Below are 144179 nucleotides of genomic sequence, written 5' to 3'. Positions count from 1 at the left end.
CTTACTTACTGTACTAGGGACACTCACTCACTCTCTGTTCATAGGCCAGCTCCTGCGCGTGTTTGCGCGTGCGTGCACTCACTGTCTGTAGTGTACACACACTCTATTTCCTTGTGATTACTACTGATTATTGTAACTGCTAGTTGTACTTCCTGACTGTTACTACTTACTTACTGTACTAGGGAGTCGGGACACTCACTCAGTCACCTCACCCACCAACCCACTCCATTAAAGTACCCCACTTTTCACCCGCCCTTTTCAAAAACTTTTGTGTTTACGCCCAAAACATCGAAGATGTCTGGAAGTGGCAGCCAGCGCGGTTTGGGCAAGGGGAAGGGCAGCAAGGGAATCAGGAGGAGAGGGAGCAGCATTGTGGCAAGCCGCGGGCGCGGCCGCGCCACCATGCACAGTTCCGCAGCAGCAGCAGCAGCAGCGTCAGTGGCTAACATTCCTCCCATAGCCACTGGCCGGGGACGCCTTGGGCGCCGCCCAGCAGGAGCATCTGCAACTCACGCTGCAGAGACACAGCAGCAGCAGCAGCGTGTAGCACCTGCTCCGATTTTCCTCCAGCCGGGTCGGAAACGTCCCATTGAGGAAAAGGATGCAGACACTGTGGTGCAACTGATGACGGAGGATGAGCAGCCCGCCATCAGCTCTGCATCCGAGGCCTCCACCCTCACCACCACCACCCCTGTTCGCAGCAGCCGCCCAGCAGGGCCTGGGGAGGAGGCCAGTTCACCGTCAGTCGCCGACCTGTCACTCAGCACTCTTTTGACCCTAGGCATGATGCGTCAATTGTCTGCTGTTGTTGGCGATTTGGAGGAGGAGATGCTGATGGGCACTTTGGGGGATGAGGGATTGGACAGCAAGACTGTGGCGACAGTCAAGCAGCCCTTCCATGCATCAGGAGAGGAGTTTGGGGGGTCATCATCCCAGCAGGACATGTTTCAGGAGGGGGAGGCTGATGATGACACGGTGACAGACAGAGACTGGGTGCCACCACCTCCAGGGGATGTCGTCCTCAGCAGCTCTGAGGAGGAGGAGGAGGATGCGCTTGTGGGCTTTGCAAGGAGGCGCATCATTGCAAGCATTGGCAGCAGTAGGCAGGTCCCACAGCCTGCTGGTGTCTCAGGCTCAGCAGCAGCAGCAGCAGCAGCATCTGCCAGTACCACCACCAGCCGCACCCAAGCCCCCCCCCCCCCCCCCCCAACCACCACAGGGAGACAGGCAGCAGCGGTTCCATGCCGTAGGGGGTCGTTTTTGTCACCAATCTGGCGTTTTTTCACCATGCCCACAGTGTACAGCAAGTACGCCACTTGCAACCACTGTCAGCGGAAGTTGAGCAGAGGTGCAGACCCCTTAAAGTTCAGCACCAGCTCGCTCATCAACCACCTTGCTGCGAAACATTTCCACCAGCATGAGGAGTTCCAGAGGCTGAAGGCATCTGGTGCTGGCAGTGGCACCACACCCATCACTGCACAGCCTTCAGCAGCAGCAGCAACAGCAGCCACCCGCCCTCCTGCTCCTCCAGCAGCACCAGCAGGAGTGCGGAAACGCACTGCTCCTCCCCCCTCTCCAACTCCTGCCGCCGACACTGAGGCCTGTTCTGGCAGCCAGTCCTCAGTGGCCTCCTCTGCTGTGTCTGCTGATTCCCGTGCCAGCAAAAGGCCACGCCAGAGCCTTTTGAGCGAGTCCTTCCAGGGGGTGGTTAGGGCTCTGCCTCCCAGCAGCCGTCGCGTGCGGCAGCTGAACGGCTTGCTGGCACGGGCCATGTGCTCCCAACTCCTGCCGTACACGCTTGTGCAGGAGGGGAGTGACATGCGTGCGCTGCTTGCTTGTGCAGCCCCAGACTGGCAGCTCCCCAGCAGACACTTCTTCGCCCGCAAGGCCATTCCTGCACTGCACCGCTTTGTGATGGCCAATGTGGAGCGAGGGCTGGAGCACGCGGTTGGTGAAAGGGTCCACGTCACCATGGACTCCTGGAGCAGCCGCTTCGGGACAGGCCGCTACCTGTCTTTCACTGTCCACTGGGTCAGCTTGGTGGAAGGGGGTGAGGATGGGAGAGCAGCAGCGGGCACAGCAGCAGCAACACAGTGGGTGGTGCCCCCCCCCCCGCAGGGTCAGGGGAACTGCAGCAGGTTCCTCCGATCCTCTGCCATCCTCCGGCACACCTGGCCAAACCCCCCGCCTCAGCAGCAGCGTGAAGGCCCGCCACTGCCAAGCGCTGCTGCACTTGGTCAGCCTTGGGAAGACCAAGCTGACGGCAACCCATGTGTTGGCCAAACTCCAGGAGCAGGAGAGGATTTGGCTGACCCCCAGAGGCCTCAGAGTCGGAGAGGTGGTGGCCGACAATGGGGCCAATCTGGTTGCCGCAATAGACAGGGGAAACCTGACCCACATCCCCTGTCTTGCCCACGTGCTGAACCTGGTGGTGCAAAAGTTCTTGCGCACCTACCAGGGGATGGGTGAACTGCTGGAAACGGCAAGGAACGTTGTGCGTCACTTCCGGCGCTCGGCTGCAGCCTGTGCGAGCCTGGAAGACGTGCAAAAGGAGCTGGAGCTGCCACGCCATCGGCTGATCCTTGACGTTCCGACTCGCTGGAACTCCACCCTGGCGATGTTGGAGCGTCTGGTTGAACAGAAGCACGCTGTCAACCAGTACCTTGCCCTGGCCACTGTTTCCGCCGCTCGGAGAAGGGACAAGACCAGCAACATCCCGTCCATCGTCCCCGATGATGACTGGAGGCACATGCAGCAGGTGTGCTTAGTGCTGGCTCCCTTTCTGCAGGCCACTAACATGGTGAGCAGGGACCATGCTATGGTCTGCGAGTGGGTGCCCCTGGTTTGTCTGCTGAACAGGGCCCTCGATGCTTTGCTGGAACAGGGAGTGGCAGCCTTGGACCAGCAGGAGCGGCAAGCAGCTGCACAGTCCACCTCTGAGGGGGAGGAGGAGGAGGACTTGGTGGAGGTCCCTGACCTTGCTGCTGATGAGGGGGATCAGCACAGCGCAGCTGAGTTGGTGCGGGGGTGGAGAGAGGATGAGGCGGCAGAGGAGGAGGATGAGGAGGACAGCACTGCCGTCGATGTGCCAGCACACGTGGCCCGCCTCTTCCCAATGGCAGCGCACATGCTGGCGTGCCTGCGCAAGGACCCCAGGGTGATCCAGATGAAGCAGAGGGAGGACATCTGGATCAGCATGATGTTGGACCCACGCCTCAAGGGGAAGTTGAGCCAGTTCCTGCCGCCTGCAGGAGGAGACCCAGCGCAACAAATAAGGAGCTTGCAGCAGGCCCTTGTTGAGCGCTTGGAGGAAGCCTTCCCCCAGCCTTCCACCCCCACTGTCCAGCAGCCAGCACAGAGGCAGCAGCAGGTGCCTGCATCCAGCAGCAAGCGCCCCACAGACCTGCTGTCTCTCAGCCACGAGCTCTACAGGACTGTAGAGGCTCCGGCAGCAGTGACTAGAGAGGAGGTGCATGATGCAGCAGCATCCTCCTCCGGTCACAGCCAGCGCCTGACCCGCATGGTGGCTGACTACATGGGGTCCTACAGCGGGCTTGACAGCGATGCCCCTGTTGATCCCATGGAGTATTGGGTCAAGCGCCTGGAGATCTGGAGCGAGCTGGCGCAGTACGCCCTGGAAGTGCTGTCCTGCCCCCCTTCCAGCGTGCTGTCCGAGCGCTGCTTCAGTGCAGCTGGTGGCGTGGTCACCGAGAAACGCTCACGTCTGTCTCACAAGTCTGTGGACAGACTGACGTTTCTCAAGATGAACCAGGCGTGGGTGGAAGGCGAGTTCCTGGCCCCTGTTGTCGGCGAGAGGGGGACATGAACTGGCTAAGAACCATCGTTAATGTGCCTTACCACCCTTTACCACCTCCTGGCTCCTGCTCACTAAGCCAGCCTGGTTCAGTTTGACTATTACGTCACCTGCAGCCACACATTTTACACCTACAGTGGGCTGCTGTGTACTGCCCTTCTGCTGTCTGTCTGTGTTTCCCACTGCCAGGGTACACAATTACATTCTGCTGCCACTCTGCCACCAGCTATTACGTCAAACAATAGCTATATATCTGTGTAATTTCTTTTACAAACAAAACCAAAAAACCATTAAAAAAAAAAAAGGTTTAATTTTTCTGAGGTGCCCGGGTTGAAAACTGTGTTGTCCCAGTTGTGTATTGGACACGATGTGGGCTGCATGACCGCTGTCTGGGACCTCCTGTTGTGTTTATTTACAGCCCTGGTATCACCGCTAGGTACCAGGGCTATTATGTCACGCTGCCTGCCTGCTGCCACACTCACACTACTCCTACATTCCTCCTGCTGCTGCTGTCTGTCTGTGTTTCCCACTGCCAGGGTACACAGAATTCCCTTCTGCTGCCACTCTGCCACCAGCTATTACGTCAAACAATAGCTGCTCACATTACTCCTCCATTCCTCCTGCTGCTGCTGCTGTCGGTCTGTGTTTCCCACTGCCAGGGTACACAGAATTACATTCTGCTGCCACTCTGCCACCAGCTATTACGTCAAACAATAGCTATATATCTGTGTAATTGGTTGTACAAACAAAACCAAAAAACCATTAAAAAAAAAAAAAAAAAGGTTTAATTTTTTTGAGGTGCCCGGGTTGAAAACTGTGTTGTCCCAGTTGTGTATTGGACACGATGTGGGCTGCATGACCGCTGTCTGGGACCTCCTGTTGTGTTTATTTACAGCCCTGGTATCACCGCTAGGTACCAGGGCTATTATGTCACGCTGCCTGCCTGCTGCCACACTCACACTACTCCTCCATTCCTCCTGCTGCTGCTGTCTGTCTGTGTTTCCCACTGCCAGGGTACACAGAATTACCTTCTGCTGCCACACTGCCACCAGCTATTACGTCAAACAATAGCTGCTCACATTACTCCTCCATTCCTCCTGCTGCTGCTGCTGTCGGTCTGTGTTTCCCACTGCCAGGGTACACAGAATTACATTCTGCTGCCACTCTGCCACCAGCTATTACGTCAAACAATAGCTATATATCTGTGTAATTGGTTGTACAAACAAAACCAAAAAACCATTAAAAAAAAAAAAAAGGTTTAATTTTTCTGAGGTGCCCGGGTTGAAAACTGTGTTGTCCCAGTTGTGTATTGGACACGATGTGGGCTGCACGACCGCTGTCTGGGACCTCCTGTTGTGTTTATTTACAGCCCTGGTATCACCGCTAGGTACCAGGGCTATTATGTCACGCTGCCTGCCTCATTGACTGCCTGCTGCCACACACTCATCCTCCTCCTCCTGCTGCTGAATTTACCTCCTGCTGTCTGTGTGTTTCCACTGCCAGGGAGTACATACAATGGCGCTTCCAACATGCGTGCGCCACCAGCTATTTGTTACGCTCAAAAATAGCTGCATTTCTGTAAAAAAAAAAAATTGAAAAGAGAAATAAGTGAAGAAGAAGACGATATAGAAGAAGATGAAGAAGATGAAGAAGAAGAAGATGAAGAAGAAGAAGATGAAGAAGAAGAAGAAGAAGGAGAAGAAGAAGAAGATGAAGAAGAAGAAAATGAAGAAGAAGATGAAGAAGAAGAAGATGAAGAAGAAGAAGAAGAAGAAGAAGAAGAAGAAGATTAAGAAGAAGATTAAGAAGAAGATGAAGAAGATGAAGAAGAAGAAGATGAAGAAGAAGAAGATGAAGAAGATGCAGAAGAAGATGAAGAAGAAGAAGAAGAAGAAGATGAAGAAGATGAAGATGAAGAAGATGAAGAAGATGAAGAAGATGAAGAAGAAGATGAAGAAGATGAAGAAGAAGAAGATGAAGAAGATGCAGAAGAAGATGAAGAAGAAGAAGAAGAAGAAGAAGATGAAGAAGATGAAGAAGATGAAGAAGATGAAGAAGAAGAAGATGAAGAAGAAGAAGATGATGATGAAGAAGATGAAGAAGATGAAGAAGAAGATATAGAAGAAGAAGATATAGAAGAAGAAGATATAGAAGAAGAAGAAGATAGAAGATAAAGAAGAAGAAGAAGTATATACAGTACTGAACAAAATTCTGGACACAACTTCTCTTTTCACCTTTTTTTTTTTAAAGGAACATCCCCACATAATCACTTGCTGTTGTTACTTGGAAAAAAAGATGTTTCTTGCATCATTCACCCTCAAAACAAGTGTTGGAAGCTATTTAAGGCCAATTCGAATAGTCAGCTCGAATAATGAGCTCGAATACCGACTCGAATAGTGAGCTCGAAGTCCGAGGTCGAATCGAATAGTAAAAATTATTCGACTTGAATATTCGACTGACCTCGAATAATTTACTATTCGAATTCGACCAAACTCGAATTTTAAAAAGGGGTATTTGAGCACCACTGCATACCTGTTCTGTTCAGTGAACCTACCACTGTATACCTGTTCTGTTCAGTGAACCCTCCACTGTATACCTGTTCAGTTAACCCGCCACTGCATACCTGTTGTGTTCAGTGAACCCACCACTGCATACCTGTTCTGTTCAGTGAACCCGCCACTGCATACCTGTTGTGTTCAGTGAACCCGCCACTGCATACCTGTTGTGTTCAGTGAACCCGCCACTGCATACCTGTTCTGTTCAGTGAACCCGCCACTGTATACCTGTTCTGTTCAGTGAACCCGCCACTGCATACCTGTACTGTTCAGTGAACCTGCCACTGTATACCTGTTCTGTTCAGTGAACCCGCCACTGTATTTAGCAGTAGTAGCTAGGTGTATTTGTGAGAGAGTGACAGTAGATTGTTAGTTTGAGTGATAGATTGTAGTGTAGTGTACTAGTAGTTGCTGTGTGGAGAGGGTTAGACAGAGCCAGCCAGGCCGCAGGCTTAGTGTTTCACAGAGTGAGAGAGTTAGGTGATTGATTAGTTGAGTGTAGTGCAGGGGCGTTTCTAGGGTCCCTGGAGATCAGTGGCACCTGTGGGCACCAGGAGGGGAGGTGGCAAAAAATGGGCGTGGCCATGCGGTGAGTGGGCGTGGCCATGGGTGGGGCCAAATGTACATGAACTTAGCAGCGGTGTAAGCTACGGATAACGGGCCTGCCCATCGAAATATTGGACGGAGCCCCCTGTCCTTTATTTCGATCATTTACAATCAGTATAGGCATAGATCAAAGATGTATACGCACATACAATTTTGATTGGTCAATCACTGACCCCCAATTTCCCACCCCCGTGCAGTAAGTGGGCCAACAGACAATGAATTTTATGAACAGAGCTAAAATTGGCTAATCAAAATTGTATGTGTGTACCAGGCTTTACAGCTAATACTGTACATACTGAAAGTAGCAGGGATCAGCATACAATACAGCTGGTTTACAATCAATAAAGGCACAGAGTAACACCTTACACTGTACACACTGGAGGTAAATCAGCACACAGTGCAAGCACTAGAGAACAGCGTATACTGTACATACTGTAGGCAGCAGAATTCAGCACACTGCAGCTAGCGTGCCAAAAATATGACGATCACGTTGTGTGGCGTGCTTATCGCGCCGCACCAAAAAATGGGTGGGCCATGGACCAGAATATAGGTGTGGTAACGGGTGGAGACAAATTTACATGAACCTAGCAATGGTGGGACATCAGATTAGGACAGTGGTGGCGAACCTTTTGGAGGCCGAGTGCCCAAACTGCAACCCAAAAGTCACTTACCGGTATCTATCGCAAAGTGGCAACAGCAATTTAAACTAAATACTGTACAAACGTTTTAACTCATACATGAACATTATGGAAAATCCAAGTTGAAAATAAAACTGTGAAGATAAACAATTTCATCCATCCTACTCCTGAAAAATGTATTCAATTTTTTAGAACCTCCCAGTTTTATTTTCTGTTTTAAAACACTAAAAAAGTAGGTTTAATGCTATTGTCTCATATGATAAGGATTCAGCTTTTCCCATAGTCTCGCAGTTAGCAATCATGTGACCCCCAACAAGACATATTCAGCAATCATGAGGCCCCCAACAAGACAAATTCAGCAATCATGAGGCCTCCAACAAATCATGAGGCCTCCAACAAGACAAATTCAGCAATCATGAGGCCCCCAACAAGACAAATTCAGCAATCATGAGGCCCCCAACAAGACAAATTCAGCAATCATGAGGCCCCCAACAAATCATAAGGCTCCCAACAAGACACATTCAGCAGTCATGAGGCACATAAATAGACAGCATTTCACATAAATAGGCAGCATGCCCCCTTAATATGGTAGCCCCCCCAAGTTAGGTAGTGAGTGACAGGGACCCCCAGGTTAGCTAGTGAGTGACAGGCGCCTCCAGTTAGGTAGTGAGTGACAGGGACCCCGATAGTGAGTGACAGGGAGCACCTTTAGGTAGTGAGTGAGTGCCAGGGAGCCCCTTTAGGCAGTGAGTGAGTGCCAGGAAGCCCCTTTAGGCAGTGAGTGAGTGCCAGGAAGCCCCTTTAGGCAGTGAGTGAGTGCCAGGAAGCCCCTTTAGGCAGTGAGTGAGTGCCAGGAAGCCCCTTTAGGCAGTGAGTGAGTGCCAGGGAGCCCCTTTAGGCAGTGAGTGAGTGACAGGAAGCCCCTTTAGGCAGTGAGTGAGTGACAGGAAGCCCCTTTAGGCAGTGAGTGAGTGACAGGGAGCCCCTTTAGGCAGTGAGTGAGTGACAGGGAGCCCCTTTAGGCAGTGAGTGAGTGACAGGGAGCCCCTTTAGGCAGTGAGTGAGTGACAGGGAGCCCCTTTAGGCAGTGAGTGAGTGACAGGGAGCCCCTTTAGGCAGTGAGTGAGTGACAGGGAGCCCCTTTAGGGAGTGAGTGAGTGACAGGGAGGCCCTTTAGGGAGTGAGTGAGTGACAGGGAGACCCTTTAGGGAGTGAGTGAGTGCCAGGGAGCCCGTTTAGTGAGTGAGTGCGTGCCAGGGAGCCCCTTTAGTGAGTGAGTGCGTGCCAGGGAGCCCCTTTAGTGAGTGAGTGCGTGCCAGGGAGCCCCTTTAGTGAGTGCGTGCCAGGGAGCCCCTTTAGTGAGTGCGTGCCAGGGAGCCCCTTTAGGGAGTGGGTGCGTGCCAGGGAGCCCCTTTAGGGAGTGAGTGAGTGCCAGGGGAGCCCCTTTAGGGAGTGAGTGAGTGCCAGGGGAGCCCCTTTAGGGAGTGAGTGAGTGCCAGGGGAGCCCCTTTAGGGAGTGAGTGAGTGCCAGGGGAGCCCCTTTAGGGAGTGAGTGAGTGCCAGGGAGCCCCTTTAGGGAGTGAGTGAGTGACAGGGAGCCCCTTTAGGGAGTGAGTGAGTGAGTGAGTGACAGGGAGCCCCTTTAGGGAGTGGGTGCGTGCCAGGGAGCCCCTTTAGGGAGTGGGTGCGTGCCAGGGAGCCCCTTTAGGGAGTGGGTGCGTGCCAGGGAGCCCCTTTAGGGAGTGGGTGCGTGCCAGGGGAGCCCCTTTAGGGAGTGAGTGAGTGCCAGGGGAGCCCCTTTAGGGAGTGAGTGAGTGCCAGGGGAGCCCCTTTAGGGAGTGAGTGAGTGCCAGGGGAGCCCCTTTAGGGAGTGAGTGAGTGCCAGGGGAGCCCCTTTAGGGAGTGAGTGAGTGCCAGGGGAGCCCCTTTAGGGAGTGAGTGAGTGACAGGGAGCCCCTTTAGGGAGTGAGTGAGTGACAGGGAGCCCCTTTAGGGAGTGAGTGAGTGACAGGGAGCCCCTTTAGGGAGTGAGTGAGTGCCAGGGAGCCCCTTTAGGGAGTGAGTGAGTGCCAGGGAGCCCCTTTAGGGAGTGAGTGCGTGCCAGGGAGCCCCTTTAGGGAGTGAGTGAGTGACAGGGAGCCCCTTTAGGGAGTGAGTGAGTGACAGGGAGCCCCTTTAGGGAGTGAGTGAGTGACAGGGAGCCCCTTTAGGGAGTGAGTGAGTGACAGGGAACCCCTTTAGGGAGTGAGTGCGTGCCAGGGAGCCCCTTTAGGGAGTGAGTGAGTGACAGGGAGCCCCTTTAGGGAGTGAGTGAGTGACAGGGAGCCCCTTTAGGGAGTGAGTGAGTGACAGGGAGCCCCTTTAGGGAGTGAGTGAGTGACAGCCGCCGCTCCCCCCCCTACCTCTCAGCAGACCTCAGGATCAGCGGCGACCCGACCAGATGTACGAGCGGGCGCTGGACGCACCCGCTCGATATGCGGAAGTGATGTCACTTCCGCATATCAGTGCGGGCGCTGGGTCCTAGCGCCCGCACGATTGGTCGCCGGCTCGCCGCCTGATCCTGAGGTCTGAGACGCGGCGGCGGCGGCCGGAGGGAGCCGCTGACAGAGGGGGCAGCGGCGGCCGGGAGATCCGTGGCACCCCAGGAAAGATTGGGGGCACGTGCCCCCCTAAAACAGGGCTAGCGACGCCCCTGGTGTAGTGCAAAGCTTTTTTGTTTTCTAAGTTCATTTTTTTTGTTTTCTTTATTTTGTTTTTGATTTATTTTCTTTATTTCACCCCCTTATTTTCTTATCTGTTTTTTTTAGTTCAAGTTCGGTGGATTTATTTTACTTTGGTTCTGTCGCTCATACCCCTTCCCCAATAAACTTTTTTTTTGCCCCAAAACAATGGAGCGAGAGCAGCAGCAATATCTTGCCACTCCTAAAAGAAAATGGAGTGATGGTGGTGTTGGTGGATCACGTCAAGTACGTGATCAGGTTGAGGGTGGCAGCAGCAGCAGGAAACATTCCCCCCTGGTCAGAGATGTCTCCCCTCTGTTCGGATGCAGGAAAATTTTGACAGAGCAGCAGGCGAACAGAGTTGTTGATTATTTCGATCAGGAACCCTCTACCCAGTCTGAGGAACTTGAAGCTAGTGGCAGCAGCACCAGTAGTGGCCGCCAGGTTCCTCATGACCAGAACCTGACCGCAGCTGCTTATCTTGACAAGGTTTCTTCCTCCCAGTACTCTCCTCCAGAATTAAAGCACACCTACGTCGATGAGAGAGATGTGTAGAAGGATTGGGAGGAGGCAATGGAGGAGACCAAGGGACCAAGCTCCCAAGAAGTGGTGGGTTCTGTGGTGACAGAAATGGCCCCTGTGTTTTCTTCATCCAGTAATCTATCACAACTGGGAGCTTGTGTCACCACCAATCAACATCACCAGTCAACTACAGAGGTGTTTCGTGGCCAAGTGGAGGGTCCAGAAGAGTCACTTATGGTTAACAGAGATTTGGTTGAACTGGATGATGTTTTGGATGATGAGGTGGCTCGCCATCTGGTCGCCATCTGGTGGGTTAGGCACTAGCAGGCGTGAGCAGCATGGAGAAACAGAGCAGACAGTTGGCCAGCAGCCTGCAAGTGCTATCCCGTCTGTCAGTACCCATCAGTCCAATGCTGAGCATCGACGTGCTAAAACAGGTCGCACCACTGCTCCATGTGCATGCACGTCCCCCATCATGGAATTATTTTACTGTTCCGGAAGAGGATAAATCCCGGGCAGTCTGTTCTGTGTGCCGTAAATCGGTGAGCAGAGGCAAATCGGGCAGCGGGTTTGGCACTTTAGGGCTGATAACCCATCTGCGCGTCCACCACAGACAGGAGTTCGAATATGTAAAGAATTACAATAAGATTGGTGGAGGAAAAGCAGCAGCAACAGGCCCCTCCTCTTCTTTTTCTAGTCGTCCTGTCCCTATCCAACCTGCTCACTCCCATTCTAGTTCAAATCCCTCTGCATGCCAGGCTGGAAGAGGGCTCCAGACCTGAGCAAGCACCTCATCATCACCCTTGTTGGTTTCCTCTGAGTCACCAGTTTTCCAGCATCAGGCCTCTGTGCCAGAAATGTTGCAGAGGAAGCGGATGCTCCCTGCAACTGATCCGTTTGTTGTCAAAAACGATGCGCTCCTGGCAAGGCTGTTGGGCCAACAGCTGCTGCCCTACCAGTTTGTGGACTGTGCCCCCTTCCGCAGACTGATGAACCGTGTTGCTCCACAATGGCGGATGCCCAGCTGCCATTATTTTGCCAGGAAAGCTATCCCTGCCCTTCACCAGCACATTGTGGAGTGTGGATCACGCTGTCGGTGGCAAAGTGCACTTCACTATGGATGGCTGGAGCAGCAGGCATGGGCAGGGAAAGTATCTTACTTTTGCTGCCCATTGGGTCACCCTCCATGGTGCTGAGGAGGGTGCAAGATCTAGGGCATCTCAGCTGGTGGTGCCGCCACGTGGGTTGAAGGGGAGGCCTGTTCTACTTCCCTCTGCTACCTGTTCTGTCCAAGGCCAGTCCACTGTTGCTGAGCCTCCCAGCAAGTGGTCCTGCTCCTACACTGGTCTGCAGCACCATTGATGCCAAGCAGTGCTGAAACTTGAATCCATGGACGAGAACAGGAAAACCGGATCTGTAATCCTTGCAGCCTTACAGGATCAGATTCGGCAGTGGCTGTCCCCCCGAAAACTGGAGACAGGTGTAGTGGTGTCTGATAATGGTGCCAACATGCTGGCCGCTATTTCTGAAGGTGGCTACACTCACTTAACTTGCTTGGCCCACATCTTCAACCTTGTAGTCCAGAAGTTCTTACGCACTTTTGATGGGTTGAAGGACGCTGTGGCCTCAGCACGAAAAGTGTCAGCCCACATCCGTTGCTCCGCAACCGCCACCGCGTCCTTGAAACTGCTGCAGCGCCGCCATAGCCTGCCGCAGCACAGGCTTATTTCAGATTGTCCGACATGGTGGAACTCCACTCTCCACATGCTGGAGAGGTTGTGGGAGCAGCGAATGGCGGTCAGGCTATACCTGTCTCAGACATCTTCCTCCAGAACAGGTCCATTGGACTACATTACTGGGGACCAGTGGCAGCTGATTGGACAGGTCTGTAAAGTGTTGGAGCCGTTTGAGCAGGCAACAAAATTGGTTAGTGGAGCACTGCAGCATATCAGAGGTGCTCCCTCTTGTTTTCATGCTGGACAAGGCTCTTGACAAAGTGCTCGGACAGGGGGAGGAAGCCCTACTGAACAGTGGTCAGTCAAGTGGGGAGTGAGTGAGCATGCTCAGGTCCTGGATGAGGAGGCAGAGCTTGTGGAAGCGGAAGAGCCCATTGTCCGGGGGTGGGAAGAAAATTCTGATGTGGAGCTGGAGCATGACGACAGTTCTGACAGCCAGGAAGAGGTGATTAATGGCAGACATCTCTTCCCTATGGCTGCGCATATGCTCCAGTGCCTCCGTAAGGACCCCCGGATTAAAACTCTAAAATCAAGGCTTGACATGTGGGTGGCCACCATCTTAGATCCCCGGTGCAAGAGGGAAATGAGGCAGTTTATACCCCCCTCCCAAGCAGACGCCAGGATGAGCCAAATCCGGGATGCCCTTCTTCGTTGGGTAGAAGATGTGTTTGTTTCCCGGGCCCAAGCTACCAAGCCTCGTCATACTCAGGAAAGGTCTGGTGGTCTCACTCCCAGCAGTAGCACCAATAACCAATCTGTGAACCTGCTGAGTATGTTGAAGGAATTTTACCAGCCAATGCCAGATTCTTCCAATACTCCTTGTAGCAGCAGCACCACCAGCGGGCAAAGTAGTCACCGCCAGTGGCTGGCCCGTGTGGTGAATGATTACTTGGGGTCGGCCAGTGCTCCAGACAATATGGAGAGTAATGATGACCCCATAGAGTACTGGACAAAACAACTGGATACCTGTAACCTGGCCTGAACTCGCTCAGTATGCACTAGAGGTTCTTGCATGCCCCGCCACCAGTGTTCTTTCTGAGCGAGTATTTAGTGCTGCAGGTGGGGTGGTCACCGACCAACGGACCCGTCTGTCCACAGATAATGTGGACATACTAACGTTCATAAAAATGAACGGGTCATGGATCAGTGTCAATTGCAAGGCCCCTCTCACTGATTCATGATGAAGATTAGACAGACTAAATTAAAATTTAGCTGTTTTTCAAGGCTCAAATGGTCTCCCTCTCAAACTCTGCTGCCTATCACTATCAACACATATTTTTGCATTTTAAGATCATAAAAATGCAGCTTTTGCAGCTGTCCGGCGTTATAGTCTATCCTAACCCTATTGTAAGGATCCCTCCTGTAGTGTATTCTGACCGCTGCAGTGGAGCTGCAAACAAACAGTTCTGGTTTGTCTGCTTGCATTCGGTTGTGCATTTGTAATGAGTCACATTGTCATTTGCAAGTGCTCTGCAGTTCTGGGCAGCTCAGGATGCTGGCATCATTCCACCAATTGCTTACTCCAGATAGCCCTGGATTTCCTGCAGGCATGTTGTTACATAATACTGCATATATTTCCTATGAGAGTCCTTTGCATTCACAACCAGCTAGCAGATGGTAATCAAGCCAGCTCAGGATTGAATGATTACCATTCAGCTGTGTGGAGATTTGCATGCTTGCATCCATTGGTTGATGCCGGCATAAAAGTTTGTCTCCCCTTTTAGACCTTGCCCCTCATAGCGATCACTATGCTGGTCTGCTTGGCACTGTGCTACTATGTATAGTTCTGTTATTGTAGTTCAATGTGACCTTATTACTTATGCTTTAGCTAGTTCTTGATAAATATATATGCAGACTTGCTAATATATATTTATCGGTACTTATCCGTTAGCCGGGCGCATCCTCTAGGTGGCGACAAAACTCCACCAGAGTTACATCTTTCCCTACTATCCATGTCGGCATGGAGGGGGAATAGTAATTAGCGCCACCTGCCGGATGCGCCCGGCTAACGGTTAAGTACCTATTTATCTATTAGTTGAGTCGTTTGTTATTTTCTTTATTCGAGTTACGGAGATTTCTCAGTTACTGTGTTAGCTAGTCTGTTTAGCACGTTTCGGTAGGTTGCGTTTATCGTGATCACCCGTGCTTAGCTAGCATAGTTGTGTTGCTATTAGTTACGTTCTTTCCTGTAGTCTTGCCTGCTTGCTCTGCTTCTGTGGACGTGACTGTGAGCTGCGGTTGCTACTAGTTACGGTCCAATCTATAGTCCTGTCTTGTACTTGTCTGAATACTTGCAATCGCTAAGGCAGCGCAATATCGGACTGCACTGCCATTCAGAGGCGTAGCTAGGATTTTCAGCGCCCGGAGACAAAGACTATTAATGCGCCCCCCCAAAGTCAAGGTTGCGGCGCGCGCAGCGCGCCGCGCCAAAAAGGGGCGTGGTCACATAATAATTGTGGGCGTGGTTATGGGTGGAGCCAAATGTATATGGAGGTTAGCAGGCTCACGCTCACCCACCCTCCCTCAGTATGTACCTTCCAGCATGTTCCAAGACAAATTCAGCAATCATGAGCCCCCCCCATCAAGACAAATTCAGCAATCATGAGGCCCCCAACATAACCAACTCAGCAATCATGAGGCCCCCAACAAGACAAATTTAGCAATCATGAGGCCCCCAACAAGACAAATTCAGCGATCTTGAGGCCCCCAACAAATCATGAGGCCCCCAACAAGACAAATTCAGTAACCATGAGGCCCCCAAAAAGACAAATTCAGCAGTCATGAGTCACATAAATAGACAGCATTTCACATAAATAGGTAGAATGCCCCCTTAATATGGTAGACGCCTCTCACCTGGCAGCAGTTCTCCAAAATACACTCAATCTGACGTGGTTCCCCAAAAGGCCCCCAACAAGACAAATTCAGTAACCATGAGGCCCCCAAAAAGACAAATTCAGCAGTCATGAGTCACATAAATAGACAGCATTTCACATAAATAGGTAGAATGCCCCCTTAATATGGTAGACGCCTCTCACCTGGCAGCAGTTCTCCAAAATACACTCAATCTGACGTGGTTCCCCAAAAATAGGTAGCCCCAGGTCTATAGTTGTCCCCAGAATAGGTGGCCAGCAGTATAGATGTCCCCAGAATAGGTGGCCAGCGGTATAGATGTCCCCAGAACAGGTAGCCAGGGGTAGAGATGTCCACAGAACAGTTAGCCAGGGGTATATGTGCCCAGTATATGTAGGCAGGGGTATGTGTGCCCAGTATATGTAGCCAGAGGTATATGTGCCCAGTATATGTAGCCAGTGGTATATATGCCCAGTATATGTAGCCAGGAGAATAATATGTGCCCAGTATATATAGTCAGGCGTATATGTGCCCAGTATATGTAGCCAGGGGTATATATGCCCAGTATATGTAGCCAGGGGTATATATGCCCAGTATATGTAGCCAGGGGGTATATATGCCCAGTCCACGTAGCCAGGGGGTATATATGCCCAGTATATGTAGCCAGGGGTATATATGCCCAATATATGTAGGCAGGGGGTATATATGCCCAGTATATATAGGCAGGGGTATATATGCCCAGTATATGTAGCCAGGGGTATATATGCCAAGTATATGTAGCCAGGGGGTATATATGCCCAGTATATGTAGCCAGGGGTATATATGCCCAGTATATGTAGCCAGGGGTATATATGCCCAGTATATGTAGCCAGGGGGTATATATGCCCAGTCCACGTACCCAGGGGGTATATATGCCCAGTATATGTAGCCAGGAGTATATATGCCCAGTATATGTAGCCAGGGGTATATATGCCCAGTATAAGTAGCCAGGGGGTATATATGCCCAGTATATGTAGCCAGGGGGTATATATGCCCAGTCCACGTAGCCAGGGGGTATATATGCCCAGTATATGTAGCCAGGGGTATATATGCCCAGTATATGTAGCCAGGGGTATATATGCCCAGTATAAGTAGCCAGGGGGTATATATGCCCAGTCCACGTAGCCAGGGGGTATATATGCCCAGTATATGTAGCCAGGGGTATATATGCCCAATATATGTAGGCAGGGGGTATATATGCCCAGTATATATAGGCAGGGGGTATATATGCCCAGTATATGTAGCCAGGGGTATATATGCCAAGTATATGTAGCCAGGGGTATATATGCCCAGTATATGTAGGCAGGGGTATATGTGCCCAGAGTAGGTAGCCAGGGGTATATGTGCCCAGAGTAGGTAGCCAGGGGTATATGTGCCCAGAGTAGGTAGCCAGAGGTATATGTGCCCAGAGTAGGTAGCCAGGGGTATATGTGCCCAGAGTAGGTAGCCAGGGGTATATGTGCCCAGAGTAGGTAGCCAGGGGTATAGGTGCCCAGAGTAGGTAGCCAGGGGTATAGGTGCCCAGGGTAGGTAGCCAGGGGTATATGCCCAGTATATGTAATTAGGGGTATATGTGCCCAATATATGTAGGCAGGGGTATATGTGCCCAGAGTAGGTAGCCAGGGTTATATGTGGCCAGAGTAGGTAGCCAGGGGTATATGCCCAGTATATGTAGTTAGGGGTATATGTGCCCAATATATGTAGGCAGGGGTATATGTGCCCAGAGTAGGTTGCCAGGGGTATATGTGCCCAGAGTAGGTAGCCAGTAGCCAGGGGTATATGTGCCCAGAGTAGGTAGCCAGAGGTATAGGTGCCCAGAGTAGGTAGCCAGTAGCCAGGGGTATATGTGCCCAGAGTAGGTAGCCAGAGGTATAGGTGCCCAGAGTAGGTAGCCAGTAGCCAGGGGTATATGTGCCCAGAGTAGGTAGCCAGAGGTATAGGTGCCCAGAGTAGGTAGCCAGTAGCCAGGGGTATATGTGCCCAGAGTAGGTAGCCAGAGGTATAGGTGCCCAGAGTAGGTAGCCAGTAGCCAGGGGTATATGTGCCCAGAGTAGGTAGCCAGGGGTATATGTGCCCAGAGTAGGTAGCCAGTAGCCAGGGGTATATGTGCCCAGAGTAGGTAGCCAGAGGTATAGGTGCCCAGAGTAGGTAGCCAGGTGTCCCCCTCCCCAGCAGGAGGGGAGCAGCGCAGAGAAGAGGAAGAGCTGCTCTCTCTCCCTCGCTGTCCCCTCCAATGTCTGTCCGGTGGCTGGCAGCGGCGGGCGGAACTTACCTCCGTCTCGTCGCAGCGCCGGATGGATCTGCCGCTACTCTGGTCTGGTCCAGACCAGAGCAGCGGCTGCGCACCCGAACTTCCGGCCGGTGTTCCGACGCGGCGCTGGAGCGTGACGGAGGTGAGTTCCGCCCGCCGCTGCCAGCCACCGGACAGACATTGGAGGGGACAGCGAGGGAGAGAGAGAGCACCTAAGGTGAGGGAAGGAGGGGGGAGATGGCCCCCCTTCCCCACCGTCCGCACAGCTCTCTCTCTTCTCTGCGCTGCTCCCCTCAGCCCCAAAAAAAAACCCCCGAAGCTCAGCTGGGCGCCCTTGGGGACCCGGCGCCCCGGGGCACTTGTCCTACCCCGACCCCCCCTAGCTCCGCGCCTGCTGCCATTGCGTCTTATTTGTAGCGATATCAGAAGCCCAGAGCTGCAGTAGCTCTGGGCAGCCTGTGTAGCCTCTTCCATTATTCAGCTACCAGCCTTGTTGCTCTGGGTGGTCAAAGTATAACCCCCAAGCATTACTCTTGTGCAGGGCCGGCCTTAGGTTTCCCAGCGCCCTGAGCGAAACCTGATTTTTGTGCCTTCATCCTCTTCACGCGTGCACACATCACACAGGCCCATATTCAATTCACCTTTTCTCCTGAGTTACCTCCTAGGACAGTGGTTCCCAACCTTTTTGAAGTCGTTACAAATCACGCCAAATGCTCAGCTCTCTGTGACACATCACATATGGAACAGCACCAACAATTTGCACCACACATCATAGCCGCAGTGCGCCCCCCCCAAAGAAAAACACCCTCAGACTCAGTATAGGTAGGTAGCCAGGTATCGGTGCCCCCAGTATAGGATATCATGTGTAGGTACCCTTAATATACTGTAGGTAGCCCAAGCATAGGAAGTCAGGTGTAGGTCTCCCCCCATAGGTAGCCAGGCATATGTGCCTCCAGTATAGGTAGCCATGTGTTGGTGCCCTCAGTATATGTAGCCAGGAGTAGGTGCCCTCCCTCAGTATACCCTCTTTCCCTGAAAATAAGACCTACCCTGAAAATAAGCCCTAGCTGGAATTTTGAGCATGCTTGAAATATAAGCCCTACCCCGAAAATAAGCCCTAGCGGAAGTTAAAGAGTAGGAAGAGGCAGCCAGTAAGTAGGGACACAGTGGTGCAGTGCCAATCGGGCACTAATCCGGGCATCCCAGCACACAGCAAGGTTATCAGCTGTATGCAGGGAAGACAGGGCAGGTGCCTGATCAGTACAGTAGCATACCTTCAAATCCATGAACATCACAATACAAAGGAACAGGAAATGTTCTGCTGAGAGACTCTTCCTAATAGAAATATAAGACATCCCCTGAAAATAAGCCCTAGCACATCTTTTAGAGCAAAAATTAATATAAGACACTGTCTTATTTTCGGGGAAAGACGGTAGGTAGCCAGCTATAGGTGACCCCAGTATAGGAAGTCTGGTGTAGGTGCCCTCAGTATAGGTAGCCAGCTATAGGTGTCCCCATAAAAGCTGGCACCCTGAGCGACTGCACCGGTCGCTCAGGTCAAAGGCCGGCTATGCTCTTGTGATTTGTAAACAGACAGTATAGCTTATGCACACAAGCATTACACCTATGGTTTTGGCCAACCAGTGCAGTTTCTAGGCTAAAATGCACCCAGGGCGAGGGTGTAAAAATTGCGCCCCCCCCCCCCTAGGTTAGATAGGTAGGTGCCTCTCAGTATAGGTTAGATTAGGTAGGTGCCCCCTAGTATAGGCTAGATTAGACAGGTGCCCCCCAGAATAGGTTAGATTAGGTAGCTGCCCCCCAGTATAGGTTAGATAAGGTAGCTGCCCCCCCAGTATAGGTTAGGTAGGTGCCCCCCAGTATAGGTTAGGTAGGTGCCCCCCAGTATAGGTTAGATAGGTAGCTGCCCTCCAGTATAGGTTAGATTAGGTAGCTGCCCCCCAGTGTAGGTTAGATAGGTAGCTGCCCCCCCAGTGTTGGTTATATTAGGTAGCTGCCCCCCAGTGTAGGTTAGATAGGTAGCTGCCCCCCAGTGTAGGTTAGATAGGTAGCTGCCCCCCAGCGTAGGTTAGATTAGGTAGGTGCCCCCCAGTGTAGGTTAGATAGGTAGCTGCCCCCCAGCGTAGGTTAGATTAGGTAGCTGCCCCCCAGTATAGGTTAGATTAGGTAGCTGCCCCCAGTATAGGTTAGATAGGTAGCTGCCCCCCAGCGTAGGTTAGATTAGGTAGCTGCCCCCAGTATAGGTTAGATAGGTAGCTGCCCCCCAGTGTAGGTTAGATTAGGTAGGTGCCCCCAGAATAGGTTAGATAGGTAGATGCCCCCAATAATGAAGGGGGGAGCCGCAGGGAGGGCAGCCCGACCTCTCCCTCCCTCTCCTCTCCCGGGCGCCCTCCGTGCTCCCCCCTCAGATGCGCCCCCCCCCCCTAGGTTAGATAGGTAGGTGCCTCTCAGTATAGGTTAGATTAGGTAGGTGCCCCCTAGTATAGGCTAGATTAGACAGGTGCCCCCCAGAATAGGTTAGATTAGGTAGCTGCCCCCCAGTATAGGTTAGATAAGGTAGCTGCCCCCCCAGTATAGGTTAGGTAGGTGCCCCCCAGTATAGGTTAGGTAGGTGCCCCCCAGTATAGGTTAGATAGGTAGCTGCCCTCCAGTATAGGTTAGATTAGGTAGCTGCCCCCCAGTGTAGGTTAGATAGGTAGCTGCCCCCCCAGTAGCTGCCCCCCAGCGTAGGTTAGATTAGGTAGGTGCCCCCCAGTGTAGGTTAGATAGGTAGCTGCCCCCCAGCGTAGGTTAGATTAGGTAGCTGCCCCCCAGTATAGGTTAGATTAGGTAGCTGCCCCCAGTATAGGTTAGATAGGTAGCTGCCCCCCAGCGTAGGTTAGATTAGGTAGCTGCCCCCAGTATAGGTTAGATAGGTAGCTGCCCCCCAGTGTAGGTTAGATTAGGTAGGTGCCCCCAGAATAGGTTAGATAGGTAGATGCCCCCAATAATGAAGGGGGGAGCCGCAGGGAGGGCAGCCCGACCTCTCCCTCCCTCTCCTCTCCCGGGCGCCCTCCGTGCTCCCCCCTCAGATGCAGAGTTCGTGAGCAGCAGGGAAGCGCTGTTTACAACTCACCGGCTGCCTGGCTCCAAGCGCTGCTCTCTCGCCGCTGGTCTCCTCTCTCTGTATACATACTGATACACGCTGCTTCCGGCTACAGGAAGCAGCGTGTATCAGTACGTACAGAGAGAGAGAGGAGACCAGCGGCGAGAGAGCAGCGCTTGGAGCCAGGCAGCCGGTGAGTTGTAAACAGCGCTTCCCTGCTGCTCACGAACTCTGCATCTGAGGGGGGAGCACGGAGGGCGCCCGGGAGAGGAGAGGGAGGGAGAGGTCGGGCTGCCCTCCCCGCGGCTCCGGCTCCCCCCTCCATTATAGCGCCCCCCTCCCAACAGCGCCCCGGGCGGCGGCACGCTCCGCACGGGGCAAGAAACGGGGCTGTGGCCAACGACTACTCCTGCTGCTCCAATAAAAATTGTAATGACTGCCGTAGAACCACCACTAGGTCCCATGGCCTACGACAACTCCTGCTGCTCCAATAAAAAATGTAATGACTGCATGAAACCACCTCTAGGTCCCATGGCCTACAACTTCTCCTGCTGCTTCAAAAAATTGTAATGACTGCGGTGGAACCACTTCTAGGTTCCATGGCCTACGCCAACTACTGCTGCTCCCCAAAAAAATTGTAATGACTGCGGTGGAACCACTTCTAGGTCCCATGGCCTACAACTTCTCCTGCTGTTCCAAAAAACAATTATAATGACTGCTGTGAAACCACATCTAGGTCCCATCGCTTATGACTACTCCTGCTGCTCCAAACAAAAATTGTTATGACTGTCATGGAACCACCTCTAGGTCCCATGGCCTACGACAACTCCTGCTGCTCCAAAAAAAAATTGTAATTAGGATTGTGATTCAGCCACCACTAAAGCCAAAGTTATCAGCAGGACTGCCAGGGAACTGGTATGTGTTTAAAAGGAAACATCCATTAGGTTCCCTTTAACATTGCGGAAATTGTACTGCCGGAATGCGGAATACCGCGGGAAACCACCTGAATGTAGCGGTAGCGGAATTTCGTTATTGCGGTAGGCGGAATTACCGCGATATCGGAAATCGCCTCTTCCGATCATCCCTAATGCTGGGTACACATAATGCAGTTTCCCGTCTGACTGTCCGATCTGCTCCAATTTGACAACAGGATTGATCAGAAGCAGAGTGGATACGGATAATAATGAGGACAGCCGACATTGCTAATGAAGGGGAAAGTGAAGCATTCACACAGTAGGGCACAGGGCTGTGCTCATACCTGGCTCTGTTAAGTTCTCCAGAGCTGCTCCATGGTCTGAACACACATTGCTGCTCCATGCTCTGTACGCACACTGCTGCTCCATGCTCTGTACACACACTGCTACTCCATCCAAAGTCAACTGCAGTGGGGAAAGAAAGGGGGCGGTGCTGTGAGCTGCAAGATACCTGCAGATATTCTGGTGTTTCAACTTGTGCCTGTCTCCAGACACTGCACCAGTCTTGGTCTGAGGGGGGATTCTGGGCAGCTGTAATCCCCCCCCCCCCCCCTTGCATTTGCCTATGAGGTGCATGATGGAGATCCCATGGAGGTGACCTTCTGTGGACTTCTTCATGTGGCTGTCCCGAGAGGGGGGGGGGGGGGGGAAGACAGTTACTCAGGGAGGAGTCCTTACTGATAATGAGAAGTGAAGCGATGGTATCACAATGACTTGGTGTGTTTCCTGGAGACTCTGTACGCATCTTGAGGACTCCAAGATGGTGCCAATCATTCACCTAATGAGAATGTATAACTTTCCCCTCAGCTCAGGTTTCTCCATGCGGTCCTCCTAGGGACTGGAAGATGTGCTTTCCTTCTTTTTCTCTGATATTCTTTGTCTCATTTCTGACAGGTTTTAGACATATTGTGGCAAACTAATCAACTGTGACCTTAAAGAGAACCCGAGGTGGGTTCTAAGAACGCTAATTGCACACAGAGGCTGGGTCTGCATATATCCTGCCCAGCCTCTGTTTCTATACTGACCCCCCCCCCCCCAGGCCCCCATGCGCTCTGCTTACCCCCCAGAGCGCCGAAACGCGTCATGACGTCATACGCACACTGATCCTCAGCCACGCCTACACCCACAGCAAGACGGCGCTCCTAATCCATCGGAGATCGCGCTGCTGGCCACAGCGCGCTGTTGCTGATTTGCCTGCAGGGTCAAGCGGTTGGTTGTACCGCTGAGAAGCGTTGTTTTTATTGACATCTTGTGAGTATAATCTTTTTATGCGATTAAAGCCTACTTTGGGTAATGCACTATTGTGTGCTCCATTTCTTCTTTTTAGATCTGTTCTTTACGGCCCATCATAGACCGTCTGTAGGGGTGACAGCCAATCATAGACCATCACTCAGTAGGGGTGACGACCCATCATAGACCGTCAGTAAGGGTTACAGCCCATCATAGACAGTTTGTAGGGGTGACAGCCCATCATAGACCATCAGTAGGGGTGACGACCCATCATAGACCGTCAGTAGGGGTGACGGCACACCAAAGACCGTCAGTAGGGGTGGCATGGCCAGACCCTCTGAGGAATTCCCAAACCTCAAAAACTGGTTCCTTGTTAACACCTCTCAGGCTTAGCATAAAGCTCATTAGTTCAGAGCCATCCAAGCTCTTCCATCACATGGAGTCTACGGTCACTAACAGTCCGAGAGAGGACCAAGACAGCGTCCAAATAAACTACAGGGCAGCGGTACCTATGAGGGGGGGGGGGGGGGGGCTAGAGCAAACGACATGTTTCCCCGCTAATGCTGTTCTCTCCAGGGCCCCGTGAAGAGTATTAGTGCATCTTACGGCATGTGCGTACCTCCCTGCACCCCCAGGCCATGAGGTACGGGAAATGACAGCAGCACACAGCTGGAGAGGTGAGTGTGAGAGCTCTTTATTGTGCTATGACTCTGCATGGGACCCGTTTTTTGTGCATTGGACGTTTTTGTTAAGAGCTTTTGCAGAACGATTGCGTTTTTTCACTCAGTCAGGAAATGAACTCTGATCCGGAAAAGAATAAATACAATGCATTTATTGAAAATGCTCACGCAATCGCTGCAAAAAGCGAATTTGTGAGCATTTTGCCTTTTCCTATATGTTCCATTGAGGCGGAATCGCCTCAAAAATGGCCCGTGTACCGCTTTGCTGAGCGGATCGGAAACGAACCGCTCAGATGTGAACTCTCTCATAGAGAATCATTGCACAAGCGCTTTCAGGGCGATTTTGAAAATCGCCAGCACCTAAAAAAAGTCAAAACCGCCCCTAGTGTAAACAAGCCCTAAGGGAGGCTGGGACTGAGGCTTAGTATTGGAGCTGTTGGGAGGAAACAGCACTTCAAGCAATAGGCTGACTGGAATCTAACTTCGCTAGTGGGCCAACCATGGGAAAACCACTGGCCAGCTGAAAAGGGAATGCTTCACTCTTAGAAAGTGAAATGTGGCATCATTGAGGGAACTGTATGTCTGTGAAGCAGCTAATATAGCATGAACTTCAGTAACCATATGGAAAGTTTTACCTCTGATTCAGGTAGGGCAGGCCTGTGTCCAGCTCCTCCACAATACATGCATGGATCCAGATGCAATGAGCAGCTACAGGCCTGTCTCCAACCCCTCCTTCTTAGATAAAGTTATTGAAAAGGTTGTCTATCTGCAACTAGAAGCCAGGCTCTCAGCAAACAACATCCTGGACCCTCTACAATCTGGCTTTAAGAAAAATCACAGCTGTGAAACAGCCCTCATCCAAGTCTGCAACGATCTGCTCATGGCAAGGGACAGAGGGGAATGCTCCATCCTAATCCTGTTGGATCTCTCAGCAGCTTTTGATACAGATGACCATGAAATCTTGCTCAACAGATTGCAGGAATACTGTGGCATCAGTGGCTCAGTCCTTCAGTGGTTTAGATCATTCCTGACTGACAGAACACAGAGAGTATCCCTAGGACCTGGCATGTCCAACTCTGCTCCTATAAAATTTGGAGTGCCACAAGGCTCCATCCTATCCCCTTGGCTATTTGGTATCTACATGCTACTACTCTGTACAATTACCCAACAACATGGCCTGACGTACAACTGCTATGCCGATGACATGTAGCTATACCTTCACACACTTAAATGGGCAAGAAAGGCCAATCAAACTCCATCACACACTTAAATGGGCAAGAAAGGCCAATCAGAAACTCCATCATCCATCCATCACACCTGAGGAAGCAGTTTACGGCAAATCGCGATAGCGGCAGGTAAGGGCATCCATGGACTCACCTTGAGGGTCTTATCTCAACTTTGTTTCTACCTATTCACTCCTATGTATTCCCTTTGTGAAGCATTCTTATACTTTACTGCACTGTGCGGCTCTTGTTCACTCCTTATCTATTGCACATGATTTATTGTTCTGCACTGTAATTGTCTATTCACATGGTCTTTGTGGTGGTCTTTGCCCCACTCTTACTATTTATGACTTTTTGTATTTTTGTACTGTATTTTATTTAGGTTTACAGCTCTATTTGAACAGATATCCTGGTTCGCACTGTGCACTTTATATTATTGACACCTTGCTCCCTCTTAGTGAACCCTGTGTATATAATATTGTTATTGGATGATACTTAGTTATTTTTGTCCTACCTCTATGATATGTGATTTTAAATGTTTTATGGTAGTTTCAAATAAAGATGTGACATATTTTTGGCCTTAAACAGTTTGGTGCGGTTTTTTGAGGGGGTCTTTTTCCCAATTGTTGCATGCAGCTATACCTGTCCTTCAAAACTGGTGGAACAGACACTACTCACACAAAAAATTCTTGCTTAGCTGAGTTACAAGAGTGGATGTCCAAAGCCAGCACTTGCCATCAAAACAGCTCTATCCTAAATCAACACCAATCAGGATTGGGAATTCAGACATAAATAGCTCCAACCTTGTGCGCAGCCTTGGTGTGCTAATCAATGGGGAATTCAGAAACCAACTCTCGGCTGTAGTGAAATCTTCCTACTTTCATCTGAGGAACATTGCAAAAATTAAACATCTCATTCCCCCAGAGGATCTCCCAAGCCTTCATCACATCACGGCTGGACTACTGCAATGATCTTTATGCTGGCCTTCCAAACAAGGACCTGCACAGCCTGCAATTAGTGCAGAACGATGCTGCAACAAACCAACCTCACCACTGTCACTTTCCACTGATTCTTCCCTCACTGCACTGGCTACCTGTAAAATTGAGAATACTCTTGAGGCTGGATTCACACGGTAAATTGGCATTAGTGAAAACAGGCCCTCAGGAACACTGCGTTAGTACACGGTATTCCCTGTCTGGTAATCGGCCAAGCAGGAAGTGACCAGCTCTTGCGGTCACTGCTTTGGGTATGCAGAAGTGCATGGAAGCATATTGTAAAAATACACTTCCATGCATGTGCACCGTGATGCCAACTTTTCAAAAAACCCTGCGTCGCTATAGACTAACATAACTTCTGGGCTGACGAAAATAAGTGAATGAAAATCATTTGGAAAAACGATCGAAAAATCGATCACAAAGTTGATCCAGCAGGTAAATCTGCCAGAAAATTGTATAGTGTGTACCTAGCAATACAGAAGCATCGTAAATTCAGAATTCTCAAGTTTTGCTACAAGCAGAGTGCATGCAATATTTGTGCCACTACGGGGCTGAGAACAGGACCCTGGAGCACAGCGGAGCTGCGGCGGGGGGATACATAAACTTCTAAGGGCTGAAAGAAGCCCCATATAAGTGATGATGATGTTATCCATTCAGTCGTATCCGACTCTTGGTGATTCTATGGGTTAGCTCTCTCCATGCTGTCCGATCTTGTAAAGCTGTATAATACATTCTTCACCTCACAATTCCTTTAAGGCCTCTTTCCCAGTGGGACGTTGCGTTTGATGCGACGTTAAAGTCGCACAACATGCCCCTAATGCAACGCATGTTGGTTTTGAAGTTGGACGTTATTTTAAACTGCGTTATGTGTCTCTTGGTGCGCCGTTTTCGTTGCATACTGATGGAACGAAAACGGTGCATGCGCCACATTTTTTTAAAAAGCAAAAACATTACTGAGCATGTGCAAACAGTCCAACGCAGCTAATAACGCGTATAATGCACAGCATGCAGCCCTTTCTAAATATTGCTACATGTTACACACAACGCAACGTGAGCACTGTGAATGTCGCACATACTTAGTATTGCTGTGCGTTAGTCTGCGTTATTACTTTTTATAACGTGAAACTTTAACGTCGCACTGTGAAAGCAACCTTAAGTCATTGGGAACCTGGTTAAAAATAATCCAGATACTTACCTAAGGAGAGGGAGGGTTCTGGGTCCTATAGAGTCTTCCCGGTCTCCTCCCAGTCCCCGTTCCAGCGCTGGCTCCCCGTAGCAGTATTCCACCAGTTGCTGTCTCTCTGCCACGAAGGAGGCTTCGGAAGTCTTCGGGGGCCGAGTGCTCCATACTGCGTATGCGATGATGCTGGCCCTCTCTCGTGCACTCACATGGCGCAGTATGGAGTCCCCTGTCTTCAGGAGGGCTCGGCTCCCAAAGTACCCCGCGGCGATGGAAATCAGAGGAGCCAGCGCTGCACTGAGGGCACTGGGAAAGGAGCGGGGAGGCTCTATACGACCCAGAGCCTTCCCTCTCCATAGGTAAGTACTTGTTTTTTTAAATTGCATCCCAATTACTTTAAAACAGATGGACCTATGTTGGCCTACACCTCTCAGCAGGAAACGCTGCTTAGTGGTCACTTTCACTGCCGTAAAATCTGCATCCCACTCAGCATCTCTAGTGGTCTCTGCACAGCTGGGGCGTGGCCTGGGCTATATATATAGTGGGACGACTGGGGCGTGGCCAGGCTGGGGCAGTCACGTGACAGGTGATGCTATTATTAGTGACGGAGGCTCTCTGGGCTCCGGGAAAATGGTTTCCGTGGAAGCGCTCCTGACAGTTGGCCCCGCCCCGTCTCCTCAGCGCTGTCAGCGTTAGGCCTGCCCCTGGGTGACGTCACACGGCTTCTCGGGCCAGACCTTTGGTTTGCCAGCATGGAAGGGGGCGTGGCTCTGGGGTCATGTGACGGAGGGAAGATGGCGGCGCGGTGAGAGCAGCTGATGATGGTGGGAAAGCAGGAGGCCGGGGAGACTAAGACTATGTTCCTGTGCCGGGGCCTGGAGCGCATCCTTGGGGAGCGGGAGCTGCGGAAAGCCCAGCATGCACCGCTCAGGAGGGCCTGTGAGGTGGCCAGAGGTGAGGAGCCCGTCCATCTGTTTGCTGTATACACCTTGCCCCTACCTCTGTATATTATATACATCCCACCCCTACAGCTGTATACCATATACACCCCACCCCCTCCTCTGTATATCATATACACCCACTCACTCCTCTGTATATCATATACACCCCACCCCCTCTTTATATATATATATATATATATATATATATATATATATATATATATATATATATATATATATATATATATATATATATACATATATATATATATATACATACTGTATACAGCCTGGGGGAGCAGGAGCTGCGGAAAGCCCAGCATGCACCGCTCAGGAAGGCCAGTGAGGTGGCCAGAAGTGTGGAGCCCCTCCATCTTTATGCTGTATACACCTTGCCCCCACCTCTATATTATATACATCGCACCCTTACATATACACCCCATCACTACCTCTGTATATCATATACACCCACCTCTGCCTCTGTACATAATATAAACCCCACTCCTGCCTCTGTATAACATATACACCCCACTCCCTCCTCTGTATTTCATATACACACCACTCCTGCCTCTGTATATCATAAACACCGCACCCCCTACTCTGTATTTCATATACACACCACTCCTGCCGCTATATATCCTAAACACCCCACCCCCTCCTCTGTATTTCATATACACACACCACTTGTGCCTCTGTATATCATAAACACCCCACCCCCTCCTCTGTATTTCATATACACCCCACCCTTGCCTCTGTATAATATATACCCTCTCTATATATACTGTATATAGTCTGGTGGAGTGGGGGCTGTAGTGAGCCCAGCTTGTACCACTCAGGAGGGCCGTGAGATGGCCTAGCCCCTCCATCCGTATACTATACAGTGTTCTCCCCAGGCTGTTTTAGGGCACACACGGCTGTCATCAGCTCCCCTCCTCTTCCACCTCCTTATGCTGTAAGCAGAGTTGTGCTGGCCCTGCATTTTCCCCTCGCACCCCACCCGGCTACTTTTTCATGCCACCCGGTTGGAAAAAACTTCTGGGGAGAACACTACTATATACCTGACCTCCACCTCTGTATAATATGTATATATGTATATGTGTTATGCAGCCTGAGGAAGGCGTGGGAGGTGAGTAGAGGTTGAGACCCTGTCCCCTATTACACCACTCTTCCCCTATACATACTGTGTATATAATCCCCCATTACCCGCTTCACAACTAAGAGGTTTATCCCCTTATGGACCAGAGCAATTTTCACCTGACAGTGCTACTCCTATTCATCCAACAATAACTTTAACACTACTTATCACACCGAAATGATCTATACAAAAAAGGAGAGAAAAAGTCCCTGTGTCTTATATTCCAAACACAGGGCAGGGAGCCACCAACTTACGATCGCCTGCTGAAATTAACCGATGCGACGTCGGGGACTCCCTGCCTTGTCTCCCGCGTCTCTCCTCCTCTCCCCTGTGTATAAATAATTTGCAGCAGTGTGTCTCACCTCACCAGCTGTGATCAGCAGACGTCTCATCTCCTGCGTGGCTCCCCCTAGTGACGGCTTCTGCTGATCGCTGGTGAAGTGAGTTGGTGCTGCCGCTTATTATTTATACACGGGAGCAGGGGAGGTCAGGAGGGGACACAGGGGAGCAGAGGAAAGATGGGGGGCGGGGAGAAGCAGAGGAGAGATGCGGGAGGTCAGGAGGGGACACAGGGGAGCAGAGGAAGGATGGGGGGAGCAGAGGAGAGATGCGGGGGGTCAGGAGGGGAGACGGGAACAGAGGAGAGATGCGGGGGGTCAGGAGGGGACACGAGAGCGGAGGAGAGATGCGGGGGATCAGGAGGGGACACGGGAGCAGAGGAGAGATGCGGGGGGTCAGGAGGGGACACGGGAGCAGAGGAGAGATGCGGGGGATCAGGAGGGGACACAGGGGAGCGGAGGAGAGATGCGAGGGGTCAGGAGGGGACACGGGAGAAGAGGAGAGATGGGGGGTCAGGAGGGGACACAGGGCAGCGGAGGAGAAATGCAGAGATGCGGGGGGGGGGGTCATGATGGGACACGGGAGCAGGGGGGGGGGGGCAGGAGGGGACACGGGAGCGGAGGAGAGTGCGGGGGGGCCAGGATGGGACACGGAAGCAGAGGGGACATGCAGTGGGAGGTCAGGAGGGGACATGCGGGGGGCCAGGAGGAGACACAGGTAGACAGGAGGGGATGCACAGGGGGACATAAGGAGGCAGAGGATGACACGGATACAGAAGAGGACAGTTATTGGGGAGAGAACATCTATAAGACGTTCCTGGAACATGGATGCACCAGGTTTAGTATATGTTTTTTCCCTGGATTTTGGAGTGTCATATATTCCAAATAATATGGTAATAAACAGTGCATTGTTTCTCAGTTTTCAGACATTATAGTTTTAAAATAAAACGTGTGACCATAGATACAATTCACACATTTTATTTCTCCCGGTTATCGCAACCATTTAAATTATGCGGTGACAATATTTCAGTGTTCTCTCCAGGCTCTTTTAGCCAGGTGCTCCACCCGGCTAATTTTGGTAAGCACACGACTTTCATCGGCTCATCTCCTCATCCTACGCTGAATTGCAGAATTGCACCGACACTGCATTCCCCATCAAGCCCCTCCTGCCTACTTTTCATGCCACCCGGCTGGAAAAAAATTCTGTGGTGAACACTATTTTATTTGGAAATAAAAGTGTAATTTTTTTGCTTTTTCACTGTACCCTGTCAATAATTACAGCCATTGTTTGTAAAAATAAAATATACCCTAATGGCATGCATATATAAAAAGCTAAGTCCCTAACGTAAGTTAAGTTTTTGTTTTTTTTTTAAATTCTGTCACTTTGGCTTTTTTTCCCTTTTTCTTTATATATGTAGTTTTGTTTTTTTTCGCATACTAGTAGTGCAGTGCACTATTATATTTGTCCACTAGATGGAGCCTTCCTGCCTGGAAAGCTGAATTACAAACAAAAGCGAAAGTTGGGGGTGGGGGTTGGGGTGGTTTGCAGTTTTTCAATTACTACTAATCCTTGCTGCTCCTTACAGATAAGATTATTCATTAATCAGGCACTTCGATTGGCTTTGGGAACATATGTTCCCATTCACCAATCTGTCCTCTAAAAGCCGCTGGCAGGTACGAGCGCATGTGTGCCACTTGTACAAAACAGAAGACGAGTATCTACCCCATTGGGGGCAGTATGTGAAGTCCCTAAGGGGAGTAGATATACTGCAGCAATCGCGGCAAGTAGTTAATTCTCTATATCCATATTAAAGAAAGATAACAAGGTGCTATTAAGGCAAATTAGCATATAAAAACCCTGAAAGGGAATGTCCAAGCAGCCCCTAAAAATATGACATCTACTTACGCGTGGCTTCCTCCAGCCCCTAGCAGCCTCTACGTCCCTCGCCGCAGCTCTGTTCTCAGCCGCTGGTCCCCGGTGCAGAGGCCTCTCCAGGTCATCCTCTACCGCGCTTGCGACGCTATCAATCACTCGCACGTGGTGGGGAGTGTACTGTGCAGACGCAGTAGAGGATGACCTGGCGAGGCCGGCCTCTGCCCCGTCAGGGACTGGGAGCCAGCGGCGGACAGCAGAGCTGCAGCGAGGGACAGAGCGGCTGCTAGGGGCTGGAGGAAGCCCCGCGTAAGTAGATGTCGTTTTTTGGGGGCTGGTGGGATATTCCCTTTAATGACAAGAAAGCATTTTATGGAAAGCGTTGGATATTCTGTATAGTAAATAAACATAAAGGAGAGAAGCAGGACAGTCATGGATGAAGTACGTAACTGGGTTCTCCAGCTCACAATCCAGCTCTATTGACAAGATCATCTGTGAAACCACAATGCCCAAGCAGAGTCCTATGGGAAAAGAAACTCATTCAGCTGGCATCCATCTATTGGGACCGGTTCTTGGTTTGGCTGTGCCAGGATGTGGAGTATATGTGATGGCTGGTCTTCACCAGAGAGTCCCGCAAGGGGTAGTGGGTCGCCTGCTGCAAGTGATATAGTGGCAGAGGCGGGTGTAACTTTGCCTTGTGGTCAGGAGTAATAATACTCAGACACTAGTGATATTGTGCCAAAGGCTAGTGTAACTTTGCCTTGTGGTCAGGAGTAATAATGCTCAGACACTAGTGATATTGTGGCAGAGGCTGGTGTCTCTAGTTGTGGTCAGGAATAATAATGCTGACACTAAATATTGTGGCAGAGGCTGGTGTCTCTAGTTGTGGTCAGGAGTAATAAGGCTCAGACACTAGTGATATTGTGGCAGAGGCTGGTGTGACTTTGCCTTGTGGTCAGGAGTAATAATGCTCAGACACAAAATATTGTGCCAGAGGGTAGTGTGACTTTGCCTTGTGGTCAGGAGTAATAATGCTCAGACACTAGTGATATTGTGCCAAAGACTGGTGTGACTTTGCCTTATGGCCAGGAGTAATAATGCTCAGACACTAGTTATATTGTGGCAGAGGCTGGTGTCTCTAGTTGTGGTCAGGAGTAATAATGCTCAGACACTAGTGATATTGTGGCAGAGGCTGGTGTCTCTAGTTGTGGTCAGGAGTAATAATGCTCAGGCACTAGTGATATTGTGGCAGAGGCGGGTGTGACTTTGCCTTATGGCCAGGAGTAATAATGCTCAGACACAAGTTATATTGTGGCAGAGGCTGGTGTCTCTAGTTGTGGTCAGGAGTAATAATGCTCAGACACTAGTGATATTGTGCCAAAGGCTAGTGTGACTTTGCTTTGTGGTCAGGAGTAATAATGCTCAGGCACTAGTGATATTGTGGCAGAGGCTGGTGTGACTTTGCCTTATGGTCAGGAGTAATAATGCTCAGACACTAGTGATATTGTGGCAGAGGCTGGTGTCTCTAGTTGTGGTCAGGAGTAATAATGCTCAGGCACTAGTGATATTGTGGCAGAGGCTGGTGTGACTTTGCCTTGTGGTCAGGAGTAATAATGCTCAGACACTAGTGATATATTGCAGAGGCTGGTGTCTCTAGTTGTGGTCAGGAGTAATAATGCTCACACTAGCGATATTGTTGCAGAGGCTTTAGTAACTCCGCCTTGTGGTCAGAAGTAATAATGATCAGATACTAATATTATGGCAGAGGCTTGGTTGACTCCGCCTTGTGGTCCAAAGTAATAATGCTCAGACACTAGTGATATATGGCAGAGGCTGGTGTGACTTTGCCTTATGGTCAGGAGTAATAATGCTCAGACACCAGTGATATTGTGGCAGAGGCTAGTGTGACTTTGCCTTGTGGTCAGGAGTAATAATGCTCAGACACCAGTGATATTATTGCAGAGGCTGGTGTCTCTAGTGGTGGTCAGGAGTAATAATGCTCGGACACTAGTGATATTGTGGCAGAGGCTGGTGTGACTTTGCCTTGTGGTCAGGAGTAATAAGGCTCAGACACAAGTGATATTGTGGCAGAGGCTGGTGTCTCTAGTTGTGGTCAGGAGTAATAATGCTCAGATACAAGTGATATTGTGGCAGAGGCTGGTGTGACTTTGCCTTGTGGTCAGGAGTAATAATGCTCAGACACAAGTGATATTGTGGCAGAGGCTGGTGTCTCTAGTTGTGGTCAGGAGTAATAATGCTCAGATACAAGTGATATTGTGGCAGAGGCTGGTGTGACTTTGCCTTGTGGTCAGGAGTAATAATGCTCAGACACAAGTGATATTGTGGCAGAGGCTGGTGTCTCTAGTTGTGGTCAGGAGTAATAATGCTCAGACACTAGTGATATTGCTGCAGAGGCTGGTGTCTCTCTCTAGTTGTGGTCAGGAATAATAATGCTCATACACCAGTGATATTGCTGCAGAGGCTTTAGTAACTCCGCCTTGTGGTCAGAAGTAATAATGCTCAGATACGAATATTATGGCAGAGGCTTGGTTGACTTCGCCTTGTGGTTCAAAGTAATAATGCTCAGACACTAGTGATACTGTTGCAGAAGCTGGCGTCACTCTGCCTTGTGATCGGGAGTAATCTTGCTCAGACATGCTCAGCAGTAATAATGCTCAGACTGCTATGGGTGTGGTCTTTGTTGTGGGCGGGAGTTACAGCCCTCATTATGTCTGTATTTAGGAGTTTGTGCAGTTCTCAGACTTGTCTTCTTTCTCTTGTAGATGAAATCAAGGCGGAGCTGGAGAGAGAGAAGTAAGTATCATGGCAATAATAATGTGGTTACTATAGTTACTTCACAAGAATTCACAACTACCTAAAGGATACATGAGAAAGCTAAAAAAAACAGCTTCTTCCAGCCCCTCAGTCTCTGTGTCCCTCGGCACAGCTTCCCCTGTAGTCAGCTGTTCACTCTGTAATGGTCCATTACCCGGCCTGGTCAGCTTCTTCTGTGCATGTGAACTGCGCATGCCCAGAACGCCCCGGGGGCGACGGGACCGCAAATGGTGCATGCTTGCAACTGGTCATACGCATTGGCCACCGATCTGGCCAGGTTGGCTTCTTCCGTGCATGTGCGCACGTGCCGCTCACTGTCGCCCTCCCGTGGCCAGGAGCATTCTGCGCATGTCCGCATGTCGTGATCACCTGACTACTGGCCGACAACACAGCTGTGCCGAGGGACACAGAAACTACGATCTCTCCTCTCCATGATTTACATTGTGAAATGTATCCCATGTGGTGTCATCTCCTATTTCCTCCATTTTTTTCAGATTCGGCTCCGAGCTCCCATCCAAACCCAAATTCATTGAGGCTGACAAGTATTTCCTCCCATTTGAGCTGTCCTGTCAGACCAAGTCCCCTCGCATCGTCAGCACTGCCCTGGACTGCCTGCAGGTAATGGCTGCTGCTACGTGAGGGGGGGGGGGAATCTAACTGTGTATGGAGATAGCCTGGGATTGTGCGCCAGACCTACTGGCCATTCCACAGTGTGCCGGCCTCATGCTGGTATGGATGTAAGCTCTGGCTTGGTAAAGTGATGCCACCAGTCTGTCTCAGAGGCGGGGGATAAAGATGGCGGACAGGATGTGTACAGCTGCGACAGCGCTGATAACTTCCTGTTTGTCTTGTAGAAGCTCATTGCATACGGCCACATTACCGGCAATGCACCAGATAAAGGAATCGCAGGGAAGCGACTTATTGATCGCATCGTGGACACAATCTGCAACTGCTTCCAGGGACCGCAGACGGACGAAGGGGTCCAGCTCCAGATCATAAAGGTACCTGAACAGTGTCCTATCAAATAATTAAGGTGTAAAATAATTAAGGAATAAATTAGGTGAACCATCTGTGGAGAATACTAATCTCAATGACTTGCCAGTCCTCCTATGGACGGTCAGATAGGCTCTCACCTGTCATACCAACACTTTGTGTATAACAGAGATCCCCAGTGACGTAACTAGAGTCTTGGACCAGAATCTTTTTATATGAAAATGAATTATTTTATCTACATACAAAAATTACATATAACAGGGTTATGTCAAATCTATTCATCTAACATAAAATGGTCTTCTGAAGTACATACATTTTACATTCCATACTTTACCAACCTCATTACTGGCGGCTCCAACCCACGACCCTGAGATAGTCTCATGATCTGCTGAGCGAGCCAGAGCTGTGCTAAGCCATATGATATAGGAGGCCTCTCTATATGTGCTTCCCACGAGACATACCTGCTTCCATGCTTTACCTCTGATCAGAGCCAGCACTGAGTACACAAGCTAAGATAGTAAGGGGGTGTCTGATAGGACGAGGTCAGTGTGGCACTCGAAAGAAAAAAAGACACAAACAGGATCACTAATAGTGTAGTATTTTCACAAAAGGGACAATAATGGCATTAAAAGGGAAATAGAATGCATTAAAAGGGAAATAAAAAATCGAGATGCTAGCATATTACCCCTGTTTTAAAGAGACTCTGAAGTCTCAAAAAACCCCATCTTTTTATATATGTTTAATATCTTAGCCCTTACTAAACCGCCTCATTCCCGCAGCTGTAAACTATCTAAATCCCCCCCACCCCCCCAACTCTCTGGGGGGCAATCAGGGCAGCGCTTCCGTGAGAGGCAGAGCTATGAGCCGCAGCTCTGCCTCTCAGCGTGTCTGTCAGCCAGGATCGCCGCCTCTCCCTCGCCCCTCTGTCTTCCTTCACTGAGAGGGGCGGGGGAGAGGCGGAGATCCGCCGCTGACAGATGCGTGTGAGGCAGGGCTGCAGCTCATAGCTCTGCCTCACACGGAGGCGCACAGTGCAGCAAAATCCACAACCAAGAAAGTTGTGGATTTTGCAGGGGAGAGGGAGGGCGAGTTAGGGAGGATTTAGATAGTTTACAGCGACGGTTTAGTTAGGGCTAAGATATTAAACCTATTTGTTAAATAAAAAGACGTTTGTTTTTTTGAGACTTCAGAGTCTCTTTAACTCTCTAAGGCCACATCTGGAATATGGAATTCAGTTCTGGGCACCACATTACAGGAAAGATATTGCAGTTTTAGAGCAGGTGCAGAGATGAGCAACAAAATTGATACGTGGGATGGAAGGTCTCACTTACCAAGAAAGGTTAGATAAACTGGGTTTATTTAGTCTAGAGAAAAGACGCCTTAGAGGGGATCTAATTAACATGTATAAATACATCAGAGGGCAATATAATAGCTTGGCGGATGAGCTTTTTGACCCTAGGCCTTCTCAAAGGACTAGAGGACATGATCTGCGCATGGAGGGAAAAACGTTTTAGCCATTTTTTTTTAGGAAAGGGTTCTTTACAGTAAGAGTGATTAAGTTGTGGAATGCATTGCCACAGGAAGTCGTTATGGCAAACTCTATACCTGCATTTAAAAGGGGCTTAGATGCTTTCCTTGCGTTGAAAGACATCCATAGCTACAATTACTAGTTAAAGAGACACTTTAGCCAGGAAAAAAAAAAAGTTTTACTCACCTGGGGTTTCTACCAGCCCCCTGCAGCAGTCCTGTGCCCTCGCAGCCGCTCACTAATCCTCTGGTCCCCCGCTGCCAGCTAGTTTCGTTTTTGCCGACAGGCCCGTCAGGACTGACCACACATAGCTTTTTCCGCATCCCCGACTGCAATTAGCGCTATTGTGGGCCGCAATGCGTACAAAAATACGCGTTGCCGCATTACGTATTTTTGGACGCGTTGCGGCCGCAATAGCGCTAATTGTGTTGCTCACGTCTTCTCTCTTGTTTCAGGCTTTGTTGACCGTAGTCACTTCTCCATACGTGGAGATCCACGAGGCCACCATCCTGCAGACTGTCCGCACTTGTTACAACATCTACCTGGCCAGCAAGAATCTGGTGAACCAGACCACAGCCAGAGCCACCCTCACCCAGATGCTGAATGTCATCTTCACCCGCATGGAGGTTCAGGCGGTAAGAGAAAGGGGGTTGCCGGGTGGAAAGCAGGGTGCTTTGTATTGTCCGGAAAGAGGAGGCTGCCCTATATTTTGCTGGGTGGAGGGTCGGGTGCTGCGTATTGCAGGGTGGAGAAAAAAGGTGCCATGTGTTACTGATGGGAGAGGAGGGTGCGGCTTGTTGCCGGGGCGGAGATGAAATTGTTGCGTGTTGGCGGAGAGGAGGGTGCCGCGTCTTGCCGGGGCGGAGAGGAGGGTGCCGCGTCTTGCCGGGGCGGAGAGGAGGGTGCCGCGTCTTGCCGGGGCGGAGAGGAGGGTGCCGGGGCGGAGAGGAGGGTGCCGCGTCTTGCCGGGCTGGAGAGGAGGGTGCCGGGGCGGAGAGGAGGGTGCCTCGTCTTGCCGGGGCAGAGCGGGTGCCGCATCTTGCCGGGCAAAGAATTGGGTGTGGCGTGTTGCTGGGGTGGAGAGGAGGGTACCGCCTGTTGCCAGGGCAGAGTGGAGGGTGCTGTGTATTGCCGGGGCGGAGAGGAGGGTGCCGGGCCGAGAAGTGGGTGTGGTGTGTTGCTTGGGTGGAGAGGAGGGTGTCGCGTGCTGAGAGGAGGCTGCCACGTTTTGCCGGGCCGGAGAGGAGGATGCTGCGTGTTGCCGAGCAAAGAAGTGGGTGTGGTGTGTTGCTGGGGTGGTGAGGAGGGTGTCATCTCTTCCCGGGTTGGAGAGGAGATTGTTGCGTGTTGTCAGGGCGGAGAGGAGGGTGTTGCCGGGCAGAGAGGAATGTGCCATGTGTTGCCGGGTAAAGAGGTGGGTGTGACGTGTTGCTGGGGTGGAGAGGTGGGTGTGGCGTGTTGCTGGGGTGTAGAGGAGGGTGCTGTCTGTTGCTGAGGCGGAGAGGAGATTGTCGCGTGTTGCTGGGGCTGAGAGGAGGGTGCCATGTGTTGCCGGGTAAAAAAGTGGGTGTGGCGTGTTGCTGGGGTGGAGAGGAGGTTGCTGTCTGTTGCCGGGGCAGAGAGGAGGGTGCCGCGTTTTGCCGGGGCAGAGAGGAGGGTGCCGCGTTTTGCCGGGGCAGAGAGGAGGGTGCCGCGTGTTGCCGGGGCAGAGAGGAGGGTGCCGCGTGTTGCCGGGGCAGAGAGGAGGGTGCCGCGTGTTGCCGGGGCAGAGAGGAGGGTGCCGCGTGTTGCCGGGGCAGAGAGGAGGGTGCCGCGTGTTGCCGGGGCAGAGAGGAGGGTGCCGCGTGTTGCCGGGGCAGGGAGGAGGGTGCCGCGTGTTGCCGGGGCAGGGAGGAGGGTGCCGCGTGTTGCCGGGGCAGGGAGGAGGGTGCCGCGTGTTGCCGGGGCAGGGAGGAGGGTGCCGCGTGTTGCCGGGGCAGGGAGGAGGGTGCCGCGTGTTGCCGGGGCAGGGAGGAGGGTGCCGCGTGTTGCCTTGGCGGCGAGGAGGGTTCCGCGTGTTGCCGGGGCAGAGAGGAGGGTGCCGCGTGTTGCCTTGGCGGCGAGGAGGGTTCCACGTATGGTCATAGCGTCGGTACTGCCATGGTGAAATGCTGGGTAAAGGTGTGGATGCGTCATGGTGCTGCTGGAATTGATGAAAGGAGTTTTTATTTAAAGGGGCACTATGGTGAAAATTTTAAAAATTTAAAATATGTGCAAACATATACAAATAAGTATGTTTTTTTTTTTTGTTTTTTTTTTTTCCCCAGAGTAAAATGACCCATAAATTACTTTTCTCCTATGTTGCTGTCACTTACAGTAGGTTGTAGAAGTCTGACAGAAGCGACAGGTTTTGGACCAGTCCATCTCTTCATGGGGGGGATTCTCAGGGATTTATTTATTTTCAAAAGCACATAGTGAATGGCAGTTGCTCTGTCCAACTGGCAAAAAAACTGAGTAGCGAGCAGGGAAGCTCGCCAGCATCATTGTTTAAATCCTTTTTATGGTATATCTTTATAAAGAATAAAAGCCTTGCTGAGAATCCCCTATGAAGAGATGGACTAGTCCAAAACCTGTCACTTCTGTCAGATTTCTACTACCTACTGTAAGTGACAGCAACATAGGAGAAAAGTATTTTATGACTCATTTTTACTAAGGAAGAAATGTACTTCTTATTTGTCTGTTTGCACATGTTCAATTTTTCGCCATAGTGCCCCTTTAGCCACTTGAGGACGCCCCCAGCCGATGGGCGGCGGCAAAGTCCGGGCCCAAACGACCGCAATACGCCCATCGGCGGGGGCGGCTGCGGGAGTGGCTATGCGGCGATCGCGTCATTCGTGACGCGATCAGCTGCCGGGGACTCGCTCCGCCCACCGCTCGTAGTAACCCGCCGGCCGTTCGGAAGCGCCGGCCGGTTACTAGCTCCCAGATCGCCGCTGCACGTATGTATAATAGGCTTTGTAATGTATACAAAGCCTATTATACTGGCTGCCTCCTGCCCTGGTGGTCCCAGTGTCCGAGGGACCACCAGGGCAGGCTGCAGCCACCCTAGTCTGCACCCAAGCACACGGATCCCCCCCCCCTGCCCCCTGATCGCCCACAGCACCCCTCAGACCCCCCCCCCCCTGCCCACCCCCCAGACCACTGTTTGCACCCAGTCACCCCCCCTAATCACCCATCAATCACTCCCTGTCACTATCTGTCAACGCTTTTTTTTTTTTATCCCCCCCACTGCCCCTCCTGATCACCCCCCCCCCCACCCCTCAGATTCTCCCCAGACCCCCCCTTCCCGTGTACTGTATGCATCTATCCCCCCTGCTCACCTGTCAATCACCCGTCAATCACCCCCTGTCACTGCTACCCATCAATCAGCCCCTAACCTGCCCCTTGCGGGCAATCTGATCACCCACCCACACCAATAGATCGCCCGCAGATCCGACATCAGATCACCTCCCAAGCGCAGTGTTTACATCTCTTCTCTCCTCTAAACACCCACTAATTACCCATCAATCACCCATCAATCACCCCCTATCACCACCTGTCACTGTTACCCATCAGATTAGACCCTAATCTACCCCTTGCGGGCACCCAATCACCCGCCCACACGCTCATATTGCCCTCAGACCCCCCCTTATCAATTCGCCAGTGCAATATTTACATCTGTTATTCCCTGTAATGACCCACTGATCACCTGTCAATCACCTATCAATCACCCCCTGTCACTGCCACCCATCAATCACCCCCTGTCACTGCCACCCATCAATCAGCCCCTAACCTGCCCCTTGCGGGAAATCTGATCACCCACCCACATCAATAGATCGCCCGCAGATCCGACATCAGATCACCTCCCAGGTGCAGTGTTTACATCTCTTCTCTCCTCTAAACACCCACTAATTACCCATCAATCACCACCTGTCACGGTTACCCATCAGATTAGACCCTAATCTGCCCCTTGCGTGCACCCAATCACCCGCCCACACCTCAGAACGTCCTCAGACCCCAGCCCTGATCACCTCGCTAGTGCATTGCTTGCATCTATTTCCCCCCTCTAATCACACCTTGAGACACCCATCAATCACCTCCTGTCACCCCCTAGCACACCTACCCATCAGATCAGGCCCTAATTTGCCCTGTGTGGGCTCCTGATCACTCGGCCAAACCCTCAGATCCCCCTCAGACCCCCTTCCGATCACCTCCCCAGTGCATTGATTGCATCTATTTTCCCCTCTAACCGCCCCCTGAGACACCCATCAATCACCTCCTGTCACCCCCCCTAGCACTCCTATCCATCAGATCAGGCCCAAAACATCCTGTCATCTAAGAGGCCACCCTGCTTATGACCGGTTCCACAAAATTTGCCCCCTCATAGACCACCTGTCATCAAAATTTGCAGATGCTTATACCCCTGAACAGTCATTTTGAGAAATTTGGTTTCCAGACTACTCACAGTTTTGGGCCCGTAAAATGCCAGGGCAGTATAGGAACCCCATAAGTGACCCCATTTTAGAAAGAAGACACCCCAAGGTATTCTGTTAGGTGTATGATGAGTTCATAGAAGATTTTATTTTTTGTCAAAAGTTAGCGGAAATTGCATTTTTATTGTTTTTTTCACAAAGTGTCATTTTTCACTAACTCGTGACAAAAAATAAAATCTTCTATGAACTCACCATACCCCTAACGGAATACCTTGGGGTGTCTTCTTTCTAAAATGAGGTCACTTGTGGGGTTCCTATACTGCCCTGGCATTTTAGGGGCCCTAAACCGTGAGGAGTAGTCTAGAAAACAAATGCCTCAAAATGACCTGTGAATAGGACGTTGGGCCCCTTAGCGCACCTAGGCTGCAAAAAAGTGTCACACATGTGGTATCGCCATACTCAGGAGAAGTAGTATAATGTGTTTTGTGGTGTATTTTTACACATACCCATGCTGGGTGGGGGAAATCTCTCTGTAAATGGACAATTGTGTGTAAAAAAAAAAATCAAAAATGTGTCATTTACAGAGATATTTCTCCCACCCAGCATGGTTATATGTAAAAATACACCACAAAACACATTATACTACTTCTTCTGAGTACGGCGATACCACATGTGTGACACTTTTTTGCAGCCTAACTGTGCTAAGGGGCCCAAAGTCCAATGAGTACCTTTAGGATTTCACAGGTCATTTTGAGACATTTGGGTTCAAGACTACTCCTCACGGTTTAGGGCCCCTAAAATGCCAGGGCAGTATAGGAACCCCACAAGTGACCCCATTTTAGAAAGAAGACACCCCAAGGTATTCTGTTAGGTGTATGATGAGTTCATAGAAGATTTTATTTTTTGTCACAAGTTAGCGGAAATTGATATGTATTGTTTTTTTTTTCACAAAGTGTCATTTTCCGCTAACTTGTGACAAAAAAAAAATCTTCTATGAACTCACCATACTCCTAACAGAATACCTTGGGGTGTCTTCTTTCTAAAATGGGGTCACTTGTGGGGTTCCTATACTGCCCTGGCATTTTAGGGGCCCTAAACCGTGAGCAGTAGTCTAGAATCCAAATGCCTCAAAATGACCTGTGAATAGGACGTTAGGCCCCTTAGCGCACCTAGGTTGCAAAAAAGTGTCACACATGTGGTATCGCCGTACTCAGAAGAAGTAGTATATTGTGTTTTGGGGTGTATTTTTACACATACCCATGCTGGGTGGGAGAAATCTCTCTGTAAATGGACAATTGTGTGTAAAAAAAAAAAGCAAACAATTGTCATTTACAGAGATATTTCTCCCACCCAGCATGGGTATGTGTAAAAATACACCCCAAAACACATTATACTACTTCTCCTGAGTATGGCGATACCACGTGTGACACTTTTTTGCACCCTAAGTGCGCTAAGAGGCCCAAAGTCCAATAAGTACCTTTAGGATTTCACAGGTCATTTTGCGACATTTGGTTTCAAGACTACTCCTCACGGTTTAGGGCCCCTAAAATGCCAGGGCAGTATAGGAACCCCACAAATGACCCCATTTTAGAAAGAAGACACCCCAAGGTATTCCGTTAAGAGTATGGTGAGTTCATAGAAGATTTTATTTTTTGTCACAAGTTAGCGGAAAATGACACTTTGTGAAAAAAAAAAAACAATTAAAATCAATTTCCGCTAACTTGTGACAAAAAAAAAAAAATCTTCTATGAACTCCCCATCCTCCTAACGGAATACCTTGGGGTGTATTCTTTCTAAAATGGGGTAATTTGTGGGGTTCCTATACTGTCCTGGCATTTTAGGGGCCCTAAACCGTGAGGAGTAGTCTTGAAACGAAATTTCTCAAAATGACCTGTGAAATCCTAAAGGTACTCATTGAACTTTGGGCCCCTTAGCGCAGTTAGGGTGCAAAAAAGTGCCACACATGTGGTATCGCCGTACTCAGGAGAAGTAGTATAATGTGTTTTGGGGTGTATTTTTCCACATACCCATGCTGAGTGGGAGAAATATCTCTATAGACAATTGTGTGTAAAAAAAAAAATAAAACAATTGTCATTTACGGAGATATTTCTCCCACCCAGCATGGGTATGTGTAAAAATACACCCCAAAACACATTCTACTACTTCTCCTGAGTACGGCAATACCACATGTGTGGCACTTTTTTGCAGCCTAACTGCGCTAAGGGGCCCAAAGTCCAATGAGCATCTTTAGGCTTTACAGGGGTGCTTACAATTAGGCACCCCCCAAAATGCCAGGACAGTGAACACACCCCACAAATGACCCCATTTTGGAAAGTAGACACTTCAAGGTATTCAGAGAGGAGCATAGTGAGTCCGTGGCAGATTTCATTTTTTTTTTTTGTCGCAAGTTAGAAGAAATGGAAACTTTTTTTTTTTTTCTTTTTTTTGTCAGAAAGTGTCATTTTCCGCTAACTTGTGACAAAAAATAAAATCTTCTATGAACTCACCATGAATCTCACTGAATACTTTGGGATGTCTTCTTTCCAAAATGGGGTCATTTGGGGGGTATTTGTACTATCCTGGAATTTTAGCCCCTCATGAAACCTGACCGGTGCGCAGAAAAGTCAGAGATGCTTGAAAATGGGAAAATTCACTTTTGGCACCATAGTTTGTAAACGCTATAACTTTTACCCAATCCAATAAATATACACTGAATGGTTTTTTTTTTTTTTTTTTTTATCAAAGACATGTAGCAGAATAACTTTCGCGCTCAAATGTATAGGAAATTTTACTTTATTTGAAAAATGTCAGCACAGCAAGTTAAAAAAGTCATTTTTTTGCCAAAATTCATGTCTTTTTTGATGAATATAATAAAAACTAAAACTCGCAGCAGCAATCAAATAGCAGCAAAAGAAAGCTGTATTAGTGACAAGAAAAGGAGGTAAAATTCCTTTAGGTGGTAGGTTGTATGACCGAGCAATAAACCGTGAAAGCTGCAGTGGTCTGAATGGAGAAAAAGGCTCTGGTCCTTAAGGGGCGAAAAGACTGTGGTCCTCAAGTGGTTAAAGAGAACCCGAGGTGTGTTTAAAGAATGTTATCTGCATACAGAGGCTGGATCTGCCTATACAGCCCAGCCTCTGTTGCTATCCCAAACCCCCCTAAGGTCCCCCTGCACTCTGCAATCCCTCATAAATCACAGCCGTGCTGTGAGGCTGTGTTTACATCTGTAGTGTCAGTCTCAGCTGCTCCCCCGCCTCCTGCATAGCTCCGGTCCCTGCCCCTATCCCTTCCCTCCAATCAGCAGGGAGGGAAGGGATGCAGGCGGAGACTGGAGTTCTGCAAGAGGCGGGGAGAGCAGCAGACTGACACTATAGAGATAAACACAGCCAGCTCTGACAAGCTGTTTGTCAGCAGCGTGGCTGTGATTTATGAGGGATTGCAGAGTGCAGGGGGACCTTAGGGGGGTTTGGGATAGCAACAGAGGCTGGACTGTATAGGCAGATCCAGCCTCTGTATGCAGATAATAATCTTCAAACCCACCTCGGGTTCTCTTTAAGTTTCCCATGAAAAAGATCTTGATAATGTTATATATTTCTAGTTCTTTCTGTGCTGGGACACTGAGTCACTGGGAAGTATTACCTGTCATTTGTCTCCCATCTCTCTGGCTGTCAGACCCAGGAATTCCGTGACCATGAAAAGCAGAAGCTGCACTCGCCAGCATTCCACAAAATAACAGAGTCCCCGCTGGTCACCCCAAGACTCACCCGACACCAGCAGAATGAGGTCCCCATGTCTGACAGTACGGACGTGGTGAATGGCGATTATAGCCAAGACATCAGGACCGGTGAAGAGCTGCCCCCTGCTGCATCTGGTCAGTATAACAGCTCACCCTTTGTAGTGAAACTAGTGCCACATAAAAAAATAACTTAGCTACTCGCCTATGGAGAGGAAAAACTCTGGATCTTAAAGAGGCTTCCAGCTTCTCTCTCTGTGCCCCTCGGTACACCGCTGTGTCGCCCCTGAAAGCTATGTGACCACCTGGTGGAAGACTCGTTTGGAAGTTCTTGTGATTCTGTGCGAGCCTGTCTTCCCGAAGCAGTCAGGGATGTGAGTGTTTCTAAGGACTCCCAAAGATATGGAATTTCAGTGTGGAACAAGGGCACGGAGAGAGGACTGTGTCTCTTATGGGATGCGGAGCCTGACCTCTACATAGGAGAGTACAGTGGTTTGCAAAAGTATTCGGCCCCCTTGAACTTTTCCACATTTTGTCACATTACTGCCACAAACATGAATCAATTTTATTGGAATTCCACGTGAAAGACCAACACAAAGTGGTGTACACATGAGAAGTGAAATGAAAATCATACATAAAAAAAATGGGGGGTATTAGTAATTATTCAGCCCCCTTTGGTCTGAGTGCAGTCAGTTGCCCATAGACATTGCCTGATGAGTGCTAATGACTAAATAGAGTGCACCTGTGTGTAATCTAATGTCAGTACAAATACAGCTGCTCTGTGACGGCCTCAGAGGTTGTCTAAGAGAATATTGGGAGCAACAACACCATGAAGTCCAAAGAACACACCAGACAGGTCAGGGATAAAGTTATTGAGAAATTTAAAGCAGTCGGGCTACAAAAAGATTTTCAAAGCCTTGAACATCCCACGGAGCACTGTTCAAGCGATCATTCAGAAATGGAAGGAGTATGGCACAACTGTAAACCTACCAAGACAAGGCAATCCACCTAAACTCACAGGCCGAACAAGGAAAGCGCTGAACAGAAATGCAGTCAAGAGGCCCATGGTGACTCTGGACGAGCTGCAGAGATCTACAGCCCAGGTGGGGGGAATCTGTCCATAGGACAACTATTAGTCGTGCACTGCACAAAGTTAACCTTTATGGAAGAGTGGCAAGAAGAAAGCCATTAACAGAAAAGCATAACAAGTCCTGTTTGCAGTTTGCCACAAGCAATGTGGGGGACACAGCAAACATGTGGAAGAAGGTGCTTGAGACCAAAATGGAACTTTTTGGCCAAAATGCAAACCGCTATGTGTGGCGGAAGACTAACACTGCACTTCACTCTGAACACACCATCCCCACTGTCAAATATGGTGGTGGCAGCATCATGCTCTGGGGGTGCTTCTCTTCAGCAGGGACAGGGAAGATGGTCAGAGTTGATGGGAAGATGGATGGAGCCAAATACAGGGCAATCTTGGAAGAAAAACCTCTTGGAGTCTGCAAAAGACTTGAGACTGGGGCGGAGGTTCACCTTCCAGAAGGACAACGACCATAAACATAAAGCCAGGGCAACAATGGAATGGTTTAAAACAAAACCTATCCATGTGTTAGAATGGCCCAGTCAAAGTCCAGATCTAAATCCAATCGAGAATCTGTGGCAAGACCTGAAAGCTGCTGTTCACAAATGTTGTCCATCTAATCTGACTGAGCTGGATCTATTTTGCAAAGAAGAATGGGCAAGGATTTCAGTCTCTAGATGTGCAAAGCTGGTAGAGACATACCCTAAAAGACTGGCAGCTGTAATTGCAGCAAAAGGTGGTTCTACAAAGTATTGACTCAGGGGGCTGAATAATTACGCACACCCCACTTTGCAGTTTTTTTTTTATGTTTGGAATCGTGTATGATTTTTCTTCCACTTCTCATGTGTACACTACTTTGTATTGGTCTTTCATGTGGAATTCCAATAAAATTGATTCATGTTTGTGGCAGTAATGTGACAAAATGTGGAAAACTTCAAGGGGGCCAAATACTTTTGCAAACCACTGTATCTAAGCTTACTACATTATGTGACTTTATATTTGCTTTCATTATTCTGACTACATAGTTATAACAACTAACACGCCAAACGTGTCCTCTACAGTGGTGGACAGTAAGCCAGAGGGGTCATCACTTGTGGACAGCGGCCGGGAGACGGCACCCCATGACGCTGGTGGCCAGGAGACTGCACCCCAAGACGCTGGTGGCCAGGAGACTGCACCCCAAAACGCCAGCAGCCAGGAGACAGCACCCCAAGACACCAGTGGTCAGGAGACAGCACCCCATGAGGCCAGTGGCCAGGAGTTGGCACCCCAAGATGCCGGCGGCCAGGAGACTGCACCCCAAGACGCAGGCAGCCGGGAGATGGCACCCCATGATGATACCAGCCACAAGGTGGCTCGCCATGAGGATGGTGACCAGAAAGCAGCACCCGGTAAGGTTCGCCAGGGGCCACGGCCACGTGAGGATGGTGCTCAGGATGTGGCAGACAGGAGGCTGGGCAGCATAATCCTTGTAGTCAAGAAGTGGCAGGCTTGTTGGGGGGCCGGTAGCCCATGATGATGGGTAGACCACTTTGGAAGATGGGAGGTGGATGGGCTGGGAGGAGGACAGGGGTATGGAGGATGCCTGGCAGGAGGTTGGGCCTTGTGAGGGTGGCAGGTGAGAGGGGGCAGCTTGGCTTCAATGCAGGCAAGAGGTGTGGCGCCTTGTTAGGATGGTGGGCAAAGGTTGGCAAGCAGGATATGGTGCCTCATGAGAATGACGTGGGGTATGTTGCATGATGGGTAGGATAGGGCACCTCGTGAGGAAGTTGGGCAGAAAGTAGCAGTTTGTGAAGATAGCTGCCAGGCTAGAGGTGGTGCCTCATGAGCATGGTGAGCAGTGGTTGGAGCCTCCTAAGGGTGGCAAGCAGTATATGGTGCCTCCTGAGTATGGCAAGTGGTATATTGCACAATGGGCAGGATATGGGGGTGGGAGGAGTATGGTAGGCAGGAAGGTGCATTACAACTGTCAGGCTAGATGTGAGGGGAAGAGCAGGTTTAGGCGTGCTGAGTACTAGTTGTGATCCTGTGTGATGTAGTGTAACCTCACTGACCCGTCATTCTTTCTGCTGACAGTGCCCCTGGAGGATGGGAGGGGAAGGGCAGGTTTAGGAATGCTGAGTACTAGTTGTGATGGTGTGTGATGTGATGTGACCTTACTCACCGCCATTCCTTCCCCTGACAGCACCCCCGGAGGATGGGAAGGGCAGGTTTAGGAATGCTGAGTGCTAGTTGTGATGTGATGTAGTGTGACCTCTCTGACCGCCGTTCCTTCCCCTGACAGCGCCCCCGGGGGATGGGAAGGGAAAAGCAGGTTTAGGAGTGCTGAGTCTTAGTTGTAATGTAGTGTAGTGTGACCTCTCAGACCCGCTGTTCCTTCCCCTGACAGTGCCCCTCGGAGGATGGTAGAGGAAGAGCAGGTTTAGGAGTGCTGAGTACTAGTTGTGATCCTGTGTGATGTGATGCAGTGTGGCCTCACTGTCCTGCTGTTCCTTCCCCTGACAGCGCCCCCGGAGGATGGGAGGGGAAGGGCAGCTTTAGGAGTGCTGTGTGATGTAGTGTGACCTAACTGACCCGCCGCTCCTTCCCCTGACAGAGATTCCGGAACCTGCTGGCGTGGGCGTCTCTCCCCCAGAGAGTCTGCAGACCAATGGCATTGCCGATGATGGACAGTCTGTCTCCTCTACTGATAATCTGGTATGTGATTCCTGTAAGTTGGCACACAGGCATTACTCTAATCATGTCATTATATTATTCTGGACACCGCTCAGGGGAAGCTGGTCAGACCAGATTTTATCGTACTGCGCATGCACAGGACGCTCCGGGCCCGATCAAGGATGCATGTGGCCTGGGCCGCACAGGCGCAGTGGCCAACAACTGGCTGAGTCATCGAAAAGGAAACTGGGTCGCTGCGGGAGACTGGGGGATCGGTTTGTCCTGGCGCGGGCACAGGTCGGCTGCAGGGGGGCGATAGAAGCCCCAGGTAAATTCATCTGGATTGTTTTAATTGACTAGGTTTCCTTTAAGATAGGGCTGGAGGGATGCAGATGATCAGAGTCACCACTTGGTGGTCATATGATTTTGTGTCATTCAGTGGGAGGAGCAGATGACCCGAGTCACAACTGGTGGTGATGTGATTTTGCGTCATTCAGTGGGAGGAGCAGATGACTCGAGTCACCACTGGGTGGTCATGTGATTTTGCATCATTCAGTGGGAGGAGCAGATGACCAGAGTCACAACTGGTGGTGATTGTGATTCTGCGTCATTCAGTGGGAGGAGCAGATGACCCGAGTCACCACTGGGTGGTCATGTGATTTTGCATCATTCAGTGGGAGGAGCAGATGACCCGAGTCACCACTGGGTGGTCATGTGATTTTGCATCATTCAGTGGGAGGAGCAGATGACCCGAGTCACCACTGGGTGATCATATGATTTTATGTAATTCAAGCGGATCCGAGATGAAAAACTAACTGACAAGTAACGTGTGTACATATCTTATCTAAAGTTTAGATAGTTTACACACCAAATCTAGCTGCAAACAGCTTCAACAGTCTAAGGGCCTTTTTCCACTAGCCTGCGATTTGCTTCTGATCGCAAATCGCAAGGTACATTAAACTAATGGAAACTGCAGCAGCAATTTCCATTAGTGCGATCTGATTGCAATGCGATTTTGGTCAAAGCGCAATTGTCGTCCTGCCGCGTTTTGTATGCGATTGAGCTGGACTATGAGTATAGTAGCTCAATCGCAATCGCATGGTGGAAATTGAAACGCGATTGCGATCGAAATCGCGATCGCATTTTATAGTGGAAAAGAGCCCTTATGTTTATTTATTCCTGTGATACAATGAGAGTGGCCATGTTTTGTTTGTCACATTACACACAGGCAAGCTGCAACTGCATCTCCAGCCCTCAGCTCACTCCCCTCTCCTCCTCCCTCTTCCCCTCTGCCTCTGAAATCTCTGGCTAGTAATCTCCTTCTCCTCCTGCCCAGACTGAGCTCCCATATGCCCTTGCTACATGGAGTGCCAAGGCACTTTGAGCTATGGTAGAGGCTTGTTTAGCTTATAGGCAATAAGAGTATTAAAAAAAAAGTATTTGGCTTGAGGAATGCCCTATAATCTATATGTAAGGAACACAATTATGCAATGAGTAAAAGTTTTATCTCCTATCCACTTTCAGTGGGAGGAGCAGAGGACACATGGAGCACACATGCGTTGCAAGTGATTAAAGCAAGCGATCTGAAAAGCACTTTTGATTGGAATGTTTCAGTATTTAGATCATTTAGAATAGGTGGTATTTCACTGACTGCACAGGTTCTCTGTGACCGACTCCCTCAGTATTTTATTACAGTAGAATTGAAGCGTGATCACGGACTCCAGGTTTTCTCCTCTTCCTGTGTAACGGTTTACGGATCTTTCCTGCAGGAATTGGATTCTTTGCCTGGCCAGCACTCCGGCACTAAGTTTACCCACATCCTCCAGAAAGACGCCTACCTGGTCTTCCGCTCGCTTTGCAAACTCTCCATGAAGCCTTTGGGAGATGGTCCACCAGACCCCAAGTATGTGTCCCACCCCTCATTTCTGATTGCATGATTGTGGTAAGGGGTGGTCCCTGCAGATGGTTGCTGATCGGTGTGGGATTTTATCACAGTTGATTGCTGGTTGGTGAGGAATTGTATGGCAGATGATTGCTGATCGGTGTGATGTGTGGTTGTATGGCAGATGATTGCATCATGAAGAATTGCCTTTTTGTTTTCTCTTTCAGGTCCCATGAGCTCCGGTCTAAGGTCATTTCCTTGCAGCTCCTGTTGTCGGTGTTGCAGAACGCAGGGCCAGTCTTCAGAACACATGAGATGTTTATCAATGCCATCAAGCAATACCTGTGCGTAGCACTATCAAAGAATGGCGTGTCTGCTGTGCCTGACGTATTCGAGTTGTCACTGGCCATATTCCTGAGCTTACTCTCCAACTTCAAGACGCACCTAAAGATGCAAGTCGAGGTGAGTTACGTTCATTAGTCTTGTGATTTGTTCCTTTAGCTTCCAGAGACACAAACCGCTCATAGTTTGTTATATGTCCACCAGAGAAACCATCAGGTACAATAGTCCAGAGACACAAACCACCCTTAGCTTGTTAAATGTTCCCTAGAGTGACCATCAGTACCATCACACAAACCATCCATGGCTTGCTATGTCCCCCAGAGAAACCATGAGATACCATCACCCAGCAACACATACCACCCTTAGCTTGTTATATGTTCCCTAGAGTGACCATCAGTACCATCACACAGAGACACATACCACCCGTGGCTTGCTATGTCCCCCAGAGAAACCATGAGATACCATCACCCAGAGACACATACCACCCATAGCTTGTTATATGTCCTCCAGAGTGACCATGAGATACCATCACCCAGCAACACATACCACCCATCACCCAGCAACACATACCACCCATAGCTTGTTATATGTCCCCCCAGAGTAACCATGAGATACCATCACCCAGAGACACATACCACCCGTGGCTTATGTCCTCCAGAGAAACCATGAGATACCATCACCCAGAGACACATACCACCCGTGGCTTATGTCCTCCAGAGTGACCATGAGATACCATCACCCAGCAACACATACCACCCATAGCTTGTTATGTGTCCTCCAGAGAAACCATGAGATACCATCACCCAGAGACACATACCACCCGTGGCTTATGTCCTCCAGAGTGACCATGAGATACCATCACCCAGCAACACATACCACCCATAGCTTGTTATGTGTCCTCCAGAGAAACCATGAGATACCATCACCCAGAGACACAAACCACCCGTGGCTTATGTCCTCCAGAGTGACCATGAGATACCATCACCCAGCAACACATACCACCCATCACCCAGCAACACATACCACCCATAGCTTGTTATATGTCCCCCCAGAGTAACCATGAGATACCATCACCCAGAGACACATACCACCCGTGGCTTATGTCCTCCAGAGAAACCATGAGATACCATCACCCAGAGACACAAACCACCCGTGGCTTATGTCCTCCAGAGTGACCATGAGATACCATCACCCAGCAACACATACCACCCATCACCCAGCAACACATACCACCCATAGCTTGTTATATGTCCCCCCAGAGTAACCATGAGATACCATCACCCAGAGACACATACCACCCGTGGCTTATGTCCTCCAGAGTAACCATGAGATACCATCACCCAGAGACACATACCACCCGTGGCTTATGTCCTCCAGAGAAACCATGAGATACCATCATCCAGAGACACCTACCACCCATAGCTTCTGCGTGGACCAGTGCCGGATTTACAGCTCAGGAGCCTATAGGCACAGAAGTTCTGCCGCCCTAAGCCCCGCCTATCAGCACAGGCCACACCCCTAACTTGCGCCCCCTTTTCTTACGCAGGCTAATGTAGATATTACCTAAGGCAATTAGAGAATACTAACAATATGCAGATATTGCGAATGACATGCAGAATTTACCAAATGTATGCTATTACCAACAACAAGCAGATAATACAAATCACAAGGAATTAATACAGATAACATACAGTTTCTAATTACAGGCAGGTACTAGTGAGTAGATTTTTAGTGATGGTTAGATTCTATTGATAGGAAGGTGGAGGTAGGCAATATGGATGGTCTGTGAGTTGATCCAAATTTGGTGGCAATTAGTCTGCTAGTGGGAAGCAGCTGTGTCCTGCCTCCCCACATAGAAACAGCACACTGTTCGGGTATACCCAAGCGATGTCTCAGGACTGAGCTCAATCCATACAGGTGACACTTATTATAATAGGAGCCTCATCAGTCTTCAAAGGATACCTTACTCCTAAACATATCATCAAATTGACGCCCCGTGTGTGTGTGTGTGTGTGTGTGTGGGGGGGGGGGGTGTATGCATGTGCTTACTGTGTTTCCCGTGTCCAAGCGTCTGCGTCCGTTTGCCCGTTATCCTCCCGTTCAAAGAGTCCTGGTCGGCACCCTGTGCCCCTAACATACTATGCTGTGCGCGTGCAGTTTGTCTGACGGCACGTCTTGGTGTGACGGTGCGCATGTAAAGCACTTGGAGGTTCCCAGCAAGTGCGGTCACAAGGCGCCCAAATGGACATACTGTGCATGCACAGCGTAGTATGTCTGGGTTTAAGGGCTCCAACAGGACCCTTAGAATGGGGAGGAAAATAGGCAAACAGAGGCAGACACCGGCCCACGGGAGGTGCAGGAAGAATATGTACAGCTCCCCTCACACAGACAATTTGAGGATATGTTTAGGACTAAGATATCTTTAAAAGAAATATCAGGCATTTGCGAAAATGCGATCTAGTTACATGTTGCTTCTTCTAGCCCCGGAAAGCTATGTGTCTGTTGCCACAGCTCTGCTCCCAGCTGGTCTCCAAAGGTCCCCTCTGTTGCAGATGCCGACCTGGTAAGGTCGTTATTTTCTGCGCCAGTGTGCAGCTGCTCGCGATCACGTAGCCGGGAGATTTGTGTGCAGGTGCAGTACTTCTGCGCCTGCACAGAACACTCCCGGCTACGTGAGCATGATCCCGTAGGCGCAGAAGATACCAACATCGCTGGGTTGGCATCTGCAACCGAGGGGACCTTTGGAGACCAGCTGGGAGCAGAGCTGTGGCAAGGGACACCTAGCTCTCTGGGGCTGGAAGAAGGAACAGGTAAGTAGATTTCATTTTATTTAAAATACATACTTCCTTTAAGCCTCACTGATCTCTAGCTGAGAGACTACATTACTTCCTCCTTCTAAAAGTGTCCCCTACTGAGGCAATCCTATCAAGTGGTTCCCCTCCCCATTTGACACCTAGACCTGGCCTCCAGCAGTGTTTTCACAGAGTGACACCTCTGCACTGACCAGCTGTCACCTGATCTGATCAGAGCAGCAAATACATCTGATCAGGTCAGGTGACATCTGGACAGAGCGGCCTGTCACCCTATGGAAACATCACAGCATTGTCTCAGCAGGGGACATTGTTCAGAAGGAGGGGAGGGGGGAGCATTATAGTCTCAGCTAGGAGGGCTGGGGAGAGAATCAAAGGTCCCGAGCCTCTCTCTGCATTAACAATCAGCCACTTACTCTGTCCCTGTAACTGGCTGCAGATCTCGCTGGCTGAAATGCAAGTAGCCTGTGTAAATGCACGCTGGTCCTGTCACTGTAATGTAATGGGAGCAGGAAGGAATGGCATCTTAAAAAGTCCCGGGCACAGAAACAGGCTAAACCAATAGACACGGGGAGGGGGGCAGAGCTGTAGCCGACCACACGTTGTGCAGCAAGCATCCTAAAGCCACATGTGCTGCTCTCCCCACCACTCGCCTGTAACTTTACTGACCCTTTGCCTGCACCTGTGAAATGGAGGGAGGGCGGAGCTTTGTGTATTTAGCCAAGCTCCACTTCCTCCTCCTCCCCCTCCACAGACTTTGTAGTGACTTCGGTAACTTTTTCCCCGATAGCTCCCGGCGCCTACAGAGTGAAAAAATAAATAAAGCTAGCCGGAGGACAGTGCACGCCGCTCTCATCTCCCCGACACCCCCGTCCAAGGCAAGGCACTGTGTCACGCTGCCCCCTGCCGCCTATGCGCTCAGCTATTCACGCAAGCATGCGTGAAGGCATGGAAACAGCGGCCGGGGAGAGCGGGGTAATGAATGTGTGTGTGCATGTGTTGTCACTAGCCGCCCGCCCCTCTCTGTAGTTGTGGCCGCGGCCGCCCATTATCATGTAAATTAGGGCGCGAGCGGCTGCTATTGCATCTTCACTCATCAAATTTAAAGGGGACATGACACAAAGCCGCCCTTTGATCAGTCAGGCGCCTGTAGGCACATGCCTAGTGTGCCTTATGGTAAATCCGGCCCTGGCGTGGACTGTTACCTCCAGAGAACACATGCCACCAGGTCCCACAACTATGCTGTGTATCTTAGTGGTGTGATTCCATTCTGTAATCTCCATCCTTCTCTCATTGTAGGTCTTTTTTAAAGAAATCTTTTTAAATATATTGGAGACATCATCAAGTTCATTTGAGCACAAGTGGATGGTGATCCAAAGCTTGACCAGGATCTGTGCAGGTATCTGCCTTGGCAATGAGCCCTACACATGTGACTGCTGCTTGCTGTTGCTTTGTCCCTTTTTCTATTGAGTACCATATAGACTGCCTACAGTGTACAATCAGCGTGTGTCCACAGTGTGTTTGTATGTGCGTAATTATTGTGCGTGTATACAGTGCACAGTTTGTGTCGTTTGTACGATGTGTGTGTGTGTGTGCGTGCGCAGTGTGTGTAATTATGGTGCATGTGTATACAGCGCACAGTTGGTGTAGTTTATACTGTGTGTGTGTGTGTGTGTGTGTGTACAGTGTGTGTAATTTTTGTGCGTGTATACAGTGCACAATTTATGTAGTTTGTACGGTGTGTGTGTGTGTGCACAGTATGTGTAATTATGGTGCATGTGAGTATACAGTGCACAGTTTGTGTAGTTTGTACAATGTTTGTGTGTATGTATATACAGTGTGTGTAATTATTGTGCGTGTGTATACAGCGCACAGTTGGTGTAGTTTATACTGTCTGTGTGTGTGTGTGTGTGTGTGTGTACAGTGTGTGTAATTTTTGTGCGTGTATACAGTGCACAATTTATGTAGTTTGTACGGTGTGTGTGCACAGTGTGTGTAATTATGGTGCATGTGTGTATACAGTGCACAGTTTGTGTAGTTTATACAATGTTTGTGTGTCGGTATATACAGTGTGTGTAATTATTGTGCGTGTGTGTATACAGCGCACAGTTGGTGTAGTTTATACTGTGTGTGTGTGTGTGTAATTTTTGTGCGTGTATACAATGCACAGTTTGTGTAGTTTGTACAGTGTGTGTATATACAGTATGTGTGGACTGTGTGTATATACAGTGCACAGTTTGTGTAGTTTGTACAATATGTGTTTGTGTAAGAACATCCTGTCTGTACTCACTGCAGCTTTCTCCTGTTACCTCAGACGCACAGTGTGTCGTGGACATCTATGTTAACTATGACTGTGATCTTAATGCTGCTAACATATTTGAACGACTTGTGAACGATTTGTCCAAAATTGCTCAGGGAAGAAGTGGTCATGAGCTGGGAATGACCCCCTTGCAGGTGAGTAAACAGGACTCCTTATCGCTTCCACTGGATGTAAAGTGTAGTATAAGGCGGGTGTAGTGGATGGAGCCAGTGTGTGGGAAATGGTGGGTGTAGTGGCTGGAGCCAGTGTGTGGGAAATGGTGGGTGTAGTGGCTGGAGCTAGTGTGTGGGAAATGGCGGGTGTAGCAGATGGAGCCAGTGTGTGGGAAATGGCGGGTGTAGTGGCTGGAGCTAGTGTGTGGGAAATGGCTGGTGTAGCAAATGGAGCCAGTGTGTGGGAAGTGGCGGGTGTAGTGGCTGGAGCCAGTGTGTGGGAGATGGCGGGTGTAGTGGCTGGAGCTAGTGTGTGGGAAATGGCGGGTGTAGCAGATGGAGCCAGTGTGTGGGAAATGGCGGGTGTAGTGGCTGGAGCTAGTGTGTGTGGGAAATGGCGGGTGTAGTGGATGGAGGCAGAGTGTGGGAAATGGCGGGTGTAGTGGATGGAGCCAGTGTGTGGGAAATGGCGGGTGTAGTGGCTGGAGCTAGTGTGTGTGGGAAATGGCGGGTGTAGTGGATGGAGGCAGAGTGTGGGAAATGGCGGGTGTAGTGGATGGAGCCAGTGTGTGGGAAATGGCGGGTGTAGTGGATGGAGCCAGTGTGTGGGAAATGGCGGGTGTAGTGGATGGAGCCAGTGTGTGGGAAATGGCGGGTGTAGTGGATGGAGCCAGTGTGTGGGAAATGGCGGGTGTAGTGGCTGGAGCTAGTGTGTGGGAAATGGCGGGTGTAGTGGCTGGAGCTAGTGTGTGGGAAATGGCGGGTGTAGTGGCTGGAGCTAGTGTGTGGGAAATGGCGGGGGCAGTGGCGGGTGGAGGCAGAGTGTGGGCAGTGGCGGGTGGAGGCAGAGTGTGGGCAGTGGCGGGTGGAGGCAGAGTGTGGGCAGTGGCGGGTGGAGGCAGAGTGTGGGCAGTGGCGGGTGGAGGCAGAGTGTGGGCAGTGGCGGGTGGAGGCAGAGTGTGGGCAGTGGCGGGTGGAGGCAGAGTGTGGGCAGTGGCGGGTGGAGGCAGAGTGTGGGCAGTGGCGGGTGGAGGCAGAGTGTGGGCAGTGGCGGGTGGAGGCAGAGTGTGGGCAGTGGCGGGTGGAGGCAGAGTGTGGGCAGTGGCGGGTGGAGGCAGAGTGTGGGCAGTGGCGGGTGGAGGCAGAGTGTGGGCAGTGGCGGGTGGAGGCAGAGTGTGGGCAGTGGCGGGTGGAGGCAGAGTGTGGGCAGTGGCGGGTGGAGGCAGAGTGTGGGCAGTGGCGGGTGGAGGCAGAGTGTGGGCAGTGGCGGGTGGAGGCAGAGTGTGGGCAGTGGCGGGTGGAGGCAGTGTGGGCAGTGGCGGGTGGAGGCAGAGTGTGGGCAGTGGCGGGTGGAGGCAGAGTGTGGGCAGTGGCGGGTGGAGGCAGAGTGTGGGCAGTGGCGGGTGGAGGCAGAGTGTGGGCAGTGGCGGGTGGAGGCAGAGTGTGGGCAGTGGCGGGTGGAGGCAGAGTGTGGGCAGTGGCGGGTGGAGGCAGAGTGTGGGCAGTGGCGGGTGGAGGCAGAGTGTGGGCAGTGGCGGGTGGAGGCAGAGTGTGGGCAGTGGCGGGTGGAGGCAGAGTGTGGGCAGTGGCGGGTGGAGGCAGAGTGTGGGCAGTGGCGGGTGGAGGCAGAGTGTGGGCAGTGGCGGGGGGGAGGCAGAGTGTGGGCAGTGGCGGGGGGGAGGCAGAGTGTGGGCAGTGGCGGGGGGGAGGCAGAGTGTGGGCAGTGGCGGGGGGGAGGCAGAGTGTGGGCAGTGGCGGGGGGGAGGCAGAGTGTGGGCAGTGGCGGGGGGGAGGCAGAGTGTGGGCAGTGGCGGGGTGGAGGCAGAGTGTGGGCAGTGGCGGGGTGGAGGCAGAGTGTGGGCAGTGGCGGGGTGGAGGCAGAGTGTGGGCAGTGGCGGGGTGGAGGCAGAGTGTGGGCAGTGGCGGGGTGGAGGCAGAGTGTGGGCAGTGGCGGGGTGGAGGCAGAGTGTGGGCAGTGGCGGGGTGGAGGCAGAGTGTGGGCAGTGGCGGGGTGGAGGCAGAGTGTGGGCAGTGGCGGGGTGGAGGCAGAGTGTGGGCAGTGGCGGGGTGGAGGCAGAGTGTGGGCAGTGGCGGGGTGGAGGCAGAGTGTGGGCAGTGGCGGGGTGGAGGCAGAGTGTGGGCAGTGGCGGGGTGGAGGCAGAGTGTGGGCAGTGGCGGGGTGGAGGCAGAGTGTGGGCAGTGGCGGGGTGGAGGCAGAGTGTGGGCAGTGGCGGGGTGGAGGCAGAGTGTGGGCAGTGGCGGGGTGGAGGCAGAGTGTGGGCAGTGGCGGGGTGGAGGCAGAGTGTGGGCAGTGGCGGGGTGGAGGCAGAGTGTGGGCAGTGGCGGGGTGGAGGCAGAGTGTGGGCAGTGGCGGGGTGGAGGCAGAGTGTGGGCAGTGGCGGGGTGGAGGCAGAGTGTGGGCAGTGGCGGGGTGGAGGCAGAGTGTGGGCAGTGGCGGGGTGGAGGCAGAGTGTGGGCAGTGGCGGGGTGGAGGCAGAGTGTGGGCAGTGGCGGGGTGGAGGCAGAGTGTGGGCAGTGGCGGGGTGGAGGCAGAGTGTGGGCAGTGGCGGGGTGGAGGCAGAGTGTGGGCAGTGGCGGGGTGGAGGCAGAGTGTGGGCAGTGGCGGGGTGGAGGCAGAGTGTGGGCAGTGGCGGGGTGGAGGCAGAGTGTGGGCAGTGGCGGGGTGGAGGCAGAGTGTGGGCAGTGGCGGGGTGGAGGCAGAGTGTGGGCAGTGGCGGGGTGGAGGCAGAGTGTGGGCAGTGGCGGGGTGGAGGCAGAGTGTGGGCAGTGGCGGGGTGGAGGCAGAGTGTGGGCAGTGGCGGGGTGGAGGCAGAGTGTGGGCAGTGGCGGGTGTAGTGGATGGAGGCAGAGCGTGGGAAATGGCGGGTGTGGTGGATGGAGGCAGAGCGTGGGAAGTGGTGGGTGTAGTGGATGGAGGCAGTGTGTGGGAAATGGCAGGTGTAGTGGATGGAGGCAGAGCGTGGTATGTGGCAGGTGTAGTGGATGGAGGCAGTGTGTGGGAAATGGCGGGTGTAGTGGATGGAGGCAGAGTGAGGTATGTGGCGGGTGTAGTGGATGGAGGCAGAGCGTGAGAAATGGCGGGTGTAGTGGATGGAGGCAGAGCGTGGTATGTGGCAGGTGTAGTGGATGGAGGCAGAGCGTGGTATGTGGCAGGTGTAGTGGATGGAGGCAGTGTGTGGGATATGCCGGGTGTAGTGGATGGAGGCAGAGCGTGGAATATGGCGGGTGTGGTGGATGGAGGCGGAGCGTGGGAACTGGCGGGTGTGGTGGATGGAGGCGGAGCGTGGGAACTGGCGGGTGTGGTGGATGGAGGCGGAGCGTGGGAACTGGCGGGTGTGGTGGATGGAGGCGGAGCGTGGGAAATGGCGGGTGTGGTGGATGGAGGCGGAGCGTGGGAAATGGCGGGTGTGGTGGATGGAGGCGGAGCGTGGGAAATGGCGGGTGTGGTGGATGGAGGCGGAGCGTGGGAAATGGCGGGTGTGGTGGATGGAGGCGGAGCGTGGGAACTGGCGGGTGTGGTGGATGGAGGCGGAGCGTGGGAAATGGCGGGTGTGGTGGATGGAGGCGGAGCGTGGGAAATGGCGGGTGTGGTGGATGGAGGCGGAGCGTGGGAACTGGCGGGTGTGGTGGATGGAGGCGGAGCGTGGGAAATGGCGGGTGTGGTGGATGGAGGCGGAGCGTGGGAACTGGCGGGTGTGGTGGATGGAGGCGGAGCGTGGGAAATGGCGGGTGTAGTGGATGGAGGCAGAGCGTGGGAACTGGCGGGTGTGGTGGATGGAGGCAGAGCGTGGGAAATGGCGGGTGTGGTGGATGGAGGCAGAGCGTGGGAAATGGCGGGTGTGGTGGATGGAGGCAGAGCGTGGGAAATGGTGGATGGAGGCAGAGCGTGGGAAATGGCGGGTGTGGTGGATGGAGGCAGAGCGTGGGAAATGGCGGGTGTGGTGGATGGAGGCAGAGCGTGGGAAATGGTGGATGGAGGCAGAGCGTGGGAAATGGCGGGTGTGGTGGATGGAGGCAGAGCGTGGGAAATGGTGGATGGAGGCAGAGCGTGGGAAATGGCGGGTGTGGTGGATGGAGGCAGCGAGTGAAGGTGTCATATTGTCACATCTGTCTCCACACACAGGAGATCAGCCTGAGGAAGAAAGGATTGGAGTGTCTCGTTTCCATACTGAAATGTATGGTTGAATGGAGCAAAGATCTTTACGTCAACCCCAACCTGCAATCTAACCTCGGTAAGCATGTGTGGTCTTGTGTACAATCTTATATGGTAATTGGCAGCCAGGTGCATGTTGGCTACAACCTCTCTGTGGAATGAAGAGCATTATTCTAAAACTTGACATATTTGCCATTTATATACAGTGCATCCGGAAAGTATTCACATCAGTGTATCCACATTTTATACTGTTACAGCCTTTTCCCAAAATGGGTTGAATTCATTTTTTTCTCAGAATTGTACACACAACACCCCACAATCACAACGTGAAAAAAAATTACTTGAGGTTTTTGCAAATTTATTCAAAATAAAAAAACGGAGAAATCCCATGTACATTATTATTCACAGCCTTTGCTATTGAGCTCAAGTGCAACCCGATTCCCCTGATCATCCTTCAGATGTTTCTGCAGCTTAATTGGAGTCCACCTGTGGTAAATTCAGTTGATTGGACATTATTTGGAAAGGCACACACCTGTCTATATAAGGTCCCACAGTTGACCGCTCATATCAGAGCACAAACCAAGCATAAAGCCAAAGGAATTGTCTGTAGACCTCCGAGACAAGATTGTCTCCATGCACAAATCTGAGGAAGATTACAGAAATATTTCTGCTGCTTTGAATGTCCCAATAAGCACAGTGGTCTCCATCATCCAGAAGTGGAAGAAGTTCAAAACCACCAGGACTTTTCATAGAGTTGGCCATCCATCTAAACTGAGTGATCGGGGGAGAAGGGCCTTAGAGAGGTGACCACGAACCTGATGGTCACTGTCCAAGCTCCAGAGGTCCTCTGTGGAGAGAGAACCTTAAAGGGGAACTTCAGCCTAAACAAACATACTGTCATTAAGTTACATTAGTTATGTTAATTAGAATAGATAGGTAATATAATCTCTTACCCACCTCGTTTTAAAAGAACAGGCAAATGTTTGTGATTCATGGGGGCTGCCATCTTTTTGGTTGAAAGAAGGTGACAGGGAGCAGGAGACACAGTTCCAACTGTCCTGTGTCCTGATCACTCCTCCCAGCTCAATTGGTTGAAAGAGGCCCTGGTGGTTTATAAAAGCACTTAAAATCAGTATAAAATCGACAAAATATTTTGAGGTGGCTTACCTCAAAGAACCAAAAATCCTTGATGAAAACGAGATTTTATTAGTAGCACAGGCAACGCGTTTCACGGGTCTGAGCCCGCTTCCTCAGGCCAAATAACAGTGCCTACATAGTAGAGAGAGACTCCTTAATATATTGACATCTTAAGGTATTATACATAAACAATTCTTAGAAAAGAAACATTAGTATTTTTCACCTTAGTAAACTTATTTGTAGACCGCAGGTTCTACTGGTTGTATAGAACGTGTGGTGTAGTATATGTATGTATGTATGTATGTATGTATGTATGTATATATATATATATATATATATATATATATATATATATATATATATATATATATATATATATATATATATATATATATATATATATATATATATATATATATATATATATATATATATATATATATATACAGATGCATATACACCCACGTACATATCTATACACATGTGTACATATGATAGATATATACGTGGGTATACATATATAGATATGTACGTGGGTGTATATGCATCTGTATATATATACTACACCACACGTTCTATACAACCAGTAGAACCTGCGGTCTACAAATAAGTTTACTAAGGTGAAAAATACTAATGTTTCTTTTCTAAGAATTGTTTATGTATAATACCTTAAGATGTCAGTATATTAAGGAGTCTCTCTCTACTATGTAGGCACTGTTATTTGGCCTGAGGAAGCGGGCTCAGACCCGTGAAACGCGTTGCCTGTGCTACTAATAAAATCTCTTGTTTTCATCAAGGATTTTTGGTTCTTTGAGGTAAGCCACCTCAAAATATTTTGTCGATTTTATACTGATTTTAAGTGCTTTTATAAACCACCAGGGCGCCTCTTTCAACCAATTGTGCATCCCATACCCCCATACCTTATGGTCTGAGGGGTCGAGACAGAATACACGTGGGTAACCACGGTAGAAATCTGCCTCCCTTCTTTTTCCAAGGAGAGCGACCGCTTCCAGATCCCTAGGGGTCACCCCGAGTGGAGTCGGGTTCATTGTCTCCACCTGCTTCCTGTGGTCGGTTGCCCCATTGCAACCCACCTTTGTGAGTAGTCTTGATTCCATCCTTTATATCCAATTTTCCTTTGACGTATTACACTATTGGGCTCCCGTCTTTGTCTCCTGTGTTTTTTTCCCCTAGAGGGTGCACAGACACCCACACCCAACCACGTACTCCTCCCAGCTGCACGTGCTAGGCTTCAAATGTCAAATTCAAAATGTAAAAAAAAAAGAAATTTGCACCAAAACAGCAGAACGAGAACAACATCAGAAATCCCATCATGCTTTGCACAGCATTAGGGGGAAAATGCCCGGGCAGTTTTTTTTCTGTGCAGCTAAAAATGAGGCTTGTATAATAGAAAAAAGTTCTGATGCTGCGAAACAGTTAAAGAAACACCAAGCCTTTTCAGTGCTGCTGAGTCAATTTTTAGTCTGGAGGTTCACTTTAAAGAAGGACAAACATCTCTACAGCAAGCCACCAATCAAGCCTGTATGTTAGAGTGGCCAGATGGAAGCCACTCCTTAGTAGGGATGATCACCAATATGCAAATTGTTCAGAGGTTATGCAAATGTATTCAAATTCTTATGCAAATATATGCAGCTAGAAATGGACCAATCAATTTAAACCTGGGTTTAAATTGATTGGTCCGTTTTCAAAATGCATACATTTGCATAAAAATTTGCATAATTTGGGAAAAATTTGAATCTCATTGGTCATCCCTACTCCTTAGTAAAAGTCACATGGCAGCCTGGCTGGAGTTTGCAAAAAGGCACCTGAACGACTGAGAAACAAATTCCCTGGTCTGATGAGACAAAGATTGAACTATTTGGTGTAAATACCGAGCATCGCTTTTGCATGAAACCAGGCACCGCTCATCACCAGGCCAATACCATCCCTACAGTGAAGCATGGGGGTGGCAGCATCATGCTGTGGGGATGTTTTTTAAGTGGCAGGAACTGGGAGACTAGTCTGGATAAAGGGAAAGATGAAGAAGATTAAAATCTGCTCCAGAGTGCTCTCAAACTCAATACTTGGGCAAACGGTTCATCTTTCAGCAGGACCCTAAGCACAAAGCCAAGATATTGAAGGAGTGGCTTTAGGACAACTCGGTAAATATCCTTGAGTGGCCTAGCCAGAGCCCAGACTTGAATCCCATTGAACATCTCTGGAGAGATCTTTAAAATGACCATGTACCAATGCTTCCCATCCAACCTTATGGAGCTTGAGAGGTGCTGCAAAGAGGAATGGGTGAAACTGGCCAAGAATAGGTGTGTCAAGCTTGTGGCATCATATTCAAAATGACTTGAGTCCTGTAATTGTTGCCAAAGGTGCATCAACAAACTATTGAGCAAAGGCTGTGAATACATATTTACATATTCTTTCTCAGATTTTTTATTTTTAATAAAATTGCCAAAAAATCTCAAGAAAACGTTTTCACTTTGTCATTATGGGGTGTTGTGTGTAAAATTCTGAGGAACAAATTAATGTAATCCATGTTGGAATAAGGCTGTAACATAAGATGAGGGAAACATGCGCTGTGAATACTTTCTGGATGCCTGTAGATCCCTCCGGCAGTATGTCCCCCTGGACCCCACACCACCTCTGCTGGCCGTTACTCTCTACATATGTCCGAGCTGGGACACCCGATGCCTCTCTGGTTATTGTCGTCTTTTCTGTTCTGTAGGTCAGGAGAGGTCATGTGACCCGGAAAGTGGTGAAATGAAAACCCCGGAGATACTGGGGAGAAGAAGCAGTGTGGGCTCCGTGGATTCATCCGCTTCCTCGTGGATCGGGGGCAGCAGTGTGCAGAGCTTTGTTCCTGATGACCCTGAACAGTATGAGGTCATTAAACAGCAGAAGGAGGTCATTGAACACGGCATTGAACTGTGAGTACTTATCATCTGCTGTGGCTATTCTCACTGGGGACCCGTCTGGGGAGAGAGTTAAATGCCAGCTGGTGAGGATCGCCTTATGCAGATTTCTCCCTGGTGTTCGATGGATGTAAACTTGTCCAGGGCGAGAACGACCGTCTCAGGCGTAAATCTAGCGTGTGTATGGGAGTCCCCGTAATTTGGCATGCTGGTTCTTCACCCACGTCGGATGCCCAAGGGAGTGCTTTGTTCCTCCACTTGCCCTCCCACTGGGTGCCGCTTAGTTGTGCAGTGCATGTAATCACAGGTCAATTCTTTTCCTCCCCCACAGGTTTAATAAGAAGCCAAAACGAGGGATTCAGTACTTGCAGGAGCAAGGCATGCTGGGAGTGACACCACAAGACATTGCGCAATTTCTGCACCAAGAGGACCGGTTAGATTTTGTAAGTCAATTCCTGGGTTTAAATCCTCGTTGCAGTTCCATGTGGCCTGCTAATCATAGCCTCCCTGGCGGTATGGTCGAGCCTGACTCGTCTAGGGAAAAATAGGGGAAAATGACATGCACAAGTCAAGTTGGCCCAGCAGTTCTAAGGCAGAGTTCTGGGGGTTTTCTTCGCCTGCAATTTTCGCATTAAAATTTACATTTGTATGTAAATTTTGGCATGCTCTGGAAACCTGCATATGAAAATTTGCACATGGATGCAAATTTTAATGTGAAAAACTGCACAATTTCTGCCAAAAAACTGAAGAGTGCGGAAATTGTGGCCTGGCAGAAAGGGAAAATTAAATGTATTTTTTGAGATGTTTGTGTTTTGAAACCTTTATTATACTCAGTGTATACTAGACCCTTGCTTGACACATTTTGGTAACAAGCCAAAATTTTATGAAAATTAATTGAACAACTTTTTACACAGAAATCCAGCATAAATTGAGCACCAGTGAGTTTAGGAAATCTGGCTTCATACCATTTGAGCAGCCCCTTCGATGGCAGTTAGTGATTGCTGCTTCCAGTTTGCTGATTAGTACTGCTTTTTATCTATAGGGGGAATATTATCCTGTGGCTCTATTACATTATCAAGTGTTCCATTACATTAGTGTTCTTTTCAGTGATTGGCTGTCCCCATGCTGCACTCCCGCCCCAGAGGTGTGATCAGATCCTGTATACCTCATGCTGGGTCCCGCCCCAGACGTGTAATTAGATCCTGTATTCCCCATGCTTGGTCCATCCCCAGAGGTATGATAGTATTCTATCCTCATGCTGGACCCCGCCCCAGAGGTGTGATCGTATCTGGAAAAAAAAGATCCAGTCACAAATGTTTATATTATTTCCAACCATGTCTTATGTCCCCACCTACTCCTGCTATCCAAGCCCTGCTGGTGGCCCCGCTCTTCAGATTGAGCAGCTTGTAGAGACATGATGCCTAATATCCTTCTAGTATGTTACAGAGCACAGGTCTCCTATCTAAGCAATGTTGTAGAATTGACTGTTTCATGTCTTCCGTGGCTTATCTCATGTGGGACCGTTTTTCTGCAGACAGTGATCGGAGAGTTCCTGGGGGAAAACACTCGCCATAACAGGGAGGTCATGTATGCCTATGTGGACCAGCTAGATTTCCATGACAAGAACTTAATTTCAGCGCTGCGCCTCTTCCTGGACGGCTTCAGATTACCTGGGGAGGCCCAGAAGATCGACCGGCTAATGGAGAAGTTTGCTGCAAGATACCTGGAGTGTAACCAGGGGTAACGGCTCTCTCATCCCCTCTATCAACTATCTCCCTCTCTCCCCCCCCCCCCACTCCCTCCATCAGATCTCCCGCCCACCCCCTGTCCTGCTCGTCCTCCCCATCCTCTTACCACTCTTCTCTTTCCTGCCCCCATTTCCCCTTCTCTCGCTCACCCCCTCCCACCGATCTCCCGCCCACCCCCTGTCCAGCTTCTCCTCCCCACCATCTTACCCCTCTCCTCTCTAACTGCCCTCATTTCCCCTTCTCCCCCCCATCATCTTCTGTCTCAGATTACTATAGTTTATAAAATCCCATCTCTTCCAGACAGACTTTGTTTGCCAGCGCAGACACGGCGTACATCATGGCGTACTCCATCATCATGCTGACCACAGACCTCCACAATCCTCAGGTATGTATCGGCCAGATATCTTCCATAGATGGCATCCTCAGCTGTCCAGTCTCACGCCTCTTTCTCCATTACTGCCTTTATAAAGGTAAAGAATAAAATGACAAAGGAACAATATATAAAGATGAACTGCGGCATTAATGACAGCAAGGATCTCCCAGAGGAATATCTGTCCGCCATCTATGATGAGATCGAAGGAAAGAAGATTGCCATGAGGGAGACGAAGGAGCACACCATTGCCAACAAGTCTACCAAACCAAGTTAGTGCTTCTATTCTATTGCGTTTTACATTGACAATTTGTTACGCTGACTTCTATCCATGGAACACACTAGAGAGCTTATATCTGTGCCTAATGTCCTAGCCAATACTGACGTTACTCGTCACTTCAGCCTAGTGCTCAAAGTCCCAGCCAATCCCACCGCTACTGGCCACTCAGCCAAGTGCTTAAAGTATAAACCTATACCGCCTCTACTGGCCACTTCAGCCTAGTGCCTAAATTATAGACCTAGAAACGGCTACTGGCCACTCCAGCCAAGTGCCTAAACTATAAACCAATACTACGGCTACTGGCCACTCCAACCTAGTGCCTAAACTATAAATCTATACCATGGCTACTGGCCACTTCAGCCTAGTGCCTAAATTATAGACCTAGAAACGGCTACTGGCCACTCCAGCCAAGTGCCTAAACTATAAACCAATACTACGGCTACTGGCCACTCCAACCTAGTGCCTAAACTATAAATCTATACCATGGCTACTGGCCACTTAAGCCAAGTGCCTAAATTATAAACCTATATCGCCACTACTGGCTGCTCCAGCCAAGTGCCTAAATTATAGACCTATACACAGCTACTGGCCACTCCAGCCAAGTGCCTAAAGTATAAACCTATATCGCCACTACTGGCTGCTCCAGCCAAGTGCCTAAATTATAGACCTATACACAGCTACTGGCCACTCCAGCCAAGTGCCTAAAGTATAAACCTGTACCACCGCTACTGGCCGCTCCAGCCAAGTGCCTAAAGCCCCAACCAATACTACAGCTACTGGCTTAATCTAAGCCTGGCTTGATCTTACTACCTGTATCCAACTTCATATAATACAATAGACTGGCAATTACTCAATTTCCACATACTTCATTCATGCAGACACAAAGCCAACATTTCGGGGCACAGAGGCCCCCTCTTTAGGGTAAATAAGTCATGTCACTGACTGTCCTCAAAGGAACTCGCAGTCTAATCCTACAATAGCTATAGTCTAATGGCCTACCATATTATTATTATTTTGTATTTATATAGCACTGACATCTTCTGCAGCACATTAGAGTACATAGTCATTTCACTGACTCGATCAGTCTAATCACTACTGTAGTCTAATACCATATAATTATGCATTTACAGTATAGCGCACTGAGTAACGACCCTATCACAGTCTAAGGCCAGTTTCTGGGGGAACCATTGAGCCTTTCTTTATGTTATTGAGAGATACCGTAGCCTTTAATGGATTTACTGAAGTAATCGTGTAGCATTCTGTACTTGCAGGCAGAAGTTAGGGTAATAGTGTTATGCGCTATGTGAGCTCGGTAATGTCACCACTGTTTAAAGAATCAACCCTGGAGTTCCAAAAAAGATCAGTAGACTTTATCTGAGGTGTTATGGGCATCTGCTTTCCATTACCATCCCCATATTTGTTGACTTCTGTTCATTATCCTTTCATGTCCGTTCTATTATGTACTGCCCTTACTCAAACCTCATTCGTTCTATACAGCCCCACCCCATAATTTGTTCTATCATGGTTCACTTCTGCACCGTTCATGCCCTGTTTCCATATAGTTCTGTACAGCCTTCATTCCCCTTCCGTGACATTGGAGCTCCTGTTCAGTTGTTTGTGTTCCTCTTGGGCGGAGCTTGCTGCAGGTCGGTTTACATGTTCCTCTTGGGCAGGGCTTGCTCTCAGCTCTATTTCTTTCTGTATAGATGTAGCCAGTGAGAAGGAGCGACGCCTCTTATATAACATGGAAATGGAACAGATGGCCAAGACTGCTAAAGCTCTCATGGAAGCCATCTGCCAGGAGAAAGCGCCATTCACCAGTGCTACACACCTAGAGCACGTCAGACCCATGTTTAAAGTAAGTGTGAAGCAGATTGGTCTGCGGTTTGCTGAATGGCTAAAGATTGACACCATACTTAGTCTTGTTCTTCTCTGCAGCTGGTCTGGACCCCTCTCCTGGCTGCCTTCAGCATTGGTCTGCAGGACTGTGATGATAATGAAGTTGCTAATCTATGCTTGGAGGGGATCCGCTGTGCTGTTCGGATATCGTGTATATTTGGGATGCAGGTAAGTGTTGTTCTTGTAGGGGTCAGGTGCTTTGCTGCTGAAGCCATGGCCCTGCCCTATATGAGAGCTCTTATCTCAGGACGCCTAGCCTCAGTGGAAGCAGTTGGGGCTGGTCGGCAATGCTAGGAGGACTTCTCAGGTTCTCCTTCACTAGTGACCTGCTGTACGGAACATATTTCACATCCATTCTGTATCTTGTACTTTTTCTTCATGTATTCCTCATAAACTGCCATGGTGGTAGATGTCTAAGGCTGAGAGCTCGGATGCAGAAGAATGTTCCTCTCTAGGCAATACTCCGACATTGGACTCCACAGGTTTATTTGTAGAAGATGGAAAATGAGCTTCTGGTTGGCTGCTCAGGGCAATTTTGCAGCTTCTGTTTCTTGTTACTGAAGTAGGATTGATATTGTAGTATTTTGTCCCTCTGTGGGGTCTATAAGAGACAAGATGCCTTCAGCAGCTGAGCTCAGCTGGTAACCGGCCACTAACCAGCTGTGTCCTCTCACCCTCCCTTCTCCAGCTGGAGCGAGACGCTTATGTCCAGGCCCTCGCCCGCTTCTCCCTGCTGACCGCCAGTTCCAGCATCACTGAGATGAAGCAGAAGAACATAGACACCATCAAGACTCTGATAACTGTCGCTCACACTGATGGCAACTACCTAGGCAGTTCCTGGCATGAGGTATGTGGGAGGTGGAGTCTGAACGTCGACTCCACCCAGAACTGAGGCTGTTGGAGGGGGATAGCGTATTCTGGTCATATGTTGCTGCTCCGTGACCTTTTCATATATGCATTACTGCTCCATGACCATTTCATATGCACTGTACTCACCACCCTCTCCTTCCATATCTCTCTCCCCTCCCTATATCTCCCCCCTCTATCTCTCTACCTTCCCTATTTCTCTCCCCTCCAAATTTCTCTCTTCCCCCCCCCCCCCCCTCCTCCCTCTCTCTATCCCCCACCCTCCACCTTTGCCATTGACCTCCTCCTTTGCCTGTTTTTGATACTTTGGTTCCAGTGAAATTAAAGAGACTCCGTAACAAAAATTTCATCTGGTTTTCTTCCATCCTACAAGTTCCAAAATCTATTCTAATGTGCTCTGGCTTACTGCAGCACGTTCTACTATCACCATCTCTGTAATAAATCAACGTATCTCTCTCTTGTCAGACTTGTCAGCCTGTGTCTGGAAGGCTGCCAAGTTCTTCAGTGTTGTGGTTCTGTGATGCATCTCCCCCCTCCAGGCCCCTCTCTGCACACTGCCTGTGTGTTATTTAGATTAGTGCAGCTTCTCTCTGCTCTATTATCTTTTACAAGCTGGATAAATCCTCCTCTGAGCTGGCTGGGCTTTCACATACTGAGGAATTACATACAGGCAGAGCTGTCTGCACTCTGCAGGAAGGAAACAGCCTGACACTTCAGTGGAAGATAGCTGCAGGGGAAAAGAAACACACAAATGATCTCTTGAGATTAAAAAGGAAGGCTGTATACAGCCTGCTTGTGTATGGATGTATTTTCTATGTGTGGACATACTGTACATCAACCTACTTCCTGTTTTGGTGGCCATTTTGTTTGTTTATAAACAAACTTTTTAAAACTGTTTTTAACCACTTTTTAATGCGGCGGGGGAGCAGCGAAATTGTGACAGAGGGTAATAGGAGATGTCCCCTAACGCACTGGTATGTTTACTTTTGTGCGATTTTAACAATACATATTCTCTTTAATGACATAAGGGGGGGGGGGGGGGGGGGGGCTTAGATGCTTTCCTTGCGTTGAAAGACATACATAGCTAGAATTACTAGGTAATGCCCGGTGGTGTTGATCCAAGGATTTTATCTGATTGCCAGTATGGAAGGTATTTTTTTCCCTTTTAGGGCTAATTGGACCATGCCTTGTAAGGTTGTTGTTTTTTTTTTTGTCTTAATCTGGATCAACAGGGATATGTGAGGGAGCAGGCTGGTGTTGTACTTTATTTTCTGGATGAACTTGATGGACTATGTCTTTTTTTCAACCCAAATAACTATGTAAATAGTACTGTCCTTGGACAAGATCCCTGACATGTATGTGGAGGAAACTGTATCCTTTGTGTATGCTGCAGATTCTGAAGTGTATCAGCCAATTGGAACTGGCTCAGCTGATAGGCACAGGTGTGAAGACGCGCTACATCTCTGGAAGTGGCCGGGAGCGGGAGGGTGTCATAAAGAGCTACACATCTGGAGGAGAAGAGTTCATGGGTATTGGGCTAGGTGAGTGTGGAATTGGTTGCTGAGGTTTGGAGAGGAGCAGAGGGGCTTCCATGCTTACTCACATTGTCTCCTAGGTACACTGGTCAGCGGGTGGGGTGGACAGGAAGCAGATGGCCAGCTTTCATGAGTCAGTGGGAGAAACCAGCTCGCAGAGTGTGGTGGTGGCTGTGGACAGGTGAGTCATATGAGACAGGCGAGATTCTAACTCCTTGTCTCCTCCATCCATCCGAGATTCCAACTCCTCCTCTGCTCTGCCCATCCATCCGAGCTTTCAACTCCTTTCCTCCTCCATCCTAGCTTCCAACTCCTTCTCTGCCCATCCATCCGAGATTTCAGCTCCTTATCTCCTCTGTCCATCTATCTAATGCTAGGTACACACCATACAATTTTCTGTTAGATTTTCTCTTAGATTTACCTGCCAGATAGCTTTTTTTCCATGTTGTAGGTAAATCTAACAGAAGAATCTAACAGAAAATTGTATGGTGTGTACCTAGCATTAGATTTCAGCTCCTCCTTTCCTCCATCCTCCGAGATTTCAGCTCCTCTCCTCCTCCATCCGAGATTCCAACTCTTTCTTTCCATCCATCCATTCCAACTCCTCTCCTTTGTCTATCCTTCCAAGATTCCAACGCCTTCTCTCCATCTGAGATTCCAACGCCTTCTCTCCTCTGTCCATCCATCCAAAATTACAACTCCCCCTCTCCTTATGTCCGTCTATCCGGGATTACAATTACCCCTGTTCCCTACCCCTTCTCCCCCCTTGGTGATAGATACTTCAGTAGGCGGACAATGTAAGGTGTCGTCTTATTGTTTGTGTTTCTTACCAGGATATTTACTGGATCCACACGGCTGGACGGCAAGGCTATCGGTAAGTCTTCTGTAACAGGCAAGACAATAGGTTGTTATTCCTCCAGAGTCTGCGCACACCTCACACATAGGTAACTCATGCTGTGTTCTCACGCAGTGGACTTTGTGCGCTGGTTGTGTGCCGTGTCCATGGATGAGCTGGCCTCCATTCATCATCCTCGCATGTTCAGCCTGCAGAAGATTGTGGAGATCTCCTACTACAACATGGACCGCATTCGGCTGCAGTGGTCCCGCATCTGGCAAGTTATCGGAGACCATTTCAATAAGGTAATCCGACAAATATTGCAGCAAGCTTACAGAGGGAACAGCAGAGCCAAATCCTATTCCACCCTTGCAACCCATTGCTCAAACACTCCCCTTCCCTCCCCCCACACTGCTCAAACACACCCCTTCCCTCCCCCCACACTGCTCAAATACCACACCCTGACCCCCCCCCCCCCCCACTCTCTCTCTCTTTCTCGCTCGCTCGTCAAGCGTTTTTATACGATACAGCCATATAAACTGTAACCGGATGTATAAAATAAAAAACTAAGGCCTCCTACAAAAATAATGGGAGGAGTCCTACTATATTAAACGCCCAACCTTAAGTTCTTATAGCGAGTTTCTCAAGATACTGGTACAAAGAGTGAAAGGTCAGGACAACTATTTACTTTTAAAATAATTAATTTATTAAATTCACAAGTTGTCAGAAGAATTATAAATCAAATCATAGGAATCAAACAATAACCACCAAATCTTAATAACCACAAAGTACTTCTCTAGATAAGCTGATTATAAACTTCAGAGCAAAGTTGACCACCGATATTAACCAATAAAATCAATCCATCACAATAGCCTGTGCAACCATAAGTTGGCATACATATTATCTTACTTGGTCTGTAGTTGGTTACAGAATCAGGAACTAGTGATGGTTTCTTCAAGAGGGGTTTTATGATTGCTTTCTTTAGTTCTTCTGGGAAAAGTCCACTTTGCAAGGAGCACTGAGTGATTTTGTAAAGTGCTGGCCTGAACAGCGCTGGGCACTGCATTAAGGATCCAGTTGGGCCAGGATCCAGGTCGCAGGTAGTGGGGCGGAGACTTTGAATGAGAATTCCAAAATCTTCTTCACTCAGAGTGTCAAAGACTTGCCATGGTGGTACGGTAGTAGGCATATGCAAAGTCCAGTGGTCAATTGATGTTGTTGGTGTAATGCTGGCAAGGATGGTAGACACCTTGTTTGTGAAGAAGGCAGAGAATTCTTCACACCTTTCCCTGGAGTATGTGGTTGGGGCTTTTAGGCAGGAAGGATTGCAGAGTGATTCCACTGTGTGAAAGAGTTGAGCAGCTCTGTTGTTGGCTGTAGATATTTTATATATGCGAGATAAAGTCTGATTTTTTTTTTCTTGGTTATTGCTTGTTGGTATTGTCTGAGGTGTTGAACTAGGCTAGATTTGTGCTCCTCAGACCCTGATTTACGTCACTGTCATTCTAGTCTGCGCCCTTTCTTTTTTAGATCCATGATGGTTTTGTCAAACCAATTAGCTTTCTGCTTTTTGGTTGCTGATTTGGTGCGCCATAGGGCAATACTGTCAAGTGTTTCATATATCGTGTTGTTGTACTGGGTTACTAGAGAGTTTGGGTCCATTTGACTGTGGAGCAGATTTGTAAAATCCAGGTTGGCAGTTATCCTCTCCGGTGTTAATTTACTCAGGGGACGGGTTTTGATTGTTTCTTTAGGGTGCTGCTTGATAAGGTGATGTTCGATAGTAAACTGTATTATGTGATGGTCTGACCACACCACTGGGGTTAGTGTTATGTTACTAATGTCCATTCCGAGGTGGAACAGTAAGTCTAGCGTATGCACCCTCTGTGGGTAGCAGATTTTACAACTTGTGTCGATCTAGCTAGTCTAAAAACCTCAATATATAAAAGCAAGTTTAAATCTTACTGGGCTGTAAACTCTTAATTTATAAAAATAATCTGATTTTAAAACAAAGGAAAAGATATGAAATTATGACCTGATCTGTAAATGAAGCTTTTATATCAACCAATCTCTATCTCCCTATCAAGTTAGAAGCTTTGAAAAAAAAAATACATTAATTAAAAATGTTAGAGAAAAATGAACCCAAATCAAACACGGATATTCCTAGTTGCAATTCCAGGAAGGTCACATGTTCAGGGTATTCTATACTAGGTATATAATCACTTAAAATCCAAGCCCCTAACTTAGTTGGCTTTGATATAATTAAAATTTTATAATGACCAATCATATGACTTCTTAGGTGGGAGTGGCCTCAAGGCTTGTAGGGCGTGAGAGTCTGGAATCCCTTCTTTCCGCTCAGAGGATGAGAGTGTATTTTTCCTTAGAGAGTGTCCAGTGCACTCATAATTTATACCCCTCTAACTAACTTCTAACTCAGCCCCCAGGTTAACTGGACCCAATCAAGAATTGAAAGGTGTGACTACAGGATTAAAATGAACTAGCCCATTTGAATATCAATTTCAATATAATTTTGATACCAACATTTTTTTTTTTTTTTTTTTTTCTGGATGTGTAGTTTTCCAGCAGAGGGCACTCTCGTCTTACATACCGTATATTATTCAAAAAAAGAAAAATAGAATAACCTATTGACCTGGTAATACCATGTTCAACACTGTTGACAATTCATTAGATTGGAACGATGGTCCATTTCTTTAGGGCCCGTTCACACTGCACGCGTTTCCAGCCACGTTTTGGAAACGCGTGCAGGTGGCCGACACGCACGACATCAGACATTGCATAGAGTGCAATGTCTGATGTTCACACTGCATGCGTTCCGGACCTGTGCGGTCCGGGAACGCATGCTGCACGCAGATTTTGCTAAAACGCGTGGCTGTCCCATTCACTTTTCAGTGATGGGATCAGCCACGCAACGCACACAAACGCGGATGGCCATGCGTTCGTACGCGTTGCGGTCCGCACGCGTTCCGCACGCATGGCCATCCGCATTTGTGATCTGAACGGGCTCTTAGTGAATAAAAATGGGCCTTATCATATACAACCAGATGAAACTGACCACTTCATAAGCCTTTTTAAACTTAGCTGGAATTTCCCCAAAGTTGGGCCATCTCATAAATTATGGTTCTTGGGTGTCTGGCCTAGGAGTTAAACATTAAAACTAAAACATAGATGCAAGCTCTGTAGAAGACATTGGAATCCTCTTCTACATTTGGTATTGAGTAAATTTTGTTAATATTATACATATAAAATATGAGAATGCTTATTACATTACTATATATGACATGCTATATATAATGACATACATATAGAATTTCATATAACCTTATTAGGGATTCTATATATCAGTCCACCTTCTAACTCCAAGCTATCTCTGGCCAGCTTGCTGCTCCTTGGCCTGTAAACAAAGACTCTGGGATTTCAATATTGTCCAAGGCAGAGTAAACTTTTAAAATTTACCTAAAGTTTAAGATTATTACTCCAGTAAACATTCTTCAGACGGGAAAATCTTTCTGATTCAAGAGTCTGTCACTAAACCATGTTCTCGGAATTTCACTACTCAGTTTTAAATGGACTACCGGTATACAGCTTTAAATCTTATAAAAAATATAAACTATCTATTTCTTGTAATCCATATGATAAATCAACCATGCATGGATATATAATATAAATCAGGATACACTTGCTAATATCTATAATAAGCCATACAATCCTATAAGGTTATATTTTTAAAGGGCATTAATTGTGCTTTTATTCAATCAATAAATCTTTATTAATTCTCTATCTGAAAAACACACACACACACCTCAAATCCCCCCCCCCCCTTCTCGGCTCGGTCTTCACGTCTTCTCGGCTCGGTCTTCTTCTCCTTCTTTCTTCTGCCAATCTTTCCAAGATTTCAATTCCTTCTCTCCTCCGTTTGTCCTTAGAAGATTCCGACTCCTCCCTTCCATCCATCTTTTTGCGATTCCAACTCAATCTCTCCTCCATCCATCCATCCTTCCTAGATTCCAACTCCTTTTTTCAGTCTGTTCTTACAAGACTCCAACGCCTTTTCTTTTCCATCCATCCTTCCGATATTATAATTTTATTCTCTCTTCCTCCATCCAAGATTCCAACTCTTTCTCACTTCCTCCATCCTTCCAAGATTACAACCCTTTCTCTTTTTTTGTGCATTCTTCCGAGATTCCAACTCGGAAGGTGCTGGGTCCTCTTGCCTGCTCTGTCCGCTTCCTGGCTGGCTCTGTCCTCCTTTCCGTCTCTGTCCGCCTCCCACCCACCATGGTCCTCCTGGCTCTTTCCACTTCCCGGCTCGACCCTCTTTCCGGCGTGGTCCTCTTCCTGGCTTGGTCCTCTGCTTGGCTTTATTCTATTTCCTGCTCTGTCCTGGCTCAGTCCTCTTCCCGGGTCCCATCCTGGTTCTGTGCTCTATCCCGGAACCATTGCGGCTCGGTCCTCTTCCTGGCTCCATCCCCAGCTTGGGCCTCTTCCCGACTCTATGCTCTTTCCAGCTGATTTGTCTGTACAGTGTGTGTTGGGATAAGGTGTGTTCATACAACAGCCGTGACACACACACAGCCTGACGTCCGGCTTGTTGTCCCTCCCCCCTCTCATGCTCTTTCCTTTCCCCACCATGTTTCACAGGTGGGCTGTAACCCCAATGAAGATGTGGCCATCTTTGCCATTGACTCGCTGCGTCAGTTATCCATGAAGTTTCTAGAAAAGGATGAACTGGCCAATTTCCGCTTCCAGAAAGATTTCTTGCGTCCATTTGAGCACATTATGAAGAAGAACAGGTGGGTGTGAGATATCTTCAGGCATTTTAATGTTGCTCTTTATTATAATGTCGTCACTTTCTTGTTTCACCTGCTGGTGGCACGGTTTCATTGTTCTATTACATGGAGGTCTGTTTGCCTGCCACATAGCGAGCGCTGTAAAAACAGCTCAGGAGATTTGGGCGCAGCCAGCACCACCATAGCCCGTAATAAGAATTACGGCTATAGCAGAGCTTAGTGAGCAATTTGGGTGCCGTCAAAAGACGGAGCCCAAATTAGCATAGAAACACTACTTAGGTCACCAGCAATAGCTAGCAGCTGAATTACATGTTTCTTCCACTATCCATGGTGGCCTGGAGGGGGAATAGTACTTAAAGTGGATCCAAGATAAACTTTTATTCATTGCATAATTGTGTTCCTTACATATAGTTTATAGGGCATTCCTCAAGTCAAATACTTTTTTTTTTTTTTTTTTTTTTTTTTTTTTTTATACTCCAATTCCCTATAAACTAAACAAGCCACACCCACAGCTTCTCCAAAACGCCAAGGCACTCAGACCCATGTAGCAAGGGCTTATGGGAGTTCAGTCTGGGCAGGAGGAGGAGGTTACTAGCCAGAGATTTCAGAGGGGAGGGGGAGTGAATTTCTCACAGGCTGAGGGGTGGAGATGCAGTTGCAGATTACCTGTGTAATGATGACAAACAACATGGCTGCCCTCATTGTATCACAAGAATACATCATCATAAACTGTTGAAGCTGTATGCAGCCAGATTTGCTGTGTAAACTATCTAAAGTTTAGATAAGATATATACAGTGGTTTGCAAAAGTATTCGGCCCCCTTGAACTTTTCCACATTTTCTTTAATTACTGCTACAAACCTGAATCATCATGGTCGGGGGGAGCATCTCTTCAGCAGGGACAGGGAAGCTGGTGAGAGTTGATGGGAAGATGGATGGAGCCAAATACAGGGCAATCTTGGAAGAAAACCTCTTGGAGTCTGCAAAAGACTTGAGACTAGGGCGGAGGTTCACCTTCCAGCAAGACAAAGGCCCTAAACATAAAGCCAGGGCAACAATGGAATGGTTTAAAACAAAACATATCTATGTGTTAGAATGGCCCAGTCAAAGTCCAGATCTAAATCCAATCGAGAATCTGTGGCAAGATCTGAAAACTGCTGTTCACAAACGCTGTCCATCTAATCTGACTGAGCTGGAGCTGTTTTGCAAAGAAGAATGGACATTATTACGCACACCCCACTTTGCAGTTATTTATTTGTAAAAATGTTTGGAATGATGTATGATTTTCGATCCACTTCTCACGTGTACACCACTTTGTATTGGTCTTTCATGTGGTAGTCCAATAAAATTGATGCATGTTTGTGGCAGTAATGTGACAAAATGTGGAAAACTCCAAGGGGGCCGAATACTTTTGCAAACCACTGTAGACAAGTTACTTGTTATAGTTAGTCACCTTGGATCCGCTTTAACGCTGCCGGGACTTGTGCATGAGCAGGGTGAGCCGTTTATCGGCTTTATCCTGCGCCCAAATCTCCCGGCGACTGATTCATAGGTATGCAGCACAAGGTGGCTCCCTGCAGCTCCTGCATTCTCCTTGTGTTTATAAAGGAAGATACAATTTCCTAGGTTGTTTCCATAGTGCTGTCTGTCTCTTTAACCTGCGCCTGTTGTGTAGATCCCCCACAATCCGGGATATGGTGATTCGCTGCATTGCCCAGATTGTCAATATGCAAGCCGCCAACATCCGCTCCGGGTGGAAGAATATCTTTGCCGTGTTTTACCAGGCGGCCTCGGATACGAACGGGAACATTGTGGAGCTGACGTTCCAGACTGTCGGCCATATTGTCAGTAAGTCACATGTATGTAATACGGCCCCTGCGTGCGTCGCGTGGATGCCGTGTCATTTGATTGTGCTTTCTCTCTACAGCGGACGTGTTCCATCATCACTTCCCGGCAGCCATAGACTCTTTCCAGGACGCGGTGAAATGTCTGTCGGAGTTTGCCTGCAATGTGGCCTTCCCAGACACCAGCATGGAGGCAATCCGTCTGATCCGCTACTGCGCCAAGTACGTCTCCGAGAAGCCTCAGGTGAGTGCTGGGGTCACGCGTGTACTGGATGGTGGGGGGGTTGATTGGACACGAGGGAAGGGAATGGTTACGAAACCATTGAGCCTCCGGTGGGTAGCGCATGATAACTTTTATTAAAGGATACCTTAGTCATGAACGAAATCGGAAATTGACTCCCTGTGTGTGTGGGGAGGGGGGAGGTGTGCATTGGTTTTTCGCACCTCCCGTGGCCTGGCGTCCATCTCCGTTCAGCTGTAGCCAGCCCAAATAACAGGCCCTGGTGGGCGGGGTCAACGCTGGTGCATTATGCCCGCGGCAGTACAGGCACACTCCAGCGGGAAGCCATAGCCGGTGTGCGCGACTACCAGCTACATGATTGGACATACTGCACATGCACGCGCAGTATGTCCAGGTCAGGTGTCCCCGCACGCTGGCTTCCTCTTCCCATAGGAGTGCGCAAGTACTTGATATGCAAGATCTACCATTTGCAGACGGTCTGTCTATGACCTCTGGGTTACCTCTTGTGTATAAACATTTGGTATGTGAGTAAAAAGGAAACCTAAAACTTAAATGAAACATCAGGCGTTTAAAAAAACAAACAAAAACGATCTACTTATCTAGGGCATCCTAGAGCCACTGGCAGCTTATGTGTCCCTCGCAGCATCTCCACTCCCAGACGGTCTCCCGGGGTCACTTCTGTTGCAGACACTGACCCAGCGAGGTTGGCAGCCTCTGCGCCGGCACGTGCACACGAGCACGTGGGAGTGTTCTGTGCAGATGCAGTACTTCGTGCCTGCGCAGAACTCTCCCATATACGTGAGGACGATCACGAGTGGCGTGCAGGCGCAGAAACAGTTGGCGGCTGCAACAGAGTGTACCCCGGGAGACCGGCTGGGAGCAGAGCTTCAGCAAGGGACGCATAAGCTGCCAGGGGCTGGAGGAAGCCCCAGGTAAGTAGATCTGCTTTTTAAACACCTGATGTTACCTTTAATTATAACACTTATGACTACTTGAGATTACCTTAAATAATGACCGCTCGATAATCTATATACACAATATTATGTCACTGCTGACGGCAGGCGTTCCTCCTGTTCCAGGCTCTGAGGGAGTACACGAGTGACGACATGAACGTGGCCCCCGGAGATCGGGTCTGGGTCCGCGGCTGGTTTCCCATCTTATTTGAACTGTCCTGCATCATCAATCGCTGTAAGCTAGATGTTCGGACCAGGTAAGTATTATTCAGGGGGTGTGCTGGGGCAAGGAGCTTGCTATCTAGTGATATTTTTAGGCACAATCATTGGTTCAGTTATGGCGGCTCAGCAGTCACTCCCTCCCCTCCACCATTTCCCTGCAGGGGCCTCACCGTCATGTTTGAGATTATGAAGAGTTACGGCCAGACCTTTGAGAATCACTGGTGGCACGACCTCTTCCGGATCATCTTCCGCATATTCGATAACATGAAGCTTCCGGAACAGCAGACGGAGGTGAGTGACCAGACTTGTGATCTGACCGCTCCATATATGCAGGCGTCACACGGCTCCGCACATGTAAGGCAGCACTGGACATGCAGGCGTCACACGGCACTGGACATGCAGAGGTCACACGGCTACATACTGTACATACAGAAGTCACACAGTACCATACATGCAGGCGTCACACGGCACTGGACATGCAGAGGTCACACGGCTACATACTGTACATACAGAAGTCACACAGTACCATACATGCAGAGGTCACACGGCTACATACTGTACATACAGAAGTCACACAGTACCATACATGCAGAGGTCACACGGCTACATACTGTACATACAGAAGTCACACCGTACCATACATGCAGGCGTCACACGGCTACATACTGTACATACTGAAGTCACACAGTACCATACATGCAGGCGTCACACGGCACTGGACATGCAGAGGTCACACGGCTACATACTGTACATACAGAAGTCACACAGTACCATACATGCAGGCGTCACACGGCTACATACTGTACATACAGAAGTCACACAGTACCATACATGCAGGCGTCACACGGCACTGGACATGCAGAGGTCACACGGCTACATACTGTACATACAGAAGTCACACAGTGCCATACATGCAGGCGTCGTGCAGCACTGGACATGCAGAGGTCACACGGCTACATACTGTACATACAGAAGTCACACAGTGCCATACATGCAGGCGTCACACGGCACTGGACATGCAGAGGTCACACGGCTACATACTGTACATACAGAAGTCACACAGTGCCATACATGCAGGCGTCACACGGCACTGGACATGCAGAGGTCACACGGCTACATACTGTACATACAGAAGTCACACAGTGCCATACATGCAGGCGTCGCGCAGCACCGCACATACAGGCGTCACACGGCTACATACTGTACATACAGAAGTCACACAGTGCCATACATGCAGGCGTCACACGGCACTGGACATGCAGGCGTCACACGGCTACATACTGTACATACAGAAGTCACACAGTGCCATATATGCAGGCGTCGTGCAGCACTGGACATGCAGAGGTCACACGGCTACATACTGTACATACAGAAGTCACACAGTGCCATACATGCAGGCGTCACACGGCACTGGACATGCAGAGGTCACACGGCTACATACTGTACATACAGAAGTCACACAGTGCCATACATGCAGGCGTCACACGGCACTGGACATGCAGAGGTCACACGGCTACATACTGTACATACAGAAGTCACACAGTGCCATACATGCAGGCGTCACACGGCACTGGACATGCAGAGGTCACACGGCTACATACTGTACATACAGAAGTCACACAGTACCATACATGCAGGCGTCACACGGCACTGGACATGCAGAGGTCACACGGCTACATACTGTACATACAGAAGTCACACAGTGCCATACATGCAGGCGTCGCGCAGCACCGCACATACAGGCGTCACACGGCTACATACTGTACATACAGAAGTCACACAGTGCCATACATGCAGGTGTCACACGGCACTGGACATGCAGAGGTTACACGGCTACATACTGTACATACAGAAGTCACACAGTGCCATACATGCAGGCGTCACGCGGCTCCGCACATGTAACCAGCACTGGACATGCAGGCGTCACACGGCACTGGACATGCAGAGGTCACACGGCTACATACTGTACATACAGAAGTCACACAGTGCCATACATGCAGGCGTCACACGGCACTGGACATGCAGAGGTCACACGGCTACATACTGTACATACAGAAGTCACACAGTGCCATACATGCAGGCGTCGCGCAGCACCGCACATACAGGCGTCACAATGTACATTTATACAGAACATTGTGCTATGTTGTGTGTTGCAGAAGTCAGAATGGATGACGACGACCTGTAACCACGCCCTGTACGCCATCTGTGACGTGTTCACACAATTCTATGAGGCCCTCAGTGGTGTTCTGCTCAGTGATATCTTCTCTCAGTTACACTGGTGTGTGAAGCAAGGTGCGTGTCTGCTGGGATTCCGTCTCCAGTTATAATAACCCTGTGCACTGAAAGCATGAGCTCCTCAGAAACCGGAATACTGATCATAATAAAAGCGATCAAGCATCTTGGTGTCCCTCCATGGAACTGGTCCTTTCTTTTCCTGCGCCATACAGAGGCTTTCAAGTGGTCTGCTGCAGGCTGTAGCTAGCACTACTACCTCTATGCCAGCACAGTCCAGATATTTAATGGTGTGAGAGGTACAATCTGTCACTTCCTGGAGATGGGCTCTGATTTATGGCCAAGGCTCTCTCTCTTTCTTAATTTCTTCAAAGTCATTGGGAATCAATTGAAAAAAAATCAGCCAGATACTACCCTAAGGAGAGGGAGGCTCTGGGTCCTATAGAGCAGATGTCAAACTCAAATATAAAGTGGGCCGAAATTGAACACTGGGACCTTGTCATGGGCCAACTTCTGGCCATTTTCTTCCCTTTTTTAAGTTCCCTGGTGTCTAATGGCTCCTCTTCCTCCCCTATACAGTTCCCTTGTGTCTAGTGATCCTCCTTCCCTCCCCTATACAGTTCCCTTGTGTCTAGTGATCCTCCTTCCCTCCCCTATACAGTTCCCTTGTGTCTAGTGATCCTCCTTCCCTCCCTATATAGTTCTCTTGTGTCTAGTGATCCTCCTTCCCTCCCCTATACAGTTCCCTTGTGTCTAGTGATCCTCCTTCCCTCCCTATATAGTTCTCTTGTGTATAGTGATCCTCCTTCCCTCCCCTATACAGTTCCCTTGTGTCTAGTGATCCTCCTTCCCTCCCTATATAGTTCTCTTGTGTCTAGTGATCCTCCTTCCCTCCCCTATACAGTCCCCTTGTGTCTAGTGATCCTCCTTCCCATCCCTATACAGTTCCCTTGTGTCTAGTGATCCTCCTTCCCTCCCCTATACAGTCCCCTTGTGTCTAGTGATTCTCCTTCCCATCCCTATACAGTTCCCTTGTGTCTAGTGATTCTCCTTCCCTCCCCTATACAGTTCCCTTGTCTAGTGATCCTCCTTCCCATCCCTATACAGTTCCCTTGTGTCTAGTGATCCTCCTTCCCTCCCCTATACAGTTCCCTTGTGTCTAGTGATCATCCTTCCCTCCCCTATACAGTCCCCTTGTGTCTAGTGATCCTCCTTCCCTCCCCTATACAGTTCCCTTGTAGACAGAAGTGGTCCTCCTTGAGTGATCCTCCTTGTGTTCCCTTGTGTCTAGTGATCCTCCTTGACTCCCCTATACAGTTCCCTTGTGTCTAGTGATCCTCCCTCCCCTATACAGTTCCCTTGTGTTTTGTGTCCCCCACCATCCCCAATACAATTCCCTAGTGTTTAGAGCTTTCCTCCTACCTCCCCATATGGCTTCCCTGGTGTTCTGGTGCTTAACCTCCAATATAGCTTCCCTGATGGTCTAGAGTGGGCCAAACATAATGCAAAGTGGGGAAACCACTTTGGGGCCAGATTTGGCCGTGGGCTGCAGCTTGACATGTATGCTATAGAGCCTTCCCGCTCCTCTCCTGGTCCCCGCTCCAGCGCTGGCTTCTCCGTAGCAGCATTTGACCAATTTGGTCAAATACTGCAGTCTCCGCTGCCGAAGGGAGGTTTCGGGAGTCTTCAGGAGCCAAAGTGCTCCCGAAGACGGACTGCTCCATACTGCACACGTGCGAGCGCCCTCTATTACGCACTCGCGTGTGTACAGTACAGAGCCGCCGGTCTTCGGGAGCCCAAGTACTTCTGAAGACTGCTGATGTCTCCAGCAGTGTTAGATTCAAATGAGGGAGCCAGCGCTTAATGGAGGAGACCAGGAGAGGACAGGAAGGCTCTGTAGGACCAGAGCCTTCCCTCTCCTTAGGTAAGTATCTGGCTGATTTTTTTTTTTTTTTAAATTGAGTCCCAAATGACTTTAAGGTAAAGAAGCAGGATTGCCTCAGCTTGTAGCTCTGGTTTTAGACCCTGAAGAGTTTTTGCTCGCGTGCTGACTGGAGTAGGTAGAGTAGAGACCACTTCTAAGGAGGAAACCACATTGGTGAACTGCCTGAGTACAAAAGATACTGCAGTCTCTCTGTTTTGGAAAGGTTAATCATACTCTGTTGCATATATTACTGTCAGTGTTCCAGCTTGAGATGGGATAGATGGTTGACTAAAATGGGACAAGGTATGGGTCACATCGAAAGAGGTACATGGGATGGATGGGCCACAAAGAATATAGGGCATGGGATGTGACATGTAAGGGCTGGACATAGAATAGGATGAGGACATGGGGTGGGATGCAGTACATGGAAGGGCTGGAGACATGGGATGGGTGAGACGTAGAATAGGGTGGAGGACATGGGGTGGGACTCAGTACATGGAGTGGGCGGGACATAAAATAGCAGGGCAGTTTCTAGGCCAAAATGCACCCTGGGCGAGGGGGGGGGGGGGGGGCACTGCGAGCCAGGTATACGTGCCCGCAGTATAGGTTAGCCAGGTCTAATTGCATTCATTAGAAGTAGCCAGCTATACAGGATCTTCTCAAAAAATTAGCATATTGTGATAAAGTTCATTATTTTCTGTAATGTACTGATAAACATTAGACTTTCATATCTTTTAGATTCAAATACATACAACTGAAGTAGTTCAAGCCTTTTATTGTTTTAATACTGATGATTTTGGCATACAGCTCATGAAAACCCAAAATTCCTATTTCAAAAATTTAGCATATTTCATCCGACCAATAAAAGAAAAGTGTTTTTAAATTAAAAAAAAAGTCAACCTTCAAATAATGATGTTCAGTTATGCACTCAATACTTGGTCGGGAATCCTTTTGCAGAAATGACTGCTTCAATGCGGCGTGGCATGGAGGCAATCAGCCTGTGGCACTGCTCAGGTGTTATGGAGGCCCAGGATGCTTCGATAGCGGCCTTAAGCTCATCCAGAGTGTTGGGTCTTGCGTCTCTCAACTTTCTCTTCACAATATCCCACAGATTCTCTATGGGGTTCAGGTCAGGAGAGTTGGCAGGCCAATTGAGCACAGTAATACCATGGTCAGTATATCAGAATAGTTGCCCCCAGCATAGATTTAGATGGGTAGGTGCCCCCCCAGTATAGGTTAGGTAGGTGCATCCAATATAGGTAGCCAGTATAGTTGCCACCAGTATAGGCTAGGTAGGTAGATGCCCCCAATACAGGTTAGATAAGTAGGTGCCCCCAGTATAGGTTAGATTAGGTGCCCCCAGTATATTAGGTAGCTCCCCCCAGTATAGGTTAGATTAGGTAGGTGCCCTCCCCGTGGCTGACTCCCCTCTCCATTACAGCGCCCCCACTCCTTCAGCGCTCAGGCGGCCGCACGGGTCGCACAGCCCTAGAAACGGGCATGTAGAATAGGGTGGAGGACATGGGGTGGGACTCAGTACATGGAAGGGCTGGAGACATGGGATGGGTGGGACATAGAATAGGATAAGGACATGGGGTGGGATGCAGTACATGGAGTGGGTGGGACATAGAATAGGGTAGAGGGCATGGGGTGGGACTCAGTACATGGAATGGTTGGGAACATGGAGTAGGATGCACTGAATGTGGTCAGGGACACAAGCAGAGTTGGTCTGTATAATTTGGAATATTTAGTTCTTCTATAATAGCAGGTTGATAAAGAAGTAATTGGCATTCATGATAACTGGACCCATTGTAGGTCCTCACCAGTACCTGAACGGCTTCTTCTCTTCCAGACAATGAACAGTTGGCTCGCTCCGGCACTAATTGTCTGGAGAATCTGGTGATTCTGAACGGAGAGAAGTTCAGCTCGGAGGTTTGGGATCAGACATGTTCCTGCATGCTGGACATATTCCGCTCCACCATCCCCACTGCGTAAGTGTTACATTTTCCAAGGGTCTCCTTCCTGCACTGGCCGATCAGCTTACGAAGCTGGTCACATGCTTTGAGTCTAAGGAGAAAAGAGATGTACAGTTGTTAGCGTTGTTAATATGACTATTGTTGTTTTTGCAGGTTACTAACCTGGAGGCCCTCTGGCATTGAAGAGGATTACTCAGAGAAGCGTTATGTAAGTTTTATGGAAAGATTCACACCACCTCACAAGCCACTTGGGCGCACTTCCTGTGTAAGATGTTAGGTGACAGGAAGTGTGCTGTTGGTGGTACACAGGTAGAGCAGTGTGCAGCACATAGGCACACTTCCTGTGTGGTGTGTCAGGTGACAGGATGTGTGCTGCTGGTGGCACAGTGGTAGAGCAGTGTGCAGCACATATCATAATTTCTTGCCACTAGAACGCTAGCATTGCAGATGTGTAGGCAGACGAACAACCTGACTTCAGATTCCTGAATTTTGCTGTTTCCTGCATGTTAATTGATCATCTGTATAATCTTGCTTTATTCCTGGGCAGGATATGGACATTGATCGTCAGTCGCTGAGCAGCGTAGAACGGAACCCCTCAGAGAGAGCGCACAGTCAGATGTCGGAGGAGAACTGGAGGGGGAGGTCCACAGAGAGTGAGTTCCGTGTTTCTCTCCTTGCTGGCTTGCCATGTGTTCCTGCAGCTGCTCATTACTATCTTCTCTCCATACACAGAGGTGGCCGACCAGAAACTGTTTGCCGGGCTGCTGATTAAATGTATCGTCCAGCTAGAGCTAATTCAAACCATCGATAACATTGTCTTCTACCCTGCCACCAGCAAGAAGGAAGATGCCGAGCACCTGGCCGCGGCACAGGTATGACACGATACATGATGGCTTTGTGGACAGCCAATGAGATGCTATCTGTTCAGTGGTTGTGAGGTTTACCTCAGGACTGGTCATTGGTGTTCAGTGGTTGTGAGGATTACCTCAGGACTGGTCATTGGTGTTCAGTGGTGGTGAGGATGTTCTCAGGACTGGTCATTGGTGTTCAGTGGTTGTGAGGATGTTCTCAGGACTGGTCATTGGTGTTCAGTGGTTGTGAGGATTACCTCAGGACTGGTGGTGAGGATGTCCCCAGGGCTGGTCATTGGTGTTCAGCAGTGGTGAGGATGTCTCGGGGCTGGTCAGCGGCGGTGAGGATGTCCTCAGGACTGGTCATTGATTGGTGTTCAGTGGTGGTGAGGATGTCTTAGGGCTGGTCAGCAGTGCTGACAATGTTCTCAGGACTGGTCATTGGTGATCAGAGGTGCTGAGGCCCTATGTCTTGTGCACACAGCTGGTGTAGTGCATGCGGTGTGATCTTGGCTTGCTTCTGTTGTATATGTACAGGCTGTGCTGTGTAATGGACTCTCTCTCCTGTGCACACCTTAGCTGGTGTAGTACATGCGGTGTGATCTTGGCTTGCTTCTGTTGTATATGTACAGGCTGTGCTGTGTAATGGACTCTCTCCTGTGCACACATTAGCTGGTGTAGTGCATACGGTGTGATGTTGGCTTGCTTCTGTTGTATATGTACAAGCTGTGCTGTGTAATGGACTCTCTCTCCTGTGCACACAGCTGGTGTAGTGCATACGGTGTGATCTTGGCTTGCTTCTGTTGTATATGTACCGGCTGTGCTGTGTAATGGACTCTCTCTCCTGTGCACACCTTAGCTGGTGTAGTACATACGGTGTGATGTTGGCTTGCTTCTGTTGTATATGTACAGGCTGTGCTGTGTAATGGACTCTCTCCTGTGCACACAGCTGGTGTAGTGCATACGGTGTGATGTTGGCTTGCTTCTGTTGTATATGTACAGGCTGTGCTGTGTAATGGACTCTCTCTCCTGTGCACACCTTAGCTGGTGTAGTACATACAGTGTGATGTTGGCTTGCTCTTGTTGTATATGTACAGGCTGTGCTGTGTAATGGACTCTCTCCTGTGCACACCTTAGCTGGTGTAGTGCATATGGTGTGATCTTGGCTTGCTTCTGTTGTATATGTACAGGCTGTGCTGTGTAATGGACTCTCTCTCCTGTGCACACCTTAGCTGGTGTAGTACATACGGTGTGATGTTGGCTTGCTCTTGTTGTATATGTACAGGCTGTGCTGTGTAATGGACTCTCTCTCCTGTGCACACATTAGCTGGTGTAGTACATACGGTGTGATGTTGGCTTGCTTCTGTTGTATATGTACAGGCTGTGCTGTGTAATGGACTCTCTCTCCTGTGCACACATTAGCTGGTGTAGTACATACGGTGTGATGTTGGCTTGCTTCTGTTGTATATGTACAAGCTGTGCTGTGTAATGGACTCTCTCTCCTGTGCACACATTAGCTGGTGTAGTACATACGGTGTGATGTTGGCTTGCTTCTGTTGTATATGTACAGGCTGTGCTGTGTAATGGACTCTCTCCTGTGCACACAGCTGGTGTAGTGCATACGGTGTGATGTTGGCTTGCTCCTGTTGTATATGTACAGGCTGTGCTGTGTAATGGACTCTCTCTCCTGTGCACACCTTAGCTGGTGTAGTACATACGGTGTGATGTTGGCTTGCTTCTGTTATATATGTACAGGCTGTGCTGTGTAATGGACTCTCTCTCCTGTGCACACCTTAGCTGGTGTAGTACATACGGTGTGATGTTGGCTTGCTTCTGTTGTATATGTACAGGCTGTGCTGTGTAATGGACTCTCTCTCCTGTGCACACAGAGGGACTCTCTAGACGAGGAAATCCACATAGATTCTGAAGATCAGGGGATGTACAGATTCATGTCCACACCACATCTGTTTAAGCTTTTGGACTGTCTGCAGGAATCGCACTCCTTTGCTAAAGCATTCAATTCCAACAATGAGCAGAGGACGGCGCTGTGGAGGGCAGGTAACTGGCCGTGATGAGATTTTACATGTGATTATTGCTTGTATCTCCATGCTGTGACCGGGGCTCTTGCTTTATTCTATAGGCTTCAAGGGTAAATCAAAGCCCAATCTGCTGAAGCAGGAGACCAGCAGTCTGGCCTGCTGCCTGCGGATCCTCTTCCGGATGTACACCGACCCCCAGCGCCAGGACACCTGGGACGTCATAGAACAGAGACTGCTGAAGTGAGTGTCCATACAACTATGTATATGTGCCCCACTATTACCCATTGCCAAAGCTGTGCATACGTGACGTGATACTATCCCCACCTTCCCCCGCTGAGTGCAGGGTGCATACGTGACACTAACCGTCAAACCCCCCCCAGTGCACGGTACATATGTGACATGTGACACTAACCCTCCCAGTGCACGATACATACTTGAAATGTGGCACTACCCCCCCTCCCTCCCCAGTGCACGGTGCATGCGTGAAATGTGGCACTATCCCTCCCGCAGAGTGCATGGTGCATGCGTGACGTGTGACACTATTTCCCCCCTGTCCCGCAGAGTGCACGTGCATGCGTGACATATGACACTATCCCTCCCCTCCCCCCCCCCCCCCAGTGCACGGTGCATGCATGACACGTGACACTATCCCTCCCCTCCCGCAGAGTGCACGGTGCATGCGTGACATATGACACTATCCCTCCCCTCCCCCCCAGTGCACGGTGCATGCATGACACGTGACACTATCCCTCTCCTCCCGCAGAGTGCACTGATATATACATGATGTAAGCTGCTGTCCCACCCCTCTCCTCGCTCTACAGTAATGCTCTCTGTTGTTGCAGTGTGTGCAGTGAGGCTCTGGCCTATTTTATTACTGTTAATTCTGAGAGTCATCGAGAGGCCTGGACCAATTTATTGCTGTTACTGCTGACTAAAACGCTAAGAGTTCCTGATGAGAAGGTATGAGATGCTTCACCGTGCATCTGTAAATGGCTGGTTATTCTGTACACGCAATCCACTGACAAAGTGGACTCCCCTCCTCCCCTTTGTACTCTCTTCCCCTCCCCCCTTTGTACTCTCTTCCCCTCCCCCCTTTGTACTCTCTTCCCCTCCCCCCTTTGTACTCTCTTCCCCTCCCCCCTTTGTACTCTCTTCCCCTCCCCCCTTTGTACTCTCTTCCCCTCCCCCCTTTGTACTCTCTTCCCCTCCCCCCTTTGTACTCTCTTCCCCTCCCCCCTTTGTACTCTCTTCCCCTCCCCCCTTTGTACTCTCTTCCCCTCCCCCCTTTGTACTCTCTTCCCCTCCCCCCTTTGTACTCTCTTCCCCTCCCCCCTTTGTACTCTCTTCCCCTCCCCCCTTTGTACTCTCTTCCCCTCCCCCCTTTGTACTCTCTTCCCCTCCCCCCTTTGTACTCTCTTCCCCTCCCCCCTTTGTACTCTCTTCCCCTCCCCCCTTTGTACTCTCTTCCCCTCTCCCCTTTGTACTCTCTTCCCCTCTCCCCTTTGTACTCTCTTCCCCTCTCCCCTTTGTACTCTCTTCCCCTCTCCCCTTTGTACTCTCTTCCCCTCCCCCCTTTGTACTCTCTTCCCCTCCCCCCTTTGTACTCTCTTCCCCTCCCCCCTTTGTACTCTCTTCCCCTCCCCCCTTTGTACTCTCTTCCCCTCCCCCCTTTGTACTCTCTTCCCCTCCCCCCTTTGTACTCTCTTCCCCTCCCCCCTTTGTACTCTCTTCCCCTCCCCCCTTTGTACTCTCTTCCCCTCCCCCCTTTGTACTCTCTTCCCCTCCCCCCTTTGTACTCTCTTCCCCTCCCCCCTTTGTACTCTCTTCCCCTCCCCCCTTTGTACTCTCTTCCCCTCCCCCCTTTGTACTCTCTTCCCCTCCCCCCTTTGTACTCTCTTCCCCTCTCCCCCTTTGTACTCTCTTCCCCTCTCCCCCTTTGTACTCTCTTCCCCTCCCCCCTTTGTACTCTCTTCCCCTCCCCCCTTTGTACTCTCTTCCCCTCCCCCCTTTGTACTCTCTTCCCCTCCCCCCTTTGTACTCTCTTCCCCTCCCCCCTTCGTACTCTCTTCCCCTCCCCATATTCTCCTCTCCTCCCCGTACTGTCCTCTCTCTTCTTCCCTTCTCGTATTCTCCTCTCCCCCCTTCTCATACACTCATCTCCCGTCCCCTTCTTGTACTCTCACTCCTCCCTCAGCATACTCTCCCAACCTCCCCACCTTTTCCCATACTCTTTCCATCCTTGCCCCCCCTTCCTACCCTCTCTGTAGTATAAGCCTCCTGCATTCAGTATACAGTAATGCCTGTTGTGTGTTTGCAGTTCCGGGCCCACGCCTCGCAGTATTACCCCCAGCTGTGTGAGATCATGCAGTTTGACCTGATTCCGGAGCTGCGGGCGGTCCTCAGGAAGTTCTTCTTGCGTACTGGAGTGGTGTTTAGGATCTGGGTCCCGGAAGACGAGTTGTAGCTGACAGGACAGCTGTATGCTATGAAGTGCTGCTGCTCAAGACCGACATCTCCACATCTAGACATGACTGTGCTCTGCGGGGCCTCACACCCCAGGATCCAGTGTTACTCTCCATATCAACCCGTCTTCCCCGGAATGTCTGTTATCCTCTGAGGGGCGTACACACGGCATCTGGCTCTGCGCGGGGTTCCCCTCCGGCTCTGCGCGTGGTTCCCCTCCGGCTCTGCGCGTGGTTCCCCTCCGGCTCTGCGCGCAGTTCCCCTCCGGCTCTGCACGCGGTTCCCCTCCGGCTCTGCGCGCGGTTCCCCTCCGGCTCTGCGCGCGGTTCGCCTCCGGCTCTGCCAGCTCTGCGCGTGTTTCCCCTCCGGCTCTGCGCGCAGGTTGGGTGACCCTGGGCACTCTCTGTGGGTTGTGTGCCCCTGGCTCTGTGTGCAGGTTGGGTGGTCCGTTTCTCTCTGGGGGTTGGGTGGCCTGTGGATCTGTGGGTGGGTTGCGTGGCCTCTGGCTCTGTGTGCAGGTTAGGTGGCTTGGGGCACTCTCTGTTGGTTGGACGGCCCGTGGCTCTGTGCACGGGTTGGACGGCCCAGGGCTTTGTGGGGGGGTTGTGTGGCTATGTGGGGGTTGGGTGGCCTGTGGCTCTATGCACAGTCCATGGAATTGTCCACATGTATTTTAATTTTAGAAGAATGGAGATGATTGTTTTATTTTCTTGTCTCGGAGTGAAGCTTTGCAAAGTCTGTTTTACTCCTTCTCTTTCTTTGTAACGGTTTCTCACCTCTGTTCTGTAGCCTGTTGTGGGCTACGCAGTAAGGGGTTGTCAGTGTACACTGGAGATTTTAACTGTGAATGTGAATAGGTGATCCTGTTCTGTGTTGTGTGAGTCAGGATCCATAAGCGTTGCCCCCTATTGGCTCTCACAGCGTCCTAAAGGCTCCCATCTAGTAAGAGGCCAGCGTGAAGGTTGGAGTAATTTCCCGTCCAGTGTTAATAAATTTTCATTAGCAGCATCTCTGCCTCACCCGATACAACACAGCTTCATGAAGTTCTTACTACCAGAACCTCTTCCTAGTGTCATTATCTTTTCCTGAACCGAGCACAATGGTGGTCTCATCCTTCACCCTATACTTGTAGTCAGCTGGGGAAGTGCCTGGTGGAATCTCAGAGCCCCTGGGATGTAGCCGTGGTCACCACTTCCTGTACATGGGGTCAGCTGGGGGAAGCATCTGGTGGAATCTCAGCCCCAGGAGTGTAGCAGTGGTCACCACTTCTTGTACATGGGGTCAGCATCTGGTGGAATCTCTGAGCCCCTGGAGTGTAGCCGTGGTCACCACTTCCTGTACATGGGGTCAGCTGGGGGAAGCATCTGGTGGAATCTCAGCCCCAGGAGTGTAGCAGTGGTCACCACTTCCTGTACATGGGGTCAGTTGGGGGAAGCATCTGGTGGAATCTCAGAGCCCCTGGGATGTAGCCGTGGTCACCACTTCCTGTACATGGGGGTCAGCTGGGGGAAGCATCTGGTGGAATCTCAGAGCCCCTGAGATGTAGCCGTGGTCACCACTTCCTGTACATGGGGTCAGCTGGGGGAAGCATCTGGTGGAATCTCAGCCCCAGGAGTGTAGCAGTGGTCACCACTTCCTGTATATGGGGTCAGCTGGGGGAAGCATCTGGTGGAATCTCAGAGCCCCAGGAGTGTAGCAGTGGTCACCACTTCCTGTACATGGGGTCAGCATCTGGTGGAATCTCTGAGCCCCTGGAGTGTAGCCGTGGTCACCACTTCCTGTACATGGGGTCAGCTGGGGGAAGCATCTGGTGGAATCTCAGAGCCCCTGGGATGTAGCCGTGGTCACCACTTCCTGTACATGGGGTCAGCTGGGGGAAGCATCTGGTGGAATCTCAGAGCCCCTGGGATGTAGCCGTGGTCACCACTTCCTGTACATGGGGTCAGTTGGGGGAAGCATCTGGTGGAATCTCAAATACCCTGGGATGTAGCCGTGGTCACCACTTCCTGTACATGGGGTCAGCTGGGGGAAGCATCGGGTGGAATCTCAGCCCCAGGAGTGTAGCAGTGGTCGCCACTTCCTGTACATGGGGACAGCTGGGGGAAGCGCCTGGTGGAATCTCAGAGCCTCTGGTGTAGCCGTGGTCCCCACTTCCTGTACACAGGGCCAGCAGCGGGGAGGTGTATAATGGAATTTCAGTCGCCATGAAGTGACGGGGTCAGCTGGAGGATGTAGCCGTGGTCCCCACTTCCTGTACACAGGGCCAGCAGCGGGGAGGTGTATAATGGAATTTCAGTCGCCATGAAGTGACGGGGTCAGCTGGAGGATGTAGCCGTGGTCACCACTTCCTGGACTTGGGATCAGCTGGTGGAATCTCAGAGCCCCTGAAGGAATGATCACCACCACCACCACCACCCCTGTACATAATGTAGTACTTATTCAGCCTGGCCACACACCGTCAGCTTTGTACTGGGCTAGACTGTGTCTCCCCTTGTTCTGATTCCATGTCTGATAATTTGTCTTTCCTCTGATTTGTGTGTGATGGATGTAAAAATTCTGAATGGGAAATGGTTTGTAAAGTTTTTTTATGTAATATATACAAATGTACTATAATATAATATATTCTGCATTAATTGGGTGGTAAATCAATGAATAAAGCTTTAATGGAGTGTTGTGGCTTTTTATGTGTTGGGGACACAGAGGGGTCAATGTGGCATTATGAGGTGGATCCATGGCACTGGCCGGCACAGCGACATATTTTATATATATATATATATATATATATATATATATATATATATATATATATATATATATATATATATATATATATATATATATATATATATATATATATATATATAGTGCAAACCTTCTGTAGCGCTGTAAAGAGTACAAAACAAGTATTGGAACATATATACCTGAGAAGTTCAAAACGCCGTACAATCAGGACATCCGGCAAATATAGGTAATTTGTGGCTTGAGACATCACCAATACTGGTACATGTTCATATGATGAATTACAGCAGAATAAGATACACTAGGAGGAGGTCCCTGCCTGAGGTTACAGTATAGAGCAGTGATGGCTAACCTTGGCACTCCAGCTGTGGTGGAACTACAAGTCCCATGAGGCATTGCAATACTCTGACAGCTCTAAGCCCAACTCGGGGAGGCAGAGGCATGATGGGATTTGTAGTTTTGTCACAGCTGGAGTGCCAAGGTTAGCCATCACTGGTATAGAGAGTAGTTTGGTGGAGACATTAGAGGGAGGAGCCTGACCCTGTGAGCTTACAATCTAGAGGGAAGTGGGTAGGGAGACATTAAGGAAGGAGACACTGGTTAGCTGAGGAGGCAGTGACCTCAATGCTACCTATAGAGAATTATAGGCCTGTCTGAAAAGGTGTGTTTTGATAGTAGATTTGAAGGTTTCCAGGCTCAGGGAGTGACGGACAGGCTGTGGGAGAGAGTTCCAAAGGAGAGGGGCTGCTCATGAGAAGTCCTGGATGCGGGAGTGAGAGGAGGTGACAAAGTTAGAGAACAGGGTCTACTGGGAGGAGCGAGGGCTCTGGCTAGGATGATATCTGGAGATTAATGAGGAAATGTATGGAGGTGACAACTTATGTACAGCTTTGTATTATAGGGTGAGGTTACGTATTTAAACTGAATTCTTTTGGTAATTGGCAGCCAAACGAGAGAGGGGCAGGAGGAGAGATGGATGAGACTGGCAGCAGAGTTCAGTAGGGAGTGGAGAGGTGCCAGTCTGGTTTTTGGTAGCCCACAGAGTGGTAGATGGGATATGATTAGAGCATGGCAATATTGTCAGCTTCAGCCAGACGAGGAGAGTCCCTGGCAATGACTGGCACAGCTTCAGCCAGAGGAGTCCTACTACCATATTATTATGTATTTATATAGCGCTGACATCTTCTGCAACACTTTACAGGTACATACGAGGGCGGTCCCAGAAGTACCCAGCCTTACCAGGAGATGGCGGTAGTTGTTTGAAAAATACCACTATATTAGAAAGTAGACAATCTATAAAGCATATGTTTCAAGTTTGAAGACTCTACGTTACATAGTTATTTTGGTTGAAAAAAGACATATGTCCATCGAGTTCAACCAGTACAAAGTACAACTCCAGCCTGCTCCCTCACATATCCCTGTTGATCCAGAGGAAGGCGAAAAACAACCCACAAGGCATGGTCCAATTAGCCCCAACGTTCTTTAGTATTTGGCAACCATCAATAGTGAACGTGTTCAGTGAATTTGTGAAAATGGAGAAAACTGGTCATCGATAAGTGATACAATACTTTTTATTTGAAAGGTCTTAACCCAACCAATATAAAAGCTGAACTGGATTCTACTCTGGGTGAGTCTGCTCCTTCATTTACAACTGTAAAATATTGGGTAGCAGAGTTTAAACGAGGCCATATGAGCTGCCAAGATGAGCATCACAGTGGTCGACCAAATGAGGTGACAACTCCAAAAATGGTGAAGAAAATCCACAAAGTGGTACTGGATGATCGTCGAGTGAAAGTGCGCGAGCTAGCAGACATAGAAGGCATTTCAAAAAGTGCGGTACATCACATATTATCTGAAAATTTGGACATGAGAAAGCTGTGCGCAAGATGGGTGCCGCGTTTGCTCACACTCGAGCAAAAACCGTGAAGATGTTTCAATTGAGTGTTTAGCGAAGTTTCACAGCAACAAAGCAGAATTTTTGCACCGTTTCATAACCATGGATGAAACATGGGTCCATCACTGCACACCGAGACAAAAGAACAATCAACACAATGGACTGAAAAGAGAGAACTGGCTCCAAAGAAGGCAAAGACCGTATCCTCTGCAGGCAAGGTCATGGGGTCGTTTTTTTTGGGATGCGCATGGGATCATTTTCATTGACTATCTTGAAAAAGGAAAAACTATCAACGGCAAGTATGTGAACTTATTGCAACGTTTGAGCGAAGAAATCAAGCATAAACAGCCGCATTTGGCTAAGAAGAAAGTGTTGTTTCATCAAGACAATGCACCTGCTCACAAATCCGTAGTTGCAATGGCCAAAATTAATGAATTTAAGTTTGAATTGCTACCTCATGCACTCTATTTGTCAGATTTAGCCCCCTCGGATTATTTTCTGTTCCCAGACTTGAAAAAATGGCTTAGTGGTCAAACATTTTCCAGCAATGAAGAAGTGATGGTGGCAGTTAATGGCTAGCAAGACAGTTCTTATAAAAATGGTATCGAACTTATTGAACATCGTGGGAAAAGTGTATGGAGCTGAAAGGAGATTATGTTGGAAAAAAAATAAAAATAAATATGTGATAATTGGTTCTATACAATTTCCAAGCATTTACTATTACTTCTAATGAGCTAAAACACTCATTTGGTGATGTTTAAATAAGATTTATAATTTTCTAAAACTCTACATTTGTTGTTCTTGGTTAAGTATATCAAGCCCCCAAGTATCCCCTGGAACCATCAGAAGTACCCCCTGGCGTACGCGTATCAAACGTTGAGAACCTAGGTTCAAGAATATGCAGGCTCACCTTTCCTGTAACCCACCGGAACCACAAAAAGTCTGTTTTCTTGAATGGCTCTGTAGCTTGTAAATATTGTTTTAGTACTCTTCCTACATCCAGCTTGTGTGGCATTCCAAGACCTGGTTCCTGAAAAATAGGCAATGTCCAGTCCTGGTTGAAGTGGTAGACAGTTGAGACCTTTGGAATAAAGTGCTGAATTGGTCTGATGACCACTCTGTCCAGGGAAAAAGGTAAGGAACAGTTCTTTTACTCCTATGGCCTGCAGCTCCGAGACCCTTCTTGCCGAAGATGCAGCTGTGAGTAAAACTGCCTTTATTGTTAAATCCCAAAGCGAGCATGACTCCAGGGGTTCAAAGGGGGGGGGGGGACCTGTGAGGGCATCTAAAACAGCTGGCAAAATCCCACTTTGGAAATACGCTTTTCCTTGGTGGTCTGATCTTCATGACCCCGTTTAAGAACTGTGCCAATAAAGGGTTTAGGACCATCTGATCCCTGTTAAGGCGGATAATGCCGTTACCTGCACTTTTAGTGCTGAGTAGCTTAACTGCTTGTCTAATCCTGTTTGAAGGAAGTCCAGTATCTAATGTGGAAGTGGTTGTGCCGGATCAAATTGTTTCTCCCTAGCAAACTCCAGAAATTTGTGCCAGATATTATGGTAAAGGCTTGTACACACGTCTGATGAAAGGCAACGATGCGTCCGTCGTCACCTTCCGCTGGGTGGGCTTTCAGCAGACAGTACAGCGTGTGTACAGTCTGTTTGTGGACTGATAAGGCTGTTTCTGAGCGACCCGCCCAGCGGGAAGTGACGACGGACCTGTCGTTGCCTTTCATCAGCCTTTAGTCTTGTTTTTCGTCGACTTTCTTGCTCTAAGTAAGGTCTCAACTTTTCGGAACAACCTGCCTTCCTTAGTTTCTCCCCCTAAACCTCCATGCCGTCAAACTTAACTTGTGCGAGTTTAGGTGTAGGATTGGACCTTGACTCAGCATCCCAGCTGTAACCGGTATTGGACATGGTGGTTCCAGCTTCAGACTCCATAAGAGGGAGAACCAAGGACGGTGAGACGAGAATGGTACGATGGCTATCAAGGTCACTCTGTCCTGAGTTAGTCTCCTGAAAATTCTGCTGATCAGCGGCTTGGGGGGGAAACACATATCCCAACTGGAAATTCCATGTTGCCCTTAGCGCATCTATGGCCTCTGCCTTTGGATCCAACCGGCGAGAGAAGGATCTCAGGCACTTTGTACTCAAGGAAGTGGCTATCAAATTCACCACTGGGACACCTCATCTCTTACAGATCCTCTGAAAGATAGTCTGATCCAGAGACCACTCGTCGTTGCAGATCTGACTGCTGCTCAGATAATCTGCCTTGATATTCTCTACCCCTGGGATGTACATGGCTCTTAGATTGTAAAGATTCTCCTCCACCAACGTCATGATTTGTGCCGTCTCTTGAAGGAGCTTTAAACTTCTTGTTACTCCTTGTCTGTTGACATAAGCTACAGTTGTCCATCTTCAGTAATGCCGATCTGGACCTCAGTAATGGTAGGGAGTGTTGTAGTGTCTGATAGGCTGCCTTCAGTTCTAGAATATTGGCTGGACAAGTAGATATCTCCTGGTCCCATACCCCCTGAGCTGACAGCGCTAGGAAATGAGCTCCGCAGCCTCTGCTGCTGGTGTCTGTCGTTAGGACTAAAGGATTTTCTTGTTCTATCCTCTGAGATCTGTATAGGTTGGCTGCTACCGGCCACCATCCCAAACTGTTTCTCATGTGAGGCTTGACCTGTATCAGTTGTTGCATACTGACTCCATTCCACTGTGTTAAAAAAAAAATGGTTCGGTCTCGAGAAAGCCCTAAGTGGGGGCGAAACGGCCGTCGACTCATCCTCTGCACCTCTATTTTCACTCTTGTGCCTGATAAGTATATTTTTTAAACAGTGTGTATAGCTGTTACAAATTTTTAATGATGTTGGATTAAATGGTATTTTTTAAAGTGATGGTGAGCTGCTCCTGGAATCTTTACCTCTCTCTTTTGAATACAATTAAAAAAAAAAAACCACTGGAACATTCTGGAGTGCCATTGTGCACAGCAGACCATAGGAATCATAGAAGTGAGCTTCCCTAGTAGACTGAGACATTGTGTGGCTTGGTAGACCTTGAACTGGCTTGCCTCTTGTGCCCGGCGGATAATAGTATCTTTCTTTTCCTCCGGAAGGGTGACTAAGTTCTTTGCAGTCTGGAATCTTGCCCCCAGAAATGTCGTCATATCCTGCACTGGTTCCTGATGACTTTTTTCTTCCAGCTTATTAGCCAGCCAAATTGTTGTAGAATTTCTATCAGCAACTCGCTCTGAGTCAGTATCAGATTCCTGTCTTGAGTCAAAATAATTATGTCGTCCAGGTAATGGTGTACTCGCAACCCCTTCAGACGAAGAAGAGCCACCTGTACTACACTCACCTAAAGTATTATTAGGAACACCTGTTCAATTTCTCATTAATGCAATTATCTAATCAACCAATCACATGTCAGTTGCTTCAATGCATTTAGGGGTGTGGTCCTGGTCAAGACAATCTCCTGAACTCCAAACTGACTGTCAGAATGGGAAAGAAAGGTGATTTTTTCTGACATTTATCACATGGTGACATTTTTACTGCTGGCAAGTGATGTAGCTGCTGCTTGCTGTTTTGGCAGTTGGAAACAGCTGTAAACCGCTATTTCCCACAATGCAACAGGGTTCACAGACAGGAAACTGCCAAGAGTAGTATTCAGAATTTCTTTGTGGGAGGGGTTTAACCACAATATCAGCCGTACAACGCCACCTGGTGGTCTGTTTGTGAAATGGAATCGATTTCTCATGTAAAAGGGTGTATCAGCTACTGATTGGGATAAAGTTCAATTCTTGGTCGGAGTTTCTCTTTAAGCAATCGTGGCATGGTTGTTGGTGCCAGATGGCCCAGTCTGAGTATTTCACAATTTGCTTAGTTACTGGGACTTTCACGCACAACCATTGCTAGGGTTTACGAAGAATGGTGTGAAAAGGGAAAAACATCCAGTTTGCGGCAGTCCTGTGGGCGAAAATGCCTTGTTGATGCTAGAGGTCGGAGGACAATGGGCTGACTGATTCAAGCTGATAGCAGAGCAACGTTAACTGAAATAACCACTCATTACAACCGAGGTATGCAGCAAAGCATTTGTGAAGCCACAACATGCACAACCTTGAGGCGGATGGGCTACAACAGCAGAAGACCCCACCGGGTACCACTTATCTCCACTACAAATAGGAAAAAGAGGCTACAATTAGCACGAGCTCACAAAAATTGGACAGTTGAAGGAAAAATGTTGCCTGGTCTGTTGAGTCTTGATAGTCAGAATTTGGCGTAAACAGAATGAGAACATGGATCCATCATGCCTTGTTACCACTGTGCAGGCTGGTGGTGGTGGTGTAATGGAGTGAGGGATGTTTTCTTGGCACAGTTTAGGCCCCTTGGTGTCAATTGTGCATCGTTTAAATGCCACAGGCTACCTGAGCATTGTTTCTGACCATGTCCATCCCTTCATGACCACCATGTACCCATCCTCTGATGGCTACTTCCAGCAGGATAATGCACCATGTCACAAAGCTCGAATCATTTCAAATTGGTTTCTTGAACATGACAATGAGTTCACTGTACTAAAATGGCCCCCACAGTCACCAGATCTCAGCCCAATAGAGCATCTTTGGGATGTGATGGAATGGGAGCTTCGTGCCCTGGCTGTGCATCCCACAAATCTCCATCAACTGCAAGATGCTATACTATCCATATGGGCCAACATTTCTAAAGAATGCTTTCAGCACTTTGTTGAATCAATGCCACATAGAATTAAGGCAGTTCTGAAGGCAAAAGGGGGTCAAACACCGTATTAGTATGGTGTTCCTAATAATCCTTTAGGTGAGTGTAGAAGCTAGGTAAAAGTCCTTGGTGCTGTACTTATCCCAAACGGGGAGGCATGGGAACTGAAGATGTAGATTTCCCACAGTGAACCTAAATACTGCTGGATGTCGGAGTGGATCGGTATATGAAAATATGTATCTTCCAGGTCCGCTGATAACATCCAGTCTGCCTGTCTTGTGGCCAGAATTACTGACTTAAGAGACTCCATTTTGAAGTGATGCAATCTTATATCTCTGTATAACTAGAATGAAAAAAATGGTGCGGCACTCCTATTCAAATGTACAGTGGAAGGAACAAGAAGCAAAAAATACTCTCACCACCTCTGACCGGGTCCTTGCTATCAATCACATATTGGGACGTGTGCTCCGTGAAATCACAAGAAGAGAAGTAGCAAATCTGTATACTGAAGAAAAGAAAATACGTGCACCTTCCATCCTCTGTTACTCGTGTTTATTTCAGCAGTGGTAAATCCATCACATAGGATCCCTTAGCGGTCTTCATAGTTACAAACCAACTTGTGAGGCAATGGTGGTGGAGGAGGTGGGTGGCAGATAGAAACGGTGGGGAGCGACGGCCGTTTCGTGTCACGCAGACACTTGGTCACGCTGCGTTCCAAGTGTCTGTGTGATACGAAACGGCCGTCGCTCCCCACCGTTTCTATCCGCCACCCACCTCCTCAACCACCATTGCCTCACAAGTTAGTTTGTAACTATGAAGACCGCTAAGGGATCCTATGTGATGGATTTACCACTGCTGATATAAGCACGAGTAACAGAGGATGGAAGGTGCACGTATTTTCTTTTCTTCAGTATACAATCTTATATCTCTGTTCAGGGTCCTGAGGTCTAAAACAAGTCTGAGCTCTCCCGATGTATTTTTTACAAAGAATAGAGGAGAATAGAGGCTCCTCTCTGACTCCGGAACTGTCACTACAACTTGCTTTGATCATTACATATTTGTTGAGAATGTCCTGCTTGACCAGTGACCCCGGGACACGGGTGGGTACAAAAAGATTCTCTGGTGGTTGTCCTTTGAAACTCCATCGAGGACCGCTGAATATGGTCTCTACCACCCAATGATTCTGAATGTGATCCGCCCAAATTACTAGAGCCTCCCCCACAGGAAGCATCTGAGCGGACCCACCGCCAAAACCCCTTCGTGGCACTTGAAGTAGTAGAAGTAGCCTTCTGCTTGTTCATCTTCTGTAAAGCAGATTGGCCTCCTTGCCAGTTGCGACAATAATCTCTACCTGGCTTGCAGGATCTGGCATTACGGAATCTGGACTGCTGTGAATGACCCTGTTGATTAAAGGAAACCTAAACTGAGAGGGATATGGATGTTTCCTTCTAAACAATACCAGTTGTCTGGCAGTCCCGTTGATCTCTTTGGCTGCAGTATTGACTGAATCACACACCTGAAACAAGCATGTAGCTAATCCAGTCTGACTTCAGTCAGAGCACCTGATCTGCATGCTTGTTGAGGGGCTGTGGCTAAAAGTATTAGAGACACAGGATCAGCAGGGGAGTCAGGCAACTAGTTTTATTTTAAAAGGAAAAATCCACATCCTCCTCAGTTTAGGTTCCCTTTAAAGATCATCTTCTGTTTGCGATACTGAGGGATCATTCTGGATTTACCCGGAAACTAACTCCCGCCACATCCCCCAGTGTACAGAGCACCGAGAGCTGCACATAAAAATAGTTATGGATAAAGCGTAACAGCGGCAATTACCTGCTACACACAGGTACCAGAAGTACATCCCAGAATAACTGCATAAGGTGATATTTAATCACCCACCTGACAGCCCCAACATAGCAGTATTCCTGCCCCCCAAGATCAGCAGAACGGGAGCCATCACAGGACTATGTTTAGCAATCACAGGGCCTACATCAGGAGAGGCTGAACCTGATGGAAAACGAGAACCACCCAAGGATGGCAGGTAAGGATGCACAGCAGAAGTTCCTGTCTGAAGTGAGGACGAAAAACATAGGTGTATAGGGGTCTGGTCTAAATTTATCTAGTTACCAGTCCAATGGGGGGTAGAAGGTGGAGCAACTACCTGTAGGTGCTGCCATGGAGGCATAAGGAAAAAATCCTAGCCACAAAGGATCAAATACAACAAATAAAACCCCAAATCCAGGCTCGTCACCTCGAGCTACGACATTTAAACACTTGCAGATGTAATAGGGAGGTGCTGGAAGGGGTGTAGCAAACAAAACAGCAAAGTCAAAATGTACTTCGGCACACTCATGCGAATCCATTCACAAAAATCATGCAGCAATCAATGCTGTCCCTACAGCTAAGTGAAAAGCTGGGATCTTGGTTACAAGAATAAAGTTTCTTGCGTAAGTCACCTACACCGTGTAGACCAGGGATGTCAAACTGCTCCTTCGAGGGCTGAGGTCCTCACACATTTTTGGCACAGCTCAAATGAATTGATGGGTCTGAATCAGGAAAGGTGAGGTCCATCAGGTAGAACACATTCCTCTCTTTCTCATTCCAGCCTAAACACTGGCATGGATCTGGCCCTCCAGGCCTGGAGTTCCACACCTGTGGCGTAGAGGTAGCCCAGTGTCGTATGTGCCCTATCTCTGGCCCTCTAACATGTATAGCACAAACATGCACGCATTCAGCGCATCAAAACCTATCTAAGAAATAGGAGCACATATCCTTACCGTCCTCCCTGGGACTAATAGTGCATCTAACTAATCCTCCTCCATCTTCTTCCAGAAACCCTCAGAAAACCTACCCTGCTTCCTCTTCCGCAACCAAGGAAAGCTTGAGCCCGAACAGCAAAGCTATGCAATGGAGATGACTATACACGTAAACAATGCTAGTTGCTTGGCAGCTCTGTTGATCTTCTGGAGTCAAAACCCTGGAACAAGCATGCAGCTGAGCCAGAGTGCCTGATCTGCTGTATGCTTGTTCAGGATCTATGGCTAAACGTATTAGAGGCAGAGAATCAGCAGGACAGCCAGGCAATTGGTATTGTTTAACCACATAACGACCGCCCCCAGCCGATGGGCGGCGGCAAAGTCTGGGCCCAAACGACCGCAATACGCCCATCGGCGGGGGCGGCTGCGGGAGTGGCTATGCGGCGATCGCGTCATTCGTGACGCGATCAGCCGCCGGGGACTGGCTCCGCCCCCCGTTCGCCGTAACCCGCCGGCCGTTCGGAAGCGCCGGCGGGTTACTGGCATCCGGATCGCCGCTGCAACAGTGTATAATAGGCTTTGTAATGTATACAAAGCCTATTATACTGGCTGCCTCCTGCCCTGGTGGTCCCAGTGTCCGAGGGACCACCAGGGCAGGCTGCAGCCACCCTAGTCTGCACCAAACACACTGATTTCCCCCCCCCCTGCCCCCTGATCGCCCACAGCACCCCTCAGACCCCCCCCTGCCCACCCCCCAGACCACTGTTTGCACCCAGTCACCCTCCTAATCACCCATCAATCACTCCCTGTCACTATCTGTCAACGCTATTTTTTTTTTAAGTCCCTAATCTGCCCCCTACTCCCTCCTGATCACCCCCCCACCCCTCAGATTCTCCCCAGATCCCCCCCCCCCCCCGTGTACTGTATGCATCTATCCCCCCTGATCACCTGTCAATCACCTGTCAATCACCTGTCAATCACCCGTCAATCACCCCCTGTCACTGCCACCCATCAATCAGCCCCTGATCTGCCCCTTGCGGGCAATCTGATCACCCCCCCACACCAATAGATCGCCCGCAGATCCGACATCAGATCACCTCCCAAATCCATTGTTTACATCTATTCTCTCCTCTAAACACCCACTAATTACCCATCAATCACCCCCTATCACCACCTGTCACTGTTACCCATCAGATTAGACCCTAATCTGCCCCTTGCGGGCACCCAATCACCTGCCCACACGCTCAGATTGCCCTCAGACCCCCCCCTTATCAATTCGCCCGTGCAATATTTACATCTGTTCTCCCCTGTAATAACCCACTGATTACCTGTCAATCACCCATCAATCACCCCCTGTCACTGCCACCCATCAATCACCCCCTGTCACTGCCACCCATCAATCAGCCCCTAACCTGCCCCTTGCGGGCAATCTGATCACCCACCCACACCAATAGATCGCCCGCAGATCCGACATCAGATCACCTCCCAAATCCATTGTTTACATCTATTCTCTCCTCTAAACACCCACTAATTACCCATCAATCACCCCCTATCACCACCTGTCACTGTTACCCATCAGATTAGACCCTAATCTGCCCCTTGCGGGCACCCAATCACCTGCCCACACGCTCAGATTGCCCTCAGACCCCCCCCTTATCAATTCGCCCGTGCAATATTTACATCTGTTCTCCCCTGTAATAACCCACTGATTACCTGTCAATCACCCATCAATCACCCCCTGTCACTGCCACCCATCAATCACCCCCTGTCACTGCCACCCATCAATCAGCCCCTAACCTGCCCCTTGCGGGCAATCTGATCACCCACCCACACCAATAGATCGCCCGCAGATCCGACATCAGATCACCTCCCAAATCCATTGTTTACATCTATTCTCTCCTCTAAACACCCACTAATTACCCATCAATCACCCCCTATCACCACCTGTCACTGTTACCCATCAGATTAGACCCTAATCTGCCCCTTGCGGGCACCCAATCACCCGCCCACACCTCAGAACGCCCTCAGACCCCAGCCCTGATCACCTCGCCAGTGCATTGCTTGCATCTATTTCCCCCCTCTAATCACACCTTGAGACACCCATCAATCACCTCCTGTCACCCCCTAGCACACCTACCCATCAGATCAGGCCCTAATTTGCCCCGTGTGGGCTCCTGATCACTCGGCCAAACCCTCAGATCCCCCTCAGACCCCCTTCCGATCACCTCCCCAGTGCATTGATTGCATCTATTTTCCCCTCTAACCGCCCCCTGAGACACCCATCAATCACCTCCTGTCACCCCCCTAGCACTCCTATCCATCAGATCAGGCCCAATACATCCTGTCATCTAAGAGGCCACCCTGCTTATGACCGATTCCACAAAATTTGCCCCCTCATAGACCACCTGTCATCAAAATTTGCAGATGCTTATACCCCTGAACAGTCATTTTGAGAAATTTGGTTTCCAGACTACTCACAGTTTTGGGCCCGTAAAATGCCAGGGCAGTATAGGAACCCCACAAGTGACCCCATTTTAGAAAGAAGACACCCCAAGGTATTCTGTTAGGTGTATGATGAGTTCATAGAATATTTTATTTTTTGTCAAAAGTTAGCGGAAATTGGATTGTTATTGTTTTTTTCACAAAGTGTCATTTTTCACTAACTTGTGAGAAAAAATAAAATCTTCTATGAACTCACCATACCCCTAACGGAATACCTTGGGGTGTCTTCTTTCTAAAATGGGGTCACTTGTGGGGTTCCTATACTGCCCTGGCATTTTAGGGGCCCTAAACCGTGAGGAGTAGTCTAGAAAACAAATGCCTCAAAATGACCTGTGAATAGGACGTTGGGCCCCTTAGCGCACCTAGGCTGCAAAAAAGTGTCACACATGTGGTATCGCCATACTCAGGAGAAGTAGTATAATGTGTTTTGTGGTGTATTTTTACACATACCCATGCTGGGTGGGAGAAATCTCTCTGTAAATGGACAATTGTGTGTAAAAAAAATCAAAAATGTGTCATTTACAGAGATATTTCTCCCACCCAGCATGGTTATATGTAAAAATACACCACAAAACACATTATACTACTTCTTCTGAGTACGGCGATACCACATGTGTGACACTTTTTTGCAGCCTAACTGTGCTAAGGGGCCCAAAGTCCAATGAGTACCTTTAGGATTTCACAGGTCATTTTGAGACATTTGGGTTCAAGACTACTCCTCACGGTTTAGGGCCCCTAAAATGCCAGGGCAGTATAGGAACCCCACAAGTGACCCCATTTTAGAAAGAAGACACCCCAAGGTATTCTTTTAGGTGTATGATGAGTTCATAGAAGATTTTATTTTTTGTCACAAGTTAGCGGAAATTGATATGTATTGTTTTTTTTTTCACAAAGTGTCATTTTCCGCTAACTTGTGACAAAAAAAAAATCTTCTATGAACTCACCATACTCCTAACAGAATACCTTGGGGTGTCTTCTTTCTAAAATGGGGTCACTTGTGGGGTTCCTATACTGCCCTGGCATTTTAGGGGCCCTAAACCGTGAGGAGTAGTCTAGAATCCAAATGCCTCAAAATGACCTGTGAATAGGACGTTAGGCCCCTTAGCGCACCTAGGTTGCAAAAAAGTGTCACACATGTGGTATCGCCGTACTCAGAAGAAGTAGTATAATGTGTTTTGGGGTGTATTTTTATACATACCCATGCTGGGTGGGAGAAATCTCTCTGTAAATGGACAATTGTGTGTAAAAAAAATCAAATAATTGTCATTTACAGAGATATTTCTCCCACCCAGCATGGGTATGTGTAAAAATACACCCCAAAACACATTATACTACTTCTCCTGAGTACGGCGGTACCACATGTGTGGCACTTTTTTGCACCCTAAGTGCGCTAAGGGGCCCAAAGTCCAATGAGTACCTTTAGGATTTCACAGGTCATTTTGCCACATTTGGTTTCAAGACTACTCCTCACGGTTTAGGGCCCCTAAAATGCCAGGGCAGTATAGGAACCCCACAAATGACTCCATTTTAGAAAGAAGACACCCCAAGGTATTCCGTTAGGAGAATGGCGAGTTCATAGAAGATTTTATTTTTTGTCACAAGTTAGCGGAAAATGACACTTTGTGAAAAAAAACAATTACAATCAATTTCCGCTAACTTGTGACAAAAAAAAAAAATCTTCTATGAACTCACCATACATCTAACGGAATACCTTGGGGTGTCTTCTTTCTAAAATGGGGTAATTTGTGGGGTTCCTATACTGTCCTGGCATTTTAGGGGCCCTAAACCGTGAGGAGTAGTCTTGAAACGAAATTTCTCAAAATGACCTGTGAAATCCTAAAGGTACTCATTGGACTTTGGGCCCCTTAGCGCAGTTAGGGTGCAAAAAAGTGCCACACATGTGGTATCGCCGTACTCAGGAGAAGTAGTATAATGTGTTTTGGGGTGTATTTTTCCACATACCCATGCTGAGTGGGAGAAATATCTCTATAAATAGACAATTGTGTGTAAAAAAAATAAAAAAATTGTCATTTACGGAGATATTTCTCCCACCCAGCATGTGTATGTGTAAAAATACACCCCAAAACACATTATACTACTTTTCCTGAGTACGGCAATACCACATGTGTGGCACTTTTTTGCGGCCTAACTGCGCTAAGGGGCCCAAAGTCCAATGAGCATCTTTAGGCTTTACAGGGGTGCTTACAATTAGGCACCCCCCAAATGCCAGGACAGTAAACACACCCCACAAATGACCCCATTCTGGAAAGTAGACACTTCAAGGTATTCAGAGAGGAGCATAGTGAGTCCGTGGCAGATTTCATTTTTTTTTGTCGCAAGTTAGAAGAAATGGAAACTTTTTTTTTTTTTTTTTTTTGTCACAAACTGTCATTTTCCGCTAACTTGTGACAAAAAATAAAATCTTCTATGAACTCACCATGCCTCTCACTGAATACTTTGGGATGTCTTCTTTCCAAAATGGGGTCATTTGGGGGGTATTTGTACTATCCTGGAATTTTAGCCCCTCATGAAACATGACAGGTGCGCAGAAAAGTCAGAGATGCTTGAAAATGGGAAAATTCACTTTTGGCACCATAGTTTGTAAACGCTATAACTTTTACCCAATCCAATAAATATACACTGAATGTTTTTTTTTTTATCAAAGACATGTAGCAGAATAACTTTCGCGCTCAAATGTATAGGAAATTTTACTTTATTTGAAAAATGTCAGCACAGAAAGTTAAAAAAGTCATTTTTTTGACAAAATTCATGTCTTTTTTGATGAATATAATAAAAAGTAAAACTCGCAGCAGCAATCAAATAGCATCAAAAGAAAGCTGTATTAGTGACAAGAAAAGGAGGTAAAATTCATTTAGGTGGTAGGTTTTATGACCGAGCAATAAACCGTGAAAGCTGCAGTGGTCTGAATGGAGAAAAAGGCTCTGGTCCTTAAGGGGCGAAAAGACTGTGGTCCCGAAGTGGTTAAAAGGAAATAAACATAGCAGCCGCCATATCCCTCTTACATCAGGTTCTCTTTAAATCACAATGAACCGCAGTGAAAAAAATGCACCATGCATCTCAAAATCCCCCTCCCATAACATATTTTGTGTGAAACTTGAACTGGCATTACAATATTATACAGGAGAACAGAGGCGCCAAAAGGATAAAAGGAAGCTAAATGAGCTTAAAAACCTAATTCTTGGTAAATAGAGGTGGTAGTGGTGGACTTACCTCCTCCAAGTAGACACACAACGACTGTAGTAAAGACAGTCAATATATTTTATTTATGAACTCCAAATATGCAACGCGTTTCGCAGGTCTGATCCCGCTTCATCAGGCAATAACAATGGAGCAATAGCATATGTGGTCAGTAGAAGAGCCAGGCACCTTTGCCATTACAATATAATCATAATCCTCAGTAGGGAAATAAAGGAAAACCAGAAGTCTAGTTGGAAAGGAAACTGTGTCCACGATTCCTTCAAACATTGAAGCAGGTAAAGCAGGTAACGGATAAGCAGGGTATAAGATAGGTTCTCAGGCAATCTGGTTATTTGTGATAGCAAAAGGGTCATAAAACATCACATACTGTTAGCACCGCGGCGTAGTTATATGTGTTAACAATAAATCCGGTGAGTCAGATGGGAAAAACACTCATGAAGATGGCAAAATATATAACACAGTAGTGGTGACAGTGACAGTCAGCAGAGTCGATGCCAGGGGTAGGATAGTCACTTCAGGACTTGCCTACAGGGCCGGTTTAAGCAACAATAAGGCCCCAGGGCAAAATAAACCTGGGGGGCTCCCTCAACAGATACCCCGGAGCAAAAATTGGCATTAAGGGACCTTTTTTGCAGCTGGTATAGTCAGGGTTTGAAGCCCCAATCGGTCGGAGCTCCACATTCTGGCTACCCCAGCCTGCATGGGGGACAAGGGGTTAAAAAGTTTCAGGAGGGGGGACCCCACATAATTTAAAAAAAAAATTCCCACACTCTAAACAAAAAAAAATATTGGGAAAATAGGAAAAAATGCCAGGGATCTTCATACAGCCATATTGCGGCTGTATAGCGTTCCCTGGCCAAAGCGCTGTGGCTGCGTATAGACCCCCTGGAAACCACGTCAGGAAATGTATTGCTCTTTCTTTTGATACATGTAAAATTACACTACCGTTAGGTACTAAAAGTGACATTTACCGCATTTAAAAGTATACTTTTTTCCTTCTAAACTTTAAAATCGATTTTCTCAAAAACTATAGCGTCTTTTTGAAAAATTGTTTTTTCCTCTTATTCCCAATGATCTCCTTAACATATCCTGCAAATTTAGGGTTTCTAGAATTTAAGGTGGATTTGCTATTAACCATTAAAGTCGTCTGGTTTTTAAATGTGTATTTTTTTTTCCTCTTGTAGCCACTGGGGGCCCCTACAAACTCTGGGGCCCTGGGGCAGCTGCCTCCTTTGCCTCTATGGTAGCGCCGGCCCTGCTTGCCTATGTTGTAGGACAAGTACCGCTGTCTCGCTGCGTAGTAGCCCCAACAGTGAGGTTGTCAAAAGTGGGCATTAGCAGGCCCCTGAGGCGAGGCACTGTATGAGGAGGCCTAGTTCCAGCTGACCTGTAAAGGTATAGATGAAAATAATAAAGGGCGATACCGACCGTGTCAAACCAGCTGGTCAAGCCCATTCCGCTGGCGGCAAAAGGCTGTGTTGCTATAAAAAGAAGAGCCATGCTGCGAGTTGTACTCATGAGGGGAAAACATGAGGCGGGCATTTTCAAAGTAGACGTCTTGCAGCTTTTGCGCCTCTCAGAGAACAGCATCACGATCCTGGCGGTTTAAAGACAAATGGTCTCGGCGGCGCCCCAGGAGGAAGCGGGCGCGTGTGGTTGTGATGGGCTCTTTCAATAACAAAGCAAGAGGAGTATGGTGCCTCAGGGAGAAGGTGTTTAAAGTGTACCAGAGATGACTAAATGCAAAAGATTTATACATACCTGGAGCTTCCTCCAGCCCCCTCCTGACAGATCGTTCCCACCCCGCCATCCTCCGCTTCCCGTTCTCCTGCTAGAAGCCTCATAAGTTGGGCAGCACGGTGGCGTAGTGGTTAGCTCTCTCGCCTTGCAGCGCTGGGTCCCTGGTTCGAATCCCAGCCAGGGCACTATCTGCAAACAGTTTGTATGTTCTCTCCGTGTCTGCGTGGGTTTCCTCCGGGCACTCCGGTTTCCTCCCACATTCCAAAAACATACGGATAAGTTAATTGGCTCCCCCCTAAAAATTGGCCCTAGACTACAGTATATATACTACACAATGTAGACATATGACTATGGTAGGGATTAGATTGTGAGCTCCTTTGAGGGACAGTTAGTGACAAGATATATATATACAGTGTACAGCGCTGCGTAATATGTTGGCGCTATATAAATACTAAATAATAATAATAATAATAATAAGTTTTGCCAGTCGGCGCATGCGTAGTGCGCATAGGCAAACGCAGGGGGGGGATTACAGCTGCCCAGAATCCCCCCTCAGACCAGGTCTGGTGCAGTGTCTGGGGACAGGCACGAGTTCAGACACCAGAATATCTGCAAGTATCCTGCAGCTCACAGCACCTCCCCCTTTCTTTCCCTGATACAGCTGACTTTGGATATAGCAGAAGCGTGTACAGAGTATAGAGCAGCAGTGTGTGCACAGAGCATAGAGCAGCTCTGGGAAACTTAACAGAGTCAGGTATGATCACAGCCCTGTGCCTTGCTGTGTGAATGCTTCACTTTCCCCTTCATTACCTATGGCAGCTGTCCTCATTATTATCTGTGTCCAAACTGCTCCTGATTGTTTCCCATTGTCAGCCAGGAAATTGCATTATGTGTACCCAGCATGATATCCTAACATATTATTATACTGTATTTTGCATGGCTGAGGGAGATTTTTCAGGAATCCACCCCTTGAAAATCCTGGGTTTGGCCCTTGTGCGGCTCCACACGCCTGACCCCCTCCTAGGGTTGCCAGGTCGGCTGATGGAGAAAACCGGACAGGGGGTGGAGTTAGGGGCGGAGTCAGAAGCGCACTTTTATGTAGAGTGGGGCTAAGCAATGGGCTTTTTAAAAAATGTTTTTTACAGTATTTATATCGCACTGACATCTTCTGCAGCACATTACAGAGTACATAGCCATGTCACTAACTGTCCTCACCAGTACATGCACATAAGAGACCACTTTTCACCAGTAAATGCACATAATAAGAGACCGCTTTTCACCAGTAAATGCACATAATAAGAGACAGAGCAGAAAACTATTACAAAACTGGAAAACTATGCAAATAATGCAATGCATTTATGGCGTTTTTGCACAGTGAAGTGGTCGATTTCTTGCGGGAAGTTTTAAAATTTATTTTTTTTTTCCCACCAAAATTTTTTATTGAGAACAATAAAGTGGACATACATAGGCATAAAGTTAAAATATAAATCTGCGCATACATGTATGTACACATTTTGAGCAAATATAACAAATATAACAGTATAACAGTATAAATTGCATTGTACAATAGTATGAATTCAAGTGTAAAGTATAGTAAGCAGCGGGCTCAGGCGAGATTGAATGAGATTGAAAGTCACGCCTGGACTATACAGAGGGGAGATAGAGCGGAGCCAATGCACACAAAGAGCGGAAATACAACCAGAGAATTATGGGTCACTCACTCACCATATCTCCAGACTCCTGACCTTACCTTGCTTCCTTCGCAGATGCAGAATCGCATTGCAAATGACGTGAGTGACGCACGTCATGCGTGCGTTGGCAACGCAGCGTTGGCGTTGCCGTAGCAACGCCGGGAAGCGCGGGCTCGGGGGCGGTACTTAAGCTGGCGTAACTTACGCCGCGTAAGCTGGCTGGCTGTGCCTTTGACTGACAGCCAGGCAGCGAATCAGCGGTCGCGCAGCGCTGGCGGACGGGTGGCGGCAAGTGGCAAAAGGCATAAAACCGGACATCTTAATTGTCCGGTTTAACATGCCTTTTTGGACAGGACACAGCGGCCAAAAACCGGACTGTCCGGTCTAAAACCGGACACCTGGCAACCCTACCCCCTCCCCTGTCTCGCTCCCGCAGCTGGGAGCATTCTGCGACTGCGCAGTAGTACTGCACAGGCGCAAAACACGTACATGCGGCCGAGCTGCGCATGCGCTCCGACTGGCCCAGCTAACGGGGCTTCTAGCAGGGGAATAGAAAGGCAGAGGAAGACAGCGTGGGAGGGAAGGGTCTGGAGGAAACCCCAGGTATGTATAAATCTTCTGCATTCAGTCATCTCACGGTTACTTTGAGCAGATCAGTGGTGAATGTTACCGGGTTGCCCCCTCACTGCCCTCCAGAAGGCCCATTCTTACATTGCTGTATCAGTTTTTGGTGTCTTCTTTTTTTTTTATATATTCTTTATTTATCAAAATTATTCACCAATAAAATATCCGACACATATAGATACATAAATAACAGAAACCCACCCCAAAAAGTCCTAGTCCAATGTTGCTATATCCCCCCAACAATCCCCTTACATAAACCTCTGTCCCTCCCTCCCTCCTCCCCCTCCAGTCCCCCCTCCCCCGGATCTCCTCCGAGCCTGACCCTCCTCCACTGTCCCCTCCTCCTACTCCTCTACTTAAGACAAATTCCCATCCTTTTTGTCTCGCTAGGAGGGGGACTAGAGTCCCACTCTCCTATCCTACCATTCTCCTTCCTTACCTCCCACTACCAGGAGGGGGGGGGCACTGCTCACAAAGGGAGAGAAGAGGACAGACACAAAGGAAGATATAGAAGAGACATACCCGATGCCAAAGAGCATCCACCCTGTGACACTATGTTGTCCATCCATCCCTGTTCCCCATGACCACCTCCTATGGCTCTCTCTATATCTTTTCTATTCAATACTCCTCCCTTTCTACTCTTCCCCGTCCATATGCCCTTCAACCAGTTGCCCCTCCTCCAAACCTCTCTCTTACTTCACCATATTCCTCTGAGTTTTTGAAAACCTCCCATCTATCCCAATTTCCCTCCTCTCTTCCATATATTATGCTAGTTAATTCTTCCATTTTTTGAGCGTAATTTATTTCTTCTATCAATTCTTCTAGTGAGGGGGCCACCTGCGTTTTCCATTTCCTGCAGATCACCATCCTAGCTGCATTTATTACATGCATTCCCACGGAACCTCTATAGTTTTTCAGCCTTTTTGTATTAAGATGTAATAAGTAAATTCCAGGGTCCTCAGAAATAGGTATATCTGCCACTTTCAACAATATCTGTTTTATTGCGTCCCAGAAAAGAGTCAAGCCTCCACAACTCCACATGATGTGTAACAAATCTCCCCTTTCCTGTCCACATCTCCAACAGGTTGGGTCTGTTCCCCAGATCTTATTTAGCTTATCCGGTGTTTGATACCACCTTATAGCTATTTTATATCCGGATTCTTGGATCCTGGTAGATATTGATGCCGTATGACACATTTTAATAATCCTACTCCATTGGGGTTGAGTCAGCTCTCTGCCCATGTCTCTCTCCCATATATTCCTATATCTCTGAGAGTGGTCCAAATCTTCCCCTAAACATTTGTAAACTCCTGCCAACGTCCCCTTTGTTTGCCCCTTTCCCACACACATTCTTTCGAATTGTGTTAAATCTCTAGAGAGCTCTCCTTTATTCCCCAGAGTCCGTACGAAGTGTCTAAATTGATTCAGACTCCAAGCATCTACCCTCTCAATGCCCAGGTGTGAAGCTACCTCCCCTTCGTTCCTCCATATTTGTTGTGTTATTAACGCTTGAATCCTCAATTCCCCACCCTTCCTCCACTGGCTGTAATTTTCCTCTACGCATCCCCACTGAAATTTTTGGTTTCCCAATATAGACATCAGTGGAGTGGGTCTGGGTGAGATATCCCTTAATTTGCGGGTTCTATCTAATATTTTTAATGTATGTTCAATTAAGGTTCCTGCCGCAGAACGACACTTTGGGATGTACGGCAACCATGGCGCAGCTTCCAGAACCCCCCCAAATAACTCTCTCTCAAGTAAGACCCATTGTTTTTGTTCTCCGTTTCTACACCAATCCACTATTCTCGTGAGAACAGCTGCTTTATAATACCTGTGCGGGTCCGGCACTGCTAGGCCCCCCCTGTCCTTTGTTTGGGTCAGCAGCGCAAATTTTATCCTTGCCTTCCTTGATTGCCAAATAAAGCCCAGGAAAGCTCTACGGACCCCATTCAAAAATCCCTTAGGGAGAGGGAGAGCCTGGAAGACATATAGCAGCCTCGGCATGATATTCATCTTTAATACATTGATCCGACCAAACCAAGAAAGTTTCAATTTACCCCATTTTTCCAAATCCCTCTTAAAAGCACTCAGGAGTGGCATATAATTTAACTTTACCATTTCTGATATATTTGTTGCCAACTTAATACCCAAATATTTTAATGATTCCTGTTGCCACTTAAAGGGGAAATTTTTTCCCAGACTCCACATTTCCTCTTTTTCTATTCCTATCGCCAGTGCTTCACATTTCTCCCAGTTTATTTTTAGATTTGATAGTCTCCCATATTCCTCGAAGGCCTTAAAGAGGTTGGGTAATGCTAATCTTGGTTTTGAAAGATAGAACAAAAGGTCATCCGCATATGCGGCCACCTTCTGCTCTGTTGATCCTATTTTGATACCCGAAATATCTATGTTTTCTCGTATCGTTCTCAGGAAGGGTTCCAGCGTAAGGGCAAATATCAGGGGGGATAACGGGCATCCCTGGCGGGTCCCGTTTGCGATCTCAACCGGCTGGGATAACATCCCGTTGACCTTAATCCTCGCCACGGGGCTCTTATACATTGCCAATATCCATGACCGCATATTCTCCCCTAACCCAATCTGTCTCAGTACCACTTCAATGAATCCCCATCTGACCCTGTCGAACGCTTTCTCAGCATCTGTAGATAGTAATAAAGCAGGGCCAGATGAGGATTCCATCCACTGAATTATATTTATGGATCTCAGCACATTATCTCTTGCTTCCCTCCCCTGTACAAACCCCACCTGATCATAATGGATCAAGTCTCTCATATTAGGTGACAATCTATTTGCCATAATTTTTGCGAACACTTTTAAATCTATGTTCAATAATGATATGGGTCTATATCCTGAACATGATGTAGGGTCTTTCCCCTCTTTCAGGAGGACTGTTATGTGCGACATTAGGGATTCCTGTCCAAATTGTCCTTTCTTGCTATCTTTTACACTTATTGAATTCATTGCTCGCAACCAGAAGGGTTCTAGTATATCCTTAAATGTTTTGAAATATTCTAGTGAGAATCCATCAGGTCCTGGCGCCTTTCCCCCTGACATTTGCCCCAACGCCCCTATTAACTCCTCTCCTGTGATCATTTCCTCTAATTTATTGCTCACACTTGGGTCCAATCTTCCCATGCCCGAGGCTGCCACATAGTCCTCCATTCTCCCCCTACTCCCCCCGGGGTCTTCTTCTATTTTATATAGCTTCCTGTAATATGCCCCAAACATCCTAGTTAAGGACTCATTCCTGTAATGCTTTTGGCCCTGATTATCGCACAGAAATGGGATATAATTAGAGACTTGCTGTTGTTTTAATGTTTTTGCCAGCAATCGGCTACCCTTATTTCCGAACTCATAATAATTTCTCTTGCATCTTGTTGCCGCGTACCTAGCTTTCCCAAATAGGATGTTTTTAAGCTTTTCCCTATTCCTCGTCAGTTCTTTCAGGGTGTCCCCTGACAGAGTATTTTTATGTTGTAATTCTAATCTTTCAATTTCAATTAAGCAATTCGCTGTCTCCTTCTCCCGCTCCTTCTTCAATCTACTCCCCTCTCTAATAAAGATCCCTCTTATTACCGATTTATGTGCTTCCCAGAGGGTCATAGGAGCAATACATTCCTTATCATTCTCTTCAAAATATTGTTTTATCTCTCTTATTATCTTTTCCTTTACTTCCCCATTCCTCAAGAGGGAATCATTCAACCTCCAATTCCATGAGCCGTTTGTTCTTGTTCTATACCCCACTCGCAACGTAATGGGGCAGTGATCAGAGATAGTACTACTTTCTATCTCAGTTTTTATTTCTTCTGATAATAAGTTGTGAGAGATGAGGAAGTAATCGATACGTGTATAGGTACTATGGGGATGGGAGAAAAAAGTGTAGTCCCTTGTTGTAGGATGCTGGAGGCGCCAAATGTCAATTAATTGACGTCTACTCAATGCTCTTCTAACCCTCTGAATTGCACTTTTAGTATGACATGACCTCCCCCCTGAAGAATCCATATGTGGGTCCAATGCTAAGTTTAAATCCCCTGCAACAATAATTGATCCCTCGGAGAACTCGTCCAATCTATTCAAAAACTGTTCAATAAACCCCACCTGCCCCGAGTTAGGTGCATACAACACCCCCAGTGTCATCCTTCGTGAATTAAATAACCCTTTCACCAACAGGAACCTTCCCTGAACATCCCTACTAATTTCAATTTCCTCCAACCTTACACTGTTTGCAACTACAATTGCCACTCCCTTACTTTTAGAGTCGGGGTTATTACTATAATACGTCGTTGGGAACCTCCTATTGCTAATTTTCGGGTGTTGCTCCCCCTTAAAATGTGTCTCCTGAATGAACGCTATTTGAATTTGTGATTTGTGGAGTTTTTGAAGGAGGACTGACCTCTTCTCTGGGACGTTAAGACCATGGACATTAAGGGAAAGCAGACTAAGATGAGACATTTTGTATTAAACTTACTTCTTCTTTGCTTCTGCCTCTGCCAGGACTCAGTGAAGGGATGGACAATCCCCTAGAAGGTGTATAGAAAGAAAGAAAGTGTGTGAAAAAGAAAGATATGAAAAACCACCACCAGATAAAAAAGACCATTCCGTAATGTCTTTCTAGTTGTAGCGGACGTCGTCCGCTCACTCCCCTAAAGGAGTTCTTGAGAATTTCTCTCATCTGACTAAGTACCCTACCTAGCCTTTTTGGGGTCTCTAGCCCCAATGAAGGTCGGAGTCGGATCATCTCAACGATCCACGATCAGCCCCTCCATGATTTGGGTCCCTTCCCTTCACTTATCTGCTATTTAGTCCCCTTTCCCCCTTCCCCTCCCCTCACTCCTTACTCCACCTCTACAATACTTTCCCAAATACAAACATTCTCATGGGTCCAGGGAGATGGGTCAGGCTCCAAGCATTACCATACACCTTGAGTTCCCTCATTTAGCTCTTATAAAACCTTCTATCTCCTCATTTCATTTCCTTTTTCCCATTGGTGGGTTTTTTACATCACATGTCCCCTTCCTTCTAATCCCCAGTGAATATAACGTCCCTTCCAACCTCCCCCCCCCCCTTCCTCCCCTCCCCTCAAGTGTGCCATAAGCCACCTACCACTCCTGTGCCCCCCCCCCTCCCACTCATACACCCCTAAACCCCCCCCCCCCCCCCCCAAAGATTCCCATCTATCTCCTCCCCCTTAATCTACCTTCCCCTTTCTCCCTGCCTTCCAAATATACATGGGTTGGGGGGTCGCCTCGGCTAGCCCCAGCCCATGTCCCCACAGTGTTCCCCATCTCCCTATATACTCCTCCATATCTTAATCCATTATCTTCTCAACTTTATTAAATACTGTGTATCCTCCCCCTCTTCTCTCGACTCACCCTTATTCTATACGTGAATTTACTCCCACCTACCCCCACCCTTCTGGGGACCCAAGGGCCCCTTTCACCATCCCTCTGTGTCCCATCCCTCCCACCACTTATCCCCTATCTTCCTCGCTAAATTCTAAAAACCCCTATCCTCCTAATCCCTTATTTCTCTTTGTACCCGTTACCCCTGATAACAATCTGTGTGCAAACTAGGTATACAACCCTTATACATATATACCTAATATATCACATTATACATATTATACATATACCCCTAATATTACACATTTTAACACCTCCAATCCACAATCCACAATCAAATTCCACTTACATATCCGTGCATAATTACAATCCCATATGTGCGTTATACCCTACTTTCCCCCCCTCCTCCCCCTCCCTCTTCACCTTATCCCTCTTACCAGAAGGTGACATGTCGTACCCCCCCTTATTACTGATGTTTATCTAAACCTCTACGCCCGTTCTCTCCATATCTCCCCCCTCCCCCTGGACCCCTCTACTTATTGTCTACGCACTTCATCTCCAAGTCTCTGTTCCTGGTTTTCAACGAGATTTTCAAATGTGGAAAAGTTCTGTTACTGTTAATATCCCTCCCTCACCCCCCCATCTATTTAGCAGATAGCAGTTTTTAGGCCAGCAGTGTCTCTATGTTCAGCGGGTTTTCCGCGTCTTACCCATCATAATGCCCTCTAAGTCCCATTCCGGAACCTCCACCGGTGTGATGTCCAATACACGAAAGAGATCAGGAAGCTCCTCTGGATCCCTTAGAGAGAACACCAAAGCTCCCTTTCTAACATGCAATGAGAACGGGTAGCCCCATCTATACCCTTTTGGTGTCTTCAACTCTTTCCTCCCGTCTCTTCACCTGCTTAACCAAGGTGTCGGCTATCTTGACCTGGGAGAAAGAGGTGTCCTCAAGATCGCTGATCCGACACTCGGTCTCACCAACTCAGTTGCGTATTTGGGTAAGGTCCTACTAGAAAAGCGACAATTGCTCCTGCAGAAGATCAATTTTGGTGTTCAGGGTGTTATTCTAGATGTCTCTTAGCACAGCTAGTAATTGAGCTGCATCAGACTGCTCCATAGAAGCCATGCTGTGGGGGGATCTTAGAAACAGTCTAATGCCAGTTGTGTTAAGTCAGGATAAACGGTTTAGGGCGAGGTGCGGAGCTCAGGGAAGACGTGGGCGTGGCTTCTCAGCTAGTGTTCATGGCCACTTCCCATTGTGTGCAGATCTAGTGGCTGGCGGAAGGGCACATGGGCATGGTGTGGCAGTGGGAGGCCCACTCCCTGACTTTAATACCTGTACTGGTACTCTATGGTGATGGTGGAAAAGGGGAAGGGGGAGTGGCCTTATTAGAGGCCACATGTCACGATAGGGCGGGGGGCAAGGCAATCCGGGCAGAGCCGAGAGAGGCTCCAGGCTCAGCGTAGGAGGGGGCGCAGGGCGGGGCCAAGGCGAGAGAGGCTCTAGCCTCAGGGCACATTGTAGGAGGGGGGTGCAGGGTGGTGCCGAGAGAGGCTCCAGGCTCAGGGTGCAGTGTAGGAGGGGGTGCAGGGTGGGGTCAAGGTGAGAGAGGCTCCAGCCTCAGGGCGCAGTGTAGGTGGGGGGCAGGGTGGGGCAGAGGCGAGAGAGGCTCCAGCCTCGGGGCAGTGTAGTAGGGGGGTGCAGGGTGGGGCCGAGGCAGAGAGGCTCCAGTCTCAGGGCGCAGTGAAGTAGGGGGTGCAGAGTGGGGCCGAGGCAGAGGTGAGAGAGGCTCCAGTTTTAGGGTGCAGTGTAGGAGGGGGGCGCACAACTCACAGCTATCATTCCCCTATTGTGTTTGAAGCAGAGGAAAACAAGAAAATGGGGAAATAAGCCAGATAACTAGAGATTAAGGTGTTGGGGGCCCTGGGGCGCCTCTTATGGTGGCCATACATGGTACAATTTTTTCATACAATCTTACCATTCTATGTAGCATAAGGGTAAATTAAGTGAATATACTGAAATAATTTGTGCAGTTCCCTTATATTACATAGAAATGGTAAGATTGTATGAAAGAATTGTACCATGTATGGCCACCATTAGTCTAATAGCAATCAGTGTGTGACAGCTGGGGTGGGAGGGGCGTACTTTGGCGTCCTAGCCTTATCCTGGCTCTGGGGGCCATTGTCTTATTTTCAGCATAGCTTCCAACTGCCCCTCTTTTGGAGGGACAGTCCCTCTTTCAGGACTTTGTCCCTCTTTCTATGTGTGTGTGTGTGTATATATGTATATATATATATATATATATATATATATATTAAAAAATGTGTTTGACTCTAAACTTTATTCCCATCCTTTAAATTGATACATTACTAATTTGAATATGTTACTATGAAGGAGAATGGACCAGGATAGAAAGGACCAGTGTGGTTTGAATTATAAAACAACACATTTTTCTTATGAAATCTTTATAGTATGCGTAACTAGGGGTGTGGCAGGGGCGTGGCTTAAATGTCCCTCTTTCTCATCTCAAAAAGTTGAGAGGTATGTTTTCAGGATTCCTTGGGATAGAGGGTGAAATTAGAGGAGGGGTGCTGCTGTCTTGGTTGGGCGTTATCACTTCCTTCACCTGTAGTCTGGGGTTGGGCTGGTTTGTGAACAACAAGGAAGCATTTGTCAAGCAGGAGACCTCATGCTGGACCTGATGGGGATGGGTGTATGTGCTGCTCTCCCTCTCTGTACTCCGCCACACTATCTATAACAGTGGTCCTCAAACTAAGGCCCGTGGGCCGAATGTGGCCCCCTGAGGCTTTTTTACCGGCCCCCCCCACACAAAATGTATTACAGATGCAGTCAGCTACATCTTTAAATATTGGTGGTCCGCATATAGAATGAAGCCAGAAAGCAGTAATTCGCTGGTTTCCAATTAAATTCCACATCAGGTGACACTGCTGTCCAATTGGTCTGCAGGTTGTCACCTGGGTATGCTTCACTGTCTGGCCCGCAAAGACTTCTACATTAGTGTTGTCCGGATCATGAACGATTCAGATCTTTGATCCGAATCTCTTTTGTGAGTCGAATCATCCGAATCATCAAAATGAGTGATTCGGATCGCAAAGGGGGTGGGGTCCTGGAAGCAGAGCAGAGATGGATCGCTCTGTTGGAGGGGAGGCAGCCTTGCACAGCCCACAGGTACATGAGAGAGAGGGGACATGGGTGCCACTGCCAGATATGTGTAGAGCACACATACTGGCTGCAATGTGCTGCTCATTATAGGCTGTTCCGTAGTGCTGCATAGTGAACAAATTGGAAACTTTTGGCACAGCTCAGTAACGTTACAGGCAGCGTGCTGGGCTAGGACAGGGGCATTGTGATTGCTGGGCAATATGATCCTTCTGCACTGCTCTAAACAGCTGCACTTTACTTCTGGGAATGCTTTGGGGAATGGGAGTTGGGAGTATACAGATGAACATATTGGTGAAATATATGTAATGCCGAGTTGTACTACTTTGTCGAAATATACTACCAGGTTTAATCTGGAAGCGTCAATCGATTAGTCAAGGTGTCTAAATATGCAATTTTATTGGTATGTGCTACTGGCCTGCCTAACAACTCACCCTTCTCCACTCGTAACCCTAACTCTACCCCCTCTCCTATCCTAACACTAACCCTCCCATCTGTTCTCCTAACCCTAACCTCCCTTTTCTACTCCTAACACTAACCTACAACCTCTCCTGACCTGCTCCTATGGGATGCTTAGTAGTAGTTAGTATTGACAAGCCGGCGGAAGGATATCAGGCAAACTGAGCTCAAGTGCTGGTGCACATGCCCAGATCAGATTTCAGCATGTCTCGATAGGAAGCATAAATCGGCATTACACCGGCCCTCAACCTAAAACGTTTGGGGACGCCTGATCTATAATATAATAAACCACTAATTGGCATCCATTGCATAGTGAGCAGCTCCCCTCAGGCAGCAAGGGGCGGGACCTCCAGCTCAGACACGCAGATGAAAGCCGCGCGCCGGTGTAGTGTCAGAATGGGCAGCCCCGATCTCCTCACGTCATTAGGCTAGTGATGGGTCGTTCGCGAACGAGCCGGCTCTAAGAGCCGGCTCTTTGCTGCGAATGACAAGAGCCGGTTCTCAGTTTTAAAAGAGCCGATGCCTCAGCCGCCCCACACAGCTCTGCTTTGCTGTGTAATAAAGGGCGCTGAGGCATGCTGGGAGATGTAGTCCTCCTCTTTCAGCTTGTAGGAGTGTAAGGGGCGGAGCAGAGAAGTAGCAGGAGGGATTGCTCCAGTCAGATAAGCAGTCTGGCGTTGTCATGGAGACGGGGGCGGGGCTTTTACTCCGATTCTGAGTGGTGTCTAGTGATTAGAGATGGGAAGTTCGGATCTTTTCAATGATCCGGATGATTCGAATCGGATCATTGAAGAGATCCGGATCTTTGATCCGAATCTCGGATCATTTTACTACCGAAGCATTCGGGGGTGAAATGGATAGCAGGACAGGTCTTTCCCTGCTGTGGACAGGAGAAGGGGAGAGGGATGGACACACAGAGAAGGGGAGAAGATGGACAGAGGGCAGGGAGTGGACAGAGAAGGGAGGAGGGAAGCAGAGAGCAGAAATGTTTGCTTGCACACAATACCCACATGCTGCAATCATACGCTGTACATATATTTCACCTATATGTTCATCTGTATACTTTGAAAGAAAAGGTCGCACAGTGAAAGAAAGCATTCCCAGAAGATAAGTGCAGCTGTTTAGTGCCGAGTGCAGGAGGATTATATTGCCTTTCAATCGCACTGTCTGCAAAGTTACTGAGCTGTGCTGAGCCAAAAGCTTCCAATGTGTTCACTGTGCAGCACTACGGAACAGCCAGCCTATAATGGGCAGCACGTTATAGCCAGTATGTGTGCTCTACACATATCTGGCAGTGGCACCCATGTCCCCTCTACCTGTCCCTGCAAGGCTGCCTCCCCTGAGTCCCCTCCAACAGGGCAATCCATCTCAGCTCTGCTTGCTTCCAGGACCCTGCTGCCCGCTGAGAGGGGGCGTGTCACTCCTGGCCCCGCCCCTTTTGCGATCCGAATCACTCATTTTGATGATTCGGATGATCGACTCATAAAATAGATTCGGATCAAAGATCCGAATCGTTCATGATCCGGACAACACTACTAGTGATATTTAATGAAGGGCCGATTCAGAGCCGTAAGAGCCGGCTCCCCGATTCAGAAGAACCGATTCTCTGAGAAGAGCCGAAATTCCCATCACTACATTACGCCAGAAATAAGCGCGGGGTTATGAATATCCGCCCATTATATTCGAAATACGGCGGGGGGCGGGGTTACTAGGGGAGTAGTTTGGGGCGGAAGACAGCCCCGAATATGCTAGCACCGCACCGGAAACGACGTTGTAGTCAAGGTGGGCGGGGACGAGAAATTGCAGCAAAATCTAATATCCTCTGCGCATGACCGAGAGCACAGCGAGGCGGGGCGTGTCTGAGCATGCGCAGTGGCTGCGGCGCGCCATTTTGCCGGAGTTTGAATGAGAGAGCGAGGCCGGAGGAGGAGCAGCAGCAACGTGCCGAGAGGTGAGAGGAGCGGCGCCGGGCCACCTGCTGGGGACCCCCGTGTGTCACCCCGCGGGGGATATGGGCCTGCTGGCATCCTGCTCTTGTCACCCCACAGGGGGAGGGGCTTCTGTAATCCTGCTCCTGTCACCCCCTCCGCCCCCCTGAGTGAGGGTCCTACTGTCATCCCCCAGGGGGAGAGGCCTTCTGTCACCTCCTCTTCTATCACCTCACAGGGGGAGGGGCCTGCTGTCACCTCTGCTCCTGTCACCTCACAGGGGGAGGGGCCTCCTGTCACCTTCTCTTCTGTCACCCCAAAGGGGGAGGGGCCTGCTGTCACCTCCTCTGCTCCTGTCACCTTACAGGGGGAGGGGCCTGCTGAGATCCTACTCCTGTCACCCCACAGGGAAAGGGGGCTTCTGTAATCCTGCTTCTGTCTTCCCACAGGGGGAGGGGCCTGCTGCTACCTGTCCTTGTCACCCCACAGGAGGAAGGGCCTGATGCAATCCTGCTCCTGTCACCCCACAGGGGAAGGGGGCTTCTGTAATCCTGCGTCTGTCACCCTGTGGGGGGATGGGCCTGCTGTAACCCTGTGGGGGGAGGGGCCTGCTGAGATTCTGCTCCTGTCACCCCATAGGGGAAGGGGGCTTCTATCACCCCTCAGGGGGAGGGGCCTGCTGCCACCTGTCATTGTCACCCCTCAGGGGGAGGGGCCTGTTGCAATCCTGCGCCTGTCACCTCTGAGTGAGGGTCCTGCTGTCACCCCCAGGGGGAGAGGCCTTCTGTCACCTTCTCTGCTTCTGTCACCCCACAGGGGGAGGGGCCTGCTGTCACCTCTGCTGCTCCTGTCACCTTACAGGAGGAGGGGCCTTATGTCAACTCCTCTTCTATCACCCCATGGGGGAGGGGCCTGTGGTCACCTTCTCTTCTGTCACCCCACAGGGGAGGGGCCTGCTGTCACCTTCTCTGCGCCTGACACCTTACAGGGAAGGGGCCTGTTGTCACCTCCTCTTCTGTCACTCCACAGGGGGTGGGACCTGCTGTCACCTCCTCTGCACCTGTTTCCTTACAGGGGGAGGGGCCTTATGTCAACTCCTGCTCCTGTCACCCCACAGGGGGAGGGGTATGCTGTAATCCTGCTCCTGTCACCCCCCCCTCCCCAGGTCACCTGCTGTCACCCCCCCCCCCCCCCCCGGGAGTGGGGGAGGTTTTCTGTCGCCTCCTCTTTTGTCATCCCACAGGGGAAGGGGCCTGCTGTCACCTCCTCTTTGTCACCCACAGGGGGGAGGGGGGGCTTCTGTCACCTCTCTGCTCCTGTCACCCTGCAGGGGAGGAGCCACTTCACCCACCCCAGTACAGAGCTCTATAGAGTCCCCCAACGCTGAAGTCAGTACAGACAGTGACACACGGATGTTTAGTTGTGGTTAGAGGCACTAGTCTAGTATAGGGGACCAGCAGGAAACATCATAAGGAACAATCACAGCGCCTTTGACAGCATAAGGCTTTGTGATTGGCTGAATAGTGTGGGAGGAGTTTACTACAACCTATTGGAAACTCAGCAGTTTAGGGTGCCGCCCACCCAATCACATTAGCTTTATTCCCATATGAGGTTTCCTGCTGAGTCCCCTAAACTCCCCTACTGCCCCTCTGTCTGCCTGATACTTGTGGGGGGTGCATGCAGCTTCCTAGCACCCCAATTAAGGCTCTCTGATGGGGGGAGGGGGCTCTCTGATGGTTATGCCTGGAAATGGGGGGGTCGGAAGGGATTCTGCCTAAAATTATGTTGTGGGGGGATCATAATTATGTGCTGTGATATTTAATCTAGTACAAATAGTCCGTGTGTAACTTGGCGCTAGTCTAGTTCAGGGGACTTGGCAGGAAACTACTTGGGTGAATACAGCTAATGTGATTGGGTGGATGGAACCCTCTCAACTGCTGAGCTTCCAATAGGTAGTAGTAAACTCCGCCTACACTATTCAGCCAATCACAACACGTTGTACTGTAGAGGGTGCTGTGGCTGGAGAACTGTTCCCTGTGAGTTTACCTGCTGCTGCCTTAGTAGACTAGCGCCGCCCGGGTTGCTCCAGTGATGTATCATATGGGTGAGCTAGCTGTATTTATTGCTAAATGTATTTAGTTCCTGCATTGTGCGCTTGCTGTGATTTGCACTTTGTCTCTGCATTGATTGGTCTTGAGTCAAGTGACCATACACACATACAGGTGAAACTTGAAAAATCAGGACATCGTGAAGCAGGGACCCTTTCCAGGTGTTTTGGATGAATTAGCTGATCAGAGTTTGACACTTTGAGCTGAGAATATTGAACATTTTTACAATATTCTAATGGTCAGAGATTTTGATTTTGGGGTTCTCATAAGCTGTAAGCCAAATCATCCAATTATAACAAAGGATGAAATATCTCACTTTGCATGTGATTGGTCATTTCATAAATTAGTTTCGACTTTTACGTTGAATTATTGAAATAACTGGACTTTTGCATCTTCTAAATTTTCACCTGTAGATTGGCAGACAGATCAATCAATCCCCCTCTCTGATGACAAACTGATCTGATTCCCGCCCCATACACGGCACACAGATTTTCCATACCTTCCGCAGGGAATTTCATGGTTGCACTGTTATGGGCTGTCTGTCCCCCTCTGCATCCAATCACCTGAAATTCACCGTCCATTCAGGATTTTTTTAAATCATTTTTACAGCAAAGCGATTGAAATGATGATCATTGCAGCCTGTTGTGGCACAGATAATAGGGAGATGATTGAATCTGCCTTTAAAAATCGGTGTATGGCCAGCCTTAGGTGGGGCATTTGCTATTCTACTGTGTGTAAGCAGACAGGGCTTTGGTCTTTTCATCAGATAATATTTGATGTCGGTTTGTTCACAAGCCTGATATACTGTCTGGTGAGATTCAATCACGAAGAGATCTGTCTCAAAGGGATCTGTTAGCTGCCCAAACACTGCAGGCCGATCAGTGTGTGTGTATATAGAGCAGGGATTAGATGTTCTGTGTGTGTAGTAGGGATTGGATTATCAGGGGTGTGTGTGTGTGTGTGTGTGTGTGTGTGTGTGTGTGTGTGTGTGTGTGTGTGTGTGTGTGTGTGTCAGGGATTGGATTATCAGCGGTGTATGTAGCGGGGATTAGATGATCTGTGTGTGTGTAGCAAGGATTGGATTATCAGGGGTGTGTATATAGCAGGGATTGGACTATCAGGGGTGTATGTACCAGGGATTGGATTATTGTGTGTGTCTGTCTGTCTGTCTGTGTCTGGGATTGGATGATCAGCGGTGCATGTAGCGGGGATTGGATGATCGGTGTGTGTTTAGCAGGGATTGGATTATCAGGGTTGTATGTAGCAGGGATTGGTTTACTGGTGTGTGTATAGCCAGGGCTGTGGAGTCGGAGCAATTTTTGGGTACCTGGAGTCGGGGAAAAAGTGCATCGACTCCTAATGAATTTAAATTGTAATTAAAATTAAAAAATATGATAACCTGTTCTATTTCTCAGATAATAGTCATCATAAATAAATTATATATACTTTAATAGCTGTGCTTGGTCCACAAAAATGAAATAAACCAATCAAAAAATAGTGACTTGTACTGCATCAATAAAACAGTCCATCTATGCTGTAAGAATAAAGCCTGATGTGTAGCCGTGTCACTAATAGAAATGGTCAATGAGATGGAAATAGTTCTGTGTTGATGCTGGTTTATGCAAATGTATGCACTCTCTTTGATCATGAAATCAAATAAGTTGATATGTTGTTAAAATTTGTTTTGGGGACTTCAAATTAAAGGGTACCATAGACGGATGAAAAGAAAAGTTTTATACATACCTGGGGCTTCCTCCAGCCCTTTCAGACTAATCAGTCCTTCGCTGTCCTCCACCTGGGTCTTCTGCTAGGAGTCCCGGTAATTCAGCCAGTCAGCGCAGTCCGGCCGCATGCTGCTCCCACACCCAGGAGCATTCTGCATCTGCGCAATATTGCTGCTCAGGTGTAATACATTCCTGGCGGTGGAGTGTGTACATGCGCACTACGCTAGACTGGCTCAAGTACCTGGACCCATAGCAGAAGATCCAGGTGGCGGAGTAGGACAGCGAGGAACTGATTAGCCTGAAGGGGGCTGGAGGAAGCCCCAGGTATGTATAAAACTTTCATTTTATCTGTCTTAGGTTTACTTTGTTACACAGTACTACCAGGGCTGTGGAGTCGGTACAAAAATCTTCTGACTCCTCAGTTTATGAAACCTCCAACTCCGGGTACCCAAAATGGCTCCAGCTCCGACTCCTTAGTCTAATACTTACCAGGGCTGTGGATTTTGTACAAAAATCATCCGACTCCTCAATTTATAAAATCTCAGACTCTGGGTACCCAAAATTACTCCGACTCCAACTCCACAGCCCTGAGTAGTACTCTACATATGCACTCCCCACAGAGCTGCAGGGAATCCACAGACAATGTTGTGCACATTGAACACAGAGGTGTTCTCTATCACCCATAGAGGTGTAATAGAGGAAGAATCGCCTCATTCTCCTGCAGAGTACCTGCACATCACTCTTATATGTACCCGCACTTACATTGCCTAGGGCCTGATAGATGTTCTTTGTTTCTGTCTGTACCTTCTACAAGTACTCTTACCAAGGACTAGTTTTAGTCTATGATTAAAAGTATTAGAGGCAGAAGATCTGCCGGATATCCAGGCAACTGGTATTGTTTAAAAAGGAATAAATATGGCAGCCTCCATATCCCGCTCACTTCAGTTGTTGTAATGATCCGCTCAGCTGGATGCACTGGCAGACAGCTGTTTGACCATTCCTCTAGTCTGTGGGCTGCAGGTCTCTGCAAGAGAGACCTGTTTTTCCATTACAAGTTTCTGGTCTGTTCTGCTGCTGAGGAATTTGCATACACTCGTTATGCAAATCCCCTACCTGCCTCCTCTGATGACTGGCAGTATAATGAGCCCCTGAATGAGTTACGTAGAGTAACGAAACGCGTAGGGCGGAGTCGGAGGCGCGCTGACGTCATACCAGGAAGCAGGGCAGACGGGGACGTGTGGCTCGAGGGTGTCCGCGGCCGGAGCTGATACGCCTGATCTGTAAGCCTGCATGCAAAAACGATTTTAATAAACTGAGGTGCTGAGACGGGTCCACGCTTTACTTTTTGGCTGGCCGGAGTTGTGGATTTGATATGCAGTGACCCAAGACGCGCTTTTGGTGAGTGCATCCACAAAGGGGGAGACCGAGTACTAGTCCCTATAAGGTGGTGGCACTACCCCCTGGAGTGCGGCATGGGGTGTCTATTGTCTACTGGTTTTGCAGTACTGGGCACTATGTGCAATTTCTAATATCTTTTTCAGGGTGTTAAAGCGCGGTGATTTTGGAAAGATAAATAAGTGTTAAAGGTGAAGTGACCTGTTCATTACTGCGATCCCCTGTTGTGTCAAGGTGCTGGTCCAGTGGAGCGCAGTTTAATTTTCCTCATACTTTATAAAGAGCTATGTTTCCCAGAGTCCTTTGCTGGTCATAAGGGTTAGTTCCTGTGAAACACTCCAAAGTGTCAGCCTTGCTCTTTGTTTGAAGATTAGCTTAGAGTAATTCCTGGAACTGCACTAGGCAGTTTCCCTAGTGCAGTTAGGATTGCATATCTGTTTTGTTTGTCTGTTGCGATTGTCCTTTCCCAGCGGTGGTCGACAGGAAATCGTTCTGTGTGCCTGGGTGCTAACCGGAACAGCGGTGGTTACTGGTAGCCCCTTCTGATCTGTCTTCCTGGATCGCACTAGCCTCTTTCGCTAGTGCTGTGGATCCTATCTCTTGCTTGTTCATGTTTTCGTGTGTCTGTCTTGTCTGCTACGAACGCTTGCTCGAGGCTCGGTGAGGTACCGTTAAGCAAGCGCTCGCGTCCTCTGTTTCATGTTTGTCTGTCGGTGGTTAGTTAGGCGTGCTTGTCTCTGTTGTGCTTATCACGCGGGGACCGCGCATAAACGCGTGCACTGTTGCGAATGAGTGCGGTGTTCGCATTTAGCTAGCGTTTGTTATTTTCCTTATCTCCTCATGATTTGCTGTGCCTTTGCTATTCTCGTGCTCTGCCTTGCTGTAGCCTTGTGTCACCTCTGGCAATCGCCTCTCTCGCGATTGCGTTCCTACTTCATATCTGCTGTTGTGTATGCACCGTCGCGGGTTGGCGACTAGTTTGGTACACACACATACAATCTGTCCCTGTGCTTATTCTCTTTCGCAATCGCTTTTCTTGCGATTGCGTTCTCACTTGGTTTCCTTTGTTGTATGTCCGCCGTCGCAGGGTGGCGGCTAGATTAGTGGACATACATACATTCCTCATCTGTGCTTATTCAGTTTTGTGTCGCTGTTAGCAATCGCCATCTCTGGCGATTGCCTTCTCGGTTTGTCTTCCTGGTTGTGTGTTCATCGTTGCAGGGTGGCGACTAGTTTGGTGAACCCACATACCCTCTGTCGCTTTGATCTCTCTCTTTCAGGGCTATCTTGCCCTGCGTTTCTTCCCTTCGTACAATTCCTGTCTGGCGTGTGTGGCAGGGCAGAGGAGCTGTTCCTCTGCACTCCACAGCTCCCCCTGTCGACAGGAATTTCCCTCTACAGGTGCAATGCACCTTTTGCTGGGTTCCCGCAAATTATACGCTTGTGGAGGATTTCCGCAGTGTCAGCGCACGTCTTGTGCGCTGATCACGGAGAGAATTCCACAATCGTTACAGTTGTCTTTTAAAATTCCTAAGCGTTGGCAGTTAAGAGACGGATTTCATGTTCCATATTTCAATCAACAAAATTCTAATATGCAAATTAGAGAAGTCGGAGTCTGTGGATTTTTGTACCAACTTCACAGCCCTGTGTATAGCGGGGATTGGATGATCAGTGTGTGTGTGTGTGTGTGTGTGTGTGTGTGTGTGTGTGTGTAGCAGGGATTGGATGATCAGTGTGTGTAGCAGGGATTGGATGATCAGTGTGTGTAGCAGGGACTGGATGATCAGTGTGTGTAGCAGGGACTGGATGATCAGTGTGTGTGTAGCAGGGATTGGATGATCAGTGTGTGTGTAGCAGGGATTGGATGATCAGTGTGTGTAGCAGGGATTGGATGATCAGTGTGTGTGTAGCAGGGATTGGATGATCAGTGTGTGTGTAGCAGGGATTGGATGATCAGTGTGTGTGTAGCAGGGATTGGATGATCAGTGTGTGTGTAGCAGGGATTGGATGATCAGTGTGTGTGTAGCAGGGATTGGATGATCAGTGTGTGTGTAGCAGGGATTGGATGATCAGTGTGTGTGTAGCAGGGATTGGATGATCAGTGTGTGTAGCAGGGGTTGGATGATCAGTGTGTGTAGCAGGGATTGGATGATCAGTGTGTGTAGCAGGGGTTGGATGATCAGTGTGTGTGTAGCAGGGATTAGATGATCAGTGTGTGTGTAGCAGGGATTGGATGGTTGGTGTGTGTGTAGCAGGGATTGGATGATCAGTGTGTGTAGCAGGGATTGGATGATCAGTGTGTGTAGCAGGGATTGGATGATCAGTGTGTGTGTAGCAGGGACTGGATGATCAGTGTGTGTGTAGCAGGGATTGGATGATCAGTGTGTGTGTAGCAGGGACTGGATGATCAGTGTGTGTGTAGCAGGGATTGGATGATCAGTGTGTGTGTAGCAGGGATTGGATGATCAGTGTGTGTAGCAGGGATTGGATGATCAGTGTGTGTGTAGCAGGGATTGGATGATCAGTGTGTGTAGCAGGGATTGGATGATCAGTGTGTGTGGCAAGGATTGGATGATCGGTGTGTGTGTAGCAGGGATTGGATGATCAGTGTGTGTGTAGCAGGGATTGGATGATCAGTGTGTGTGTAGCAGGGATTGGATGATCAGTGTGTGTGTGTAGCAGGGATTGGATGATCAGTGTGTGTGTAGCAGGGATTGGATGATCAGTGTGTGTGTAGCAGGGATTGGATGATCAGTGTGTGTAGCAGGGATTGGATGATCAGTGTGTGTAGCAGGGATTGGATGATCAGTGTGTGTGTAGCAGGGATTGGATGATCAGTGTGTGTAGCAGGGATTGGATGATCAGTGTGTGTAGCAGGGATTGGATGATCAGTGTGTGTAGCAGGGATTGGATGATCAGTGTGTGTGTAGCAGGGGTTGGATGATCAGTGTGTGTAGCAGGGATTGGATGATCAGTGTGTGTGTAGCAGGGATTGGATGATCAGTGTGTGTAGCAGGGATTGGATGATTGGTGTGTGTAGCAGGGGTTGGATGATCAGTGTGTGTGTAGCAGGGATTGGATGATCAGTGTGTGTAGCAGGGATTGGATGATCAGTGTGTGTAGCAGGGATTGGATGATCAGTGTGTGTAGCAGGGATTGGATGATCAGTGTGTGTAGCAGGGATTGGATGATCAGTGTGTGTGTAGCAGGGATTGGATGATCAGTGTGTGTGTAGCAGGGATTGGATGATCAGTGTGTGTAGCAGGGATTGGATGATCAGTGTGTGTAGCAGGGATTGGATGATCAGTGTGTGTGTGTAGCAGGGATTGGATGATCAGTGTGTGTAGCAGGGATTGGATGATCAGTGTGTGTAGCAGGGATTGGATGATCAGTGTGTGTAGCAGGGGTTGGATGATCAGTGTGTGTAGCAGGGATTGGATGATCAGTGTGTGTGTAGCAGGGATTGGATGATCAGTGTGTGTAGCAGGGATTGGATGATCAGTGTGTGTAGCAGGGGTTGGATGATCAGTGTGTGTAGCAGGGATTGGATGATCAGTGTGTGTAGCAGGGATTGGATGATCAGTGTGTGTGTAGCAGGGGTTGGATGATCAGTGTGTGTAGCAGGGATTGGATGATCAGTGTGTGTGTAGCAGGGATTGGATGATCAGTGTGTGTGTAGCAGGGATTGGATGATCAGTGTGTGTGTAGCAGGGATTGGATGATCAGTGTGTGTGTAGCAGGGATTGGATGATCAGTGTGTGTAGCAGGGATTGGATGATCAGTGTGTGTAGCAGGGATTGGATGATCAGTGTGTGTGTAGCAGGGATTGGATGATCAGTGTGTGTGTAGCAGGGATTGGATGATCAGTGTGTGTGTAGCAGGGATTGGATGATCAGTGTGTGTAGCAGGGATTGGATGATCAGTGTGTGTAGCAGGGATTGGATGATCAGTGTGTGTAGCAGGGATTGGCTGATCAGTGTGTGTAGCAGGGATTGGCTGATCAGTGTGTGTAGCAGGGATTGGATGGTTGGTGTGTGTGTAGCAGGGATTGGATGGTTGGTGTGTGTGTAGCAGGGATTGGATGATCGGTGTGTGTGTAGCAGGGATTGGATGGTGTGTGTGTGTGTAGCAGGGATTGGATGGTGTGTGTGTGTGTGTGTGTGTGTAGCAGGGATTGGATGGTTGGTGTGTGTGTGTGTGTGTGTGTGTGTGTGTGTGTGTGTGTGTGTGTGTGTGTGTATGTAGCAGGGATTGGATGATCAGTGTGTGTAGCAGGGATTGGATGATCAGTGTGTGTAGCAGGGATTGGATGGTGTGTGTGTGTGTGTGTGTGTGTGTGTGTGTGTGTGTGTGTGTGTGTGTGTAGCAGGGATTGGATGGTGTGTGTGTGTGTAGCAGGGATTGGATGGTGTGTGTGTGTGTAGCAGGGATTGGATGGTGTGTGTGTGTGTAGCAGGGATTGGATGGTGTGTGTGTGTAGCAGGGATTGGATGGTGTGTGTGTGTGTAGCAGGGATTGGATGGTGTGTGTGTGTGTGTGTGTGTGTGTGTGTGTGTAGCAAGGATTGGATGATTGGTGTGTGTGTGTAGCAGGGATTGGATGGTTGGTGTGTGTGTGTGTGTGTGTGTGTGTAGCATGGATTGGATGGTGTGTGTGTGTAGCATGGATTGGATGGTGTGTGTGTGTAGCAGGGATTGGATGGTGTGTGTGTGTAGCAGGGATTGGATGGTGTGTGTGTGTGTGTGTGTGTGTGTGTGTGTGTGTGTGTGTGTGTGTGTGTAGCAGGGATTGGATGGTGTGTGTGTGTGTAGCAGGGATTGGATGGTGTGTGTGTGTGTAGCAGGGATTGGATGGTGTGTGTGTGTGTAGCAGGGATTGGATGGTGTGTGTGTGTAGCAGGGATTGGATGGTGTGTGTGTGTGTAGCAGGGATTGGATGGTGTGTGTGTGTGTGTGTGTGTGTGTGTGTGTGTAGCAAGGATTGGATGATTGGTGTGTGTGTGTAGCAGGGATTGGATGGTTGGTGTGTGTGTGTGTGTGTGTGTGTGTAGCATGGATTGGATGGTGTGTGTGTGTAGCATGGATTGGATGGTGTGTGTGTGTAGCATGGATTGGATGGTGTGTGTGTGTAGCAGGGATTGGATGGTGTGTGTGTGTAGCAGGGATTGGATGGTGTGTGTGTGTGTAGCAGGGATTGGATGGTGTGTGTGTAGCAGGGATTGGATGGTGTGTGTGTAGCAGGGATTGGATGATCAGTGTGTGTAGCAGGGGTTGGATGGTGTGTGTGTGTAGCAGGGATTGGATGGTGTGTGTGTGTAGCAGGGATTGGATGGTGTGTGTGTAGCAGGGGTTGGATGATCAGTGTGTGTAGCAGGGATTGGATGATCAGTGTGTGTAGCATGGATTGGATGGTGTGTGTGTGTAGCATGGATTGGATGGTGTGTGTGTGTAGCAGGGATTGGATGGTGTGTGTGTGTAGCAGGGATTGGATGGTGTGTGTGTGTGTGTGTGTGTGTGTGTGTAGCAGGGATTGGATGGTGTGTGTGTAGCAGGGATTGGATGGTGTGTGTGTAGCAGGGATTGGATGATCAGTGTGTGTAGCAGGGGTTGGATGGTGTGTGTGTGTAGCAGGGATTGGATGGTGTGTGTGTGTAGCAGGGATTGGATGGTGTGTGTGTAGCAGGGGTTGGATGATCAGTGTGTGTAGCAGGGATTGGATGATCAGTGTGTGTGTAGCAGGGATTGGATGATCAGTGTGTGTAGCAGGGATTGGATGATTGGTGTGTGTAGCAGGGATTGGATGATTGGTGTGTGTAGCAGGGATTGGATGATCAGTGTGTGTAGCAGGGATTGGATGATTGGTGTGTGTAGCAGGGGTTGGATGATCAGTGTGTGTAGCAGGGATTGGATGATCAGTGTGTGTAGCAGGGGTTGGCTGATCAGTGTGTGTAGCAGGGATTGGATGGTGTGTGTGTGTGTGTGTAGCAGGGATTGGATGATTGGTGTGTGTAGCAGGGATTGGATGATTGGTGTGTGTAGCAGGGATTGGATGATTGGTGTGTGTAGCAGGGATTGGATGGTGTGTGTGTGTGTGTGTGTGTGTGTGTGTAGCAGGGATTGGATGGTGTGTGTGTGTGTGTGTGTAGCAGGGATTGGATGGTGTGTGTGTGTGTAGCAGGGATTGGATGATTGGTGTGTGTGTGTAGCAGGGATTGGATGATTGGGGTGTGTGTAGCAGGGGTTGGATGATTGGGGTGTGTGTAGCAGGGGTTGGATGATTGGTGTGTGTGTAGCAGGGATTGGATGGTTGGTGTGTGTGTGTAGCAGGGATTGGATGATTGGTGTGTGTGTGTGTGTGTGTGTGTGTGTGGCAGGGATTGGATGGTTGGTGTGTGTGTGTGTAGCAGGGATTGGATGATTGGTGTGTGTGTGTGTGTGTGTAGCAGGGATTGGATGGTTGGGGTGTGTGTGTGTAGCAGGGATTGGATGATTGGTGTGTGTGTGTGTGTGTGTGTGTGTAGCAGGGATTGGATGATTGGGGTGTGTGTGTGTAGCAGGGATTGGATGGTTGGGGTGTGTGTGTGTAGCAGGGATTGGATGATTGGTGTGTGTGTGTGTGTGTGTGTGTGTGTGTAGCAGGGATTGGATGATTGGGGTGTGTGTGTGTAGCAGGGATTGGATGATTGGTGTGTGTGTGTGTGTAGCAGGGATTGGATGATTGGTGTGTGTGTAGCAGGGATTGGATGATTGGTGTGTGTGTGTGTAGCAGGGATTGGATGATTGGTGTGTGTAGCAGGGATTGGATGATTGGTGTGTGTAGCAGGGATTGGATGATTGGTGTGTGTAGCAGGGATTGGATGATTGGTGTGTGTAGCAGGGATTGGATGATTGGTGTGTGTAGCAGGGATTGGATGATTGGTGTGTGTAGCAGGGATTGGATGATTGGTGTGTGTAGCATGGATTGGATGATTGGTGTGTGTAGCAGGGATTGGATGATTGGTGTGTGTGTAGCAGGGACTGGATGATTGGTGTGTGTAGCAGGGATTGGATGATTGGTGTGTGTAGCAGGGGTTGGATGATCAGTGTGTGTAGCAGGGATTGGATGATCAGTGTGTGTAGCAGGGGTTGGATGATCAGTGTGTGTGTAGCAGGGATTGGATGATCAGTGTGTGTAGCAGGGATTGGATGATCAGTGTGTGTAGCAGGGGTTGGATGATCAGTGTGTGTGTAGCAGGGGTTGGATGATCAGTGTGTGTAGCAGGGGTTGGATGATCAGTGTGTGTAGCAGGGGTTGGATGATCAGTGTGTGTAGCAGGGGTTGGATGATCAGTGTGTGTAGCAGGGGTTGGATGATCAGTGTGTGTAGCAGGGATTGGATGATCAGTGTGTGTGTAGCAGGGGTTGGATGATCAGTGTGTGTGTAGCAGGGATTGGATGATCAGTGTGTGTAGCAGGGATTGGATGATCAGTGTGTGTGTAGCAGGGGTTGGATGATCAGTGTGTGTGTAGCAGGGATTGGATGATCAGTGTGTGTAGCAGGGATTGGATGATCAGTGTGTGTGTAGCAGGGATTGGATGATCAGTGTGTGTAGCAGGGACTGGATGATCAGTGTGTGTGTAGCAGGGATTGGATGATCAGTGTGTGTGTAGCAGGGATTGGATGATCAGTGTGTGTAGCAGGGATTGGATGATTGGTGTGTGTAGCATGGATTGGATGATTGGTGTGTGTAGCATGGATTGGATGGTGTGTGTGTAGCAGGGATTGGATGATCAGTGTGTGTAGCAGGGATTGGATGATCAGTGTGTGTAGCAGGGATTGGATGATCAGTGTGTGTGTAGCAGGGATTGGATGATCAGTGTGTGTGTAGCAGGGATTGGATGATCAGTGTGTGTAGCAGGGATTGGATGATCAGTGTGTGTGTAGCAGGGATTGGATGATCAGTGTGTGTGTAGCAGGGATTGGATGATCAGTGTGTGTAGCAGGGACTGGATGATCAGTGTGTGTAGCAGGGATTGGATGATCAGTGTGTGTAGCAGGGATTGGATGATCAGTGTGTGTAGCAGGGATTGGATGATCAGTGTGTGTGTAGCAGGGATTGGATGATCAGTGTGTGTGTAGCAGGGATTGGATGATCAGTGTGTGTAGCAGGGGTTGGATGATCAGTGTGTGTGTAGCAGGGATTGGATGATCAGTGTGTGTGTAGCAGGGATTGGATGATCAGTGTGTGTGTAGCAGGGATTGGATGATCAGTGTGTGTGTAGCAGGGATTGGATGATCGGTGTGTGTGTAGCAGGGATTGGCTGATCAGTGTGTGTAGCGGGGATTGGATGATCAGTGTGTGTAGCAGGGATTGGATGATCAGTGTGTGTAGCAGGGATTGGATGATCAGTGTGTGTAGCAGGGGTTGGATGATCAGTGTGTGTGTAGCAGGGATTGGATGGTGTGTGTGTAGCAGGGATTGGATGATCAGTGTGTGTGTAGCAGGGATTGGATGATCAGTGTGTGTGTAGCAGGGATTGGATGATCAGTGTGTGTAGCAGGGATTGGATGATTGGTGTGTGTAGCAGGGATTGGATGATTGGTGTGTGTAGCAGGGATTGGATGATCAGTGTGTGTAGCAGGGGTTGGATGATCAGTGTGTGTGTAGCAGGGATTGGATGGTGTGTGTGTAGCAGGGGTTGGATGATCAGTGTGTGTAGCAGGGATTGGATGATCAGTGTGTGTGTAGCAGGGATTGGATGATCAGTGTGTGTAGCAGGGATTGGATGATTGGTGTGTGTAGCAGGGATTGGATGATCAGTGTGTGTAGCAGGGATTGGATGATTGGTGTGTGTAGCAGGGGTTGGATGATCAGTGTGTGTAGCAGGGATTGGATGATCGGTGTGTGTGTAGCAGGGATTGGATGATTGGTGTGTGTGTGTGTAGCAGGGATTGGATGATTGGTGTGTGTAGCAGGGATTGGATGATTGGTGTGTGTAGCAGGGATTGGATGATCAGTGTGTGTAGCAGGGATTGGATGATTGGTGTGTGTAGCAGGGATTGGATGATTGGTGTGTGTAGCAGGGATTGGATGATCAGTGTGTGTAGCAGGGATTGGATGATCAGTGTGTGTAGCAGGGATTGGATGATCAGTGTGTGTAGCAGGGATTGGATGATCGGTGTGTGTAGCAGGGATTGGATGATCAGTGTGTGTGTAGCAGGGATTGGATGATCAGTGTGTGTGTAGCAGGGATTGGATGATCAGTGTGTGTAGCAGGGATTGGATGATCAGTGTGTGTAGCAGGGATTGGATGATCAGTGTGTGTAGCAGGGATTGGATGATCAGTGTGTGTGTAGCAGGGACTGGATGATCAGTGTGTGTAGCAGGGATTGGATGATCAGTGTGTGTGTAGCAGGGATTGGATGATCAGTGTGTGTAGCAGGGATTGGATGATCAGTGTGTGTAGCAGGGATTGGATGATCAGTGTGTGTAGCAGGGATTGGATGATCAGTGTGTGTGTAGCAGGGATTGGATGATCAGTGTGTGTGTAGCAGGGATTGGATGATCAGTGTGTGTGTAGCAGGGATTGGATGATTGGTGTGTGTAGCAGGGATTGGATGATCAGTGTGTGTAGCAGGGATTGGATGATTGGTGTGTGTAGCAGGGATTGGATGATTGGTGTGTGTAGCAGGGATTGGATGATCAGTGTGTGTAGCAGGGATTGGATGATTGGTGTGTGTAGCAGGGGTTGGATGATCAGTGTGTGTAGCAGGGATTGGATGATCAGTGTGTGTAGCAGGGATTGGATGATTGGTGTGTGTAGCAGGGATTGGATGATTGGTGTGTGTAGCAGGGGTTGGATGATCAGTGTGTGTAGCAGGGATTGGATGATCAGTGTGTGTAGCAGGGATTGGATGATCAGTGTGTGTAGCAGGGATTGGATGATCGGTGTGTGTAGCAGGGATTGGATGATCGGTGTGTGTGTAGCAGGGATTGGATGATCGGTGTTTGTGTAGCAGGGATTGGATGATCGGTGTGTGTGTAGCAGGGATTGGATGATCGGTGTGTGTGTGTAGCAGGGATTGGATGATTGGTGTGTGTGTAGCAGGGATTGGATGGTTGGTGTGTGTGTAGCAGGGATTGGATGATCAGTGTGTGTAGCAGGGATTGGATGGTGTGTGTGTCTGTAGCAGGGATTGGATGGTGTGTGTGTGTGTGTGTGTAGCAGGGATTGGATGATCAGTGTGTGTAGCAGGGATTGGATGATCAGTGTGTGTAGCAGGGATTGGATGATCAGTGTGTGTAGCAGGGATTGGATGGTGTGTGTGTGTGTGTAGCAGGGATTGGATGGTGTGTGTGTAGCAGGGATTGGATGGTGTGTGTGTGTGTGTGTGTGTAGCAGGGATTGGATGGTGTGTGTGTGTGTGTGTGTGTGTAGCAGGGATTGGATGGTGTGTGTGTAGCAGGGATTGGATGGTGTGTGTGTGTGTGTGTGTGTAGCAGGGATTGGATGGTGTGTGTGTGTGTGTGTGTGTGTAGCAGGGATTGGATGGTGTGTGTGTGTGTAGCAGGGATTGGATGGTGTGTGTGTAGCAGGTATTGGATGGTGTGTGTAGCAGGGATTGGATGGTGTGTGTGTGTGTGTGTAGCAGGGATTGGATGGTTGGTGTGTGTGTGTGTGTGTGTAGCAGGGATTGGATGGTGTGTGTGTGTGTGTGTGTGTGTGTGTGTGTGTGTGTGTAGCAGGGATTGGATGGTGTGTGTGTGTGTGTAGCAGGGATTGGATGGTGTGTGTGTGTGTAGCAGGGATTGGATGATCAGTGTGTGTGTGTAGCAGGGATTGGATGATCAGTGTGTGTAGCAGGGACTGGATGATCAGTGTGTGTAGCAGGGATTGGATGATCAGTGTGTGTAGCAGGGATTGGATGATTGGTGTGTGTAGCAGGGATTGGATGATTGGTGTGTGTAGCAGGGATTGGATGATTGGTGTGTGTAGCAGGGATTGGATGATTGGTGTGTGTAGCAGGGATTGGATGGTGTGTGTGTGTGTGTGTGTAGCAGGGATTGGATGGTGTGTGTGTGTGTAGCAGGGATTGGATGATTGGTGTGTGTGTGTAGCAGGGATTGGATGATTGGGGTGTGTGTAGCAGGGGTTGGATGATTGGGGTGTGTGTAGCAGGGGTTGGATGATTGGTGTGTGTGTAGCAGGGATTGGATGGTTGGTGTGTGTGTGTAGCAGGGATTGGATGATTGGTGTGTGTGTGTGTGTGTGTGTGTGGCAGGGATTGGATGGTTGGTGTGTGTGTGTGTAGCAGGGATTGGATGATTGGTGTGTGTGTGTGTGTGTGTGTGTGTGTGTGTAGCAGGGATTGGATGGTGTGTGTGTAGCAGGGATTGGATGGTGTGTGTGTAGCAGGGATTGGATGATCAGTGTGTGTAGCAGGGGTTGGATGGTGTGTGTGTGTAGCAGGGATTGGATGGTGTGTGTGTGTAGCAGGGATTGGATGGTGTGTGTGTAGCAGGGGTTGGATGATCAGTGTGTGTAGCAGGGATTGGATGATCAGTGTGTGTGTAGCAGGGATTGGATGATCAGTGTGTGTAGCAGGGATTGGATGATTGGTGTGTGTAGCAGGGATTGGATGATTGGTGTGTGTAGCAGGGATTGGATGATCAGTGTGTGTAGCAGGGATTGGATGATTGGTGTGTGTAGCAGGGGTTGGATGATCAGTGTGTGTAGCAGGGATTGGATGATCAGTGTGTGTAGCAGGGGTTGGCTGATCAGTGTGTGTAGCAGGGATTGGATGGTGTGTGTGTGTGTGTGTAGCAGGGATTGGATGATTGGTGTGTGTAGCAGGGATTGGATGATTGGTGTGTGTAGCAGGGATTGGATGATTGGTGTGTGTAGCAGGGATTGGATGGTGTGTGTGTGTGTGTGTGTGTGTGTGTGTGTAGCAGGGATTGGATGGTGTGTGTGTGTGTGTGTGTAGCAGGGATTGGATGGTGTGTGTGTGTGTAGCAGGGATTGGATGATTGGTGTGTGTGTGTAGCAGGGATTGGATGATTGGGGTGTGTGTAGCAGGGGTTGGATGATTGGGGTGTGTGTAGCAGGGGTTGGATGATTGGTGTGTGTGTAGCAGGGATTGGATGGTTGGTGTGTGTGTGTAGCAGGGATTGGATGATTGGTGTGTGTGTGTGTGTGTGTGTGTGTGTGGCAGGGATTGGATGGTTGGTGTGTGTGTGTGTAGCAGGGATTGGATGATTGGTGTGTGTGTGTGTGTGTGTAGCAGGGATTGGATGGTTGGGGTGTGTGTGTGTAGCAGGGATTGGATGATTGGTGTGTGTGTGTGTGTGTGTGTGTGTAGCAGGGATTGGATGATTGGGGTGTGTGTGTGTAGCAGGGATTGGATGGTTGGGGTGTGTGTGTGTAGCAGGGATTGGATGATTGGTGTGTGTGTGTGTGTGTGTGTGTGTGTGTAGCAGGGATTGGATGATTGGGGTGTGTGTGTGTAGCAGGGATTGGATGATTGGTGTGTGTGTGTGTGTAGCAGGGATTGGATGATTGGTGTGTGTGTAGCAGGGATTGGATGATTGGTGTGTGTGTGTGTAGCAGGGATTGGATGATTGGTGTGTGTAGCAGGGATTGGATGATTGGTGTGTGTAGCAGGGATTGGATGATTGGTGTGTGTAGCAGGGATTGGATGATTGGTGTGTGTAGCAGGGATTGGATGATTGGTGTGTGTAGCAGGGATTGGATGATTGGTGTGTGTAGCAGGGATTGGATGATTGGTGTGTGTAGCATGGATTGGATGATTGGTGTGTGTAGCAGGGATTGGATGATTGGTGTGTGTGTAGCAGGGACTGGATGATTGGTGTGTGTAGCAGGGATTGGATGATTGGTGTGTGTAGCAGGGGTTGGATGATCAGTGTGTGTAGCAGGGATTGGATGATCAGTGTGTGTAGCAGGGGTTGGATGATCAGTGTGTGTGTAGCAGGGATTGGATGATCAGTGTGTGTAGCAGGGATTGGATGATCAGTGTGTGTAGCAGGGGTTGGATGATCAGTGTGTGTGTAGCAGGGGTTGGATGATCAGTGTGTGTAGCAGGGGTTGGATGATCAGTGTGTGTAGCAGGGGTTGGATGATCAGTGTGTGTAGCAGGGGTTGGATGATCAGTGTGTGTAGCAGGGGTTGGATGATCAGTGTGTGTAGCAGGGGTTGGATGATCAGTGTGTGTAGCAGGGGTTGGATGATCAGTGTGTGTAGCAGGGGTTGGATGATCAGTGTGTGTAGCAGGGATTGGATGATCAGTGTGTGTAGCAGGGACTGGATGATCAGTGTGTGTAGCAGGGATTGGATGATCAGTGTGTGTGTAGCAGGGGTTGGATGATCAGTGTGTGTGTAGCAGGGATTGGATGATCAGTGTGTGTAGCAGGGATTGGATGATCAGTGTGTGTGTAGCAGGGGTTGGATGATCAGTGTGTGTGTAGCAGGGATTGGATGATCAGTGTGTGTAGCAGGGATTGGATGATCAGTGTGTGTGTAGCAGGGATTGGATGATCAGTGTGTGTAGCAGGGACTGGATGATCAGTGTGTGTGTAGCAGGGATTGGATGATCAGTGTGTGTGTAGCAGGGATTGGATGATCAGTGTGTGTAGCAGGGATTGGATGATTGGTGTGTGTAGCATGGATTGGATGATTGGTGTGTGTAGCATGGATTGGATGGTGTGTGTGTAGCAGGGATTGGATGATCAGTGTGTGTAGCAGGGATTGGATGATCAGTGTGTGTAGCAGGGATTGGATGATCAGTGTGTGTGTAGCAGGGATTGGATGATCAGTGTGTGTGTAGCAGGGATTGGATGATCAGTGTGTGTAGCAGGGATTGGATGATCAGTGTGTGTGTAGCAGGGATTGGATGATCAGTGTGTGTGTAGCAGGGATTGGATGATCAGTGTGTGTAGCAGGGACTGGATGATCAGTGTGTGTAGCAGGGATTGGATGATCAGTGTGTGTAGCAGGGATTGGATGATCAGTGTGTGTAGCAGGGATTGGATGATCAGTGTGTGTGTAGCAGGGATTGGATGATCAGTGTGTGTGTAGCAGGGATTGGATGATCAGTGTGTGTAGCAGGGGTTGGATGATCAGTGTGTGTGTAGCAGGGATTGGATGATCAGTGTGTGTGTAGCAGGGATTGGATGATCAGTGTGTGTGTAGCAGGGATTGGATGATCAGTGTGTGTGTAGCAGGGATTGGATGATCGGTGTGTGTGTAGCAGGGATTGGCTGATCAGTGTGTGTAGCGGGGATTGGATGATCAGTGTGTGTAGCAGGGATTGGATGATCAGTGTGTGTAGCAGGGATTGGATGATCAGTGTGTGTAGCAGGGGTTGGATGATCAGTGTGTGTGTAGCAGGGATTGGATGGTGTGTGTGTAGCAGGGATTGGATGATCAGTGTGTGTGTAGCAGGGATTGGATGATCAGTGTGTGTGTAGCAGGGATTGGATGATCAGTGTGTGTAGCAGGGATTGGATGATTGGTGTGTGTAGCAGGGATTGGATGATTGGTGTGTGTAGCAGGGATTGGATGATCAGTGTGTGTAGCAGGGGTTGGATGATCAGTGTGTGTGTAGCAGGGATTGGATGGTGT

The 144179-nt window shown here is 48.9% G+C and overlaps 2 protein-coding genes across 2 annotated transcripts in view; both read left to right on the top strand.

Moving 5' to 3' along the window:
- Window positions 1-27874: 27874 nt before the first annotated feature.
- On the top strand, window positions 27875-94170 carry ARFGEF2 (ADP ribosylation factor guanine nucleotide exchange factor 2). The gene is made up of 39 exons (XM_068263163.1): window positions 27875-28070; window positions 34187-34217; window positions 34733-34856; window positions 35093-35239; window positions 37215-37394; window positions 44883-45081; window positions 47086-47415; window positions 48621-48721; window positions 50449-50582; window positions 50789-51023; window positions 55013-55112; window positions 56028-56167; window positions 60330-60438; window positions 64234-64435; window positions 64752-64863; window positions 65955-66160; window positions 66469-66553; window positions 66639-66810; window positions 68525-68676; window positions 68757-68885; window positions 69406-69564; window positions 70978-71131; window positions 71213-71300; window positions 71953-71993; window positions 72090-72259; window positions 76614-76765; window positions 78437-78609; window positions 78689-78849; window positions 79926-80056; window positions 80183-80312; window positions 82178-82313; window positions 86030-86168; window positions 86307-86361; window positions 86701-86806; window positions 86886-87025; window positions 88894-89062; window positions 89145-89283; window positions 89886-90003; window positions 91361-94170. The coding sequence occupies exons 1-39, from the start codon at window positions 27935-27937 to the stop codon at window positions 91505-91507; spliced, it is 5532 nt and encodes a 1843-aa protein (XP_068119264.1). The 5' UTR covers window positions 27875-27934; the 3' UTR covers window positions 91508-94170.
- A 30027-nt stretch (window positions 94171-124197) lies between these two features.
- Window positions 124198-144179, top strand: part of CSE1L (chromosome segregation 1 like) — an 89280-nt gene continuing 69298 nt past the window's right edge. The window contains exon 1 of the mRNA XM_068264075.1: window positions 124198-124354. The gene's annotated coding sequence lies outside the window, so the exon portion shown is untranslated. The remainder of the gene's footprint in view (window positions 124355-144179) is intronic.

The sequence above is a fragment of the Hyperolius riggenbachi genome, chromosome 12 (genome assembly GCF_040937935.1).
Source record: "Hyperolius riggenbachi isolate aHypRig1 chromosome 12, aHypRig1.pri, whole genome shotgun sequence".
Classification (NCBI taxonomy): domain Eukaryota; kingdom Metazoa; phylum Chordata; class Amphibia; order Anura; family Hyperoliidae; genus Hyperolius; species Hyperolius riggenbachi.
Note: the sequence above shows the minus strand (reverse complement) of the source record. Positions and strands in the feature narration are given on the sequence as shown.

Excerpts from the sequence above, each read along its gene's own strand:
- ARFGEF2 (XM_068263163.1), top strand. The coding sequence starts at position 27,935 with ATGATGGTGGGAAAGCAGGAGGCCGGGGAGACTAAGACTATGTTCCTG. Across the intron at positions 64,864-65,954 it reads AAGAGGACCGGTTAGATTTT|ACAGTGATCGGAGAGTTCCT; the intron begins GTAAGTCAATTC and ends GTTTTTCTGCAG. Across the intron at positions 66,554-66,638 it reads CAGACCTCCACAATCCTCAG|GTAAAGAATAAAATGACAAA; the intron begins GTATGTATCGGC and ends GCCTTTATAAAG.